The sequence below is a fragment of the Glycine soja genome, chromosome 18 (genome assembly GCF_004193775.1).
Source record: "Glycine soja cultivar W05 chromosome 18, ASM419377v2, whole genome shotgun sequence".
Classification (NCBI taxonomy): Eukaryota; Viridiplantae; Streptophyta; class Magnoliopsida; order Fabales; family Fabaceae; genus Glycine; species Glycine soja.
In genome coordinates, this window is record NC_041019.1 from 53765060 (window position 1) to 53909238 (window position 144179).

Sequence of the window (144179 nt, forward strand, 5' to 3'; positions counted from 1 at the left end):
AGTTTTCAATATTTTTATTTCCTTTATCTATGTTTATTATATATTGTTTTGTGAATAATTTTATTGCACATTATTTCTCTCTTCTTTCTGTCTTCCTATGTTGTCTTTCAATACAAAATTTGTATACCCTACTGGCCGTACAAATTTCTCTTTACATACGATCAACATTAACCTGGTGTTAAAAAAAACGAACAACATTAACCTTGTTCCACAATTAAACGTGACCTGTAAAAGCTCAACATCAGCTTACTCATTCTCAGTTGCATGTAACACCTAGAACATTCAATACTGATTGCTCATTGCTCGAAGCAAGTGAAAAGGAGAGAAAGTGAGAAATGACACCAAATAAATGGGGCACACAGACATAGCATTTCACATTTGCATTACTTTTAACGTCTGATTTCAGCTCACTTTCTACACACCTACACTACCTCACACCAAAGTGAGGAAACATGCACCAAACATTATTTAGTTGTTACATAGTCAGTTGTTTCATTCATGTCACAATTGCATAATGTGATTTAGCTCTGCTGTCAATTCATGTCAATTTAATCAAAATCATGTTTGTGTTTTACACTCTCAATATTTACATTTCTTAGTAAAAAGGCACATGAATTCACTGATCGTGTTAACTAAATCTAGAGATGAAAACTAAAGCAAGTGGCAGTAGCTTCTTGTCATACACATTGTTTAGGTCGAAAATTTTCATCAGACAACAATGATTTGATCAAAGTTTCTAGCCTCTTTGAACCTGGGCCAGGCCTGAGGACAGTAGTATTACCAACTACAGAACAAGGATCACTCCCATTCAGCCTGCTTCCTATGCACCAGCCACCAGGAACAACCATCCCAGGACCTCTAGATAATAGCTCTGCGTCGATTTTGTCCAATACCGGATCATCTCCATGGAACTTTCTCGCGAAGGGGGCGTTGCTGTCAACCATCCTTTTCATGTCATCGAGAGAAAGGTAGTGGGGGTGTTGCCTGGGAGGATTGTCCCAAGCAATGAAGTGAAGATCACTGTTAACAGTTGTGTTCTTGAACTCTTGAGCATTACAAACAACAGTGTGAAAGTACCCTTCAGGGGAAGATATGAAATTTGTGTAGTACATGAGAACAGTCCGAGGTAAATTGTCCCATCCCCATATGCAATAATCAATGAAAGATCTTGAAAGAACCATCCAAGCCGAACCTAACAAGAGAGAAAAGATTTAGGAAACCATGTATGAGTTGTAGACGAGTTTTTTGACAGATTCTACAAGAGTTGTATTGGTTTTTCTGTCTTTATGTGTTTGGTATTATTAGTTTTTCTGTCCTTTATGAACAAACTCTCTCTACTTCTTCCTGGAGGTCTCAGCCCTCTAAGTTGACTTTCTTATCACACACTCCCAACATTTTGGTGCTTTGATTATGTTCTCATAAAAAAATTGAATATATACCGAAAAAAGAATCTTAAAGTACCAAAGTTGGATCAGTTGCAAAAGCTTACAGTCAATATTGGATCATTAGCTAAACCTTACAGTCAAAATTGATTAGTAGGGTGCACCTGGCACTCTGGGAGCTGATCCCAACAAGGACCTTGAGTGGGTTGTCCTCATTGAAGTGAAACAGAAAAATGTTGATCTTGGTTTAATAAGTTAAGGTATGCAAAAGATAGGTAACACTGCAAGGATAACAGTGCTGATCCCCCACTAAGTTACCCTATTTCCGTCATATAACTGACATGATCTCTACATAAATAATTGCTAAGGCCAGATTAGGTGGTATAATTGCAAATAAGCAAGAAAATACCCCCATTCCATTGCCTGTAAAGCATTATATTGCAAAATTAACCAAAATCTTATGTATCCTCTAAGTGTTCTAAAAGCAAAAGTTGTTAGGTGAAGGCACTTGAATGATATGATATTTCTATCATACCCCCTCATGCAACATCTCTTCGGGATTGAAGAGTGCACAATACACTGGTCCACCAACCAACATTGAAAACTAGACCACTTGGTCACAGAGATTCTAATATCATATCAAAATATCAACTGTCCCAAAGGCTTTAAACTGTTAGGTGGCACATAAATGGTTTTCTATTTGTATTACTTAAAAAATAAAATCATTTCCCTTCATTAAGATGAACATTTTGATGCCAGCAAAATTCAGCTTGCACGAGCTGTGCAATAATACATCATACCAGACAATCATATGTGGATTCAATATTTTCCCAGATCCAAAACAAAACCAGAACAAAAACATATTCTATACACAGCATAGCTGTCTTCATTGTCCTCCTTCCTTTGTAGAAAAACTAAACCATATTCTATACACAGCAATCTCAGTTTTCAAATTATTATCTTTGAAAGGTTTTGCCCCAAGAGACCAGATTAAGTAAATTTTGCGACCAAATCATACATTATCCTATGATCTCTTGTCCGACAAAGTAAGTGCATCCAATTGCACAGTAATCAACTAAACAGCAATTAAAACCTTCTTCCCTAGTCCCTACACTTTCTTTTTTTTGGCAAAAGAAAGGGCAGAGGATAAGGAGCAGAAGAGGTTGGCATCCCCAACCATGTTGCCACCCCAACCCCTAAAGCTCCAAAAAAACCACCATGAAATATATTGATATAAGCAAACTGAGAGAAAACAATACTATAGGGGGGGGGGGGGGGGGGGGGTGCCAAACCGTACCCAAAAGAGGAGACTAAGGAAATCTATAAAAAGGAAGCCTCTGCCTATACCCAATACCTAAGGAGCTCCTGATCAACAAAAGATGGTGGAGAATCCCACTAAGTATACCGAAAAGATTGTGCACCATATGAAGCAAGCTTGTCAGCACAAGCGTTGTCTTCATGGTATATGTGAGTGATCCTAAAACTAAAGTTGTTAGTTAGCTTTTTACAATTCATCCAACAAGTATAAAGAGACTTCCCCAGTCCCTCTACACATACTGAAATAAACACAAATAATTTCTTAAGCTTCAATAGCTCAATTAATCGCAATAATTCAAAACCAAATCCTTTCTTCAAATCCCTGACTCCTGAGCAGGCTAGAACCTATAACTCATCAAATTTGAATAGCGCAATCCATACACAATCCAAAGAGAACTAAAATAAATAAGAAATCCAAGAGTACCTGTGAAAAGTTTGAAGGCCGTTGGCCTACTTCTCCTCTGCGTAATCCAGAACACGTCTTGCTTCTTGGTCATATACAACCCCGGATCAATAATTATAGGCCTCGCCCGTTGATGACTACACACACAGCATCAAAATATTAAAACCCACTCAAATCATCTCACCAATAAATAACAAATTAAGATTAAAACTAGGCTTAATTACGGTATCCCTCAAGTTTTCTCTCATTCACAATCAGATCTCTTAGTCTACATTTCATCCAATTGAGATAAAATCATAACTGATGAACCTCATAGTGATTGGAGATTTGGAGTTTAATGCCTATGAAACTTAAACCATCAGTAGACTATTTACTCTTGTAAATGTAAGAAAACTCAAAAGACCTGAAAGATCAAAATGGCACACATTCACAATACTTGGGACTAAAAATGCAATTAAGTATTTTTTTTATAAGAAAAAAAAAACAGTTAGTCAATTCAGTTTACTTACTCTTTCCAACCAATGTCACTAGTATGATCAATGAAGTTGAGATCGCGTGGCAAATGTGAGAACGCGTGCAGCAGATCTACCCAATCAAAATTTAACCATTCCGTTAGTTAAAAAAAACTACCTTACCAAAAATAGAAAGACTTTAAAGTGGATAATACAAATTACAAAGATACTATACAAAGTCTAACTTAATTTATTGTAAACTTTAACAGTGTCTTTGATTCGTACTGATAGAAAAAAAATTACAAAAATAGTAGTGAGAAGTGACGAACCGTCTTGGGTAACGAGGGGGTAATCGGAGGCACTGAGATTAATGAACCAATCCCAGTCATCGCTCTCCGTGAGCGCAATAGCGGCGGCGTGGAGAGTGTTGGCGACCATGGTGGGGCCGCGGTAGGTGACGAGGTTGGCCTTGGTGACGACCCTGACGTTGCGGAACTTCTGGAAGGTGAGATGGCGGTCGACGTGGCGGGTTAAAAGGCGGCGGTCTTCCGGGGAGGAGTCGCGGTCGAGGTGGAGGACGTAGCGGTTGCGGGGGTGGTAGAGGGCGGAGAGCGTGCGGAGGATGGCGGAGGCGTCGGCGGAGGAGCCGGAGATGAGGTAGGCGAGGCGCGGCGGGAGAGGGGAGGGGGGTGGGATTGGGAGAGGAAAAAGCTTGGACTCGACGAAGGGGTAGGGAGGAGGAGGAGTGGTGGCGGTGGAGATAGGGAATGGGAAGAAGCGTGTGGCGGAGAGAGGTGTTAGTGTGAGAGCGAAGAGGAGGAGGAAGAAGAGAGAGAAAAGAGAGATCATGGTTATTACTGGGAAAATACATTTTCTTTGTTGTTCTGAGGAGTTGTGGTGGTGGGAATAGTAGTGTTTTAGTTTCTTCATTGCTTTGGTTAATTTGCTCTGAGAAACTCACTGAGTCTCTCTTGTTTTTTTTCTTTGTTTGCTGTTTTTTTGGGAGGAGGAGAAGGAAAGAGGGTGAGGCAGCACTGGAGGTGATGATTGATGATGACTGGGTAGAGATATTTACTTGCACAGAAAAAAAACAACAACAACAACGTGTATTTATCAACTGCATAATTACTACTACATGCTATCCTTTTCACGTAAAAGTGGAAACTTTTCAAGTTCGTATAGAATAGTATATTTTCTCAATTATTATTTTTTATATAATTAAGTTTTTTTAATAATTTTTAATTAATTTATAATTAACTTTGGTCAAAAACTTATAATTTTACCTTATTAATTTTACTTATCACAATCGTTAATTTAAGAGAAGATGAACCAAAATCATCAAATTATAAAATTAGAAGACAAATGTTATAATTAAAAATCAATTTGTGGATTTGAAAAATTATAGAAATTAAAATTATAATTTTTAGCCTATAAAGAAAGAAAGGTTTTACAAGTTTTCCTAAAAAACTTATGATGAGGAAAGAGTTTGCAAGTTTTTCGTAAAAATATTATGTGTATGGATTTATAAGGTTTTTATAAAAAATTTATAATAAAAATGATATAGAAGGATTGATAAGTTTGTCCATAAAAAACTTATAATAAAAATAAATAAAATATCCATAAATTTCTTCCCCAAAATATATCTCCTTGTTTTACAAATTTCCACATACAACAACAACAAAAAAAAATAACCCATCACTGTTATCCAAACAATAAAGATGATATAAATTCATTCACGCATTTTTATGGTGGTTTTCCCTTCTCTTTTTTTCGCATTTATCGAGAAACAATATCACAATACAAAACCACATTAAAGTACACACTCCACCAATCTTTTGCAGTTTTGTTATTTGGGTGTGGTTTCAACTTTCAACTCCCATTTGGTTGGTGATCAATTAATTGGTTGGTTGATCAAACTTGTAAGGAGGGTTATAAGGCTAGAAGCAACTAATGATTTATAATTGCAAATCCAAATTGTTTGATGTAAAGTGGATAGTTATATTTTTGTTATCATTATTTTCCTATATGATAAGGTAGTTTTGTTATCACTGTTTATTATTTAGTGAGTATACTTCAAAAGTTAACTTCTTTTGAAAATCGTGTCACATAAATCACTTGCTTTGGAAAAGGGCTTGGGTGTTTATGTGTTTCGTCGTAGTATAATAAAACAGAAGACAACAAAGAACGACTTTTGTTTTAAAGAAAAATGTATATCTTTTTATATTTTCAATTATACCAAATTTGCAATATTTTCTATTTTATAACGTTGAGAAATCAATATGTAAAAAAGACGAAAACTCATTCACAAAACTAGTTTGGAAAATTATAATTTCTCAATGCTATTAAACAAAAAATGATAGTTAGGAAATTAGTTTTGTGAAGCTGATTTTGTAATTGTTAGATTTCCCTCTTTAATTAATTACACAAAAGGAATAGATTGTTATATTAAATGTTTAATAAAATATAATAATAGTAAGTGCTATTATGAGAAGATAAATCTTATCATATAATAATAGTCTTATACTTACACAACCTTAGATCTCTCTCATTCAGGTGTGATTCGTCTAGGGTGTTACATGATAACTAGTTTCCGCCTGTTTCGTCCTCGAATCACATCGTACTAAGAGAAAGGTTTGTTTCGATACCATTTGAAACATTATTGATTATTGACTTCTCAGCGACTCAAACACTATGACAATTAATGTGGTGTCACTTCACTCAATTCCTCGTTGAGGAGAACCCTCCACCAGTCAAAATTTTTCATATGCAGTCCTTTTCGAAACCTCGACAATCTGTTTCGATTATTTTTAGGATCAATTGTTAGATTTCATCTTAAAATCAATTGGCATTAAGTGAAGTTGTCCAACAGGTATATAAGTTGCACTCCAAGGATTGAGGCAGCCGATGTGGGACTTGGGTATTTTCCCAATACACCCCCTTCACGCCCAGCACTTATTGGACTTGGTGCGTGAACCACAAATGGTGGGTGCTTGTCGCAGCCATCTCAAGCAGTTAAAGGAACGTCTCCGTACGGCTTCCAAAGGTACCCAATCCATCACTACCTATATGCATCACCTAAAGCAAACTGCAGATCTCCTTGCATCACTTGGCTCTCCTGTTTCTGTTGAAGACATGACTGATTATGTCTTACACGGTCTCGACGACGGCTATAGAGCAATCATTGATGCCGTGAATGCAAGGGACACCCCAATCAATTTTGATGACCTCCATGAACGGCTTCTGATTCAGGAACTTTCAATTGGTGCTGCCCAAAGACAAACTCCTGCCCCTTCCTCCCCATCCATCACCAACTCCCCATATATGGCCCAGTCCTCCACCACCCTAAAAACAACATTATCAAACCCCTCCAAAAGCTTAATCTCCATGTCCAAGCCTCCTCTCCCATTGAACCCAACACCATCACCCAGGCCCTTCGCGACCCTGATTGGCGCTCAGCCATGCAAGCCGAATTTGATGCCTTACACCACAACAACACTTGGGATCTTGTCAGTCGGTCCTCTGATCAAAATTTGGTTGGCTGTAAATGGGTATTTCGAATCAAACGAAATCCAGACGGATCAATTGATCGTTACAAGGCTCGGTTAGTCGCCAAAGGGTTTCACCAACGCTCTGGTTGGGACTATACAGAAACTTTTAGCCCCGTTGTTAAACCGGTGACCATTCGCATTGTCCTAACTCTTGCAGTTCGTCAAGGGTGGCCCATACGTCAGCTTGATGTCAACAATGCATTTCTTCAAGGGACACTTAAAGAGGAAGTCTTCATGATACAACCACCTGGTTTTGTCAACAAAAACTTTCATGATCATGTTTGTCGCCTCAAAAAGGCACTCTATGGGCTGAAGCAAGCATCCCGCGCCTGGTATACGGAGCTTCGCGTATTTCTGCTCTCCCTTGGTTTTGTCAATTCCACTACAGATGCATCTATTTTCATCTACCAAAAACCAGAGGTTACACTTTACTTATTAGTATATGTTGATGATATAATTATGACTGGAAATTCATCTGCAGAACTGTCCAAACTCATTGCCACACTTGCTGCTCGGTTTTCGTTAAAAGATCTTGGATGTCTCAGTTATTTCTTGGGTGTCGAAGTAATTCCTTCCGCTGCAGGAATGTTTCTTTCACAAAGGAAATATATCATTGATCTGCTACATAAATCAGGCATGACAAATACAAAACCAGCATCCACTCCTTTGTCAGCGAGTGTTCAATTACTTAAGGATTCTGGTGATCTCCTACCCTCTCCAAATGAGTACCGCACACTGGTTGGAAGCCTTCAATACTTGAGTCTTACACGTCCAGACATCGCCTTCAGCACTAACAAACTCGCACAGTTCATGCAAAATCCAAGAACGGCGCATTGGTCTGCACTCAAACGAGTGCTCCGATATTTGGCGGACTCTTGTGACAAAGGACTCTTCATCTCAGCGACTGCTCCTTTGACCTTTCATGCCTACTCGGATGCTGATTGGGCTGGTGACAAGGATGATTATGTTTCAACCACTGGTTACTTGTTTTATCTCGGTAACACTCTCATCTCCTGGAGCTCCCGCAAACAACGTTCTGTTGCTCGATCATCAACTGAAGCAGAATACAAAGCCTTGGCTGACACGGCTAGTGAACTATTATGGGTTCTTTCATTGTTCACAGAACTTGGTCACATGCCCACTGCCAATCCAGTCATATACTGTGACAATCTTGGTGCCACAAATCTCAGTGCTAATCCTGTCTTCCACTCTCGGATGAAACATATAGCCTTAGCCTACCACTTTGTCCGAGAACATGTTCAACATGGCAAGTTTCGAGTGTCTTTTGTGTCTACCGATGATCAACTTGCTGATATTCTAACAAAGTCTCTGCTTCGCCCTCGGTTCGAATCGCTACTGTCCAAGTTGCATCTCTCATCCAGATTATACAACTTGCGGGAGGATATCAATAATAATAATTAGTTTTCAATTCCTTTAATTATTTAGCCGTGTAAATCTGTTATTTCCAATTCTGATTTGTTGACAATTATTAGGAGATTGGTAGCTTAATTCACTACATATTAGGGCTGTTCACTTGTATATATATCACTGTAAACTAATATCATATTTATCAATAAAAGTTACAAACCTATTCCTCTATATCAACGACTATTCCCATAAACTAAGACAAAAAATTTCAACATATTTTGTCCTCACTCACATACTTCCTAAGAAATTTTTCCAAATATTACTTATCTTATAGTTACTCCAAACCAACCACACTTAACTATAGAGTTCTTTAAGTGATGAACTACTAAAAAATAAATACATCTTATCTGTACATAGTATCAATTAATTCATTTTAGTTATCGTCAAGTGTGCAATCTCATTCAAGTGTAATTCTTGTGAGCTGTTTACAAACACTACTTGTAGTTGTAGATATGAAAGTATATTGGGTCAAGTTTTATAAGACCTAAACTAGGAATTAGCAAACTTATAGGCTTGGTATAATGTTATAAAATCTGGTTAAGTTCACATGTGAAACAATGATTTATTTAATAAGAAAACTCGTATCTAATTTTTTCCAAATACATTATTTTGGGTTAATGACAATCACAAGGACGCACACATACATATCTTATAATATATATTTTCAAACAAATAATATCAATATACATATATAGTATTATATTATTAAAGTATGCTTTATGATATATTTTTTTTCAAAAAAATAATATAAATATAATATCATATTATATGAGTTGTTATTCATTAAGAAAACGAATAATGAATACTTAATTGTTAAGTGGAAATTTTAGAAATTATAAGACATTAGTAAAAATATAACACAAAATTGTATTCTAAATTTAATTTTCAAATCTTAAACCTTTCAAAATTAATTGATAACTTTTAAAGCTTCACAATAAATGAATTAATGAAATGTTCATGTACCGATATTAATAATAATTGAACTCACAATTTATAGTTACTTTATTCATATGATTGGAGATCAAGTATGATATAGATTTCTAAAGAATATCCAGTAAAAAAAGATTTACAAAGAATATATCAAAATATCATTAACGTATAAATTGGTCAAACTCCACCATAGTCATTCAACAAAAAACAAAAAACATAGTGTTACGACTTATGTTATCGCTTAGGAAGAGGGAAGAAAAAGAAATATTTTTTTTATTACGTATAATAATCATATTATAGATATTTGTTTGAATATGCAAAATTCATTTAAATATATAAATTTTAAAAGATAGTTATAATTTATTATTTAAAATAAAATATTACAGTAGTTTCTCAAATATTTAGAAATCTTATAGTTTTATTTTCTTAATAATTTTTTAAAACTAAATCAAACACAAATAGCCAAGTGAAGATTTTGTGAATCACGAAAACTATTTCAAAAAATAAGAATAGCTATTCAAGAATAGCTTTTCAGATTGACTGTATACTTTCAAAATAGTTATTCCAGACGAGTGTTGGGTGGTGGTTTGGTGCATCGATCTATGACGACGTGTTGGTGCGTCAATGGTGCGGTGAGTAGTGGCGGTGCAATGTCAGGATTGTAGTGAGTGCAGTGTTGTTTGATTGCACACAATAGTTTTTTTTGTAGATATGTGCTTTGGTGAGGGTTTGCAGAATTGCAGGTGTGGAGGATATGGTTTGTTGCGCGAGTTGATTTTGGTGCTTTTGTCGTGGTCGTCGAAGTTATGGTTGTGGCTGAAGAAGTAACAAGATGAAATGGAGAGAAGGGTAAGTTGGGGGTTTCAAAATTTAGGAGGCGAAGGAAGCAAAAACAAGGTGCATGAAGTAATAACCCACGTTGAGACCCAATAATTTGGCCCATTACACATCAGTCCAGCATCTAGATAGACTCCAATGTCTCACCAGAAAAGCTCCAATAAGGACTATAAACTATCAAGAACAACATTTACATTCTTGGAGCTCCCACTTTCTTTTGTTTTTTTGTTATATTTCTAATATATCGTTTTTCTCTTTCACCTTTGCATTCATTTCCTTTTCTTTTTTGGATTTTAGAGAAAATAATTTATATAATCCATTTCGGAAACTAGTTTTTACTATTATACAAAATTATTTTAAAAAATATTTTTTATAATATGTGACGACATAAATATATGAAGAAAAAAAAAACTAGTTTTCATAAAGAGTAATTTTGTAAAAGAAAAATACAAAAAAAAAAAAGACAAGAGGCGCCAAGAACAAAAGAGATTAGTATAAATAACATCTTCCTAGCATCATTTTAAATTTTTTGTACCATAATAACAACAAAAATAAAAAAATAACAACAACAAATTAAGTTAAAATCTGAAGAGATAAAGGACTATGTAAGCATAACTCTAATCCTTATCACATACTACCGTTTGCCTACAAGTGAAGTTTTAACGTGGAATCTACCATTGATGTATATGATATGATAGTCTTGAGTTAGCCGTCAAAGTCCTTTTTGGATTATAAGTTGACAACTTTGAATTGTATCGACTAAAATTTGAACGAGAACAAAAGTCTTTCCTCATTTTTTAAGGTCAAACTAATCATGTGGCAAAAAATAAAACAGTATTTGGGAACATATTGTAATATACAACCATAAAAAATAATCAATATAAAATTGTTGGAAAAAATAACTAGTGTGATATATACAAATTAATTAAAAAAAGGTGTTAGGTTTCTATTAAAATTATAGTTAACATAAATGGAGCACTAGCAACTCCCACTAACGATTATGACACTAGCTCATATAAAAAATAAGTATTTTTATTATAAAGTTAGACCCATAGTGATTACTCATAGTAACATTTTTGTTGTGTAGCTGTATAATATATACATCTTTATCATTTCAAATAGCAACATACATATATTGCATAATTTTTTTTTTATGCTGATACTGTATAATTATGTGCCGTACGTTTAATTACATGTTTAATCGCTTTACAATAACTAATGTGTTGTTTTAGTCCCCTGATCATTTTTGAAAAATATTCTTTGATTCTTTTAGTTGTTAATTGTTATAATTAAGATTTAGCATCGTTTTTCTTCTACTTATTTTTTTATTTTCATTTTCATTTTTATTCAAACTTTACATACAAATTTATTTTAAATATTCTTTTACTCTACCTTTCAACCAAAATGTTAAACTTTATCCAATATATATGTATATACTTTTTGTTTTTGAATTTTAATATCACATTATACTAAATTATTTAAATATTATTGATTTTTCATTAAATTTACGACTTCTAAACTTTTAAATTATTTTACATCACAACTTCGTTATAGATTTCCATTTATTTGAACAGAAAATAAAGTGAGGGTTTTATAGATAAAAACTTTAAAAATATAAAAATTATTTTCTGATATTTCACTAACTTAAATAATATTAAATAGATCTTAATTAATCAAAACTAATTTAATTTAAATTGTCTAAAAAATTTAAATACTCAAATCAAATTAGTCTAATTAAATATAATTAATTCAAATTTAATTTTACTATAAATCGAAACAAAATTAACCCATAAATATCTCTAGTCACTTAGTCAGATGTATTCAAGAGCTTTATCCATTTTTCTTCGTCCTTAGCGAAATGATTCGTGAGGGCAGGAATTGTTGCTGGAACCAGTTTACTACTATTATTAGTGGATTACCACTTGCTGGTTGAAAAGTGGATACTGATTCATTGGATGCATGTTTGATATTTCTTGCTGATCTCTATTTTGTTTTTTCAATGTTTACGTGTGGGAAATAGGTTTATTTACATATCATCTTTTGAGTAAACAATATTTATTACAATGAAGAAAGTTTTTTAGCCAATGGATCCTCAATTAATTTAATTAATTGACTTCATCGACTATGTATATAATTTATTTGGATTTGATTACAACAACATTGGGTGGCAATCGGTAATTAGTGTATTTGCTTCCACATTTCAAATGTGATTTTTCATATTCTAGAGGTGATTTTCAAAAGTTAAAAGTTATAATTTTCAAATTTTCATTTTTAACGAATTTTCAAACATACTAATAAATTATCTTTAAAAATAAAAAGTATCAACTTTGAAATAGAATCTACTACTTCAGAATTTGACCAAGGAGTAAAGAAAATAATTGTTTCTGTGTTAAGGATAAAACTCTAATATGGACAATAACTTAATTATTAATGATTTATAAAAATAAACTTGTTAGTGACATTTTTTTTAAATCAGCAAATGGTATATTTATAGATATTATAGTGACAAAATATTAATTAACACATATGATATCGTAAAAAAAATTCTTTAACCTAGCTTGATTTAGATTTTTTATATAAAAAAAAATCCTTCTTTTTTTTCATATTTTAATCAATTATATTACTATTTTTATAAGTAAAATTGGTAAGAAGAAGGATATGCACCTCATTAGATGGTTCAACCATTACCAAGAGTTCATGGGTTGGTTCTACTGTGACGATTTTATTTTCTTTTATTTTCATGGATTTTCATTGGGTGTTTTTATTTTTATTTTGAGATGATAAATGGGTGGTTTAGATGAGGCAGAGGTTTTGGTGGTTTGCATAAATGGAAAGGATGAAATCAGCAAATATGAAACCAAGTGAATGCACATGACATATATAATTGAGCAATGATATATAAAAATTAATTAATTTGTTTTAAAGATTTCACCAATACCTCTAATTTATGTGTATTTTTGTCTTTCATTAGATCATAAATTTTATAATACCGATATATATATATATATATATGGATATCTTATAGTGTACATGAAACATTTTTCTATATAATTATCAAGTGGATCCAAAATCCTTACACCTTGTATTTCATCACTTCTCTTAAAAGAAAGCAATGAAAGTTAATTCTACTTAAATGACCGAGAAGAAGATATTTTTTTTGGATAACGCCGAGAAGATTTTAAATTGCATTTTTTTTCCAAAGATTAATATGAAATTGTTGATTTAACAACAGCGTATTCTTTTCGTTTCTTTCTTCACTGCAACAACAACGTATTTCTATTGCTAGCTTATCAACAATTTTATTTTCTTTGCGTAATAACAACGTAAGTTTTTCCGAGGAAGAAACTAACAACTGCGACCTGGTTTATATTTTACTTCCTCTCCCTTATAAAAAAAACAAGCTAATAAATTAAATAGTTGCTTGACTTTTGATCAATTCACAACATTTTTCATGAGGTTGATGAATGACATTGTGGTAGGTGGATCCAAGGATTTGAACAATTAAAATGCATGTTTCTGCTTTCAGTTCAGGAGTGCAAGAAACCCATTAAAAATTAACACGCGAATAGAATAGCACTTTGGTTCAAGCATGCTAAGAATATTCAATTGCAACGAGAAGATAGGATCATCAGATCAATATACTTTCAGAACAACCCCACACTGAGACCCCACTTTTGCTCCTTTTTGACCATCCTTTCTGTCTGTTTTTAATTACTTTAATTATTAGTCGTCATTACTGGTAAAACAGTGTTTCTTCCTATAAAATATTTGCTTTATCTTTCTGCCCTAATCGTTTGAGAAAATTATGTAAAGAAAAAATATTCATGAACACCTAATATGGTTGTAGATATTATAAGTATTATAATATATTAATATGAAAAGCAAGGGATAAAAAAAATTATATATGGATATTGATTAGATGTTTAAAAAATATAGATGTAAATGTATTTTTTTATAAGTGTAGATGTATGTGTATTTTTTTAGCATATCAATGTATATGTATTATTCCTCTTGCGTAAATATTAGAAAAGCTATTTCCTTATAAAAAGTACGACTTCTAAAAAAATTACTTTAATTATTAGTGGTCATTAGTTATTACAGTTAAAAAGTTCTCCTTCTTAGAAAAAAAAATACTTCACGTTTTCACCCTCGTCGTTCAAGATAATTATGCAAATATTTAAAAAATTGTTTACTTATAATTATAATTAGCCCGCTGTACCAAAAAGAAAAATAATTAAGCTATTAGACACCGTGCGTCTCATTCCGGCCTAAACTAAAATATGAATCCGTTCTATACACGAAACTAGAGTTTTGTTGTGTTTAATCTTGTTAAGAGGAGTGAATAAAATTAAATAACATTATTACACTTGATAAATCTTCACAATAATTTATCAAAATAAGAATTAACTTGTAAATATTTAAAAGTGACATCATTCAAATGATACATCTTCACAATTATTTATCAAAATGAGAATTAGCTTATAAATATAAAAAACACGTGTAATTAACCCTATACCCCTGTGTTAGTAGTGTGCTACAATACCGAGTTGGTAGCTTGCTAAAACCAAACAAAACCCAAATGCAATCCAAAATAACATTAGGAAAGCATATGCTTAAATTCCAAACAAAAATAATTTAATATTCACTCGTCCTATAGCATGTTCCATGACAATATATAAACACTTGCTATCCTCCATTTTCAAAACGTAAACAAAAATTCCAACCCAATCACATTTAATCACGATATCAAATACTGTCATATTCTTCAGTCCAACTCATCGTGAGTTAAGCCAATAACATTATGCATATTCTCAACAAAATTCTCCATTAGAACTTTCCAAAAAAAAGTCATGCCAGTTGTCTGCTATTTACTTCTATAAGAAAGTCAAATGTCATTTGTTAGAACTTTAGATACACTCTATAGAACAGTATTTCTAACATACTATAATTTTGCATGTAATTCTAAGTTTACTCGTTTTTTTTATTACGATCAGCCTTAAGATCACTCTAGTCTTCGCATTTTCTATCATAATTCATAATCATGTAGAAGACCCCAAATAAAAGAAGAAGAAAAAAAGAAAAAATGATACCTATAATTTATATTTTTCTCGATCTCTCTTTCACTATGTGTCAATTGACATATTGCATATTTATGTATAATTTTTCAAAGTATATTTACGTTAAGCAAAATAATATGGAGCCAAGCAAAATTATTATTAGTGATAAGTCATTTTTTATGAATTTTTAACACAATTACATACTTTTGTAAAAAAAACACATTACATTCTCAAGACTTACAATATGTTTGAAAACACATTTATTTTATATAATATACATATTTTTTGCTTGATAAAAAAATATTTGAAAACACATCAAGAGGTTTGAACATCACATTCATTTAAAAAATATCTGAAAACTAATAAATAGAACTTAAACTTAGATATGGCAATTAATTCAATCCCAAAAATTAACTCATAAGATAATGGTTACCTCTTACTTATATATTTTATATTTGTCTTATTTTTAGTCAATGTGAAACTTAGATTCCAATATATCCCCTCACGTCCAATACTTTTGGGTTTGACACGTAAATAATATGATGAGTGACCCATTAATGGATCTAAGATATACTTTGATATCATTTTAGAATGTGATTTTAAACCTAATTTAATCCCAAAAACTAACTCATAAGATGAGTATTACTTCCTATTTATATACTATATCTTGACCTTATCTTTAGCTTATGAATGTGGGATTTGAATTTGTTGAAAAAAGTAACCTAAATGTGATTAACTCTAAATAGAGGGATGTGTTGAAAAGTTTATCATGACTGGTTATCATGAACAAAAAAGAGATGTTGAAATCCCACATTGATTAAATATAATATCCAGATAGATTATATATGTGAGAATAAATCATTCTCACCTTATAAATTAATTCAATTTTATAGGATTAAGTTAAATTCATAACTTCTTTTTTGACATTTAGGTTAAGGATCCATAATCAAACACATACTTAAACTTGAAACTATTAATTAAATTAAATTAAAATTATTCCAAGCTAGTTAATTTACATGTTTGATATTTGTCAACGCTAGAGGATGAAGTCAAATAATAAAAGCTCACAACCAAAGTGGGAAAACAATCTTTATTTGTCTTTGTTCAATGCAAATATATGTTGAGCAAAAGGATAAACTTTCTATTCTACGCATAAACGCAGTCAAAAAGGGGAAAAAGGTGCTTTTAAAAATCAACAACTGACTAAAATCTCAACGATTGCGAAGGCAACCACAAGTTAAATTAAAGCCCCAGCTGGAGGCTTCAAAGTTGGACTACGACAAATATAGAACATGTTTTAGAAGCCATTTTGTTGTACTCTAATGTCTAATGCTATGTTTGGATTGAATAAAAAAATATAAGTAGTAATAATTTTTTATTTGGTTAAGAATAAAGTAAAAAGAAAAAAATAATGATTTCTAAGATTTTTTTTTTCTAACGTGTCTCCCAACGAAAACGTGAATCGAATTAATTATGATAAAAAATATATCAAGAAAATAGGAGACATGAAAAAGCTTCACAATAAGATGTTGGCACTTTTGCTCCTATCCATCATCTGTAACACTCCAAAATCATATTATAAGAGATAAAAGAGAGAACAAACATGGAGGAACATAGACCAAAAGCCATGAGAGATAAAATCGAAACTATGAGAATATGTAATTAAGAAGGTGTAACCTATTTTTAAGAAAAAATCTCCCCTAATGAAAGAAGGAAGTCCCACCAAATACACTAAGGTCATGAAAGGCTAGCCAATAAGCACAAGCCTTTGTATTGTATAAGATAAATATTTAATTTATATAATTTAAATTTATAACAAATAAATATTTTAAATCCATGCATCCAACTTTTCTTTTTCTAGTAAGATAAGACTTTGTTATTGCTATTGTTGTTGTATTAATTGATAATTTATTTAAATTAAAAACTATTAAAGTTGGATGCATGAATTTAAAATATTTTTTATTATAAATTTTATTTATATAAATTAAATATTTATCTTATACAATACATTGAGGCACACGTTGTGGTATATTTGGAATCTTTAATAAATTGAATTTTCGCTTATAAAAAAAATGACACGAGGAAAGTAATTTGAGAAGGTTGAAAGGGTTTTTTTTTCTACTGGTAGAATTATAGTATTTGAATTGCACATCTAAAAGAGAAAACAAAAGTTAATTTAAAATATCTATTAAAATTAGAAGAGTGAAAATATTATATCTCAATTTCCATGTGTATTATAATTTAAATACAAAAATAATTTGGTATTAAAAGTTATAAAATCACAATACAATTCTTAATTCCGCAAATAAAAACCATAGGATAACGAATGTCATAATTTTAAATTTACAGTTATCGAATCCCAACAATCATACCCCATTAAACTAATCACAGAAAGGAAAAAACATGGTCAAGAATAAATTACTCACGTGGCAACATTTTAACACAAATATTGGCAATATATTATTATAACATAGATCGACAAGATTAATTAAATATCATAACTATTCAACGTGTTAAAAAAAAAACTTTTTGACACCTTCAACGTGTTAAAACTAAGTATTCAATCTTTAATGAATTTTTTTTAATTATATTTTTTTTTATCTATGAGACTAAAATATGATACCCTTAAAGAAAATTAAATTCAATATCACTCAAATTAAGAATAATTAAGTTAATAAACAAACACACTTACACAATTTTTAATTTATATAATTCCACTTAAAACACTAGATGATTTGTCTACCAAAACCTTAATAAAATAATACAAGTAGAATTCTAATACCTTTTCTTTTTATTACAAAAAAAATTAAGTGAGTTAAATGTTAAAAACATATCAGAATCATGATATATTTTAAGGCTTAAAAAAACACTTAAATACAAACGTACTTACAAATAGATCATCCATCAACAGCATCATCTTTACATGGATATATAATAAAGTTCAAACTCATGTTGTTATAAAATAAGAGACTGATTCTTCCTAATTGAATCGATATTTAATTTGTTTGGTAGAATTTTTAATACTCATAAGTGAATCTAAGGTGAACAAATGAAAACAGACAAACGTGCCGAAACACCCAGACATGGGTCAATGATCATTGCTACATGTGGGGGACCTCAAGTCATGTTGCACTAGGTGCCCAACATTTCAGATTCCACTTGTCCAATAATTATTCCCAATAACCAATCTTTTAGGCCTCCAAGGTTACCCAAAAGCCGATCAAGCCTCATAAAAATATTATCGCGGTGTCACGTTGAGACAGTGACACAGAAAGCAGCAACACAACACAGCAACCAAAAGTTAGGTTCCACTTGGATTCTTCGCACAGATAGAAAATGAGAATAGAGGAATTCAGAAATATCATGCATATCCTACTCCAACTTGCCATTGGAAAAGTTTACCATCTCACTTTTCATTGTATATTCCGGAATCACTTAAACAATTTCCACATCAAGTCACGCATGCATACACCAAATTTCATTCTATTTATATATAAAAAATACTATATTTTTACCATATTTTAATGACCAACACTTAATTATGTACCGTTAAATTATAGAAAAAATATACTATGAACGTGTGAATCAATAGTAAAAAATTATAAAAATTAAACTACATAATTATTATTTAAAATTTAAATATTTCACTTTTTTTATAACAAGTAACTTTTTTCTCCAATTTACCAATTTTAAAATTTTTACTAAATGAGTCTCACAAATATAACTGACATGCTCAATTGCAGTATATTTCGTCAACATTAATTATTAACAAATTTTTTTAATTATTTGATAAAAATATATATTTCAGAAGCCCACAATAAAATTTAGCATCAATACTTATACAAGCACTTAGTGCTTGACCCATGTTTAAGACTCTGGGAATTTTTTTCCCTATAAATATTTATAAGAGAATAAATAAGAAGACAAAATTTTCTTATGAGTTAATTTTTGGAAAAATTAGATAGAAAAGCTTCTATAAAAGTCAAGTATATAAGTTCATTTTACCTTTTTAATTTATAAAAATATGTTTGTTTTTGAATTCATTTATTTTATTGAGTTTGTAATGAAAAATAATAAGAAAGAGGAATTCAGCAAAAAAAAAAAAAAAAGTAGGAAAAGAATGATTTTTGTTGAGAAAACGAAACCAAACATTGAAAGTGGCCTATACAGTGCAATTCAGCTAATTACTCTCGTCTATCCTTTCCCTGGTTTACTCCGTGAACTCGTGAGTTGTGTGCTACTACTACTGTGCTTGCCTTGTGACTGGCCTTTCCACTATAAATACGAATCCAAGTCGGCGGCATCAACTTCCGTCATTTTTCTTCTTTGCTTCGTTTCTGCATTCTGTAGATTTTTTCTGCTCCGCATTTATCTCTCGCAGCGCGCTTTGGAGCTTTGCCTTAGGAATTCCGTGCTCGTGAGTGAGTTCTAGCGCTGTGGATCGCTGAGAGTTTCGTCTTCGAAGAGTTTCCGTGTTCGCGATGGCGGATGACAAGGACGAGGAAGGAGTTTTCGCGGCGCAGAAGATAACGATTGGAGTATGCGTCATGGAAAAGAAGGTGAAATGTGGCTACGAGGTTCTTCTCTTTTTTTTTTTTACGCCGGATCCTGTGTTTTTCTTCGCGTGCTGGTTCTGCTTTCTTCGCGAAAGCAGAGAGACTTGCAACGAGCTTCGTGAACGCGTTGATTCAGTGGCTCTGTTTTGTATTGCAGCTTTTTTCGGCGCCTATGGAGCAGATTCTTCAGAGGTTGCAAGCGTTTGGTGAATTTGAGGTAGGCGAGTGTTCAATATTTTTATTTCGACGTTCTGGTTATGTCGTAATTGATTTTGACTTAGCTTGTTCATGAATCCACTGGTGATAACACTGTTCGTATTCTTTCTTTTGTAATACTAATACGTTATAATATTATGAACTCGATGCTATGGTTATTTTTTTCCTTTTATTTTTTATTTTTGAGAAATGCTATTTGTACAGAAAATTGAATAAAAAAAATCGAGAATAGGAGAACTATATGATCTAAGTAATGATGTGACAGAGATGAAAAGAAAAAAAAAGTAGTATAAATTGTTGAATGTTGATTTTTTATATTTTTGTTGTGCAGTAACAGAGATGGTCGTTATAGTTGTGCTTTTTGCAATTTTTCTCACATGTACGTTGTATTGTACGCAGGTCGTACATTTTGGTGACAAGGTCATCCTTGAAGAACCAATTGAGAGGTATACTTAATTGATATCAGTTTTTGTTTTTAGTTCTTTTCATTGACCAGTGGATCGAAGTGATGTACTGTTCTCAAGCTCTATCAATAGACAGGAATTGGTTATTGTCATGTTTTAGGACATTTTGCATGCACCCTGGCATGATGTCTTGGTTGCTTTAAGTAAAAAAATTATTTAAATGTCATGTGAGCAGAAGTTAAATTCCAAACTGAAGGATTTTTTCCTGGGTTTTTAATTTGCCACTGGTAGTAGTCATTTTTAGTTGATCGGAAGAGTCTTCAACAGTTTGTTCGGATGGACAAAAAATAAGAGAATGGTAATGATGTTGAGAATCATTCCTTTGTTCTGCATGTTTACTTTATGGAAGTAGATAGATTGACATATGTATATTTGATAGTACAGTGGAAAGGAAAGAAAAGGAAATGAAAAGGGATTATAGAAATTAGCATTTAATGTAATTTTTCATTAAATTCATTTTTATCTTCTGTGGATAAAGTTTGATGTTCATATAAATTCTTTGGATACTTCACTTTATTGTCTGCCCATTTTTGGAGGGAATATAGATCACAACAAAAATCCATTCCTGGGGAACACTTTATTCCCTCACGATGCTTTTGTTCTTCTATCATAATGCATCCAAACAAGGGACCAAACAATTTTTTCCCCGTTATTTTCCAAATGTTTGTTGGATGAATAATATTTGCATTTGAGACTCGTAAGCTATGGCTGAAATATTTCTTGCTTCAACATTTTAGGTGTTTAGAGTTGCACTGTTGGCATACTAAATTTATATATTATGTTATTTCAGCTGGCCAGTGTGCGATTGTTTGATTGCTTTTCATTCCTCCGGATATCCCATGGAAAAGGCTGAAGCATATGCTGCTTTAAGAAAGTAAGCTTGTTTATATACCTACTATATTTGATCTGTATGTCATATAAATTATATAAATAATCAAAACCCTAGTAGTCTATTCTTATCAAAATTTTGGGTGACGCTACTATAATATGTTCTGGAAATATTGTTGGAGCCATGGTCAGTTACACCTAGGATGGGAAAATGCTGATGTAATACGAGAATAATTGTATGCTAGCTTCTTGACATTCATCTTCTAAAAGAAACCAATGTAACAAATTTGGTATGAATATTACATGGTATAAGAGTGGTACAACAAATCTTGCATATGATGAAAAGGTTTATTCTCTGTAGTCTGTTCATCTTGGAGCAGTTTCTCTTGATACACTTTTGTGTTTTTGGCAAGAATAAGGAGGCTATTATTTTATAAATTATAACAGTGTACAGTTTATGCTATTCTCTGCTGTAATTGGTTGCAGAGAATATCCCTTTTCTCAGTGGTGCCTCTTTTGCTGCACAATTTTTATGAGATAGGATTCATTTTTTGGCTTCTTGTTCATGCTTCAGTCTTGCATAAAGCAAAGTCCTAATACTTATGTTCAGTGTGCTGAACTTCTTTGCTGCAATTTTCTATTTTGGCCCACTGTTCCTTTCCATTTTCCCTTATCCCTCTCTCTAGTGTGGTTTGCTATGAGAAGTGTGAATGTTAGACCTCCTGCAATTCGTGAAGTGCATGAAAGGAGGAATAGGGTAGAGAGGATAGTAAGTGACTAAATCTTAAGATGGTGAGCATAATTTAAGGTACAGAATGGAGATTTAGGCTGTAACAACCTTGTCTATGTGGCAAGGGTGGTGGGAAGTAAAGGAGTAACTGCTAGGAGAAAGCCATCAGGGAGAGTGAAGTGGAGAAGGGCATCAGATGATTGATATATATCTTGTAACTTCAGTTGTTAGTTTAATGCATAATTTTCTGGAGTGTGCGATGTGTGTTTTGAGATTAGAGATTTTGTGTGGAGTGGTTAGTCCTTGTAATTTCATTTATCATAGCAGATTTTCTCTCTATTTTGTATGTGGAGATAGGCCTACAGTGTTTGATTGAAATTTCTCTATATATTTCTCTTTTCCTTGTCCTCTGTTCATGTCTGGTTATAACATTTCTTCACATTGTGCTTTTTTTCAATTGTGTTATGTTGTTATTTTATTTAATATAGTTTTCTTTCAGTTATTGGGTGAGAATGTTTATTGATCTAAATTCTGTGCACTGTGGTCCAGGCCCTTTCTAGTAAATGAACTGGAGCCACAACACCTTCTTCATGATCGAAGAAAAGTGTATGAGGTAGGGGGGTGTCTATTGCTTTTTTCTTTCTTTCTTTTGGCTATGTTCTAACTGCTTTGTTTTCAGATTTCATGACATTTCACCTTGTTTGCATTAAGGTATCTTAGATTTCCATTTAAGAAATAAGTATATTGAAGCTTTGATTTTGTTGAAGCCTTGAATGCTTTTGTAATACTCTCCCTCTGGACTCATATATAAGAAAAAAAGTGGTCTTCTATGTTGGACTTAAATATAAACAAATCTAACTAATTTTGTCCTATTTAATGCTATCATTCCTAAAATACCCTTCATTTAATTCTAATTCTATTTTCAGTGACTCCTTTTTATTCATGATAGCAAGTTACAATGAAGGACATTTTAGAAATAACCTTATTTTTTACTTGAGATTAGGAAAATTAAATGATGTCAACTAACTTTCTTAATTAGTATGAAATTAGTTATTTTTGCTTATATGTGAGTCCAGACTTAGAGCTGAATAAAAAAAAAAAACTATCGTAGAGCCTTTATGACTTGCTATGTTTGGATTGACGAAAAGAGATGGGATGAAAATGAAGTGGGATGTGGATTAAAATGGAATGGAATAGAATGGAACATAATGGAACAAAACATTCATTCCATTGTTTAGATATGTTATGATTGAATAAAATTCCCATTCGATCTCATTCCTCCCAAATTTGGGGAAAATAAAAAGAAGGTAAACAATGGAATGGGTTCCTCTAATTTCCATCATATTTTATCATCATTTTAGCAATCCAAACAATTGAACCTAACACCATTATATTTCATTCCCTTCCATTCCACCCTCTTCCACCAATCCAAACATAGGAGTCTAATCCTTGCAAGATTTGAATTTCAGAAGGTAAAATAGGCTTGTGTGTTGTGCCTTTATGAAATTGGTCATAGACAATAGATTAAACCTATTTTTGACATTTTTTACGGCCTGACTAGCTCCTGTTCATCAGAAATCTTTGTTATTTTTAGTTTAAAGCCAAACCCAGCCAGGAAATTCTTTCTAGTTGGCCTTAGAGTTAGCTTCAAGTGTTGTTTTTGTTTTGCGGTGCAGGGTGGCACATTTCCTCTCATCATTTAGAGTTTTACATATTATGTGTGTATATGGTTGGTGTGTTACTGTTTGGCATGTTACAGCCAAATGCTTTTTGCTATTTCTTTTCTGACATATAGTGGTTTTAATAATGTTCAATTTTTGGGTTTAAGTGTCTTGAAAAGTTTGGAATCCATGTTCCAAGATATGCCCTTGTAAATAGAGAAGTACCATACCAACATTTGGATTACTTCATTGAGGAAGAAGATTTTGTTGAGGTTCATGGAATGCGTTTCTGGAAGCCATTTGTGGAGAAGCCTATTGATGGTGAGCCTATCTCTTTTATTTAAGACTAAAACTGTTTTGCAATTCCATGTTTCTTTTATGTCATGGTTGAATCCAATGTGTTGTGTGATCTGATAGTCTGCCTAGTAATACAACTGATTTATGCAATGGACATTGCATTGGGTTGCCTTAGCATGAGAATGGTATATGTATCTTTAAAAAGCTGATAGCATTGCATGTCTGAGGTATAGCTCCAAATACTGTACTGATAATTACCAATTAAGAAACTTCAGAAATTTGTGTGTTTTGCAGAGTTAAGTTATCTAACATACTTTTCCTTTTGTGCCATAAATTAAATGATAGAATTTATACCCTCAAATATGCCCATAACAAGAAATTCTTATTTGATTATATGAAGAATGCTGTTTTGATTGCATAATTACTATTGGTCTGTTTGTGAAAAGTAATAAAGCTTTTGATTTCTCCTCACAACCTCTTTTTTTTTTGTTTACTTGATATATAACTAATTGGAAATATATTTTCTTGGATGTGGTATAACCTTTATTTTATTTTGTGAAGGTGATAATCACAGTATAATGATATACTATCCCAGTTCAGCTGGTGGAGGTATGAAGGAATTATTTAGGAAGGTAAGCTTTAAGCTGACATGTCACTCTACCTAATTAGGCAGGTGTATTGTAGTACTGTTAACATTAAATAGTCTTAGAGCACATGATAAGTTAAAAAAGACAGCAGTTACATGATCGTTTTCGGTCTTAGTTTCTTTCACAAAAAAAAAAGCAAAGAATTTCCAAAACCCATATGTATTCCATGGTCCATCCACGGAATGTGATTCAATTTTCCTTTTCCCATCGTAGCCTGAGTAATTTTTAAAAAACGTAGTCATTATCCTTGCTACATTTAATTTGCTTTAGCCTCATGAGCAATTGAAGATGCTGCTGCTAAAATATTTACGAAAGCAACTCAAGTAGAGTTTTAACTTATATATCGTACACCCAGAGAAAATGACAATTTACCTTTCATTTATCACAAATAAAGCATTCATTTTGTTTTTAGTTACTATTTTTTGCAATTAAGTTACAAAAAAGAAATAAACTGGAATAATGCTCTCAATAGTCAATAATATATATTCATGTGGCATATGAAGTTGTTCTTGTTATTATTATTATAAAGAAGCATTTACATCATTATATCAACTTCAATCCTATTCCACATTGATCCATTATATCAAACAATGCTAGAAGGCTATTGAATTGGAATGACCATTACATTCCAACTCATTCCAGTTCATTTGTATTCCTTCTCTGAAATCAGTTTTCCATGTCTGAAAAGAAACATTGAACTTCTGGGATAGTTGATGTTATTATTTTTTTTTCCCGAGTCTTATGACTAAATATAATTAAGCATCTTGGTCTGCTTTGGGTATTTTATGATCTTAGGTTGGCAACAGGTCTAGTGAGTTCCATCCAGAGGTGAGAAGAGTGAGGCGTGAAGGGTCATATATTTACGAGGAGTTCATGCCAACTGGAGGGACAGATGTTAAGGTTTGACTATGAAGTTTATGTTGCTTTGTGTTTATTTTATTGTTTCTTTATTTTTTTAATTATATATTTGGGCTTTTTTTTCAGACACATGTGATGTTTCTACATAGTTTTTCACAATAGAAATTCTTTTCAAACATTTCGACATATGATTGTAGGTATATACAGTTGGCCCTGAATATGCTCATGCTGAGGCAAGGAAGTCTCCTGTGGTTGATGGTGTTGTGATGAGAAATCCTGATGGGAAGGAAGTGAGTACTAAGTAGCCTGACAGACATTATAGTCCCTTCTCCCATATATCAGTTTCAGTTTTTATCATCTACATTTTATCCTTGTTTCATTTTATTCTTGTATTTAACATTACTTGTGCATAGTTTTCCTAATAATTAGTGTCTATTTTTGTTGCTTAAAAAAGGATTCCTTTCAGGTTTCCTCATTGTAAAAGAGTAATTCTTTATTTTTAATCAACAAAAAATATTGTTTTATTTTCTAAGATATTGATAACATCAATTATTTTCCTTTTTTTATAATTGCTAATGTGAATGTGTATGCATACACTGTAAAATAAACTGCTATAACGAACCACTGTTCAACCAAAAATGCTACGCTCATGTCAAAAACTAATATTGTCAAACACACTAGTTAAAAGTAACTAAAGTAATATTCATCAATTCTACCAGGACTCAAGTCATTCCTCATAAAGTTTGAATGAAATGAAATTGTTATATTTCCAATTATTTATTTATTTTTTGAACTATGAATGGAAGAAACTATGGGGGTGGTTCATGGAATGTTTTAGTATTCCTAGAAAATATTATATCATTGTCATATTTGAATCAACCTTTGGAAACTTACAATAATTTATCATATTCCTAGGAATGAAATAATCCTATGTTTTGGCTAAAATATTCATGTAACTGACGTGTGCCTTCATTCATCTCAGAATGTAAAAAGACATCATTTACTATCCCCACCACTTATGTCCCTACTCTTGCACCACCACCACCACTGTTACACCTCTGCTGCCACCGTCATTTCCTTGCCCCCATGACTGCCTAAATAACATTTTCAAGCCTAGACACTAATGTAGAATAGGAAGAAATCACTTAATAACTCTGACTGAAGTTATATGAATAAAAATAATGAGTTACTAAAGCTAATAACCTTATATTATAATAATAATAATTTGTTAAGGTTATGAAATAACGAAATTGGTCTCTAGATATAAACTAAACTGAAATAACTGAGATGATATGGTTTTTAATCTTTGCATAATGCTTGTGCATCCTGCATTAGATATAATTAAATCGAGAACACTAAAAAAACAGTTTGTTCCTCCTTAAATTTCTTAATCTGATAGAGATAATCTGAATGGAGAGTCTTGCATTTCAGAGAAATAGAGGATATGGTTTTGAGAATAGGAAAAGTAATTAGATTGATTAACTGATAGGATACATGTATTTATAGGAAGAGATTACAGTGGTTCAGTTGTAACTGAATCCTAACTGTGCTAAGTAACTGAGAATATAACTATAAAATGCATTTGGGGTGTGAATAATGCTCTGCACTCATTCTGATACTCTGAGAGTTATGGATTTAGATATTTGATGTATTTGCTTAACCTTTAGGCTTACTTTCAAAAGCAGAACTATCTTTCCTATTTTCTTTTACTTTTCTTTGATGTTTCTATTTAGAACTCCTTTTAAGTAACCGCTAGTATAAATCGTGTTCTTGAGTTGGTAGCTTGGAGTATTGTATACTTCTTGGAATTGTTTGTTGGCTATTCTGTCACAGCTCTCTTCAGCTAATGTGTCTCCTTGCATGTTTTTTCATTGCACCACAAGCTTACATTAGAGCTTTCATAAATAGTAGCAACCTCTTTTTGGTTGCCTAAACAGTTTGCTTTTGTCGGTTTTACTGTTTTAGTTAATCCTTCTTTATTTGTGTGAGCATTCAATGTTTGTCTGAATTATAGATTGTAGGTGGATTTGAGAAGAAACAAATATTTAATATTCAAAAGCAGGCTGGAGTTGCTGGCTGGTGTGCAACAATAATTTTTCTTGTTGAAAAATGTCTACAATTTCATTTGGCAGGTTAGGTATCCAGTCCTCCTGACTCCTGCTGAGAAAGAAATGGCAAGAGAAGTTTGCATTGCATTCAGGCAAGCGGTATGTTTGTGAATGTGGGAACACAATACTGCATGGCATTTGAAGATGTATTCTTTTGGTCATGACTTATGAGTGACTGTGTTTTGAAAATTTGTTGGAAATATCTGGCTCCTAGTTTGTAATTTCAACTTCACATGCATGTTACACTTTTTGAGGATGAGGTTTTAAAAATGGTTTGTCTCAGTGAAGAAAAGAAAATAATTTTAAGTCTTCTCTTCTTCTCTTACTATAGGTCATTCTTGTTGCTTGCAGGTTTGTGGGTTTGATCTCTTGAGATGCGAGGGACGATCCTATGTTTGTGACGTGAATGGATGGAGCTTTGTTAAAAATTCACACAAGTAATATTTTGTGATTTATTGTTTTGGCACTGTTATATGGTTCAAAATACATCAATAGTTATTCACTCTGCTTGTATCTATAATTGGAAAAGCTTATTTACAACTCTTTTCGCATAATATCTTTTTGGTGAAATTTTCATCATTTCTCGTTTGCTACTTCTGAAGGTATTATGATGATGCTGCCTGTGTGCTGCGAAAGATGTTCTTAGATGCAAAAGCACCTCATCTTTCTTCAGCAATTCCACCAACTTTACCATGGAAAGTAAATGAACCGGTCCAACCTTCTGAGGGACTCACTCGTCAGGGTAGTGGTATTATTGGCACTTTTGGACAATCTGAGGAACTACGTTGTGTAATTGCTGTTATTCGTCAGTATGTTCTTTTCCCTTTTTAACTTAAATTAGTTAAGCATCTTGTTCTTGCCATTTACTCTCTTGTTTCGGCAGTGGTGATAGAACTCCCAAACAGAAGGTGAAGCTAAAAGTTACTGAGGAAAAGCTGCTAAACCTAATGTTGAAATACAATGGAGGCCGACCTAGAGCTGAGGTGATCTTATTTTCTATGCTTATGTGTAATATTTGTCAACTTTTATTTGATCTTCTGGATTTTTTTTTACCTCTTTTGCTTGATTTACTGATCTTTTGTTTGCAGACAAAACTTAAAAGTGCTGTTCAACTTCAAGATTTGTTAGATGCCACACGAATGCTAGTTCCTCGTACCAGGTATTTCACCCTGCACAAGCTTCAATATGTAATACACATTAGCATCACATGCAACTCAATTTCAATTTCACACCAAGGATTAATCAAATTTTGGATGTGTGGCTGGTCTGGTACAGTCAGTTTTCTTCTCAATATTACTTTTGATTGAACCAGGAGATGGCTTTTGCAATTTCCTATATTCACATGATTATTATTTGCACATTTTGAATGTATGCTTTGCCATTTCTGTTGGCAAGTAATTTTATGGTTTCTGATCAGTATATTTTAATTATGGCTCAAATATGTTTTTCACACCTGGAAAATAGACGGTTTTCAAATTACTATCTCAAATTCATTTTTTGTCAACTAACTACTTGAATTTTTTTTTTTTGTTTCAACGGAGTACTTGCCATTAGTGCCATTCTGTTAAGTGATGACGCGGTAGACGGAGTGCCATGTCATCAAGCCTATTCATTGACACGTCATCACCACATCATTCCCATGTCATCTCCTTATTCCCCTTAGATCTTCTCGAGCTTCTTGCCCTTCACCACTGGATTCGCCTTCGCAATCTGCTCCCTCCCCATTTTCTTGAAGTCGAACTCGCACGCGTGCTTTTTTGGGTAACGGTGGGTCCGCAAAGCATCATCCCGCAGCGACACTCGAACCCCATAAGCCTTACACGCATCTGCACGTCATGCACTGGTTCTGCTGCAGCGCCTTAACCTTCTCCGCCACGTGTGGCGTGTCAAGAACCACCTTTGAAGCCAGATCTGCTGCCGAAGCAGAAAAAGGCAATGACTAAGAAATCACCGCCGAAGGAGGTAGCGGAACGAGAAACTGATTCAAAACCATCTTCGCGTTGGAAGATTGCTGCTCCTTGAGCTGGAAATCGCGGTAGCACTTTGAGCACATATTCTGCGTGGTAGGGCTGCCAAAGAAACTGCAATTGTTGGCGTAGAAGCACGGTGCTTGACATCTGTGTTCTTCTGCCATTTTTTTTCTCGATACCTGAAAAACGAGATCCGAACCGATCCACCGATGAGATCACAAATTTCAATTTTCGAAACCCTAAAATAAACACAGAAAAAAGAAAGAAAGATTATTATTATTACCGTTAGGGAGAAGGATGAAAGATGATTATTAGGGTTATGGAAATGGAAAATCAAGGGAGAAATGAAATAAAGGGGGAAAGGGAGAGGTCAGTGGTTATAAGGGAAAGAAAAGAAAGGGAAGGAATCTAGAATTTGAAGGAAAGTCCCAAAGAAAAGAACCTGCACACGCACAAAATACACCAATGAAACAAAAATTCCAGATATGCTTTCTTCTTCTCTCTATCTAACTTTTTTCTTCATGGGTTTCTATTCGTTTGTGTTTTGTAACCAAACAGAGCACAACGCAATAGTTTCTTTATGGCTTGCTGCGGCGGGAGGACATGGTTTTTGTTGTGGTGGCTGTGGTAGTCAACCGCATGGTTGGTAGTGGTGGCGCAATGGTGGTGGTTCCATTGGAGAAGGGGAAGAAGGAGATGACATGACAATAATGTGTTAGAGAGTAGGCTTGATGACGTAACACTCCATCTGTCACGCCATCATTTAACAGAATGAGATTTAACGGCAGTTACTATTTTGAAATATAAAAAATTTTCAAGTACTTAGTTGACAAAAAATGAATTTCAGGTAGTAATTTGAAAATGACCTATTTTCCAGATATGAAACATATTTAAACCTTTTATTATTCATGTTATGTAAGGGTTTTGAAATAACTATAGCTGTATATATTATGTAGACCAGATCGAGAAAGTGATAGTGAGGCTGAAGTCGAGCACACTGAAAAGCTCCGTCAAGTTAAAGCTGTCCTTGAAGAGGTTTTAATTTCAACTTTGTTCATTATATGATAATAGCAAGTTTGTAGAGTATTAACCTGATGGTAACTGAAACTTGAAATTTACATTTCTGTGGACTGTGAAGCTGTTGATTTGTATCCCTTTGGTTGGTTTTGCCTTATGGAAATATTGACTGTACTTTCAATTCTATGGTAACGGTCAGATGCAACTTTACTAGAAAAAACTTAACCTCAAGACATTTCGGTGTACCAATGTTTCTCAGGAATATACAAGAACACATTATTTTCTTTTCTTATATTCTTAAGGCATATTACATATGTAACCATTCATTAGTTTTTACCTGACAACTTAAGCTTTTGGGAGAGTTGGAGCTTCCTTAATGGAGCAGTCAGAACTTTAATTATTGTTGCTCTCATTCTTGTAAATCTTATCCATGCTTCAACTCCAAAGCACTCTTGCATGAGGGAGTGATAAGAGACGTTATTATTAAGCTGTAAGGTATCTTCCAGGAATATGGATGGTGTAATAATATGTCTTGGCCATCCATTCCCTCTTGAGGTAGCTTTTGGGATTGACCTCAGCTTTATCTATTTCTAGCATAGTATAGAATTTAGCTTATTCTCAACTCTGCTAGCTTAATGTTTTAGATGTCTAGTCCTAGGTGTGATGTGTGTCTTAAGACGTCCTATGTTGGCTAGGAATATGGCTAAAGTACTCCTTAGAAGACTTGGGTGATGCTGCCTGGAGATAGTATTTAGAGTTCAAATATGCTCAATTCACTTATAATTTATAATGGTAATAAAACCATTCATATGCTTACAGCCCTTTATAAGTTTTTTGGAGAGTTTGTTCTTGAATTGGTCATGTGAGAAGACCAACCAAAGTCCCATTAGGAAGAGTTGATCAGATGGATGATAAAACTCAATAGAAGTTGAGGAAGACCAAGAAACAAGTGAAACCATTAGAAAGGAATGATAGTTTTTTATAGTACGTAATGGCAGTTTTAAATCCTGTAGCTGACCCGTCTTATGGGAAAGGCTTTTGTTGTTTTTGTTATGTTTTTATCTAGATAAAAGAAAATAGGTACTGTGTTGCACTTAATACAGAAACTTTTCTATTAGCTGTGACGTGCCACCCATATTGCTTGCGAAAGAGGAAGACAATGCTCCTGCATGACTTTTAAAAACCTGAATAACAGCAGCTTTGAATTTTTATTTTTCATAATTTTAATCAAAAAGTCTTGAGTTGTTTCATGTACTTCTTTGTTTTCTTTTATTCAATATCAGGGCGGGCATTTCTCTGGCATATATAGAAAGGTTCAATTAAAGCCACTAAAGTGGATCAAAGTGGCCAAAAGCAACGGTGAAGGTGAAGAAGAACGACCTGTTCAAGCTCTGATGGTTCTTAAATATGGGGGCGTTCTTACACATGCTGGCAGAAAGCAGGTTCAGATTGATAAACACATCAAAGAATGTTTCTGCTCAGTTTGAGTTTTATTGTATTGCTGTTTTTGAGGAGAGTAAATATAAGATTTTTATTTATGATTGTCTTTCCAGTTGTATTAATTATTTTTATTTTTTGTAGGCTGAAGAACTAGGAAGATATTTCCGCAATAATATGTATCCAGGTAACTCAAGTAGATTTTCAGTCAGCAATGTATTCTGAAGTTTAAATTAAAGACACTGAGGCATGTTACAGCAGATTTTTTTCCGGCAGTGACTGCAGAAGTAGTACCACAGTTTTTCTACTTTGATATTATATATTTAGATTATTTGAGATTCTTCTTTCAAGTAGGAATGGTGGTTGCCTAATCCTGTGCTTAAGATATAGAAAACTACCTACGGGTCTGTGTATACTTGCTTAAGCTTTTCATAGATTTGATACTAATGATTTGTATATTTTTGGTTTCATTTTCAATGTGTTGAAAAGGATTTTTAGTTTCATTGAAATTTAAGCATAACAAATTTTCATTTACTAATAAGAATAGTTGTGTTAGAACAAACAGTTTGGATGGACAGTCTTGCTAGCTCAAGTTCAGGTATTGGGATGTAAAAGTGTAAAACTCATGTTAACTGATTGTGCTAGAGAGTTCTTACAGTTTTTCCATTAAAATATTTTCTTAAATAAATGTACTTACTTTCCAATGATATTATAAACCTGCTATGGATCTAATTGTCAAGAATTTTATATTTATGAACATATTATTGCAGAGTTATATTCATAAGACCACTGTATGTTGTTCACATGTTCCATCACTCTCTACTGGAGTAAATAATTCTATGACTTTACTCTAGTGTTACTTTTGGCATTAGGATATTGTAAATATCCTAGATATTTTAGGATATGAAAACATATTTTTGTATCCTGACATTTACTTTTTTATTTATTGTTTCTTTATTTCCCTATTCAGGCCTAGTTGTTCATCCTATAAAAGGGAGATTAGAGCTTGCTTCAAACTATTCTGAATATATCAAAGTTCCTTTTCTTTCAATTTATATGCTACCAGTTGTTTTTTTTTTTTATTTGAGATTCCTCTTTAACCATAAAGTTCAATTTGGTGTCCAGATGTGCTGTGTTATACTTAAGAAAAATGTAACAGAAAAGATACTATACACTGTAAATTTAAATGTTTTAAAAGGTTTTTAACATGCTTTAGTCCTTCTTACAGTTAAAAATCAGTTTTTAGCTGTTTGAAATTTGAAATGTTTTCCTTGAATTTGAAACCGATTGTTTTATGTATTTCAAATGATTTCTCTGATTTGAACCAATTTGGGGAAAAAAAGAAGAAGAAAAGGCAGTATCCATACAAGTTGTACAGTTTGTGAATATGTGTGTTTACATCATGCTGTTATGCTTAAAAACTGAAGTATTAGTCAGCATGGTATGTTTCAAATACGATTTTTCATTGTTCTTGTAATATAGACATGACAAACAGATTGTACCATGCATGACATGCAAATTAAATTCTTAAATGTTGAAGGAGAAGGTACAGGGCTGCTTCGCCTCCATAGCACATACCGCCATGATCTTAAGATATACAGCTCTGATGAGGGTCGTGTGCAGGTATGGGCTATGTTACACTAACCTTCCTGCAATCAAAAGGAATCCTTGACTTCCTGAGTGGTTTTGAAAGCAGTTGTTCTCCTTGTTATCTAATTATTTATGTCTAATATTGAGATTATGTTGCTAACCTGGATAATCTGTCAAAAATAATATCATTTATGAAGAATTTTATATTTGATCTGTGTTAACAGATGTCTGCAGCTGCTTTTGCCAAAGGTCTTCTTGACCTTGAAGGGCAGCTCACACCAATCCTGGTTGGTTTTTAAATTTTTTCTAAAGAAAGTATTTAATCAGTTTTTTGTGTTGGATATATTTGACTAAAAGAATTGTAATGTTAGGTTTCACTTGTTAGTAAAGACTCCTCCATGTTGGATGGTCTTGACAATGCCAGTATTGAAATGGAAGAAGCCAAGGTTTGTAGTGTGTGTAGTGATTTTTGTTGTCCTTGTTCTATATTATAAGCATTGCAGTAGTGATGAAAAATTGAAAATGGGTTCTGTTCAATGTCAAAGACCAATTTTCCTAAAGGTTTGCGCAGTTGGATGAAGGCTCGTGAATGGTTTATTTTTTTTGAACCCCCTCATGGAAGGGTGCTTTTAGCTTGTTGTGTTTATCAGTGATGAAACCATTTGTGTGTCTTTGTCTAATAGCTTAACTTTTGGGATTGAGGAATGCTTGCAACACACTCTATAACATGCTTTTTAATACATTCTAATACAACAAAACCTTATCCTACTAGGTGAGTCAATCTACTACATGGATTACATGACACCATCTGGCTTGGTTAAAGACCAAAGTTCATCAATATTATTTACCTTGAAATCCCTCTTGACCACTTCCTCCAATGTCTTTCTTGGTTTCCCTCTGCTTTTCACAGGATTAAAAACAATACAATCTACTCTTCTCAGTAGTGCCTCTTGGGACCTTCTTTGTATATGTCTAAACTCTAAACCATCTTAATCGATTTTCTGTTATCTTTTCCTAAATTGGTGCTACACCAATCTCTCCTCATATATAATCCTTTTGTATCTTGTCTTTTCTTGTGTGGTTACTCATCCATCTTAACATTCTCATTTCTGCCACTTTGATCTAAAGCTGAACAAGTTAGCTTGACAGGTTGATCCATTATTTTCCCTTACATTTTGGTTAAATAGATTGGGGTTTCTAGCACCTTTGTAATGGAGCTCTTATGTGTATACTTGTAGAAATGCTCATTTCCTTTCCAATCACCTAACCATACATGGGAGTTGAAATGATCCCTTCCTATTTGCATTTCATTTGCTATAAAATATTATCAAAGCTTGAGTTATTAGGAGGCCTATGAATAATTTTATATATTGCTAGGATGCCCCCCATGCTAGAGCCTTTGGGATGGAAACATGGATAATGCATAGGCTCACTTGATTTTGTGGATAAATTTAAATTTGTATTGTGGAGAATGAGGGAAACAAAAATTGAATTCCTGAACCCTTGGTGATTGATACCTTGTGATTGTGTATTTCAAAGTTCAAACTCATGCATTTCAAGTAAGGTTCAGGAAGTAATATAGGAATACTGCTATGCTTTTCAACTTATTTATAGTCTTGGTTGAATATTCTGCAGGCTCGGCTAAATGAAATCATAACTTCTAGTTCAAAGACAATCTATAACAATGGATCACCTGAATTTTCTTGGATGGTTGATGGTGCTGGACTGCCACCTAATGCGTCAGAATTGCTTCCCAAGTTGGTAATGTTTTTTGTAAATATAGCAATGCATGATTGTATCATAACCTCTTCTACCATGGCATAATTCTAGTATATAACTTTATTTTGGACTTGTACAGTAGATTCTACAATTTGTTGCCAGTAAATTAAAAATTGTCCACAAGAACTTATTGGCACATATTTTTGTAAAATAGAATAATCATTGTCAAAATATGCTGAGATGGTGTGGTAGATGAGTTAAGAATGTCATGAATAATTAAAACATAAATAGGAGGATGAAATTCATTAGAATGGTGTTGTTTCTTTTGGCTAAAGATGTGGGATTAGTGCTTATATTTTGTTCATTTAAAACATACTCACATGGAACTCCTTCAATATGAGAAGAAAAATTCAAATAGTGATATAGATTGATTTTTTATTGTTAAACTTAAAATGCACAATAGCGCTTATTAAGATATCTTCTAATCAAACAAGCTGGTAGGAAACTCAGACCCAAGGGAGCTCTAAAATGTGACAAAGCTGTCCAATCTAAAACAAAGCAAAGACTAAACTCAGACCCAAGGGGATGGTCAAATGGGAGAACCTTTCCCCTGTTTAATCTCTTTTAAAATAAAAAATAGAACCTCCCCTAAGAAATCATGAGTAGGTCACTAAATATCATTAAATGTGATTTTGTTTCCCAAGTGTTTAATCTGTTTTCGTTTTTTGGTCATTTATGTGAACTTTTTAAGGTTAAAAATATGTCAGAAAAAGTTGATTGAGTTGCAATTGTAAAATTTTGCTAAATTTCAAAATTGGTATGGTAGGCTTGTGTTCCTTTTCAGAGATCATGTTGAGCTTTCGTTTATGTTCATACTATCTCATCGTTATCTACTGGGAACCTGTTTGCCATTGTCTGAGCCCATTAATCTTGAAAGGATGGTGTTTTTGTCGGAAGTTATTTCTTCCTAAATCTTTCTAGATTTTCAATACTGATAGAACATGAAACTATTTGTGTGAAATGGTACTAAAACTATTTTTGTATCTCAACTTCCACTGCATATCTCGTGAATAGGTAAGTTTGATTAAGAAGGTTACTGAACAAGTAAGACTGCTAGCCACGGATGAAGATGAGAAACTTGCAGAAAAGAGCTTATATGATGTAATTCCTCCTTATGACCAAGCAAAAGCACTTGGGAAGACAAATATCGATGTTGATCGTATAGCTGCTGGATTACCTTGTGGTAGTGAAGGGTTTCTATTAATGTATGCTCGGTGGAAAAAGCTGGAAAGGGACCTGTATAACGAACGCAAGGAGTAAGCATTTACATTTATTTTTTTGTTTATTCTTGTTTTGTTTTATTGTATTTCCTTCTACATATTAGGAAACACAAATGTTACTTCAAATGCCATTGACACATGAGAAAAGGTTTTAGTTACACAAAACGTACATAACGAAAGGCTGCCACATAGGAATTTTTTAAAACTAGCTATTTGTGAAGTCAAAACTTATTGCACCCCTGTAGTTTGCTCACTATTTGTATCTTTCCTTGATTTGTGGATGAACTCAGTTTTTGAATTCATATATGTATTATTTAATCATCTCATCTGAATTATTTTTCTTTTCTGTCCATTGTAATACAGTATGCTTTACTTTTACATTGTAGTTTGTAGCTTCATGAACAAGTAAAAAAATGCTTTTGGTTGTAAAAATATTTAACTTTACTTAATTAAAATGATTTTTAATTTTCCCTGGTTTTTAAAGTTAGATTTTTAATCATACACAAAATCATGAATCCCAAAGTTGCTCATGTATAGCTGTTGTGCTGGTGTAATGTATTGGCTGATGCACTGATGGTGTGTTACTTTCACAGGCGCTTTGACATCACCCAAATTCCTGATGTCTATGATTCATGCAAGTAAGTTATTTATTTCCTTGGGTTTTTATGATGACTTAGTAAGACTTTTCCAGATCTACAATATTTGTGCAATACTGCAATCATGGAGATTGATTAGATAACTTGTGAGAATTTCTCATTCTGAGTGAAATTGCCATAAAAATTTACTGTCATAATTGTAAGTTTCCAGGAGCTTGTTTGTAGGTTTCAAGGGAATGTTATGTAATGTTGACTGTTGAGTTTCCTGGTAGATCTATTAGTGCTATACTTTTACTTTATCTTTCCTGTTCACTCTTGGAAATTGTTTATATATCAAAAAACTAATATTTCAGCTCATTTGGCCTAAATGTAGCAAAAGTTTTGAAAAGATGAAACCAATTAAGAATGAAGGAATATGATTTCATGCTATAAATTTTAAAGATGAAGCTTTTACATTATCAAAGTTAAATTGTTAGGAAGAAACAACCAAGCAAAGCATGAGTAACTGGAAGAAAAGGTTCTTATAGCTAGATATTAAGAGATCTCATAGCCTGACTTCCACTGAACTGTTCTGTTCGGCCAAGTTGTGTGAACTTCTTTTTTCTATAACCTTCTGGTTTTTTTGCCTATAAATTCTCAGCTTTGATTAATTATTAAATTCTTGACTGATTGTCTCTATTTTCTTAGTCTTCCTCGCCAATTTTACCCTACTGCCCATCTATTATCTTGTTTTTCAATTGTCCCTCCATCCTGTTGTATGTGTGATGTGTCTCCAGAATATATGTAGATATTTGAGTTGTGACTACTGACTAGTCATTAAGCTTTGGGAAACCCACTACAGCTATAACTGTTTGATGAAAATTTGCCTGTTGAGCTAGCTTCAGCCAAACCATTGAAACTCTTCTATGTTTCTGTGTCTATAATCTGCAACTTAATCAATATGAAGAAAAAATTGGCAGTTTCATTTAAATTATGTAGCTTTTTTTATTCCTTTTGTTTGAGATGTTAACATTTACTTTCACATTACAGATATGATCTCTTGCATAATGCCCATCTTAATCTAGAAGGATTGGATGAGCTTTTCAAGGTTGCTCAGGTATGAGAGTTCTGTTAGGGAAATTTGTGCTCAAATAGAACTACTTGAGCCTGTATAGGACAGGTTGACCAGGCAGGATTTGAATCCACTTGATATACTTTTGAAATATAACTTTTGATGGTTCACTACTGTTAATGTTTCCATGCCACTTGGGGTTGTGTATAAATTTCATCTTCAATTTGTCGCATGCAAGTTTTTGGCCTTTGAAGTTTGAAGTTGTATCCTTGTAGCTGATATCACCTAGTGGGATAAGACTATTGTTGTTTTCTCTTGTACTTGTATCCTTGTTGAAAGAAAAACTTATTGCCAAGTTTGAGCCCCTTTTACTTAGCAAACCTTTTTCATAAAATTTTGAGTTATGTTTTGGCTTTACGATTTTGAAAGAAGCTTTGGATGTTAAAAGACTAAAAGAATCAAGTATTCCCTGGCAAAGATAAAACACCCACATACAATATTCCCGGGTATCATCACCTTGATCAATGTAGTTCAGTCTTTTTGGTTTCCTTATTGATATGCCTTCTTATTTGCAGGCACTTGCTGATGGTGTAATTCCAAATGAATATGGAATTAATCCGAAGCAGAAGCTAAAGATTGGCTCAAAGGTAAAAGTGTGTAAGGAATCTTGCAAATTGATACTAACAATTTTAAAACAGATTCCTTATAATGCATCTGTAATGAATAAGAATCTCTTCTTTGATTACAGGTGATATAATTTAACTTATAACAAATATGAAATTTACTAGATGCCATGAAATGTGAATTGAATCTGAATAGAATAAAATAGATCGGTCTGCAGTAACTTTTGAAGGGAATGCATTGTTTGATACTTGGAATATGGATTGAATCAAAGTTGTTATAATTAAATGATATAATATTGATCATGGGGGAAAAAATAAGATCAACTTTTCTCATGTATACTGTTCAAGTTTAATTGTTTTTGTAACAATAACAAAATATTGTGTCAGAGTAACAGTTTCATTTGTCAGAAAAGATAATTGAAATGTATACAGATTTTTTTAATTGTGTTCTATGATATGAATATTATTACACTATAAAGTTTCACATGTTTCTATAATTATTAGGTTGTTAAATTAATCTATAAGTCCTGAACTAAGGGATTTTTAAATAAGTCCTTATACTGTTAGAAGTTTGTAATTAGGTCCGTGGACTTTTAACCATTTTCAATTACACTGGCCACATTTCCATTAGGTTTTTATTGAATACAGGAATCTAATTGAAAATTTTCAAATAGTTTAGGGACTAGGTTGCTATTATAATTATTCAGTAGGTCCTTGAACTATTTAAAAGTTTCAAATTAGGTTTGTTTACTTAACGGACCCCTAATGGAAATGTGGCCAAATAGCTAATTAAAAATAATTTAAAAGTTTAGGGACCTACAAATTATTTAACTTAATTATTATTTTTTAAATTTTCACATCAATACATAAAATGGATTGCAAGACATGAAGGGAAGGGAAGGTTAGGGATGGCTGAAAACAAAATTGATTGTTAGGCAGGATACATTTAGTAAATAGTAAAAATTTTCAATTGTTATTGTATAAAATGAATGAGGTTTTGTTAAGAAAAATAAATTAAATCTCATTTCATGAATGGAGTAACCATTCTTACCTCTGTAGGAGGGAATGATGATAATTTCTGACTCTATACGGTGAGGTGCTTGTTTATGCTAACAAATATGAGAATGCCCATACAATCTAATAATAAAGCATGGAATAAAATCACTATTCGGTGTACCAAACATCATATAAGGGGAAGTAAGAAATGGGCACTTGATTTGAATGATAACTCTGAAACTGGATGCTAGGCTTGGTTAAGTCCAATTATAACTTTCTTGCAGTTGCTATTGCTCGATGAACAAGTATTACTTGTAAGTTGTATCACCGATTACATTGTTTTAATTTTAATTGTTTGTGTTATTGTGATTAGATTGCACGTCGATTATTGGGTAAAATTTTAATTGATCTGAGGAACACTCGCGAGGAAGCCATTAGTGTTGCTGAGTTAAAGAGTAACCAAGACCATGATTCATTCTCTGTGAAAACTGAAAAGGAAGATACAGAGGCCAAGTCAAAACTTCTCAACAAGAATGATGAAATAAGGAAATCCAGCACATTGAATGATATATCAATGGATCAAGAGGACGATGATGATAAAGAGACCAAATATCGTTTGGATCCAAAGTAAGTATTATGTCTTTGTTTTATTTTGTACATTCTCACTTGTATTCTAATACTTTTTTATCGTCCACCTCTAGGTATGCAAATGTAAAGTCGCCTGAACGCCATGTGCGAACACGCCTATACTTCACATCAGTAAGTGCTGTGTTAGATTGTGTTAATAACCTTGAACATAAATTTACTTTTAAACCCCTCACTACCTGTTGTGTTTCTGTGATTTTAAAATATTTCCGATCTGATTATTTAATCTCTGATAGGTTACTCATGAACTTCTTTAACCTGTTAAGTGATTAATTATTCCCAAACTTAGTATTTTACAGTGAGTGTCATTCTAGTGATTTTCCCAAAATCTTATCATCATGTTGGCTGGGGACTCTTGTTGGAGATTGGGATCCTTTTCATCTTGTTCTTTGCACTTTACGTCAAACTGGTTCTACAACTGGCTTGATCCAAAAAAAAAAGAAAATGGAAAGGGAAAAAAGTAAAAAAATAAAATCGATGTGAAAAAAATTCATATTATAGTGAAGGGGTTCCAGGGGGTAACAAAAATTGACAGTCAGACATTTTGGACTGGCTATTCTGGTCAAGTTGCTAGCATTATTTACTCTCTTGTTAAGTAGAATGGTTTTAATTAAGTTTTCTCGGCAGGAATCTACTTGATTGATGATATTTGGTTCACGTCGTATTTGTAACATAACAAGAATAAAACAAAGTCTTGTGGCAAGTAGCTTGGTTTTTAGTTTTATTTCCATACTTTTGTTTTAACCTATTATGTATGTTGACAGGAATCACATATCCATTCTCTCATGAATGTTCTTCGTTATTGTAATTGGGATGAATCTCTTCTAGATGAAGAGAGCCTCGTTTGCTATAATGCTCTAGAGCGCCTCTATAAAACAAAGGAGCTTGATTATATGAGCTACATTGTGCTGAGGATGTTTGAAAACACAGAGGTAGGTTATTTTTGGCCCTTTCCCAAGCATTGTTTATGATTTGTTACTGCATGTTTGCAACAACCTAGTCTTTACCACCAGTTTACATTTTCAATGTGGTGTTGATGGAATAAAATGTATCACCTAAATACTCAATATTATTTTTGTCCTTTTAATCTTTTGTTTTTGGTAGGAAAAAAAGGTTTACTAGGAGGGAAGTCTATCCCATTCTCAGGCTAGGGCAAGCCACATGCCTTAGTGAGGGTTTATAGTGGTGTGATGTGTTGCTGATAGTTATTTTAAGCCTTTTAGGGACCTGGCTGGATGGCTGGATGGCTTGTACAGGTGGTCAAGTGCCCCTATTCTCTTTAGGTGAACTCGGCCGTTCAGTTCTGGTGTACTGTATTTTGTGTTGAGTGGTATAGGAGTGATGAGTAAGTAGGACTATAGGAGAGAATCCACCACAAATTGAATAGCCTGAAGAATTCATGCTGGTTTAGTGTATCAGACTTCCTTTTGTGAGGCTGTTCAGAAGCTAGAGATCCCAACTAACTATGCCATGCCAGCAAGCAGTAACAGTAGTGAAAACTAACCAGGCTGTTGCAACTGACTGGCCTAACTAAAAGGAAGCTTAAGGCTGTGAGAACAGAGAAAGAGAGCTATCTCACAGAAGAACAGTTATGATATTTTGATGGGGCATAATTATCTGGAGTATGTGATGTGTAGTTTCTTTAGTATTTCTTTTATTGATTTTACTTTTGGCTTTCAAATTCCAGGTGGCCTTAGAAGATCCGAAAAGGTTCCGCATTGAGCTGACCTTTAGCCGTGGTGCTGATTTATCCCCCTTGCAGGTAAATGATATTTATTGTTCACTAATAAGCAATATAGAATAGGGGTTTGAATTCTATTTAATGTATCTGGTGTATGGTTTGAAAGTGAAATTCAACTCATTATCCATTAGGCATCAGGATACAAATGGTGAACTGGTTTCAAGCTTCCAATATGGGGCTTCTGTTTTTACATTACTCCTTTCATGCAAATTCCATTTATTGATATGATAAATTGTCAGTAAATACACTCATTTTATGTATTGAATTTCTTCGTTAGCTTATTTCTGTTTGTTGTATGATTTACAGAAAAATGATAGCGAGGCTGCTTCGTTGCATCAGGAGCACACACTGCCTATAATGGGTCCTGAAAGGCTACAAGAAATAGGATCATATCTCACATTGGAAAAAATGGAGATGATGATTCGTCCATTTGCCATGCCTGCAGAAGACTTCCCTCCACCAGCAACCCCTGCGGGATTCTCTGGCTATTTCTCAAAAAGCGTACTTGAACGTCTAGTAAATCTTTGGCCTTTCCATAAGCATGGCAATTCAAATGGGAAATAGTTAACTTGTTCAATACTTTCTCCCTCTGCTTCAATGTTCCAACTTCGTGTTTCTTATTGTACATGGGAAAATTCTGATACAACCAAAGTGACCTTTGGCTCCTTTGGAATTTTTTTTCAAGCAAACTTCTTCCAGCCAAAAAAATGTTGGAACTTGTACAAAATAGCAGCTATTGTAGTTAAAGCAGACTATTGTCCATCTCTTTTCTATTATTATGCTTTATAAAAAAAACTAACAGGAATACTGGAAGTAAAAGGAGTTTGCATGAGGAAAATGATGTGTGAAACGGGTGATGGAGGCAAGACCTGAGAGCAACTGGGGTTGTTGGAAAATAGACAGACTTGGCTGGGAATTGGAAAACGTTTCTGCTGCTGGGAGGTAGTTGATAAATTTTCTCCAAATCAAAAGTAGTTGCCGCAATCAATGCTACAATAGTGACTGCGATTTCATGTTGCGTTGTCTGCTCTATCAAAACGTGACGCAATGCTATATGCATCAATGGTGCCATTTGTTTTTGGTCTACATCGATGGTACCATTTATTGTCATGATTAACTACTTTGGGTTGAATCATTAAATCGTGTATCAATATCGTTTATTGGTTGAATGATAGTTCTGGCTTTCACAACTTGGATAGATTTGTCTGCCCACACTCTGACCAAATATTATATCAAACGTAGTTCAGAGTCTCTTATTGCTATTCAATGGTAAACCAGCAAAAAAAAGTACCGCTCTCAAGTGACATCTATTTACAAATATTTCGTTCAGCCACACGTGTCTTCATCCCTGTAAGACTCTTCACACATTTCTCACTTCCCTCAACTTCAACCTAATGTAATTAGAAAGATAATCAATTGAGGAATAACTATAATCTTGATGAAGCCTTACGTGCCACCTTCGCCTAACCCCTCAGTGTTGCTGTGTTTGTGAATTGTGATCCCTAAATACGGGTTTGCCCGTATTTTAGCTTAAATTTGAACATGCGTGTTTGGGAAAATGCTTGTAAATTGTTTCGAACGTTAAATGGTCTTTAGACATGATTGTAGAAGTAGTTTTTGGAGTGATTCACGGATTAGAAATTCACGAGAATGTTTGGGTTTTAAAAATTTATTTATGGTATTGGTTGCCTGAGTATGTTGTAATAGTTTAATACTATATTTTATTTTTATTCCTATAACGAGCGATGGGAAAATTATATTCTCATGCAAATATGAGAAGTTTTTTTTAAATTTTTTTATCCGATAAATTAATTATAACTTGGATTGTTATATTTTTTATTTCAATTACTTTGAATTTTAAAATTATTTCTAGCAATACTAAAATATAACTAAACATGTTTTTGAATTTATTTATAAATAACATTTTTAGTTATAATATTCTTCAAAATGTTATTCCCAAACTTCAATATTATTGTTTTAGTAATAACCTGAATTATAACATATGATTTTTGGGTAAGACTTCAAGGTATTCTTACATGTAGACTTTGCTCCTTTAGGTAAAAAAAATCAATATTATACTAAAAAATAAATGTCTTAAGAAAATTCTATAGTAAGTTTTATTATAAACTTGTTTCTAATAGACTAGAAAATATATTGATACAATATTGAATTAATTTTAATTTGTCTTTACTAAAATCAAAATCAAAATCATTTCCTTCGGTGTCGATTTTGTAGCGCGGTTTAACATCGAGCAAGGTTTGGTGAAATCTAACCGATTATGAGCCAATTTGTTTAGATTTTTTTTAACAAAAAGTAATTCTTAAAATAGTAGAATTTTTTTAAGAAGAATAGGATTTACTTCTAACAAAACACAGAAACTCAATTTTTTTAAAAAATAATTTAGACATACATTAAAAAAAGAAGAAAAATGTTTATTTTATTAAAAAAAATACACTTTTAAAAATACCAGGTCTTATATGTTCTTTGAAGTCCTTAGTTCATGTCTGTGATCATTGTAACCTTCGATAACTGTATTACCCTTCTGGTTTTATACCCAAAAAGATAAACTTTTGGTTTGATCAAGATTTTTTTGGTCATAACTTATTGTTAAATACAAGGGATCACGACTTTTTATGCTGAAGAATGCTTAGTAGGTAGGGTGTCAATAATACAGGCATACAAAGTCATAGTTACTAGATGCACCCCAGTGGTATCTTAATTTTATTTTAAAATATGTTTAACATAAATGTAATTATCTTTTTCATTTGAAATTCGATAAAAGACAAACTCTATTTGACTGTTTAAATAGTATTTAGATGGAAAAATGAAATTATGTAATTTAAAAAAAGAGTTAATTAGTTTGAAAAAAAATAAGCGGACCAAATTACGTTTAGCCTAAATTAAAGTGATTAAAAGTATAATTCAATAAAAAAAAATGAAGCTAAAGGTGTTGACTATGAAAAAATCTTTAAACTATTAACACAATTTAGTTAAATTCAAGTTCTAATATAGTCTTCCAAGTCGTTTTTACTAGCAAACCAACTTTGGGCACATTTATTAGTTTAATTAAAAAGTTTCAAATAATCAAATCAGTTAACATAGAAGAAACAAAAAATAATACCTTAAAATAAAAGAAAAAAATCTTTATTTGTTTGGCTTAAAAGATTAACTACAAATTAGTGGCAAGTGGCAAGGAAGTATAGTCATATTCAGAGATGGTCTGTTCTGGTCACAGAGAAGATAACTTATTTTCTCACAATTGATTATACAACAGCCTGGACCCATGAGTGCTGCAATGGCCGAAGCCTTAACCACCCATTTGCTCATATCACCATATCATTACGGTCACATATAATAAGTAATTAAATAAGCTTATCCTCTATTTTATTCAATATGTAACTATAATCTCTATTTTAAATTAAGAAATTTAATCTTTATATTTAATTTTTTTATATAATTTTAATCTTCTATTTCTAAATATAAATATTTTATCATCATATTTTTTAAAATTCGTAATTATTTTGATTCTTATATTTTGAAAAATCTAAAATTTTGATTTAATCTTTTAATTATGTCTACATTTTATTTCTTATTTTTTAATTAATTAAGTTATTTTTTAATAATATGTTAAATGAATATATTAAATTTAGATTTAATTAGATAAAAAAATATAGACAACTGAGAATTTGATAAAAAAAAATATAGACTAAATTAATGTTTCTATTTTAAAATAAAATAAATAAAATTATATATTTTTTAAAATAATATAATTAAATATTTTAATTTTAAAATAAAACAACCAAAATTACATATCCAACAAAATTGGAGAACCAAGCCCATTAAATAGAAAAGCAAAACACACACAGAATAGAAGAGTGGGACAGAATTTTCAAATATAATATACTACATATAATTGAAACAGACATCATCTTGGAGAAGAAACATACATACAGCCAATGAGTTTAAATTTTACAACATCATCATCATCACAAGCCTTATAGGCATATACTCTGGTTTTTATTTTTATTTTCCCTTTGCAAACAAAGATTCATACACACATACATACATAGGTTGGTTTGAATAGCTAAAAGATTACTATCATACATGCTTTCACGATTGAGAAAGTTGCTTAATCTTTTTCTCGAGCTCCACCTTATTGGCTCCCACAAACCTCTCAACTTCCTTTCCTTCCTTCCAAGCCACGAACGTCGGCATCGCCCTCACCTCATACTCCTCCGCCACACCCTTTAACGATAAAACCATAACACAAAAATATTTTTTTTAAGAAAAAATTGAGAATCATTAAGGCCCCTTCGTTTGCAGAAAAAGAAGGCAAAAAAAAAAAAAAGAGAGAAATGAAGTAAAATAATCTGAGATCGATGCTTTTACCGTATATTTTAATTCAAAATTTCATCTCATTTAACTTTCATTAATCTTCTTTCCACTCTATCGAGCTGAGCCAAGGGAAACTAACAAAAGTAATTGGATTGAATAAAGAAAAGAGAGAATATGGAAGAGAAAATCACAGATAATTCTTCCACGTCGATTTTGACGTAGTCAGCGTTTGGATACTTTGCGGCCATCTCGTGAAACAGTGGAGTGATGAATTTGCAAGGGCCACACCAGGACGCCGTGAAAAAAATCACAACCTGATTTTTATTTATGTTGCAGTTCAAAAGAAAAGAAAAGAAAATGTTGAGATTGAGATGAAGAAGCATGCACGTATGTACATATATATAGAAACGCAATTAATTAAATAAAGTTGAGATGTACGTACTGGCTTAGGGGAGTCTTTGATCTCTTTCCAGTAGCTCTGCCAGCTCTCCGCGGAGTCGAACGCTTTCACGTGATCAGAACTCCTCGCTTTCACGTCAGGATGATTCTCCGCTTTCACGTCAGGATTCCCCGCTTTCACGTCAGGATTCTCCGCCTCGGTGGCGCTGGGGGAAGAAAACAAGGAGCCCATTCCTTTGCTGCCCTTGCTTAATCACTACGCCATTATTTCTTATATAGATTGGGAAGATTCTTCATTTCATTATTCAATCCAATTATCAACATTTTTTTTCCTCACCATACTATTGGTATAAATTGTCTTTTATCAAAAACAGTGTGACAAAGTTTTGTGAGAGACCATGTGCATATAGGATGGATATTTTATTTTTCAATATAATTTATTTTATATTTAAATCATTAATTAGAATTTAAACTTGAACCACAAACACACATGTCAATATTATTTATATCAATTTTTATTATTTAAGAAGGAGGTAACAGTTGTTGTTATCTCCCTTCCCTGATCCTTAAATGTTTTAGTCGATCTTCTTTTTTATTCTAAAATATATGTTACGTTTAACACTCTAATGACAACACCAAAACGTAAATATTCCAAAGCCAATTCTCTAATTAAAGAGATTAATTTCCAGGATTGTATATATTGATCGATAATATTATTAAGAAATAAGTGGCTAAGTTCTGTCCGAACTTCATCTTCATCAGGCATATTGTGGGGTACTAGCCCACTGGCTCCGGATTCCATCTTTGTCATACAAATTGCAGTATCTTTCAGGACAAGATTGTTTTCTGTATCAGAAACATACAGCAAATAGTTCAACTAATTATTGATTGTTTAGTTAGGTTATGTATGATAAAATTAACTAAAAAGTTAATTGAAATTTAAAAAGTTAATTAGAAGTTAAAAAACTAAGGCTGAAAATTAGTTAAAAACTAAAAAATTAATTATCTTATTGAATTATAAATATTTGATAAAACAATTTGTTGAAGTAGAAAAATATGTAAAATTCCATAAATAAATATATTTATGTAATATTTTATACAAATTTTAATTTTATTTTCTTGATAAAAATACATTTTCTAGTATTTATAATTTTAGTATTAAGTTAAATTTAAACACTTGTGGTTTTTATTTATAAAATATTAAAAAAACTACATAAATATATTATATATCACTGTCAATATCATATATAATAAAAAGGTAAAAAGGAGAACATCCTATATATCATATGTAAAAAGAGTAAAATAATAAAATTTTACCTCAAAAGAAAAAGATTAAAAAGAAAATCTAATAAATGTTTCAAAGCCAAAAAAAAAATTAACATAAAAAATTAAAAATTAATGTTTTAAAAAACACTAGGGCATAAAAATTGTCAAACACTATTAAAAAAGTTTGGTTACCAAACAAATAAACTCTTTTATCATACAAGTTAATCCATATTGAATTCAAGAAAATAATGAGAATTGTGATTGCAAGTTTATTTTCCTGATAGAAAATTAGTTTAAGAAACATGGTGATTTCAGGCTGAGAAATAGAATTTTCGGACGCACTGTTGTAACTTGTATACACTATGCAATACTTTAGAATGGTGTATATTTCATAGATCTGCCACTTCCTCTTGAGATAAATTACCAAACTACACTATTAGCTAATTAAAACCAATCTAAATATGATTTTAAATTAATTATCTCAAAAATCAATAATATTATCGTATAATAGTGTTAAAAATATTTAAACTATTAATACATTCTATTTAAATTGGTTAGCTAAAGAAGGGAGCTTTTTCTTAATTCTAATGATTCTTGCCAAGTTTGGGATCCTTGCTCACCTGAACTTAGTTCTATCTGTTTAGCGGATGCTCTAAGCATCCACTTTGTTAGGCTTTAGACTTTCATGTTATTCTTTATGTTCCTTCACTCATAAAAGTAAAAAAAAAAATCTATTTAAATTCATAGCTCGAAGAAGAAATCGTTATGAGCGCATTTATTACCAATTCGTAAGCTGCAAACGGATTGCCAAATTCAAAAGAGCAGAACGAGGAGATGAGGAGTAAAATAAAACAAAACAAAATAAAAGCTATGATGAGATGGAACAAAATTATTGATGCATCTGATTCTCCTCCCAAATTGGAGGAAAAGTAAATTAAAGATATATACAATAGAATGGGATAGAAAAGATTCCAATAAATTTCATCATATTTCATCCTTTTACTGACCAGTCCAAACATCGCATAGATATAACTTTTAAATGATTATTATAAAAGCCAATAATTATATTATTTATTCATGACAACTCATAATTAAACCAAAAGTATAACTTTTTTATGCTATTTATGTATTCCAGTTAAATTCAAGTCCCTATATAATCCTCCAGAAAGATATCGTTCTTAGGCCTGTTTGTTTGTTTAACTAAAAAAATTCAAATATTTTGGGATAATAGTGGTAAGAAAATTTAGTTATTTTCAAAGATGGCCTATTCAGGTCACAAGGAAGTTGCAATGCCAAAACATTAACCAGCCATTTGCATTCTTTGGAGCTACCACCATATCACACATTGAAGAAAGAAGTAATTAAACAAAAACACAATACACCCACAACACAAACACAGAGTGAGACAGTATTTTCAATTTCTATATAACAATTTTGCTAAAATATGAAACAGACACCATCTTCCTGAAGAAACAACCCAACCAGTTTAAAATTTTACAACCCCATCCATCATCATCATCATCATAACACTATAGCCAAATGTAACAAATTTAAACACTGTTTTAATATTCTTTTCACCTTGGAGAGAAAGATAAATAGCTGAATAAATAGGATTACAGAGCTAAAATTTAAAATAAAATAACTAAAATTATATATTTTTTAAAATAACATAACTAAATATTTAAATTTTAAAATAAAACAACTAAAATTACATATCCAACAAAATTGGAGAACCAAGCCCATTAAATAGAAAAGCAAAACACGCACAGAATAGAAGAGTGGGACAGAATTTTCAAATACAATATACTATATATAATTGAAACAGACATCATCTTGGGGAAGAAACATACATACAGCCAATGAGTTTAAATTTTATAACATCATCATCAACACAAGCCTTATAGGCATAAACTCTGGTTTTTATTTTTATTTTCCCTTGAAACGAAAGATACATACACACATACATACATAGGTTGGTTTGAATAGCTAAAAGATTACTAGCATATGTGTTGATTGATTCCATGTTTTCACAATTGATAATGTTTCTTAATCTTGTTCTGGAGCTCGTCCTTATTGGCTCCCACAACCCTCTCAACTTCCTTTCCTTCCTTCCACAACACGAACGTCGGCATCGCCTCCACCTTAAACTCCTTCGCCACACCCTTTAAAGATAAAACCATAACACAAAAATATTTTAAGAAAAATTGATCAATCATTAAGGCCTCTTCGTTTGCAGAAAAAGAAGGCAAAAAAAAGAAGAAGAGAGAAATGAAGTAAAATAATCTGAGATCGATGCTTTTACAGTATATTTTAATTCAAAATTTCATCTCATTTAACTTTCATTAATCTTCTTTCCACTCTATCGAACTGAGCCAAGGGAAACTAACAAAAGTAATTGGATTGAATAAAGAAAAGAGAGAATATGGAAGAGAAAATCACAGATAATTCGTCCACGTCGATCTTGACGAAGTCAGCGTTTGCAAACTCTGCGGCCATGTGGTTAAACACTGGAGTGATGAATTTGCAAGGGCCACACCAGGACGCCGTGAAATATATCACAACCTGATTTTTATTTATATGTTGCAGTTCAAAAGAAAATGTTGAGATTGAGATGAAGAAACATGCACGTACGTACATATATAGAAACGCAATTAATTAAATAAAGTTGAGATGTACGTACTAGCTTAGGGGACTCTTTGATCTTTTCCAAGTAGCTCTCCCAGCGCTCCGCGGAGTGGAACGCTTTCACGTCAGGACTCTCCTCCTCCAGGGTGCTAGAAAAAAGAACGCCCATTCCTTTGCTTACTATGCTCTTAATTTGCTTAATCACTACGCCATTATTTCTTATATAGATTGGGAAGATTCTTCATTTCATTATTCAATTCAATTATCAACTTCTTTTTTTTATCCAAAACAGTGACTAAGTTTTGTGAGAAATTCTCGTGCATATAAGATAAATATTTTACTTTTTAACATGATTTATTTCATATTTAAAATAACTCATTAGAATTTCAACTTGGACCACAAACACACATGTGAATATCATTTGTGTTGATTATCGTTGATTATCCGCATTTAACAAGGAGGTAAGAAATGAACTGCTACCTCATATTGTGGGGTACTAGCCCACTGGCTCCCTCATTCCATCTTTGTCATACAAATTGCTGTATCTGTCAGGACAAGATTGTTTTCTGTATTATATAAAAAAAAAAAAAAATTGTTTTCTGTATCAGAAACATACAGCAAATAATTCAACTAATTATTGATTGCTTAGTTAACTGAAAAGTTGGTTAAAATTTGAAAAATTAGTTAGAAGTTAAAAATTAAGGCCAAAAGTTAATTGAAAGTTGAAAAATTATTTCATTAAATTATAAATATTTGATAAAATAACTTGTTGAACTAAAAAATATGTATAATTCATAAATGAACATATTTAAGTAATATTTTTATATAAATTTTAGTTTGATTTTCTTGACAAAAATATATTTTTAGTATTTATAATTTTAGTATTAAGTTAGTTTTAAACACTTGTGGTTTTTTATTTGTAAAATTCAAAAAAAAAACTACATAAGCATATTATATATCACTATATATCAATATCAATATCATTTATAATAAAAAGGTAAGAAGGAGAACATCCTATATATCATATGTAAAAAAAAGTAAAAATAATAAAACTTTACCTCAAAGAAAAAAAATTAAAAAAATCTAATAAATGTTCAAAGTCAAAAAAAGAATAAACATAAAAAATTAAAAATTAATGTTTTAAAAAACACTAATGCATAGAAATTGTCAAACACTAATAAAAAAAATTTGTTTACCAAATAAATAAACACTTTTATCATACAAGTTATTCACTTTTTATTACTTCAATTAAAAAAAATATCAAAGTCATCCATTTTTTTACAACCTCGTTACTAAAAGTTATTAATTCAAAATTTAGCCTATTTGATAAATTAGATAAAAAAAAAAAAAATTGCTCCCTTTTGATACTTCCACCGGGATTTTTCTGATTTTCGTTCCCTCATCTTATCCTCATATTCTTTAGTAGTTGTTAACTAGTGGAAAGAAGATTAATGAAAGTGAAACGACATGAAATTTTGAATTGAAGTATACTGTAAAAGCATGGATCTCTTTTCTGATTTTCCGCTAAACTTGTGGTGACTATAAACGAATAAACGAATCAAGAGAGCAGAACGAGGAGACGAGAAAGAGCAAAATAAAACAAAACAAAATAAAAGCTACGATGAGATGGAACAAAATTGTTGATGCATCTGATTCCTCCCAAATTGGAGGAAAAGTAAGCTAAAGATATATACAATAGAATGGGATAGAAAAGATTCCACTAAATTTCATCATATTTCAGTCTCCATTTCATCCTTTTACTGAGTCCAAACATTGCATAAATATAACTTTTAAATGATTATTATAAAAGCCAATAATTATATTATTTATTCATGACAACCCATAATTAAACCAAAAGTATAACTTTTTTATGCTATTTATGTATTCCAATTAAATTCAAGTTCCTATATAATCCTCCAAAAAGATATCGGTCTAAGGCCTGTTTGTTTAACTAAAAAAAATCAAATATTTTGGGATAATAGTGGTAAGAAAGTTTAGTCATTTTCAAAGATGGCCTATTCAGGTCACAAGGAAGTTGCAATGCCAAAACATTAACCAGCCATTTGCATTCTTTGGAGCTACCACCATATCACACATTGAAGAAAGAAGTAATTAAACAAAAACACAAAACACCCACAACACAAACACAGAGTGAGACAGTATTTTCAATTTCTATATAACAATTTTGCTAAAATATGAAACAGACACCATCTTCCTGAAGAAACAACCCAACCAGTTTAAAATTTTACAACCCCATCCATCATCATCATCATCATAACACTACAGCCAAATATAACAAATTTAAACTCTGTTTTAATATTCTTTTCACCTTGGAAAGAAAGATAAATAGCTGAATGAATAGGATTACAGAGCTAAGATCACGATCGATGTTTCTCAATCTTCTTCTCGAGCTCGTCCTTCTTTGCGCCCACAACCTTGTCGACTTCCTTCCCTTTCTTCCACAACACGAAAGTCGGCATCGCCTGCACCTGAAACTCCTGCGCCACATCCTATTCCCAAAAAAAATAATCCAAAACAGAATAAAAAAAGTTCAGAATTATTCGCGGAAACAAAAATTGGAGTCAATTAAGAAGAATTAGGAAGCGAAAATCACAGGTAATTCGTCGACGTCGATCTTGACGAAGTCAACGTCGTTGAACTTGTCGGCCATGGCGTGAATCGCTGGCTCTATGAATTTGCAAGGACCGCACCACGACGCCGAGAAATCTATCACAACCTAATTTTCAAGGAAAATATTCAGATCCAGCGCATAGAGAAAAAATTGGGGGAAAATCGAGATCTAGGGATTTACGAGCTTATCGGTATCTTTGATCTCGTTGAAGTAGAGCTGCCAGCGCGGCGACGAGTGGAAGGAGGAGACTCTAGAATTAGAACTCTCCGGCGAAGACGCCGCCGCCGCCGCGTCGCTGCCAAGAAGCCCAGAAAGTATACCGCCCATTGCTTTGTGGTGGTAATCTTGGTATTCCTTTCTCAACAGTTATATAGATTGGGAAGATAGTACTAGATTCCATTTATATCCACCTTTTATTATGAAGATTTTTCCACTCATAATTAATTAGAGATTATTTATTTATTTTCCTTTTAAAAAAGAAATTATTTATTTTAAATTAAATTAAATTTTGTTTGGTGGATTTTTTCCCGACATTTTTGTTAGGTGAATTTGTATAAATAAGTTTTATGCTTTTATATAATTTAGATTTATAATAAATAAATATTTTTAAATATATAAATTATATTATAATTCAAATTTGTAATAAATAAATAACATAAACATGTAGATTGAATTTTAAAAATATAATGAATGATTTAAATTGTGATAAAAATGTTATTTTTGTTATTGACAATCTGTTAAAAAAATTATTGAAATTTAATTTAGAAAATAAAATAAAAAATGTAATTTGAGAGAATTAGAAAATTAAATTTAAAAAGATCAAAAAATAGAAACAATGATTAAATAAATATAATTCATCATCCAATTAGTTTGAATTAGATTAGTCTTTTTATTTTAGTCTTATTTTAGTCTTTTATTTTTAGTCTTATTTTTTCTTTAAGAAAGTATTGAATAAATGTTAAAATATATATTAAACAAAAAATAATAAATTTAAAATATTTCCTTTATAAGTCATTATAAATATTTAATTAAATATATTTTTCAGATAATTTTATAAATATATAAAAAACAATAAATGTAAAAAAAATGTAATAGTGTCTTCAAACTTAAAAAGGAAAGAATTCTAATATTCAATTTAAGGGTATTGCAATCACTTTTTCCCGTAAAATGGCTATTTCATTTCTTGTTTGACTTCAACGGGAAAAAAAAAGTAAGAAGTATGTAAAGTCACGAGAGTTTTCTTTTCCTTAAGAAAAGTTAAAGTAGAAAGGACAAATTTGATTAAGGGGTTATTTCCTTAAACTTAAAAAAATTAATTTTAAAAAAAGAATTTAAAATAAAAAGTATTTTTTGATAAGCATATAACATTTGTTTATAAAAAATAAGTAAAAATAAAAAATAAAATAAATATTTTTTCAAGAAATAAATTTAGACAAACTCACCATAAATTAATGATAATAAGATAGCATAGAGCAAATAGACCCAGTCAATGGTGACGGAGATCACCATTTGTCTGATATTGTGAGCATCTTTGCAGAAACAAGGAATGGAAGCTTTACCCACAGGAATTGTGTTGTAGATGACGGATGAGTAGCAAGTAGGAGTGGCATTACTTGATCCCAACATAAGGACGGAGGAGTAGGTAAATAGAAAGGGAGAGGGGGACGATAAGGTCATGAAAGGAACACTAGGTTGGAGTCTTTGGAAGACAACCATGTTAATCATCAATTCCTTTCATTATTACAAAAACCTTAAGTTGGAAGTGATAACCATTTTGGACTTACTTTTGTGAAAGCTTTTTTTCTTTCCTAAAAATATAATTAAAATAAACATAATAAAGTGGGTTATAAATGACAACCATTTTGGATTCACTTTGTATTTGATTATTATAAGATAGTGTATGATAAAGAAAAATAAAATGAGATGAAAGTGTGAGGAATGAAAAGAGATTTAAGAGAAGAGAAAGGGAAGTGAAGTTGTTTGATTGAGATGAAATAAAATATAAAAGAGATGTAAGATTTGAAGTAAAGTTGTAGGTAAATAATAAAAAGGTTAAAAAATAAAGATGGAACAAATATTTATTTTACTCCATTGTCCATATATGTCTCACAATGGTAGGCAACAATTTTTTCCTTCAATGTTGTTAGTAGATTATGATAATTACATAATCAATTATGTAACTTCATATTATCATATAATCAACTATGATGTAATTATCATTGATTGTGTTATAAACCTCATATCAAATATATCCAATTTGAATGCCTAAGTGAAATTATAACGAATTATGTTAATATGATAATCAATTATGTGGTCAGTTGAAGATAATTTTGAAACTAAGCTTCTATTTCTCTCTAACCAACACAATTCACTCATTTTTATCTCATTGTGGGTGAAAATTTTATTCCATGGGATCCACAATTTTTTGAAAACTTGCAACCCACATTCACTCTTAACAAACACCTATCTCACCACTTTCATTCCTAAAACACCTCAATTTAATTACATTTCAAAATTCATCCCCTTAAACCAAACATACCCTAAATCATGCAATGCTCTATATTATGTTCTTACCGAGTAAGAACCCAATTGCTTTTCCAACCATATCCACCTATCATCATCTGGTTTAGACTGTTCACCAATCTACTTTTCCATTGAAATAATTCTCTACACCATATGAAGTTTTATCTCCACACATTCCCCTCCCACTTTCCTTATAACTTCCTCTCTTTGTTGAGAATTAAGAAATAATCTATGATATATTTTTTTTTATCAAAGATTGCCCCTCAATCTAATTATCTACCCAAAATCTTGTTGTTGTTTTTTTTTTTTTTTTTGCCTCTACCACTTTCCATTCAATCAAGCCCTTAAACCATTTAGTTTCACTTAGACCCCCACAAGTTTTGCTCAAATCTCTCCATTAAATGGAAGAAACTTTTTTTCCTCCTCCCCTACAAGATCCCTCCAACCTCCATATTTAGATCTCAATTCCTAACTCCACAAGTAACCTTTGTCATGAAAAGATTCCACCTGCATTTAGTAAGAAGAGCATCATTAAAAATGAAAATATTAATTTTAACTCTAAACCCACCACAACTTTTCGGCTCGTAAATCTTATTCTATTTTACCCAAGACACTTTCCTTTTACCCTCCTCACACCTCCTAAAAAAGTTTCTTTGGATGTTGGTAATACTCTTCCCCACAAGTTTAGGCAATTTAAAAAAAAAAAGAAAAAGAGATAAAACAAAGGAAAGGATGTTAACACCAAATTTAGGAGACAAACTCTACCTGTAAGGGACAACACCTTGTGTTTCTAAACTGATTTTTTTTATATAAAATTTATCAAGCACCATTTTTTTTCCAATATAGCTTTGAACTAGGTAAGAGGATATATTTTATATGTTTGTAAGGTTCTCTTTAATTTAAGTCCCTGTAAGGGTTGGGTACCGGCCCTTGTATCCTTTATCCTCTTTCTTGATGATAATATAAATTTCACTAATAAAAAAATACTTCCTCAAGTCCTTATTATAAGGTCTAAATTAAAAGTGTGTCTTAATCCTTTAATTTTTATAAGATTCAATTTAAAATGTTTCCTATCTTTACTATTTTTTCACAAAAATATCATTCATTAAAATCAATTCTAAAATAATATGACAGTAGAAAAAACATAACACGTTAATGTTTGTTAATTTTATTCATAAGGATAATTTAAAAAAAATATTAATTTAAGATAAATTTAACTCTCAACTAAATTAATTAAATCTCTTAATATTGATGAATTAGTTAATTTGACTTTATAATAAGGATCCAACTGAGTATCAAACAAAGATAATATATAGTTGTCACCAAAGTTGTCATGTCAATTTCAATCTAAAAGTATATTTTACAACTTGTCTACACCCTTTGTTAGTTCCATATATTCCTTCTCATCTCCATTCCCACCGTTTTTTAAACTATGAAGAGTCTCTTTGATTTTCCCTTCACTCGTAATAGGAAAAAAGTGACCAAAAAACACAGACCAAAATAAGGTCAGGAAAAAGAAAGTCTTGGAATGGCTCAAAATTGATTGGGCTTTGTGCGCTTCAGTTGGATGAGCCTGTCATGCACCAGAAGCGATGGCCGAAAAGATGGTCATACATACCACCATGCACTAACAAAGCGCTAATAGGAGATGTTGTTTGCATGTAAAACACGTGCATGAGAGCGCATGTAGCTCCTATCATTGAGGATTCAATTTCTAGAATGACGAACAACACACTTGGTGATGTAGTTATTGGGTCGGAAATTAGGTCACCATAGTTGTGATGATAGTTAGAAAAGTTGTTGGACTTGCAAAAACATGTTGTCAAAAGGAGGACGATGAGTAGAAAGCTGAATCGGAGTTGTACATGGTTGCTAAACATTTATCTATGGGGACTGTGGGTCCACAGAGCAAGCACCATTCACCAAATCACTCCATGATACCATGTTAAAATAGGACAAATAGAAGAATAATTGACTAGTTAAAATTATGTGTCATAGTTACACAACATATGTCAGTTTATATAGACTAATCAACTTAACTATACAAAATAATGAATATTATGTTTCCTCTAAATCAAAAAATTATGTGCATATAAACCATTATTATTAATAAATTAGAATATTGTATGATGATTTTTAACACTTTTCTAATGCACGTATAACTTATAAAATGATATTAACTTGTTACTAACTTACTATTGCATACACTCAAAGAAGTTTATCAAATTTAAAATCATTAATTAGAATCTTATTTGAAATCCACTAGGTCACAAGTATATTAAATAATCTTACTTTGATTTATATTAAAAATGATTTTTTAAAATCTTAATTTTAAACTAATTATTAATGATTTTATAACAGAAAATACATGTACAATAACAAAATTCAAATAAATGATTATGTAGGTATAATTTTTTCGATTTACCTAGAGGACTAAGAATTTCAAAGCCATGCACCCTAATTTTACACATTGTCCACACCCTTTGTCAGGGCCATATATTCATTCTCATCTCCATTCTCACCATTGTACGAACTACCGAGAGTCTCTTTGCTTTTCCCTGCACTCGTAATAGAGCATGTTTTCCCACTCATATCACCCTCCCAAATGAAATACACATAGAAGAGGAAAGTGTTGCCACTAATCACTACCCCAAAAAAGGTTATAGACCCATAGAAGCCCATAAACGTTGAGAATTCGCAGGCAAATCCAAACATTATGGAACTGACCAACACCCATATCCGAATTTTCAGCTTTAGCTTCTCATAGGATTGATCATGTGGAGGCATCTTGTTGTACAAGCGGATCCAATAGTCCAAGAGGAAGGTGCCAAAGAACATAAAAGTGACGAATGCTATCATTTGAATGTCACCGTTGTTGTAAGCACGGTAGATTGTGGTGCCACTAGTGATTATCATGTTGATGACACCAAAGTAGGGTAGCACACTGAAGAATTTTTTGTGATTATCATTCAAATTGGTACTTTCAAGTGGTAGAGGAAATGACTTGGATCCAATATTGCTGGTCATTGACTGGGAATTAATGCAATTCTGGATTAATTTGGTTGAAGAAAAGTGTTGGTAGAAGGGTGGTGTTGTATTTGAATTAAAGATTGGGTACTTATGTCCTTATATATTGGTTGATCATGAGGAATAATTTCTGCAATAATTTTCCAATTGGTACCTGATTCGACCTAGAAATTGAGCATGGTACAGTTTTTTTTTGTCTTGTGGGAAGCATCTGAGAAACCGTTGTTTAGGAATTTTGGGGGCCTTTTATTCGAAATTCTTGTGCGAATTTAACCGTGTGAACAAACACGTAAAGAAGAGGGAATTCGACAAGAAGTATCCATTAATTGTTTTTGTTTTGATTTTTTCTTGGTCAACAACTTGAAGTATTTTCGTTGCCTTTTCGAATCCATTATCTCTTTGCATTGCCTATGCAATAAAAGTTCTCTTTCGTAAACACTATGATGTAATTGTAATGGTTTTTTCCAAGAAAAAGTTTCAATTAGTTACACGCTTTATATCAAATTGATTCTTCACATTTTTTATTATTAAAAGTTTTATTTATCGTGAATTCATCATTTAAATATCAAGAAGTCTAGTTTCTTTAGCTGAGTAAGATGCATTAATTTTTATAAACATATGATACTATATTTAATTTTTATAAATAAAATAATAATAATTATACGTATAAAATATCTTTACAAAAGTCATCTCATTACAACTCATTATGAAAAGCTGTAACTTATTACAATAGATATAAGTCACAATTTTCCTTAGGCATCTTTTTAACCACCCTATGCTATTTGTTTGGTGGCCCGGTTTGGAGTCTTTTGGGGGTCAAACTCCAATCCATGATGCTACTTAAATTGTGGCGTCTTGGGATAAGTTTATTTATTTTTAAAATAATTATTTTAAAATAATTTAAGTAATGGCTTTTAAAATAAGTATCCATTAACTTATCGACATTAAATTCTCTTTATAATTATTTTCACCATTTTAATCATTTAGTTATGGTTCTTGATTTTGTCGTTCGTTAATAGATTACACGGATTTGAAAATAGGTTCTTGATTACATTGTTTCAACTTTCAACCACCTTTCAGTTCCCATGTATATTTCAGCACAATAATTATTTGCCTTATTTATGATTCTTGTCATCTTGTCATTTATATTCTCACTTTATTTTTTATTTTATCTCTTCTTCATATCTTTTTCTTTCTTTAATTTCAAAAAAATCCATCCTTTGTTATTTTTATGTAGCCCTTAGCTTCTTATTTTCAATTTTTTTTTGTTTTTTATGTTACCACATACTTAGTTTATTCTCTTTTCTTATGATTCAGTTTTAATCATTTCAAATTTATTTTATTCTCATTTACTTTTTTTCTTTTTTTTTACGATTATTCTCTTGACAATATTCAAAATTTATACCTATTTAATCATATTTACGTAGTTGCTATATAATCTAGAAGAAATCATTCCCTTTTCTAAATCGAACTTTGAAATCAAAGTTGTTCAGGAAATTGCAAAATTTTAGTGCATGTCAACAACATCACGCATAAAGGTTGGATAATTGAAACTAAAAAAAATTAAAAGACTAAAGTAAGTTATAAAATGAAATAAGTATAATTATAGAAAGTTGTACATATATATAAGAAACTAAAATGAAAGTAATTTTTATTTTAGGGGTTTATTTGACAATTTTTTTCATTTCAAGGATTATTGTGACATTTCAGGGACTGAAATAGTAGTTTCTTCTTATAAAAAATATAATATTACACATTAAGTGATAATTTATATTTAAAACAAGAAAAAAGAGAAAATTGATTGTGGATAGTCTAAATTTTTTTACACAGATATCCACTAATAACCTATTATATATGCCAAATTTATTAATTTTTAAAGTAATTATGCATAGATATATATTAAACTCAAACAAAAATGCATATTTAAAAATAAGTAATTAATCTGTAAATTAGTTCAATAATAACCCTCAAATTCCAGCCCATATAACCTGGACTGTATTAAAGAGTGGTCAAGAGGCTCAAGTGAATAAAAGATGGATGAAGTTGCTACTAAAAGTTCAAAAAGCCTTATTGAACTCAACGAAACATGAAACATGAAACTTATTAATGATCATATTTACTTCCGTTAAAAAAACTCGTCATATCAAATATCAAAATAACAATAAATGACTAATATGTGGATCAGTCATATCTTTTTTTTTTCTTTCCATAAATCTAAATCTTTATCAATTTTCGCTCATATATTTGACGACGTAACTGTCATGATAGATATGCGAATAAACGTGTGAATAGATTTAAAATTTTGAAAGCTTGTGTTTTTTTTAATAAACAATAAGACATTTTTCTTTTCCTAAACAATAAGTTCTTATTATGTATTTGAAAATTTAAAATTTATGATTATTTGTTAACAACTTCTTCTTTTCTTTCCTCTAAAGAACATTATTATCAAATTACTCCCAAATTTTCTAACAATTTTTTTTTCTCTTCTACCTTTGCAATTCATTGTGTAAAAGCTACTTTTTTTATTGTATCGAAACGTAAGGCCCCCACTCTTCTCATTCCCTCAATGTGTTTTCAAAGCTCTCTTGCTTCTCTCCTTGGAAAATGTACTTTACACGCACTACTTCACAACTAGCAAAAGAAAAAATTATAGTTTTCTCAATTATTTCAAAGTATTCTTCATTTATGTATAGATTTATAATTAACCTTTTTCAATCGTTTATCCATTACATTTTAAAAATAATCTTATGCTATAATATAATATAATTTTTCAGTATAACTTTAAAATATAATTTATATAATTAAAAATATTTATCTATTATAAATTTCAATATATAAAGATAAATATTTGTCTTTTACAATACACAAAATAAAACACTAACTTATGGTATTGTAAGGAATAAATGTGTCCACGAAAATCTAAATACTACTCTTGGTGAAGTCTAAGTGACTGGAACTAGAAGTATATATAGATCAAAACATTACATACAAAATCTGTTTTGTTTTCTATTTTTAATTTATTATTTATTCCTCTGTGTGCTACTATTTTTGTCGGGTATCGTATTCCGTTGTTTATACTTGTTCCCACATGCCTTTTTTTATTTTAACATTTTTCTCTGTTTGCTTTCGTGTATGGGATACTTAAGTTTCCAACTTGTTTTGTCCTTATATTATTTTATTAACCCTAGTGGAATATTTCCATTTCTTTTCTCCGATCTATTTTGTCCCATCCTTTTCCCTTTTCCACTTTCAGTTTTTCATTGTGTTGTATGAAGAAAAAGAAAAAATAGTAAGTACAGTTATAAGAAAGAATAAATCACTATTTTGGTCCTAAAATAATATAATAATGTCAAATAAATCTTTAAAATTAAGAAAATTTAAAAAGAATCATTTAGTTTTATCCAATTTTTTTAACATAATAATTTATTATCATTTTAGTCATTAAAAATATATTAATATTATTACTTAAGTGATACAGTTTTTTTAAAATTTGAATTAATATGATTGGTAGATTTTACTTTCAGAAATTTATTTAATTTTTTTTCCTCTTTAGTATACACAGATAAGAAAAGAGAGAGAAAAAAGATAGTAAAATGGTGGTGCATATATGGAGTTAAGAAACTGATTTTTTTTTACTTAGAAACTAATATATAATACTATACTCTATCAAAAACTAAAATTGTGATTTTTATTCTATAAAATAGGGAATTGCTTGGAGCATTCATCAATTTTCCAAAATGTTGAAAATACCCTTATGATTAAAGAAGGGATCGAATTTGTGTCACAATAGAACACTCAAATCAACTGAGCTAATAGATACATTACGTTATAAACAAATAATATCACTATATATAACACTAAAATTTCTAATTTATATTTAATGAATATGTAAATTTACATAATAAATTTTGTGATGATTATTTTTTTATATAATAATTAATTTGTTTACATGTATAAATTATAAATAAAAATGATAGGTTTAATAAGTATTTACAGATGTAAAAAAATATCAAATTTATTTAATTATCAATTGCTATAAAAAACATCTAAATCCATCATTCAATTAAATATCATATTTATTTAATTTTTAATCATTATAATAAACATTTAAATACATCATTCAATCATCTAAATATATTTTTAAATTTAATTTCAATCATTACCTTAAACTAACAAATTTAATATATTTTTTAATTTAATTTCAATCATTATCTTAAACTAACAATCTTATCATATTTTAAATATTTTAAATGTTGGTTTCAATATTTTTTATAAGTACAAAATTAAATATATTTTAAATTTAATTTCAATCATGACCTTAACTAACAATCTTATCATATTTTAAATTTTGGTTTCAATATTTTTTATAAGTACAAAATCAAATATATTTTTAAATTTAATTTCAATCATTACCTTAAACTAACAATCTTAACATATTTTAAATTTTGGTTTCCATATTTCTTATCACTAAAATTTTTAATATATTTTTAAATTTGATTTCAATCGTTATCTTAAACTAACAATCTTATCATATTTTAAATTTTAAATTTTGGTTTCAATATTTTTTATAACTACTAAATCAAATATATTTTTAAATTTGATTTCAATCATTATCTTAGACTAAAAATCTTATCATATTTTAAATTTTAAATTTTGGTTCCTAATTTTTATAACTAACAAATTTATTGTACAATTAAAAATTATGTTTCAATGTTTTTATAACAAATTTTAATTATTAAAAAATTTTGTTTAAATATTTATTGTAACTAAAAAATTTAAATTATTTTTAATTATGATTTCAATATTTTCATAAGTAACAAATTCAATATCTTTTAAATATTTGTTTCAATTTTTTTTTAAGTTAGACAAATATAATATAATAATATTTAAAATTAATTGTTTCACCAATCTAATCTAATGTAATAACTAATATATATTTTGTAAATAAAATCAATACACTAATGTTACAAAACAACATTACACAAAACAATTTAAATAATAATTGAAATAAAAATTTTCCAAAAAAAAAACAAATTTAGAAGAAGAAAAATTGGATAAAAATTATTCGACAGAAAAAAAAAATCCATACGGATTGTTGATCCGTACGACACATACATATTGTCAATCCGTATGGGATTTTTCCAAAAAAATGTCATTTTTTTTTGTTGAAGACAAAGAAGAAGAATCACAACAACATGGGAAGTGGAGGAAGAAGAAGAACTTCAAGGAACAACCATGAACACAAAGAGTCACAGAAAGAAAAAGTGCCATAGGAAGAGGAAGACGAACAAGAAGTGAAAGAAGAAGGTCGTAGGAAGAGGAAGAAGAAGATGAATGGGTCAGTGGTTGTCGTAGGAGCAAGAACAGGAAGAAGAAGGATGCACGCGCGGTGGCCGTAGGTATAGGCACAGGAGGAAGAAGAAGACTGTAGGGACAACATTGTAACTTTATTTATATTATTAGGGTGAATGACATTTTTGCCATTTCACCCTACATGTTGGGTGTTGGGTGTACCAAGTAACTCCCTAAAAAATATGGTACATATCAACACTGGGCCACACACTCACCGAACCCAACCATTTAAAGGCCCAGCGAGGCATTCCGAAAATGATTGATTCCATTGTCTCTTCCTCCACCAATTGGCTCAAAAAACGTTTCAAAAGTTAGGCACTATTCTATATTGCTCACGAGTCATGAGTTGTCACATCCCAGTACACGAAAAAAGGGTAAATATATATTGCAGATTCAAAAAAAAAAAAAACTAATGCGAATAACGTGGCATATTGTGAATGATGAAACGAATGTTAGTGCAATTGCTCCTAAGTCCTTAATTGGCTAACGCGATTATATAAACAGTTTTGACAATTATTGTCTCTAGGATATAATTAAAGAATTAAAAAATAATTTTTTTACCTAACAAGAATATTTAATAATATATATTGAGATGGGGATCAACTGAAATCAAATATTAAATTTATATACTTACATCATTTAATAATTTTATAAAAGATATGAATTATTCAATCTTATATATGTTGAATTTGTGGAAAAAAAATTAAATTTGATCTGACAAAATACATTCTTAAAAGATGGACGAGAAACTTTAAATATGTGTAACCAAATTTGACAGATAATTAGTCTCATAATCAATTCAAAACTTATAAAAAATCATTTGAAATTAGATATCCATAATCAATATTAAATTTCATATAAATTAGACATTTGTCAGCATGTTATATAACAATAGATATTTACTTATATTTTATTGTAAATAATATTTTTTATTCATAAAAATTAAAAATAAATACATAAAACTTACAATAACTCATTCTCACACCTTATTGAATCAAATTAACTAAATCCTCGATTTGTAAATAGTATTTATCAAAATAAAACAATACAATCAGCAACTTATTAATTAGTTTTGTGTGTACATATATAAATACAATTTTTTGACTGCACCATTATAAATACAATTAAGTACTTATTAAGTAGTTGTGTGTACCATATATTTATATAAAGGTTGTGTATGAAGATAAACCTCCAACTATGCAAATTAATTTACTAACTAACGTAACACTTAATTATGGTTTTCATTTAATGATTGGGATATTTCATCTATATTTTTTAGGCAAAAGAACATTATCTTTTGTGAAATAATTCAGAGTGCAAAAAATGAAAGTCAAACAATTCATCTATATTTTTTTAGGCAAAAGAACATTGTAAGTTGTAACTAGCAACTAGCAACTAGCAAGTGCTCTTCTCAAAAAAGCAAAAACATAAAGAAATGGCTGTCACTTTCTCTCTCCTGCCCGCCCTGCCCGGCTGCCAACTTCCACACTTGCAGCCTGCCCGGCCGGCCCGTTGTTGAAAAACTCTCTCTTTCACATGCAGTCTTCCACTGCCTCTCTCTTCCACCACCTACAGCCCCTTTGGACTGATTTTCATAACTGGGTTTGTGTTTGTGTTTGTTTTTTTTTTAACTGAATTATCTATGTACTTGTGTTGATCCTTTTGTTGTGATTCAAAACAGCGATGTTGTTGTTCTTTTAGTTTTGTTGATCATGATCATGATGATGGGATTCTAGAGTCTTCAATTATTGGAAGTGAGGTTGCTTCAAGTGTTTTTTTTTATTGTATTTTTTTTCTTCTTTTTTTTTATCCTAAAGTCTGAAACTTGTGGGAATTTTGAACATGAAAAGTTCTTTGTAAGAGTTTTGTGGAAGATGGGGTTTAGGAATAATGCAATTCAGGCTGGGAGTTTGGATGTGGGAAAGTCAAAGGGAAGGATGCAAAAGGATGGTGCTGAGAAGGAAATTGGGTGCTGTGTTAAATTCTGTTTCATTGGGGGCTGTATACCTTCAAGATCAAAGGTGGATAACTCCATAAGTGGCACTAGTGCTAACAGTGGTAATTTTCATTCCTTATTGATATGCCTCTCTTCTTTAGTTCGAGGAAATTATTTCAATTTGAAATTGATTTTGGGTGAAAACTGAAAAGAGAAAATTTTATCTTTACCCTTTGGTTTAATCCATCCCTTTATCTCTCCAATTTTAAGAAACAGTATAGATTGTGAGTTAATTAAAGTAATATAAAGTTTTATTGTACTTTTACTCCTTGAGTAATTGGAGGACTACCTAGTTTATTTACATACAATTGAGTTTCAAAACTATAATCTGTTGTGCATTACCTTTGGAGAGCTACATAATTTTTCTGTAAACAGTAGCAGTAGTACTATCTTCATTGATCTTGCCCAAAAGGCCGAGGAAGTTATCTATGTAGTTGTTATGACAATTATTTCAACTTGAGGTTCTCAAATTGTAATGGTGGGGTGAGATTTCGGTGAAGGTAATAATTTCATAGGTTCAACCACTAAACCAGAAAGTTAAAGGGAAAATGATTTTAGTTGATTCATCTAACAGAAAAAGATATCATGGTTGAAACTTAGAATTGACATTGAGAGGTCATTATTGAATCTTATATGTAGTAATAATGAAAGTTTTTTTATTTATTTTTAATTTTTGAATTGCCTTGAACAAAATCATTAATTTTTTACACCAAAAAATATAATGATTTTGTCCACGGACAAAATCATTATTGTACGACCATTTTAGCACCACTCTGTGTGATAGTATTTAGTTACTATACAATGTTACTGAACCTGTAATAAGTTGCATAAAGTGTCGCACATCAGGATCATACCATGAAATAATGTTATTTTAATTCTTAAATCATGAAGAAGTGATAATTTAATTTCTGATTTTTTAAACAGTGGAAAAAACATCTGCATCTGAGAAAAGCAAGAAGGAAACAAATGCTCCTCCAGGGTCCTCTACAACAACCAGTAATGCAGAAAGTGTCCCTTCGACTCCAAAATTCAGTGAGGAGTTGAAGGTTTCTTCTCGTTTGAGAAAATTTACATTCAATGAGCTTAAGTTGGCCACTAGGAATTTCAGACCGGAGAGTCTTCTTGGCGAGGGAGGGTTTGGTTGTGTGTTCAAGGGTTGGATTGAGGAAAATGGAACTGCACCTGTGAAACCTGGCACTGGGCTTACTGTTGCAGTCAAGACCCTTAACCATGATGGACTGCAGGGTCACAAAGAGTGGCTTGTATGAAACTTATATATCCTTCATCTCAAGTTTTTTCCTTCTATGAATTTTTCTTTTATAATTTTTCTTTGTTAACATTTTCCCTTTTCTTCTCTCCCATCTCAGGCAGAGTTAGACATTCTCGGTGACCTTGTCCATCCAAATCTGGTCAAATTGGTTGGTTTCTGTATTGAAGATGACCAAAGATTATTGGTTTATGAATGTATGCCCCGTGGAAGTTTGGAGAACCACCTCTTCAGAAGTATGCTTTGAATCTGTCTTATTTCTAATCATGTCTTCGCTTCTGCTTGTTTATATCTGCAGTCCTTGTTTTTGCAGTAAATTTAGTGAATTCATTGGCTTTTATGCTTAAAGAAAACATAAACCATAAGAAATGATTATCTTCCTATAATGCATTGTTCTTTCTGCTTAGCACTATTCTCTTTGAATTTTTTATGCATAAGGAAGTTCATTGTTTTCTGGTAACAACCATGAATTGTGCAGAAGGGTCGTTGCCTCTTCCTTGGTCTATCAGAATGAAAATTGCACTTGGTGCTGCAAAAGGTCTTGCTTTTCTCCATGAAGAAGCTCAAAGACCTGTAATCTATCGTGATTTTAAGACGTCTAATATTCTATTAGATGCGGTATGTGAGTTAACCAGGAAAAAGGTTTTTAATTATTTTCTATCCATCCTCCAACATAAAAACATAAAAACATAATTGTTTTTAGGAATACAATGCCAAGCTCTCTGATTTTGGACTCGCCAAAGATGGTCCTGAAGGGGAAAAGACACACATATCTACCAGAGTCATGGGAACATATGGTTATGCTGCTCCTGAGTATGTCATGACTGGTGAGTTTCCTTTTTATTTTTGTGTTTCATTAACTTCAGACTTTTACTACATGATTCAGGCTCTAGATTGCTAATGGCGTCTTGGATTTGTGTATATTTGACCTCTAGGTGTTTTTATTTTGGAATGAAATATTTTACCAGCTGCTTTTGTTGCAGTAATATTATTTTTAAGCTAAATTTCAGTTTGTTATAAGTTCTCCAGTCTGTCATAAATAAGCTTCTTTTTTCACCAGCACAAACTCAAGATTTTGTTTGCTTGTAAAGAGTTGAAATAAGAAATGTTAAATATTTGTAAATTGCTTGAGGCATGGGCAATGCACTGGGCTTATGTTTGATGCTAAACAGCTTAAGCTTTTGGAACAGTTTTGGTTCATGACATTGACATTGAAAGATTGGTTATATATCAACTACTTTCAATCATCAGGTATCAAAACCAAATGCATGCCTCATCTTTAAAAACAGGGAAAGGTGGCCACAGGACTTCAAAACTTTAAGAGTTGCATAGTTAGATTAAGTCTTCTTTTTTTCTTCATCACATATTATAAATATTCCTTTTAACTGCTTGATTTTTATTTCCATAATAACTAGATATCGTTTCTAAATTGATGTCATCTTTGCATAATTTTGCAGTTTGAGTTTTAATTTTGACCTTAACTGTCAATTCTGAATAGGACATTTGACATCAAAAAGTGATGTCTATAGTTTTGGAGTAGTGCTACTTGAAATGCTCACTGGCCGGCGATCTATCGATAAGAATAGACCAAACGGGGAACACAATCTTGTGGAGTGGGCAAGGCCTGTACTTGGGGACCGGAGGATGTTATTACGGATAATTGATCCTCGCCTTGAAGGTCACTTCTCTGTTAAAGGGTCACAGAAGGCTGCGCAGCTTGCTGCTCAATGCCTTAACCGTGATCCAAAATCCAGACCTATGATGAGTGAAGTTGTTCAAGCTCTGAAGCCTTTGCAAAACCTTAAAGATATGGCTATCTCATCTTACCACTTCCAGGTTGCGCGAGTAGATCGTACTATGTCCATGCCTAAAAATGGTATGCAAGCACAGTTAGCATCTTTATCAAGGAAGGGTCAACCAGTGAGGATCTTGTCAAGTCCAAAAGGTCCTCATGGTTCTCCATATCATCACTATATCAAGTCACCGAAACCTAATGGATAAGAATCATGTTTCTCTCTTTGATTTGCTTCTCTATTCATTCAGTTCCCTCACAACTTAGGCTATCAACAGAACAGAAACTGTTTGTGTTTTGAAAATTGCTCTGAAACATGAGGAATTACTAGAGTTTTCTGACCTTATCTCATCTCAAATAAGGTTGGGGGGACCATGAGACAGTTCACTGGATTTTAAAGTTTAGCGGGGACCAAGTTGACCAAACTTGAATAGAAAACTAGAACACAGTTTTCACATGTGGAATTTGTTACTGTGGAGTTGCTATACTTTTTCTACCATTTCACAAGCTTTCTTCTTCCTTTCAGAATGTACTTTTGTAAAGAAAATAGTTGGTGGTGTTAACTCATGTTATTCATAGATATTTTTACATACTCATCTGTCAATGTACTTTTCAGTTAATACCTGTCAATGTAATTAAATGTTGTACGAGAAACATGCTAGAGTTTGGAATTTGAGAGACTTCAAAAGTTCTGGATATTTTTACTAACTTGTGGCCGTGTTTGTTCTTTCTTACTTTCTTGTATTATGGAAGATACTAATCTAATTAATGATCGAACATAATTGGTTAATATACTGAAGTTAAAGTTGAATTATTCGAATAATTCTTGAGTTTGATTCTTGACAGAAATAATTTTTAATTAAATTTTACTTACTTTTCGATTTATCTCTAAATTAGTCAAGATCTTTTTTTCTTGATGAATTGAAGGATTAAAAAAAATACTAATCTATATTCTTAATATCATATGTTAAAAAATTGGCTATTTTTTTCATAGAGATTTTTTTGTCATATGAATTTTGATTGTATTATTTAGTACAAGTTGATACACTTTTTAATTGTATCATTCAATACAAATATTATCTTATTTATTACTTTATTTCTTTATTTTTTTTCACCACATTACCAATTATATATATGTAATATATATATATATATATATAACCAATGACATATTATTTAGTATTTATCAGTATTATTATCTTTAATCTCATTCTTATAGAAAGCTGATAATATTTTGCATGTCTTTAGTTATTAGAGCTAGTGAATGTGCTAAAATTGGGTTGGAAGCTTCCTTTAAGGCTTGAGCAAGAGAAATGAGATGGCAAATGCTGCAGAAGAGGAGCTTGAAAAGTTGTTATTTAGGCCTATTATCTCTTTTCTTTGTGTTTATCTTTCTTCATGTAAATTTTTGCTCTTCTAAAATGTTTTACAAAAATTTAGAGATTAATAAATTTAGTCAACCTTTATTACCTTACAAAAATAAATTTAATTTATCTTGTCATGGTCCATGTGCTGAAAATTCATTGTTCAAGCAAACACATACAGACTAATTTCTTGAAGATGTATATCTCCTTTTCAATGTAACACTCAAAGACAACTAATTGACACAAATAAATATTGACTTAATTAAGTTTTTTATACCTAAAATATAGTCTCTTTTCAAAAAACTATCTAGCATTCCTTTTTTTCACCCAAATACTTGAAATTTTTTTGCATTTCATTTTATTATCTGTCGTTAGTATGCATCCGTTAAGTGATGGCGTGACAAACAGAGTGTCACGTCATCTCGCCTAGTCACTAAACACATAAACACATGCATCCACGTCATTCGTTGTCGTTGTCGTTGTCGTCACCCTCTTGTTTCTCAGCCGCACCATGTCATCAAGCTTCACCTCTCCGATGTCGCTCTGTGTCCTGTGTCAATCTAGTTCCCTCCTTCAAATCTGGCCTCCTGCATCAACCTTTTTAATCTCTACATTCATCGCAACTTGCTCAACAACCAAATCTCACCCTTTTTGTTTGATATGGCAGACTTTGTTCGCTTGAACATGGGCTTCAACAACTTCTTCGGGTCCTGTCCCATCGCCTTCAACAACCTCACCCACTTGAAAACTGTTTCTATAAAACAACCTATTCTCCAGCCCAATCCCCTCCCTAGACAAACTCACCCTTGACCAGTTCAACATCTCCGACAACCTCCTCAACGACTCTGTCCCTCTTCATTTTCCTGTGCAGGAACAAGAGTGCCAAGAATACCAACGCCTTTGACATTACTATTGTCAAACATCATGAGATGGAGTCCAAGGTTCTTGTTGATAAAGGGGTCTCCGATGTCAAGAATGCCACTAGTTATGCCAATGACAACTCTACGATTGTTGTTGTGATGGCGGGAATGACAATAGCAAGACGACAAAGGCAAAGGCTAAGCTCCTCTCTTTGTGTGGCTCCGCCGTCACCTCCCACACCACCACAGAAGGTGTTGTCTCTCTTTTTTGGTTTTATTTTTTTCTTTAAAATTTAGAAAAACAAAAATTCAAAACGTGTATGTCTATACCTGTGTCTAGTGACCAAGCAAGATGACGTGAAATTTTATCTGTCACATCATCACTTAACAGATACAAACTAATGACAAATAATAAAATGAAATGCAAAATTTGTTCAAGTATTGGAGTGAAAAAAAATGAATGCTAGATAATTTTTAAAAAACGGACTATATTCCATATTGAAAAAATCATAAATGTTTGATAACGAGTTGTTTATTTTTCCTAGCAAAAATAAGATTAAATTGAAAATAGGATGTGCAAAATCTCTGGCAGCTTGAGTTTCTTGAAGGAATTACATTGAGCTGTAGTTTTAACTTTAAGGGCTCCAAAGTAGAATTAAAATCTAAATTTTGAAATGACTTATTCAAAGTTCGCACTCAACTAGACAAGAAATTTCATAAAGAATTACTTGAGCAATAAAAAACAATTGCCATTTGTGGTTTCCTCACTACTAATGGCCAGGCAATTTTACACAGAATAAATCAATCTCATTACGTAAACGCATTTTAACATAAAATCTAGGGCTGAAATTAATTTAAACACATTCCGGTAGTTAGAATTTAATTATGTCAATCAATTTTATTGAAATTTAAAACAAACATTAAAACCGTTGATATCTCACGGCAACATTGCCTAATAGACACGGCATGAAAGGACTACAAAGTGGAAGATGATATAGGTTTGACAGGAATAATTAATAAAACATAGAGATCAAGATCAAACCAGAAAATATTAAGGGAATATTGCAGAAAATATCCATCAAATCAAATCAGAAGATATAAAATTTCTCATGTCAAAACCTCAATAAAGAGTGCCAATCCCCATTCAAGAAAAGAGGCTTGCTAAGCTTTGGGCATTTAAAAGTAACATTTGGTTTATGGAAAGCCTATTTATTTTTACAAGGTTGAATTGCTCAAATGCAACGAAAACTCCATGAAAACTTCTTACCCATGAAGAGAACCAACTTCAAGGAAATAATTTAGTCTGACAGACTATACGGTTCCTAACACCTACTCAATGCTCTTGCCAGGATGGATCAAAATTCTTAGGGTTTGAGAACCAAACTCAATCCAACCTTAGCACTCTTTTCAATGGCCTTGGTGTCTACCTCACCAGAAATGGTAAAGAACGATTTGGGACGCCACTCGTGCTGGATCAGAGCACTTGTCCTTCCAAAGTTGTTCACACGTGCCTTCAATGTGGTCAATGGATCCAACTGATGCTGGGTACCAAGGGTGAGAGTGTTCTCATTAGTTGAGAATCTATGGGTCACTTCAGCACCAACAGCAGTGTTGGTCAAGGGGTTAACTACATGGTAATATGCAGCATTCAAAGCATCACCTTTGTCATTCCTGAACAAAAAAACTCATTAAAATACAACATATACACTCAGTGTATCCATCATCAGTATGCTACAGCCCACAAGCACAAGCCTTGGATAGTTTGGACACAGTAAGTATATGCAAACAAACATATCTCTAAAAGGGAAAAGCAAAATGCGAAAAGTGAAAAGCAGAAAACGGAAAACGAAAAAACTCTTACAATGGAGCCTCACAGTGTTCACTGATTGGCTCTAGAGCTTGAACAAAAAAAGTAGACAATAGATTCTTAGATTTTAGAGATGAAGACTGTTAACTGGAAAGTAGAAACACTCTCAGTGAGGAGCAATAGTTACTCACAGAGTCAATGAGGCAATCAAGTCATCTTTAGTGAAGCTCAGTCCAGCATTGGATTTTGTTAACTCCCCAATTTTGGAGTCAAAAGAAAGATCAGCACCAAGAGCAAGAACATTAGTTCCTATAACACCAGAGAAGTTGACAATTGGGTTTGCTGTCAACCCAACACTGGTGCTTATTCCAGCATAGTCATGCAAGTACTGAACTTCCACCTGTTCCATAAAACAGAATACAAATTACTGCTTTAGAGATGTTTTAGAGAGTTTTAATGAGATTGCTTTCTCAAACTACATAGTTTACTCAACACCTAAATTTCCATTAGATTTTGAAAGATTGTTATGCAAAATGGTTGACTATCTCTTACCTTTCCAGACCTTTGGTCAGGAACTTTGAAGCTAAAAATAGCCTTCAGACCAGGAGCAGGTTCATTGACAGTGATAGTTGTGAAGAGCTGGAATGCACAAGCATTAACTAACATGAGTGAAATAGTCATAGGAATATAAAAGTTATGAATAGATCAAAGTATATTTAAGATAAAATCAAATTACTAAATATTAACAGCTAAGATTACAAACATACAGTTTAAAATTTCCAATGACATGGTATTGGTATTATGGGTTAAGATGCTAGAAGCAAACAAATCTAATTTGTCAACCGAGCATTGCCATATTCCAGTCTGTATTGCTTATGTATGAATGGATTATGTAGGAGAATGGTTGTATTGAATTATGGATATTTAAGCAAATTCAGAATCTCAATAGCCAAGCATGACATGCACTGGACCACCATAGTCCCTTACCCACCTATGCTCACAGAATCTATGATTAAATATGAAACTAAATAAATATTAAGGTCATTTGTAGACAAGAAGACATTAAAGAAGAAAACACGTAGAAACACCCTTCAACCTCAGCCTGCACATAACCATCACAGCCTTATTTTCAATCTTTAATCAGACACCTTTGGGCATATTTATCATAGTTTTCAACAATGTACACTTCATTAAATCTATGGGTTTTTTTAGAGATTTTCTACTTTAAATAGTTAAATTAGACAACCTACTTGATGTTGGCAAAATTAGGTAGTACATTCATTCAACATGGTGCATGCAGGATGATCTTTTTGCCTTACATTAATATTTATATATATATAGTAAGAACAGCTTGACTAAATTTATCAAAGAAAGTTAAGAATTAGTGATTTTAAAACAATTATTAGACAACGAAAGGGTGTTCTCTAAAGAACCAATTAGTGTTGAAGAGAAAAACTTTACACTGTATCCTAAAATCTGATAAACCAACAAATTGAACTTCTGAAAACCCACCTTCCAAGGGTAATAGAACAAATATGAAAAGTCAATCACAAAAATTGGATTGATAATTCTGTACATGGCACATAAATCAGAAACAAGGGGGTACAGATCTCAATTGAAAAGAGCAGATAACTAACAAATATACAAACTTACATTAGAATCTGTATCAACTTTGATATCAGTAGTGATGTTTTTGTTCTTCAACTGGGTGTTGACATCAGCCAGAAACAGTTCACTTTTCCTGGTTCCTGATGCTGTAATAGCCTGAAGCAGAAGATACAAATCCAAATCACATATTGCTAAACACATGTTAAAATGATATTGACATCATGGATATCACAATTTTATCAGATGTGTCCCAGAGGATCAGTTTAAAGCATGATATACTACTTTGCATCAACATCCATCCACTTTAACCAAGGCTGGACTTGCAAGGTATATGACACTGATTAAATTATTTCTTTTTACTATGGTTAAACATAATGCTACAATTTTGACAATGAATATTAAAGCATAGTAAATAGTATACAAAATAGATTATGGTGAAAATAGCGCAGACCAGCCAGTGCAGCCACACTAGAAAATGTTAAGGCAACAAAGTGGATCCCAAAGTAACTAGCCTTTATCAATTAACTAAAACAAAGTAAAACACAAATAATAAATATCTATCACACATAAGTAAACAAACATAAAAAAAATATTATTTATAAAAAGAAACAGTGATGTGATTTTAAAAGAAAGAGAACTAGTAAAGTATCATAAATCACCCCAAAAAAGGGAAATAGTGCAAGTTACTAAAAAAACAAGAAGAATGGAAATTTCTTGTTTTTTATTATCAAGAAGTTCATGTGGACTTGGATTGGAGAACAAAAAGACAACAACAGCTAGAAGCTGCAAAACAAGTGTAAAAACAGAGGGTACCTACTGCCTAAAGCCAAAATAGTAGATGGGTCATGGGGGAGGTAGGTGACTGCAAAACAGAGGAGTCACGTGAATAAAAGCAAAAGACTATAAAGAAGACTAGTTCACTAGTTGGCTGCACTACATTGAAAACCTGACAAATCCCCTGAAAAATCTAATTATGCACTGCAAAGTGGGCTTTAATTGGGGTTAATTTAGGAAATTTCAAGTATCGCCCTCATATATCATATTTGAAGCCATTACACTATCAAGAACAGCTGGGAGCAGTTGAGCATTGCTTGAAGCCATTTCAAGTATTACACTTTGATGCAAAAATGGTCACTCGGGCCACTGTTGACAACTATACACGAGTCTGACAGTACATACAAGATTCTTCCACACATTTACGTAAAATGAAGTAAATCAGGGAAATCTAATTCTAAACATAATTTAAACATAAATATACATTTAGTTGGTCGTATATTACATTAAATTATATAAATTCAATAGCTACATCCAGATTATTCCCATCTTGAAAATAAAGGAACATACAGGGAAAACAAAAGCTCATAGAGAACCACAATCCAATCAGTATACGTAGAAACTGAAAATGACAAAAAGTGAAACTCACAACAAAACAACAATCACGTCCCATTTTTTAAAAATAAAAGGATATGCTGTGTTTTTCTTCTGTTTTTTTTTTTGTTCAAAACAAGTTATAATCAAAATGCTGCTAAGAGTACTTCCAGCTTCCATTTTGTGTTATAATTAAGCAAAATCAAAACTTTGCAGCTGATGAAGAACCAGAAGGCCAAAAAATCAATTGTTGTCACAATACACACCCAAATTTTTTGTTTTTATTTAAAAAATCCATGAAACAGACTTCTCACAGTCAAAATATAGATAGAGCATACAAATCTTCCAGCAAAATCATCTTGCTTTCTTCAACCAAATTCTTGATTTCACCAACATTATTATTCACACAAGCTAAATAGAACATCCAATAACAAAACAAATACCCATTCCATGCATTGTGTTTGTGCCACAAAAATTGAAGGATTAAATAAAAAACACTCACAACTCCAGTCGGTGAGTAGGTGGTGATGGTGAACTTCTGGTCACTGTGGTAGTCCTTGAACAGCAGATCTACACCAAACAAAACAAAAACCCATTAAAGGATTCATCAAAAAGCATCAACTTTTAACCGTAGGGAAAAATTCTACACCCCCAAAAAAATCATAATTTAGAATTTCAACACAATTAGAGAGAGTACCCCTAGCTTTCTTGCCGATGTCAGAGTAGAGACCAGGACCCTTAGCCATGGCTTTGCTTCGGAGAAAATGGGGATCTCAAGAATATTTGAGAAGGAAGAACCGACTGTGTGTCTGTTTGTGAAACCCAAACACTGTCTTTTGCCAATTAAATAAATACCTCAAACCCTAATTTTCACCTTTCTTTTCGGGGAGGTTTTTCTTCCTCACGAAAGCTAGTGCCGTTTTATCCCCAAACGTTGTCGTTTCCCTTCGGGAATTCTTTTATTTCACTTATGATTTATGGAATTATTTTACCCAGAAAATCTTTAGTTCTAACTTTAATTTAATTACATTAAAAAATTGTCAATAATTAATACTAGCAATATATCATAATATAAATTATTTAACATAAATTTAAAATATAATTTATATATTATAAATTTTACTCGTATGAAATAAATGTTGTTTATGTAAAATGAACAAACTTACATACTACTTAATGTATTATTGGGATAAACATTAAATAGGATTATTTATCGTATTAATTAAATACTAATATTTATGAAATATACTATATTTATTAAATTTCATATTTATTAAGTTTCGTATATTTATTAAACATAAAAATATACATATATTAAATTATAATATTAATAAATATACTTTTTTCTGTTGCATAGTATTTGAAGTTTTAAATAAGATAAAAATTATTCCAAAATATATATTGTTTTTATAAAATCAATGTTGTATTAAATATTTGTTTCCAACACTACCCTTAATCTATATTGAGGGAGTATTGTATAGGAAAAGTAAATATATTAGAAAGTTTCTTTAATCAATATTTGTTTTCAATATTACCCTTAATTAATTAGAGAAATAAATACTATATTGAAAGTTACCTAATATTTCTATGAAATTATTCAAATCAATTGTATTTTTTAATAAGTGTGTCAAAACTTTAAATATCATATACTATGAACAGAAGGAATACTTATTATAAATATGAATTTTCATATGATTATAATTATATATAGGTTAAATTATTCATTTAATTTCAATAATTTGAAAGTGATTTTTTTAGTTTCTATAGTTAATTTTCTTTTAGTCCTTGTAATTTAAAAGTATTATTTTTAGTTTCTATAATTTAAATTTTAATTCTTTTTTAGTCCCTGAAATTTGAAAAAAAAGTAAGAATCATGAAACTATAGAGACTAAAAAAACCTCTTTTAAACTATAAAGACTAAAAAAAATAAGAATCATGAAATTATAGAGATCAAATGAGTAATTTAACCTTATATATATATATATATTTATATATGTATATAAAAAATATCACAATTAAATAAACATACAAACTTATTTTATTTAAACATTAGTGTTACAATTATGCCTAGTGTTATGGTTAGGCTTAATTGCACCTTCATCAATAATATAGTATACTTAGGCCTTTTTAGTGGGTCTTTATCATTTATCAACGTAACACTTCAATTTCAATCTAATTGAACCTTGATCAATAATTAATATTACACTTATATCTAATTAGGCCTTAACATTAAATATTATAGACCATAATTAACATATTATTACCATCCAACACATGAGAAAATGTGATAGGATTTTAACATTTATACAACCATATCCAATTTATTCTATAATCAATGTCTCTTTGTCTAAATGTGTTGATCCAACACGAGATATAAAAATATCATTTTTATTAGGTTTAATCGTTGATTTCTTGTTTGAGTAGACACATAAACACAAACAAACACAATATTTTATATTGGCTTATTTTTGTGTAGCCACACATAATATATATTATGTGCACAAAGGTAGTAATTAGGCCTACAGTGAATCACGTTGAATATGGTGGTGCATAATTTTATTTTATTTTGTCGTTGGAAATACTGTAGGCGCACAATTGGTACACAAAAATATTCCTCTGGGAATATGGTGGGAGCACAAAAATATTCTTTTATTATTGGAAATATGGTGGGTGCATAATTGGTGTACAAAAATATTCCTTATATGTTGAAACTTCCCGATGTAGAGTCAGGGTTTGATAATTGGGCTTGTGTAGTGATTTATATGTACATCATCAGTTACGAAGGTGGATGTTGGATTGCGTTATTATGAGGATTGTGATGATAGATGTTCAAATGTGATTTATTATGTTTGATGGCTCATGACGATGATTAATGATGAAATTGTGTTATTATTTTTTTTTATAAGGATTCGTATTATGATTATATTATATATTTATATATATTAGATGAGGTGTGTTTGAGTCATGTTTTTTAACCATGAGTGAAATAATAAATAGCACATCCTATAGAGAGAAAACTTAAATCTGATCGCAATTTAATTTAACACCAAAATTAATGTGTCATGTATCTTCCCTTCATATTTACTATAAGTAATTGTTGCAAACCCATACTCTTCCAAATGTAAAAAATAGTAAGTACAAGGTACGCAATCAAATTTAGTGTAAAAAAATAGAAGTATTAAATAAAAAATTTATATATATTTAAATCAATTTAATATAAACTAATTTAATATTAAAAATAACATAAGTCTAGAATTAAGAAATGTATACCATTATTTAAAGAAATGCAAAATTTAAATTATTTATATTTTTAATTTCCTAAAGTTGTGATAATAAATATAATTTAAAGCAATTAATTATTAACATATTTATTCAAATATTTCATTAGATAAATATTTTTTATACACTTAAAATTTATAATTTAAAAAATATTTTTAGTATATATTATCAATTTTTTTATAATTGTTTATTTTTTGCAAATAGTATTTTACTTTTGGATGCATTTTTAAATTGTCATTTAGTGACTGAATGCGTTTCCAATCGCTATTATCGTTAAAATGATAACTTTCGGTGACTGATCAGTTGCTGTATGAAGTTAATTTGTGCCATTTTTAGTGTCAGAAATAGTTTCCGTTAAACACTTATTGCAAGTCATTAGCAATCGAATAATTCAGGTGGTAAAATTTAATTAAATTCAGTCTCAATATCAGTCGCTAAATGTGTACAATTTCAATTATGAAAAGATTTCGTTAGAGACGGATTTAGAGACGAAATGGTTGCTTCGAATTACCCTCGGTCACGAGCAGTTGCTGAGTTTTGTTGACTAATATTCTTTCAGTTGCTGAGTTTTGTTGACTAATATTCTTTCAGTTGCTAAATCGGTCTCTGTTTTAAAAGAGCACGGATATATCGTCATTGCTGATTTCGTTGGCTATTTTACATTTTTCTTTGTGTGTTATTACATTTATTAAATATCATATTATATACTATTAGTTATTACATTTATTAAATGTAGTATTTATAACTAAATTTAATAACATATGTTTTATTTTGATTCAATGACATTGCATATATATGTACTTTTGTATATGTTTGTTTTAGTAATAAGCTTACCACTTTTGGTTGTGTGTGTAACAATTGCAAAGTTTCACTCTCATGAGAGCAAATGACCGAATGACGGGAGCTTCTCAATACATTGTATTCATTAGTTTTGCGGAAACGTGAGTGGGTGGGGAGACATAATATTTGACCGTCAACACAAGCTATTAATAAGTATGGGTATTCATAAATCGATTCAAATCAATATAAATCAAAAACTAAAATAAATTGAAAATTGAACAAATAAAAGAATTTGAAAAATTGAAATTTTTTATGGGATCGAATTTTAGATTTGATTTTAAAGATTGCTCCAATCCAATTCAAACTTCTGAACTTATACATATCTATATATTTTTATTTATAATATCACTCACACACATATTTTTATTTCTTATATATTTGTAACATTATCGTATAACTTATACTTATTTATGAAAAATATATTTAATTAAATATATAATTTTTACTAACTATTTGAGTTAAAATGTGTAAATATACTTGTATTAGTTATATAATGGCATATGCGAATGAAATATTTGATATTTAAATTATTTTCATTATATTAATTATACATCTTACTTTTTATTTAATATTTTCTAAAAAATAAATAAATCATAAGATTAAAACCAAAAATCTATCAAATCCAAACCACTTTAAATTAGATTGGGTCAAATCAAATTAAATTTTAAAGCAAATCAAGTGGATAATAAATTAACAAAATTAAAATGATTGAATTGGATAATTTTTCTCTCCAAAATCGATCCAATTCAATCTGCAAACATCCTATTTAGGCAATGTCAAATATTCACATAGATTCTTGCTGGTGTTTTCACCGTTTCATTTTCCATAAACTTGTATATAGAGCTATTGTTGCCAATTGAGAAGACGTGAGGGGCGCCTGACTATAGTCTTTGGGATCATTCAGTACTTTATCCACTTGTGGAGGACCTGTGACCCTTTGCCATTCACATTACTAGTTGTAACACCCTAATTCACGTCACTAGTTCTAAGCTTAAAATATATTTTGTCTCTATTTTTAATAATTTTCTGCCAAAAGAAATTGATTTATGAATTCCAAGGGTGTTTTGAGCTCCACTTCAAAAACTTATTCAAAAATCATTTTGGACAGTACTAAATAATTTGAAGCCAATAGAGTGTTTCAACATTATTAATTTGAAGCCATTTAGATTTCTAAATATGAATTTTTAGATAATTCAAAAATATAGAAATTAGAAAAAATTGGGATGTTATATACTAGGGCGAATGAAGAAGTCTCATCTAAAGCCTTCCAATTGTAGTGATAGGTTTAACTATATATGGCCAACTAGGGAATCTTTTGTTGTTGTATGTTATGCCTCCTCCCCTTTTGTTATATATTTTGACTTCAACCTAGCACATATGTTTCACCAAGGCATGCAACGTGTTATTTAAATATTTTGATATTAAGTATTGTTAATATGTCATGGGTTGTAGCATCTTATGATGTAGCACATTATCTACTTTTCTTTTTTTATGCATGAGGTATTTTAGCATTTATGCTTGGAAATATTTAATTTTTTACGATTTATTTTTTATGTTGTTCCATTTTTTTGCATCACAAAAAATTCACTCCTATTTTCATAATTAAATTTAAGCTACGGTTAAATATATTTTTTTTTCTTAAAAAACTAATGAATTTTGATCTTGGTCCTTATAATTATATTTTTTTTAGCTAAAAAAATTATGCTTCCAATTTAGGTTTGTACGATAATATTCTAAATAGACCCCTATTAATAATTTTAACATGTCATTAGTATCTTGTTTAGAAGTATCTGGGTACCTCATTTTTTGACATTTATCCACATAAAAAAGTCAATAATACTATAAATAAAAAATACAAGTACCCATTGCCAATTACACCTTTGAGTCGATCATAGATCACTTAGTTACACCATTAACCCTAATACCATTTTCATTTGATAGGAATACAAGGAGGGTAAAACACAAGAACACCTCCATCAATGGCCACAAGTGAATTTCACTAGTAAATTTGACACCGTATTCAATCTGAAGTGCATGTTTGGTTAGATGTTAGGGAATTGATTCTAAGTTCAGACTTAATTTTAAATATATTTTTATATGTTTGTTTCACGTAAGGGAATAATGTAGAATTAATTTTGAGTTAAAATAATTTTGACGTATTCAATTTGAAGTGCATGTTTGGTTTGATGTTAGGGAATTGATTCTGAGTTTAAAATTAATTTTAAATATATTTTTATATGTTTGTTTTATGTAAGAGAATAATTTAAAATTGATTCTGAGTTAAAATAACTTTGAATAACCTTTGCGTTGGATTCAAAATTTTTGTACTAAATATTTTTCCTAATTTGATTTTATAATACAACATCTAAACATAAGTTACATCACTTCAAAATTAATTTAATTCAAAATCAATTTTATAAACGTTTATTCAAACATACACTAAGTCATTAGATTTGTAGGTTTTTACTTATATGTTGCTGAACTTAGCAACTCTAATTACTCAATATTGTAAGACTTGATATTTCCACTAGCAATCTGATGTCTTTGAAGTGTACACCTTCACAACATAACCCCATTTATTATGGATAGATAAATTAGTATTTTTTTAACTAATAAAACAACTCTTTTTGTTTTTTTATTGAAGGAACTACTAAAACAACTCTTGCCTTAATATTAATTTGCACCTAATATTTATTTAACAATATATACAATAATATAGTTTTATAGGCAAACTAAGTAGTATTTATTAGTTGAGTGATCACATGTTTTCTAATTACAATGAATCAATAGTGCAGTAAATTTACAACTATTTATAAATTGGTATTTTACAGCAATGTAATGCTGCTATTCTCGATGTCCTCCGCATATATTTAACATTGCTCTTCAAATTGCTAATAGGAAGTAGAAGGCCAATTCCACCGGCAAGGCAATGAGCATTCCTAACAGGATCCTGTAATGAAAAACAAGAAAAACATGAAATCTCAAGCTTTTAGATATACGAAGGATTAATAGATAATTTTAACTATTAAATTTTATGAAAATAAATGGTGAAGATGAAAAATAATTCTTTTAAAGTTACTCTTAAAATAACATGATGAAGTTATTCTAACTTTTAAAATAAGTTTTCATTTTCATTATTTTTTTTAAATCTAATAATTAAAATTAAATCATCAATATAACCATTAGATTTAAATATATATATATATATATATATATATATATATATATATATTTTAAGATATCAGGTTATTTCAAGAATAATTCTTTATTTTCATAATTTATTTTTTAAAATTTAATGATAGTAGTAAATAGCTAATTGATGTAAAAAAAATTGAATGGTGAAAACAAAAAAGTAACTAACTAATCCTCCTCATATACATTAGATGCTTTGACCGTAGAACTTACGCAGTGCTTAAAACGGCTGGATGGACATTATACTCCTTGGCAAAAACAAAAGGAACAATTCCTTGGGGTAGAGCTGCCTGCCACATGCAAAATCATGCAAACTATTTACCTTTAAATGACCTGAAAAGTAGAAACACACACAGAAAAAAAGATCACCTGAACAATTGCCACTTTAAACAGTTTGTCTCTTAATCCAATCACAAGGGATGCCACAGCCATCAGAGCAGGTCCAAGCACAACTTTCAGTCCTATTGCCACCATTGTCATCCTTGGCCCACATGCTATGATGCTTGACTGTGATGCCATAAACAGACCTGATATAAATGTCCACCAAGAAATATAAAAAAATTAAACCTTTTAATGCAACTTTAGAATTGGAGTGTGTTAAGTTATTTTCAAAACTCATATTCTCCAATAAGAAACAAGTATCAGTAGTTCATAATAACAAGAAACCATGAATTATTGTTTTTACCTAGGCTGAACATTGCCATGCCAAGACCTCCATTGGACAATATTTCTATTGACTGATTAACAACTTCAGGCATATGTAATCCCCACCTGCAACAAGTTAACTAACCTTATTTGTCACCTTAATTATGATCATGAATTAAATACAATAATCTCTTGAAATGACTAGAATGGAATGGGAAGACATACTAATTAATTACCTGAATTGTATGCTTGACCAAATAAAACCCAATAAAGTTGCATATGTATTAGGATTTCTGATTAGCTTCTTTCCCACTGTGACAAGAATGAGCATGACCTTCATCTTCCTTTTTATTCTAGGTTCTGCGTCTTCTTCTCTTTTTGATTGTACTTCACGAGCTGTGTCTGTTTCTCCTTTTAACAGACAATTCAAGAAAATAGAAATCAGACCATTTTCATTTCTGTGACAGTCTTATGGAGATATTTGTACCTAAATTTTGTACCGTATACTATTTTGATGCACAATAGACATGCTATGGTGACACAGGTGTTAGTTTAATTAACTTATGTGTTGTTAAAGCACTAAAGCACTATAGCATATAACTTAATAACAAAATTGTGTTTCAAAGATATTCAAAGAGCATCCATCTGAAGAGGGAGAGAAAGGAAACTTCACATAGAAACATATAGCGACAGTTAAAGTTTCAAAAAATGATTTGCAGACACTTCAAATTTATTTAACGCCTAGAGATGAAAAGAGTAAATATGATAGATGATATAATGTTATACAAAAAAATAGAAAGCAATAATGATAAGTATTAAGATATTTGAAATGATACGGTCTATATTCAAATATCATTTCTCTTAAAAAAATTAAAGGGTTCTGGCGTCACTTAACATGATTTTCTTATATTACTTTATTTGGTTGAACATGATCGATTAATTAATTAACCAATAATATATGAAAATGCTAATCTTTACGTATTCGTACATGTACGAAAACTCTTATCACCCCATGCCCCAACTGCCTTTGATTTCCCTCAAAGGCTTTATTTTTTATTTTCTAATTTAATATTCAACCAAAAACATTTGGAAACATGTTTCCATACTGTATTTGTGCATTAGGTTTTTGTACTGCATAGCATTACTGATATATATACATGCATGGATATCAATTATGGCTTTAGAGTGTTGTTTGAGAGAAAACTAATGATATGAAGAAGAATGAAGAAACCGAAAGGAGGGATGTGATTAACCAGAATGAAGAAAATTTATGTTTTGCTAAGAGCCTTGAAAATTTTAACTTCACTACCATTTCCCTCTTTGTTTGACGTATATCAACCACTTCATAAATTTCACTCCTTACAATGAATTTTAGAATTTGAAATTAGAATCTAACTCAATCCTACAAAATCAACTAATAGGATGAGAGTTATTCCTTAATATATATTTTAATTTAACTATATCATTGATGTGTGATCTCTAACCATGAAAATCAGCCAATTAATTATAAGCACCTACCAGATCCTTGTGATGGTGGTGCGGCTGCAGTAGGCCTGGTCTTGTTGACGGCATCAAGTTCATAAAGGAACAACAGCAAATTGTACCAAATCATGCTCTGCAAGAAAATAATCTGTGCAAGGAGAACAACTGCTTCACCCTTATACATAGCCTTCATGAGAGGGATTCCAAGGATCAAAGTGTTAGGAAGTGTTGTTAATGACAAACCGGTTATGATCCACTTCAAACCTCCTCGGTCACTGATCTTAGTGATTGCTATTAAGAGAAGAAATGCAAGCAATTTCTGGAGAAAGTCGGCATACATGAGTTTGAGGCTCATTTTGTAGATGTTGTTGGAGGAAATGACTTGAAAAGACAAAAGTGGGATAGAGAACTTGGCCACAAATTTGTTTATGCCTGAACATTGATCTGGTGTGAAGATCTTCCACCATTTCACAGAAATGTAGGCCAGTATCAAGGTCACATATAATGGGACAGTGGCTGCCACTACATGATAGGCATCGGCTAAGGAAATCATGATGGCTAGTGTTGGAAGGATTTAGGGTCACCTACACCTTATTAAGCTCTATTACATGCTTTTTAGGCTATTTTGTCCTTGAATATTGAATGACTAGGATAGAATAATTGGTTTATGAAACTTCTTCGGAGGCTTTCTTCTATATATTCAAATAGTGACTCAATAAGCTTTGCTTAGACAAAAAAGAAAAGCTTGTACAGTTGTACCTGTAATTCGATTGGATTGCTAATTTTAGCTGCTTCTTTTTTCTTGCCTTTTTCCCGAGAATGAACCTTAGCGTAACAGTAAGGTTGCTTCTTTATGAACTCTATCTCACGAAGTTAAATATTGGAAACAACCCTTGTACTAAGTGGAGTAATTATAATTAAGGCAGCATATACCAGTAATTATTATCTTATAGGTGTAAGAAGTCTTAATCATTGGATCATTCTTTCTTGTTTTTTCTTCTTTAATTCGTCCTTTGTAATCCGAGTTATCATCTATTTGGAGTCGCTAACTTGGTTTTTGCAATGTGCATTAATCTAGCTAGTTTCATTATTCTCTTAAATATTTTACTGCATGTGAGCATGTCTGTGATACCTATGAATTATTACCCCGGTATAATGAATCTGATGATATTTGGTGTATTAACTATGACTTGACAATTATGGATAGAAAAGGAGCTTAATAATCAATAAATAAAGTGAGGGCATTTAAGTCCACATGAGAGATATAAAAATTAGATTCCAATTTTCTTCTTGGCCTAGGCTTTCGGTACATAGGCTCTTTAGCAAAGCAGACCTAGACAAGACCTGCATGCTGACAAATATGCAAAACACTATCAGGCGAAAAAATCATGATCATAGTTCAATTATTTTTTAATGTAAAAGAACATAAATTCAAGTGCCCTATTTTTCCATTCAGTTTTGTGTTCAGCCTTTGTCTGTTATCCCTAAGAACAATCTTCATTCAGGACACATGCAAAATAATCTTTGGGTTTAGACTTTTGTCTTTATGCGACACAAATTTCAGCTTAAAATTTCCTATAATATTGAACTTGATATTTTTTTCTATTTTTTTTATTAAAACTTCTCAATGCTAGGAAGGAAGAATAAAGAAGTTAATTGCAAGTTAAGTAACGAAGGACTGTTAAGAACTGTGTAAAGAAGAATACTTTCTAATTTTGGTCAAAAGTGTTCCAGCAGCGAATTTACTTTCCAAAACGTGATTTTTTTGCCATAAAAAACCCATCATCTCTTTCTTCGGGTTGTCTCTGTAAGAGAATAAAAATCTCAATCCACCAAGAGGTCATTAAATTGTAATGGATGGGTAGAAAAAGCTCAACCCACCAAGGTCATTAAATTGCCTTTTCAACGAGGGACGATGCCAAACAGATCTTATTAGATAAATTTTGAATTAAATTGTAATAGATGGATAAAAAATAAATCATTATTTTATTTATGGTCGATCTATATGTTAAAAATGTATATGAGTATCTAAAAAAAATAAAATCCAATTCATCTATTATCTACTAGCATTTTATTTTATTATAAATGAATATATCCAGTCCATTTATTTAAAATATATTATAATTTATTTTTAATTTTTTTTATCAAATAATGCTCAATATTTATACATATTTATGTACCTAAACATTGTAGATGCAAGCGCCCCTTAAAAGACTTATGAACTTTGGTCTACTTGATAGAATGAATTATAAATTATGTTGGATGATTCATTATCCTTCCTATAATAAACATCAATAATTTCATTTTTATTATTTTTATAATTGAAAGAATTGGTTAGATTTATGCATGGTTAGATATATGTTGGATGATTAATTATCCTTCCAATAACAAATATCAATATTCTTCCGCCAAGTATATTATATGATTAGCGGTTAAATAGAATATTGATTTTTCGCACCCCAAATTATATTATGCTGGTTTGATCAAAGTAATTGTGGTCAGTTAACCTTTTCAAATTGCACACGATAGCGTAGTAATTTCGATAAAACAAGTTTGCAGTAGTCTTCCTTGGGGGATATTTGGTTGAGTACTGTACAAGCATCTTTATCCACCTGCAATTAACGATGGGTCATATAGTTTTCTTTTACTTTAAATTCATATATGTATGTGTCTGTTTGAGGGAGAGCATATTTTCTGATATGCAAAAATTTCTTGTATTGACATCTCTCTCTTTCACATTAACCATTTAAATCCTGTATATAACTTATTGTTAAATGTAACATTTGCTTGTTTTTAATTGATTCCCACTAAAAATGCTCTAACAAAGACCAAAGAACAGGATAATTGTGTGAGACAAGAAAACTTATCGTTCAAACAAAGTTTCCGACAGAAAATGTTCCTAATCTTAATAGCTACACAATCCCCAAGTTGCAGGTCCGTCAATGTTGCCAAAGAAATTTGACTTAATCAATGTACCGGAGAAAAGAAGTCTCGGAACATCGAAGAATAAAGTAACTAAGAATTTTGTGCATGCATATTAAAATAATTTAATTAAAATAATATAACTTATACTAAGAATAATAGTATATTTTAAATTATTCGCCGCAAAAAGGTACTAACAACAATTTCTGCCTTTAAAACTTAACTTTTTATATAAAATTATCAACCATAATTATTTATATCCTGTTTTTCACTTCCAATTATTCTCTCCCCCACTTTCTTTTTACAACATAACATCCATTATATCTTTTTTTTTTTTTTTTTCATTTCTTTATGTCCCAGATCTCTTAAATTAAGGGTTTCATAAGATCAATTTTCTAACACCATCTGTGTCATATAAATTTACATATATACATGCATATAAGTATACGGAAAAAGATTGTTTAGCCCTCTTGTGATATGTATATAATCCAGGAAGAAGAGAGAAAATGAAAGGATAACGTGGTTATCCGGAAATAAAGTATGAGTTATCAAAGTTGTATGTGTATACATACACACACATCACATTACGATTACACATTTTTTATTTTATCACAAACGTACTAATATTGTATGATATATATATATATATATATATATATATATATATATATATATATATATATATATATATATATATATATATTCCGATTTTGTTATCAAAGCAGAAGTCAGAAATATAAGTAGAATTAACTTGTAATTTGTTGGGAAAATTAAATTTCCAAATATTAATGTGAGTGAAAATATAATAAATATATTCTAAGAGGTAGTAAAATGTATAATGAGATTCATGTTCACAGTATAGACGTCATTCACCACTCATATAACGAGAGAAGGTACCACTTAAGTGAGAAAGGGTATTGTAATAGAAAACATTTTTTAAGTTTGTCCAAAAAACTTGTATTTGTCGACAGTGTTTTTTTAAAGTTTATTCATTAAACTTCTAATGAAAAAGGTTTTCTCAAGTTTGTGTACAAAACTAATAATCTTATTTGAAATAGTAAATATTTGTTGAGATCTTACATGTGAACGTATGCATGCAAGAAGTACGAATTACACATTAAAATTATATTTTTTACTTTTTCTATTTATGGTTGTTTGCGTGTGCCTGTATCCTTTATCCTAATACAACCTAAAGGAGATTTCCCCCCAGCATAATTAACAATTTTCGTATATAAAATTATACATGAACATGTGTTGCTGTATATATATATATATAAGAGGAAGGAAGAAACCGTGGAGTGCGAATGGTTGCTACTATCCTGGTACATGTATATCTTGACTTTTAAGCCTCTTTCTGTTCTGCTAGCTGTTTGAAGGAAGGAATGTTTATTTATTTTATATAAATGTAAATTCGTTATAGGTGTTAAACAGCAGCTCTTCTTTCTGCTAAAGTTAAAGTTAGCTAGTTAAGTTTATAATAAATAGTCGTTGCTGCAGCATGAAAGCTTTTGACCAGCCCTACCACTCACATTGTTAATGCTAAAATTAGTCTTTTTCCGAGCTATCTGATTAACTACATATAGTCCTTGTCCATTCTTTAAATAAAGCCCTTTTTCTCGGTGATTCTGTACTATAAAGAACTGCATGCATCAATAGGTGTTTTTTTTAATAAAAAAAGTAATGATGTATGTTAATTTAATTAATGTATACCGGTTAGGTCGTAAGCAGCATGCATAAGGTTTATTTAGAAAAGAACAAACAGAAATTTACTCTGACCTAACTCGTAACTAGTATTTATTAAAAGTATACATGTAGTTCAAAAGTTAATTTAAATAATGAAAACTTGATTCAAAACTCTTGAACAATCGACTTAACATGACTTTTCAATTCGAAATATCTTTTTTTAATTATGTTATTGGTATAAAATATTTATTAATTTTTTTATAATTAATTTTATCAAAAAAATTGGTTGATCAGTTTTAGTGAAATATTTTTTTTAGTTATGTTTTTTATCCACAAGTTTGAATCAAATAACTTATTTAAGGAAATCAAACCTAAATTGATTTGAATTAACTATGAATTGGTTCCTTCTTTTTAATTTCAAATAACAAAATTAAGAATAACTACTCAAGAAATTTTAATTTAAAATTAACATTTAAAGTTAAAAGAATATTAAATGACTTTATCATCAAATTTAATATTTTTATTGCTAACCTTATTTTTAAAGTAACTCTTAAATAAAAAAATTAAGTGGACCCTAACTGCATTCATTACCATATAAATGTGGTCTAAATTTAATTATAAGTAAGAGCAATTTGACAGATATATACAACAAACAAGAGTGTAAGGTCAAGCACGTACGACATAAAAACAACGTTTGCTAGTGTTTAAAAATACATAATGATCCCCAATATATATACGGTGAAGCAAACTAAAAAAAAGTATCATAATATTCATAAAAATAGACAACATAGAAAAACACATTTAACCATGTATATAACGTTGAGAAAGAAACTAAGACTAAAATGTACAGTCAAACACATCAAATTTCACCAAAGGCTATTCAATCGGACAATATTAATTCAAATTAAGAAATTAGTGATGAGTTAATAATAATGAGAAGGTCTTGGCTAAGTTAACGGATTGACAGTCACCTGAAAGACACTTTTCTTAACCAAGTTTGAATGAAATTGAAAATACCCCACAAATAGAATGGCTGCCCACTCTCCACGCTCCTAAATTTAGAAGTGCACCTTTCAATCTTCAAGGAAAGCCATTATTATTTAAGCACGTACATTTTTCTTCTCTTAATAGCTCTCATCAAGCACTGTGCTGTGGACCTAAATTGCTTGGTTTTTTTTGGTATTGGCGTGCTAAGGTCTACCCTGTTGACTCTAAAAGGCTCAAATAAACCAAAGGCCTTGGCCATCTTGCCTTCTAAACCAAGAGGGAAAAAAAGTTTTAGAATCTCTAGCAAAACCAAAAAACAAAACTCCAAATAAAACAAAACAAAAAAAAAACATAATAGGCATTGGAATAATGGCAGGAAGTGCAAGTAAGGTTACCTTTATCTTCTTGGTTGCTTTTGCCATTTCTATTCCATGCCTTGAGGCGGGCATTGCTGAGTTTGACGATTTTCTGAAAGCACAAGCTGATGAGGCCCATGAGATCGCTCTTCGCTCCTACGAACCTGACCCTATAAACGTTACAGCCGAGTTCAATATCCATGTTCATAGGTAAGTACTTATCATTATCAACTCTTCTCTCTAGTGTCGATTGACCGTAGACTATTACAATATTCAAATACACTCTTCAGTTCTATAAGATTGGGTGCACATTTGTTCTATTTAATCTCAAAAGTAACAGCTTATAATAGTTTAAATATATCGTTAGTGTAGCATTATAAATCAACTAGTATAACACCTGTGATATTGCCCGAGACACATGAAATATATCTTGCTCGTAATACGTTACTGTAGTTAATTTAAAGAAATTTTGAATATGATGAGAATTAAATATGAACCCTTTTATTAAATAAATAGTTCCAACACATGTGAGCACAGTTAGATTTTATATTAATGCGCTAACTCTTTAGGTTGGGGACATGGTTTTTATGAATGTATTAATATTATTTGTGTATATAATGAAATGACATACTATCATATGGTTTTATTATATGCTCAACGTAAAATGCTGATATCAAAAGATAAACCTTGCTTTGTTTGCCCATAATCGTTATTAATTCGTAATTTGTAGAGCAAGGCTTACAACTTCCTGTTTGCCCACAATTTCAATTTACAAAAGAGCAAAATCCTTGTTTTCTTTGCTGGCAACTTTCTCATCACTTTGGTTTGTTATTTGCATATAAATTCAGATTGATAATAAACTGAAACAATTTCTTATTAAACTTTACTTATTTCTTAATAGAATTTCAAATTAATCAGATTTCCTTTCTCTTGGAGGGTTAAAGAAAAAAAAGAGTCAGTGCATTGAGTTTTGCAAATACTTTGATGCAGGGCATTAATGGAGGAATCAAACGACACAAGGAGGGAACTAAAGCAGAAATACCGTGGACCATGCTTGGCCACGAACCCAATCGATCGTTGTTGGAGGTGTAGGAAAGATTGGGCACAAGACCGTTATAGGTTAGCCAGTTGTGGCAAGGGTTTCGGAAGAAGGGCCGTGGGAGGACTCCACGGCAAAATCTACGTCGTCACCGATTCCTCCGATGACGAACCCATTAACCCTAGACCCGGGACTCTCAGGTACGGTGTTCTCCAAAGGGAACCACTGTGGATCATATTTGCACAGAGCATGGTGATCACATTGAAGTTCGAGCTGTTGATTTCTTCGGACAAGACCATCGACGGCCGCGGCGCCAACGTGGTGATCAAGGGTGGTGCTGGCCTTGCCATGCAGTTTGTGAACAACATTATTATTCACGGGATTCGCATCAACAAGATCAAGTCCATGGAAGGTACCATGCTTAGGGACCTGTGGAACCACGTTGGAATAAGAACAAGGTGTGATGGGGATGCTGTGTCCATTTTTGGTTCTTCCAACATTTGGCTCGATCATCTTTCGCTGTCTGAATGCGAGGATGGTCTCATTGATATTGTCCAGGGCTCCACTGGAATCACCATCTCAAATTGTCACATGACCAAACATAACGATGTAAGTACTTAATTATATTCTTCCTTTCCCTTTTACCATCATTTTTACTTAATATTTTGTTTTCCCTATTGATTATTGGTAGCTTAATTTTAAGGAGATATTTATTTGCACAAAACTTAGATGCGTTGATACTATCTATTGGCACTAGTGATCCCAGTCAATGATTATCAAGAGATGAAATTAAATGTCTATTTTGATTGATGCAGTATCTAATTTAATTTGACAAATTCTATGGTACCCTTTGAAATTTAAGAATTTTGGTATTGTTATGGAGAAACTCTTGCTCCCATAGTGTACCCAAAACTCATTCTTGGTTCAAAAAATAACTAAACCAAAATCCTTACAATATATAGCAACTTTATATAAGTTATGTGAGAAAATGTTAATAACATACTTTGAAGCAAACTCTTCCCTTTGCTTATAATTTGAGAATTGACATGGTTAATTTGGATTATACATGTGTGTGAACATTAATTAATACGGTACATGAGTGTATGTGCGTATATTCCAGGTAATGCTGTTTGGAGCTAGCGACACCTACGCCGGTGACAAGATAATGCAGGTTACAGTGGCATTCAACCACTTTGGTCAGGGGCTGATCCAGAGAATGCCAAGGTGCAGATGGGGTTTCGTCCATGTGATAAACAATGACTACACTCACTGGCTGATGTACGCAATCGGTGGCAGCTCAGAGCCAACGATTCTGAGCCAGGGAAACCGGTTCATTGCGCCCAACAACAACGCTGCCAAGGAAATCACACACAGGGACTATGCTCCACCTGAAGAATGGAGCAAATGGCAGTGGAAATCAGAGAACGACCTCTTCATGAATGGGGCTACTTTTCTTCAGTCAGGAGCACCTCTTGGGAAGCTTCCATTCAACAAAGGGCTCATGATGAAACCTAGACCTGGGGCCGAAGCCAACAGGCTCACACGCTTTGCTGGTGCCCTAAATTGCAAGGTGGGTAAGCCTTGCTAGATTAATTAAGTTCATGAGACTTTTTTATTTGTCATGCTTTAAAAAAAAAGAAGCAAACGACAACAAAACAATAATATGTATAAATAGGAAATCCTCTAGGGTCCATTGCTAAGCAGAACTAATCATGCTTTAGATTTAGAGTTTAGAGGATGTCTTTGACAATGTTATATGGTATTTAATTTTTTGTACTTTAGAGGGAAAAATGTAGGGGTGATATTATGGTCTAGGGGGAGAGAGCGAGAAAAGAGTGGTTCTTGCTTCTTAGGGTTAAGGTGACAAAAAGATCGCTCCTAATCATTTGGAGAGCATTTTTCTTTCTGTTTGTTTTTCATTTAATTCATATTCATTGATTATCGATCACTTGATATATATATATATATATATATATATATATATATATATATATAGTTAGTTAGTTGTCTTTCAATTCCTTAAATCTCTCTCTTTATTTCTCAACTTATGTTTGAAATAGTATTGAATGTGAACACTGAATTATTGGATAACTAGCCTTAAAGAACAGATAATATAAAGTCTAATTAAAAAGATTAATTTTAAAAAAAATTATTATTAATAATTCCATGTTTTTAAGTGTAATTTGTGGTATGCATATAAAATGTATTAATTAATTGTTGATATATATATATATATATATATATATATATATATATAAATAATAGAATATAATAAGTAATAAAGTAATGCAATATAATATTATATATGTATATAAATAACTAAAATAAGCCGATCTATAAGCTTTTTTTAAATCTCAAAGCTTGCTCTTTTTACTTAAACATGCTTCTTAAAAGTCAAACTATAAGTCTATACATTTTTAATAAATAGGCCAGGTCTTATGCGGGGCAAGCCGTTTGGTTTATTTTCACCAGTAGTTGCCAATATTAACGTAAATTGTTATTTTAGTCAGAAAGTTCGAAAGTGTATAATGTTGTCACATATTAGTCTATAAAACTAAAAAATATCAAAATGAGATTCTAAAAGTGCAATCTGTCAATAACGTACATTAGTTCAAAATTTTAAAGAATGTGGGACTTATGTGATAATATATATTAACATATATATTTAGGATCAAAATGATGGAAATTAAATTAAAAAACTAGGATAGAACTAAATTTTCTAGGGATTTATTTAAAATTTTCTTAGTTTTAGTGATTAATTAATGTAACAACATATTAGACTTTCAAACACTAAAATAATAGTTTACTCAAACTTTCCTCAATTAATTTTACGTGTTCAAGATTTCTTACAAACTTAATCCTTCGTATCCTTATACTTGATTGTTGCCTTCTATTGCAAGCAAACATAAAATTTCTGCTATCTTATAAACTTGGAAAACCATTATTTTCGGTCATTTTAATCGAAATATCTCAGCTAGTTGTATGTGAGGAAGATAATAATATCATTGCTACTGAATTTCATCAAACGACATGTTAAATCTTAAACTAATTTATCATGCAAAAGCTACTTAAACATTAAATCGACATGTCGGTATATTCTTCGAATAATGTACCCGGATAAAAACCACAAAAATAGAACTATTATTTAATTTTAGTAGGACAATGACATATTGTCACATCCAGGATATATTACTATAGTTAAAGTAATTATTCTTCATTTTATACACTAAAAACCACGTCTTGAAGCGTTGAAAGGCTAATTTGCTTTTGCTAACTTAATAAATTAAACTAGTCCGTATCAGTAAACCAATTGCAAATAAAAGACATAAAGATGCCAAGTTTTCATCTCTTTATAAGCAGAACTTAATTTAAATATTTTGTGAGTATAATAAATTGTACATTTAATAATTAATTATTACATTCTTTAATAAATTTAAAAATTAATAAATAAATTATCGAACTTATTAAATACTACAATCATACATTGTTAAATACTCCAAGAAGTTTTATACTAGCAATACATTAAATTATAATTATAATATTAATAATATATAAATAAATGAGAAGCTGAATGAATATTATATGAGCTTTCAGTCATTGGAAACACCGTAAATTTTAGATAACGTGGTGTAAGCAAATTCTTTCCTGCGCCAAGAAAGATTCCAACTGGACAGAGATGAATCCAAGGTAAATACTATAATGCACAAAAGCATAAACCTTTTCAATTCAATATATTTTTATTTCCAAATATAAAACTCCACCTTTCGTTTTCCTGTAAGCTGTTTTGCTCACAACGAATTAAAACTGAAGAAAAACATTCTGGATCTATTCTGTCAGCGACAAGTCAAACTTGCATTGTTAAATTACCAAATTGTTTGGCATTGGTATGCCTTCGATATCACTTTCAGGACTATTTTCACTTTTCCAAAAGTATACATTTATAGCGTGTTTAAAAATTTGTTTGTTGAAAAATATAAAATTATATTTGAGTGTGAAAGTTATACTTATTAGTATCTTAAAATGACATACAAAATATAAAAAATCACATCCAATTATTCACACACACGCACTGTTAGTAAAGTGCGAAGTTGTATCCAGAAATTACAACTGCTACGACATTTCTTTCTTTCTCTACTATAATAAAACCCCAATTAGATTCTAATCTAAACTTCCATTCTGAGAAAACATATTTCAAACTATACCCGATAAATATTCGATCCAACTTATTAATCAAGAATACTCTAATAAAACCTCTAGGATATTCAAATATAACTATTAGAGGTTTCGAGTACCCATTAGCTTAACCTTCAAGATAGCTTATATTTATCAATATCAGGTATTCAACCTTACCGAATATTTCGATATCATGGTTATCCTATTCTTCAAAAGATAATTTTTATTTATTTATTAGTATGAAGTATTTGACTCTACCGAATATCTGAGTACCTATTATCCTAGCATCTAAGAATCTTTTGTTTACTAGTGTTAGGTATTGAGTCATGTTGAATGTCGAATACCACGAGTATCCTATCCAAAAAGGTTATCCTCTGACTAGTATCAGGTATTCGATCTAACCGAATACCTAGTATTATTTTTATTATTACCTTAATCTCATATGATTGCTTTCTATTCATATCAATGTTAGGCATTTGGCCTAGGAAAAAATCCAACACCTTATCATACTCTATAGGATAATGTTTGGATATTTGGCATGGCCAAATATCGGACACTCCCACCTTACCTATAACTATTTATTTAAAGAAAATACTTCTTAGATTGATCAATAAATAACCATTAGGAGTGAATTCAGTTCCCTAATGATAATTAGAGATACATTACCTAAAAATGATAATCTTGTGAAATGGCTCATAAGTCTAAAGCCAACTAAGGTATATAAAATAACCACATGAATATTAAGGTAAGAGACTATTAATTTTCATTCATTATTCTCATTTATTACTATTGGGACCTTAGTGTTGAAATGTCTTATATAGGTATCCTAACTTTCGATCAGCCTGCCAAATATTATTTGGAAAAATAACATCACCTAAAGGACTTACACAAACAGAAAATTTATCTGTCTACTCTGTGTAGGTACACAAACTAAAGGCAATTATTTTAGTGAAGGTAATTAAAAGGGCAAGAGTAGTTGTGTTATTTTACCGTTCAAAAGCAACTTAGTGCTTATTTTCACCAATATTATTTTAAGACTGCTTGCTATTCATATAATCTCATAATCCCCATGACAGAATTAAAATGTTGGTTAAAAACGACTAGGATTGTCGGAGATAAACAATGCAAGAGAAAAACAAAGATAAACAATTTCAATTCACCTAGCCTGCTTGATGGGGTATTGGTTTCCTTCCAGAAACAAACAACCATAAGGCAGCAATTTATCAACGTAACGCTACTATTTGGTAATCCTGGTCAAAACGGAAAAACATTCAGTAATTTTAGTTTGTAAAAGCATAAATATATATATACTTTGCATTTACCGTGGTACAATAAAAACTGAATAATGCTAATAAACTATGTTCTCACACCTATTTTATTATAGTAGAAAATGTCTTCTTAGAGTTTTGGTTCATAGATGAGTCTTACCATGCATCAAATGAAAATGTGGGTGTGAATACGAAAATTTTGGCACATCACTATCATTTTGAAAGGGGAGTACTTATTTATTATATGGGTATGGGAGGTTAGAATTCTCACGAAGCAAATTCAAGACTCATGGACTTTGAGCTGGCAATAGGGACAACACAAACCTGTTCTCTAATTTCCCCCGTAATTATCGTCCTCCTTGTTTGTAACTTCAATATTGTAGCTAACGATAAATACCAAAGCATAATAAGGACAAATTAAGCATGCAAATTATAAGAACAACACACACCTCACAAACATTGCATCAAGTTAAGCTCAGTTGAGAAGGGATAAAAAGAGACTCTACCAAACAGTTAGAACATCACAATACAAAAGAAATGGTAATGATGAAAGAGAATATTATTGAAGTGAAGCTTGGAAGGAGCCAAATGTCTATGGTAGAAGGTGAGTTCCAAGGAACATGGGGTGTCAAGAGACGACGAAGAGAGGTTGCTGCAGCAGCAAGCAGCCGTGATGATAACCACCACCAGCAGTCACCACAGCAAGAAGTTGGTGAAAATTCTTCAATCAGCACAACAAAGAGAAGCTCAAGATTTCGCGGTGTTAGCAGGTCATATAAGAAGGAATTTCCAATTGTTCTATAGTTTCAAAGACCGCTAACTACTTTTGTCTTTTGTTGAATTTGCTAATCCAAATTAGACTGTAAACAGACATAGATGGACGGGTCGGTATGAAGCTCACTTGTGGGACAAACTCTCTTGGAACATAACACAGAAGAAGAAAGGGAAGCAAGGTATAGAGTTCCTCCTCTTTGGCTTTAGCATCAACTTCTCAATATATTGCCTAGTTTTTCTCGTTCACTTGCTTCTCCTTGCTAACATGCTAACATGTTTTCATGTTCATCCTTTCCTTTTGGAACTTGAACTGGAATTGGCATTGATTAACAGTTTACCTTGGTGAGTAGCTTGATTATGAGAGCCAAGATTTTGGTTAATCATTCTGTCAATCATGTATAACATGATGATAAAATGTTATTTTTTAAATATTGCAGGGGCTTATGATGAAGAAGAATCTGCTGCCAGAGCATATGATTTAGCTGCACTTAAGTATTGGGGAAATTCAACTTTCACCAATTTTCCAGTAAGATGATAGTAATTACCTATGATTAATATGAAATGACAGACTATATTTTTGTTTAGACGCAGATGATTTATCTAATGCTCCTTATACTTTCAACAGATATCAGATTATGAGAAAGAGATAGAAATAATGCAGACTATGACCAAAGAGGAGTATTTGGCCACTTTAAGGAGGTAAATACTTGTGATTTAGTTCTCTTGAAACCTTGAGAAGGGTCAGAGAAGTAACTGCAGTTTTATATTTTATAAGAGATAGCAATAGTACTATAGTAGTGTTTGCAGCAGATAAAGTTGTATAGAATTTGATATTATATATGATTTTTTGACTTTGGTTATTTTGAAATTGATTTTACAGAAAGAGCAGTGGCTTTTCAAGAGGTGTATCAAAGTATCGGGGTGTTGCAAGGTAGATTATTTTGATGAATAAAACACGAATTGGCTTCTGAATTGTTACTTGTGAAGATGAATCACTAACATGTGGAGAATGTTTTGCAGGCACCACCACAATGGTAGATGGGAAGCAAGAATAGGAAGGGTTTTTGGAAACAAATATCTCTACCTTGGCACCTACAGTAAGTTAAATCTCCACAAGCCATTATGGTGTTGTCACAAATACACAAAATAAAGATATGGTTATGCTTCTTTCATTCATTAGCCTCTGAATAGCATATTTTTGTTGAGCAACATAGGCACCCAAGAAGAAGCTGCGCATGCTTATGACATAGCAGCCATTGAGTACAGAGGAATTCATGCTGTAACAAACTTTGATTTGAGCACTTACATAAAATGGTTAAAGCCTTCAGGAGGAGGCACCCCAGAAGCAAATCTTGAATCACATGCAGTACTAGAGCATCAAAAGTTGGCATCCCCATCTAACTATGCTCTAACAGAAGAGTCTAAGTCTTTGGTCCTTCACAACAGTTTTATCAGTCCAGATTCTCTGGATTCACCTGTAAAGCATGAAAGTTTTGGAAACAAAACCTACCAATTCTCAAGCAATAAGTCATCTTCTCCCACTGCACTTGGTCTCCTTCTGCGCTCTTCGCTATTTAGAGAATTGGTTGAAAAGAATTCAAATGTTTCTGGAGAAGAAGCTGATGGGGAAGTCACTAAGGATCAACAGCCACAAATAGCTAGCGATGATGATCTGGATGGAATCTTCTTCAATAGCTTTGGTGATATTCCATTTGTGTGTGATTCCACCAGATACAACTTGGAATTTCAGGAAAGAGAGCTGCACTCAATATTTTGAACATAGATTGTGTAGATTTTGCCCTCAATTTGTCTTGATCTCAGTTCCTTCCACTTTTAGACAAGAGAATAATGATATTTGTTAAAAGAACAGGCTTGATAACAGGAACATGTACATGGAAGTTCTTCTTAACAAAAAGCAATCCCCTCATGTTATGTTTCAAAATAGGTTTAAAATTGTGTTTTTGGTTGTTGCTGCATAAGGGTGACCGTTGAAGGCTGATGCAGGTCAATTGCGATTGCTGCAGTCCATAATCAAGGTCTAGTGTAAATAGTTAAATTGCATCAATACATGCTTTTCATTGTATTGTGTAAATAAGTAAATCAAACATTAAAAAGAAAGTATATTATTACACTAAAGCTATAGGATGTCTTTCATTACACAACTGAATAATTTGTTGCAACCATTTCACTCACCATTCAAATGGAGGGAACAAAAACTCAACTTTCTCATACATTTGTTGTTGTTCCCATATTTGGATTGCATACATGTACGTGTTCTGGTTAAGTATGAATTAGCTGTTATGTTTGTAAACTTTGTCATATAATATTGGTACAATGTAGTCACAGGAGCAAGCATAAAGAGAAGACAACAGCTAAAGTGAATAAAACAGTTTTACAAAACAGACTCTTGCTAAATACAATAACTGAAGAAAAGGAGTACAATGAAAACCACAAATTAATACAAGGAAAAGAAAGCACTCAGAAAATCTCTTGTTTCCAACTCAACAAATCCTTTTAAGCCATGCAAATATCTCATGACTGAAAGTGCTTCCCAATGCCACTCCTGCAAAAAGTCCACCCCCATACCCAATCCGAACCACTTTCCATGAATTCACCAAAAAATCATGACTCATGATCACCATCAGAGGTAGGTACAGTAAATGGTAGCCCTGTATGTTCCTCACATTTCTTGAATAATTGATTCCCACAAAGTCCTTGGTTTCCCTCAAATGAACTGCCTTGGAATGTAGCAAACTGTTTAGTCTGTGGTGTTGGACCTGAGAGGTTGTTAAAGGACACACTAAAGTACGAAAGAAAGGATAGTTGTGCCAATTGTTGAGGAATCTTCCCTGATAAACTATTGAGTGAAAGGTCCAATGCTTCAAGGTTTAAAAGTTTCCCTAAGGAAGACGGAATGCTGCCACTAAGCATGTTGTTGGAGAGGTTTCGGCATAACAAGGCCCGTTAAGTCTCCCATAACTTCTGGAATCTCCCCACATGATTTATTACTTGAAAGATCAATTGCTATCAAGTTGTAAAAACTCTTGGAGTTCTTCATAAACCATGACCAAAAGACTTGTTTCCCCCCAAATCCAACTGGGTAATGAATTAACATTATTGTTTGACATGTAAAGATATGCAAGTTTTGCCAAGTACTGGAGAAAATTTGGAAACTCAATCAAATTGCATGACCGCAAGCCTAACAATTGAATTTGAGAAAGGCTTACATTCGATGGATTTTTTCTACTAATTATTGACAATTTATTGAAAGATAATCTAACAAACAACAGCCTTTTGAGCATTAGAAACTTTTCAAGCTCTAATTCTCCCTCCAACAAATTATAGGCCATAGAGAAAACTTCTAGGTTCTCAAGTTTGAAAAGGGAGTTTGGAATTGCACCCTGAAGATTGTATTCTGCAAGATTCATGTAAGCTAAACTAGTTAGGTTCATTATCCAAGATGTAATTTGTCCACTTAAATTGCTGTGATGTAGGGATAATGCAGGTAGCTGGGTGAGATTTGCAAAACATAATGGAATCTTGCTGCCAATATTTGCAAACTCTAGACACAAATTATCTATTTTTGACAGCTTAAAAATCCATGAGATAGTGTCAGTAGTAAATTCTTTCAAACCAACTCTCAGGGTGTGTAATTTGGTATGATATACCAAGAAAGAAGAAAGGTGGCACTTGAATTTGTTCTGTGTAATATCTAGAAACGTAAGCTGATAAAGGTTTCCAAATAAAGAAGCAATAGACCCCAAAAAATTGTAATATGGAATTGATAGCCAATTCAAAGAATTGAGATTTCCAATGGATGCAGGTAGTGTAACATAAAAACTTGTCTCCAGTAGATTTAATGACGTAATTTGCACACTTGTATAAAAATCAGGAAATTTACCAGTGAGGTATTCATTATTTCCCAAATCCTGACATCTCAATTTGGGAAGATGGAATGTTACAGCTGGAAATTCCCCATATAGTTCACAATGGTGAAGCGAGAGTAGTTGTAGAGAAGTAATATTTGTAAATATATCAGCTGTACAAACGACGAAAGGGTCACATAATTAAGATGAAGAATTTCTAGATTAGTTGAGTTTTGAATTAAGCTTCTTAGAGTGGATATTTCGAGACTCAAAAGATTGATTACAGATAGAGAATAATATGCACTACATAGATCAAGTGACAGTAACTTGGACAACTGTGCAAACTGATGTGGGATTTCACCAGAAAAATTAGCTACAGAAAGGTTTAGATATCTTAACTGTGAAAGCTCACCAATGCTCGATGGGATTTGAGATTGATTGAAGTGATTATCAGCAAGATCAAGACTTTGAAGGTGTTTGAGGTGAAAGAGGCTGCTATTAGCACCCATTGTACCAAAAATCTGACTGCTACTGGGATCAATGCCAACGACATGACCTGCTTTCTCATCACATTGAATGCCATCCCATGAGCAGCAATCAGTGTTGCATTCCAAGATACTATTTTAGGATAACTGAAAGGATTATAAGAAGACTTACTAATAACAAACCTTTCCTTAATTTGCATCAAGGCATGACTTTCATCTTTGTGGCACAAAAAGATAATTAGTAACTGTGATTGAAGACAGTGATTAAAGCAAGAAAAACTGTACTGAGAGAGCAAAGGAACACCAAAACCCCATTGTATCTTTCAACAATTTATAAGCTAAAATGTTCACATAAACAGCAAGATGCACTCAATGGTATTTATGTTCAATTAATTGACTGCTTATGAAAAAATATCTAATTGATAACGTGCATTGACCGTTATTAGCTAGAAATGAAAATGTTTAGTCAGGAACAGTGTCATGCATTAAATTGGCTAACACTATGGGTGCCGGTCCATTTCTAGTCTTTGCCTTAATTGTGAAGCTAACTTCAACTCCTATACAAAAAGTTTTCCCGTTAAATCCATATTAGTGTTTACACTCATAACTTGGCTGTTTATATATATATATATATATATATATTTGAGTTGTCCTTCATTTTATCCGTCTTCCTATAAAATTTCAAGTATGAATTTTTTAGAGCAATACATAAATTTAGTTCGCCAAATAAGTATACGTAATCAATTTAACTAGTCCTTAAATTAAGGAAAATTGAAAAATTGTTATGAATAATAAGAGAGAGAAACATAATAAAGAATTTCTTAAAATTGTAAAATAATGATAACTAAACAAAAATATTGATATGATCGATAAAATTATGTTATTGAATGTTGAATAAGTCACTTACTTGTACTGATAGATGTAGGGCTTGATTAAGTCACTTACTTTTACTGATGTATTGTAAGTGACTTAATAGACCCTGTAAAATTGCATTGTGAAATTGATAACCAATTCAAAGACTTGATGTTTCCAATGGAAGCAGGTAGCGTACCACGAAACTTGTGGAATATATCGAGTTCTACCATGGTAATTTGTGCACTTGAATGAAAATCAGGAAATTTACCAGTGAAGTTCTGGTTATTTCCCAAATTCAAGTCAAAAACATATTTACTTCTTATTCGAAGTAACTAAAAAATATTGACCCATGTATTACGCACAAACTTTTCTATTAGTAATATACTGTCTACAAAAACTTAGTTGTTTGTAGAAATACTTCGGAATCTCACAAGAGAACTAAAATACTTTAAATACATTGATTAAAAAGAAAAAAGAAAATATTTATGCCTTAGATTCTCTCACTGTACAAGAAAGAATCCAGATCCATTTACTTAAATATATGACACCATCTGAAAATCATAAAACACTCCCGCTAACAAAAAAAGGAAAAGAAAAGAAAAGAAAGAAAGAGGAAATGACCACAAACGTTTGAAAAACATAGTCCACACATTAATATTCTGCTTCCTTATCTATGACTCAACTCATATGACCCTTGTAAGCCATTCAAGTACTTCTTGGCCGAAAGTCCTTCCCAATGCTACTCCCACAAGAAGTCCACCCCCATACCCAATCAGAATAACTTTCCAGTCAAACTCAACCGAAAATCCAGAGTCTTGATCATCATCAGAGGCTGAACCAGGAGCAAATGGTGACCCTTCATCTTCCTCACATTTCTTCAATAATTGAATCCCACACAGTCCTTCGTTACCCTCAAAGTAACTACCTTCAAATGTACCAATCTGCTTATTTTGTGGTATAGGACCTGAGAGGTTGTTAAATGACACATTAAAGAACGACAGAAAGGTTAGTTCTGCCAATTGTTGGGGAATCTTCCCTGATAAACTGTTGAGAGAAAGATCCAATGTTTCAAGGTTTGAAAGCTTCCCTAAGGAAGATGGAATGCTACCACTAAGCATGTTGTTGGACAGGTTGAGCAAAACTAGGCCTGTTAAGTTTCCTATAACATCTGGAATCTCCCCACTGAATTTGTTACTTGAAAGATCAACGGCTATAAGGTTGTAAAACTCTTGGAGATCTCCATAAACCATGACCATGCCTTTGTTAAACATTGTAAATGAATAAGTATCAATATATTGCCGCCATCTGTACCTTCCCAACACCCAATAGGTCAAATAATTCTCATACTGTAATTGATTCTTGTTTGAAGCTTTCATGGTTTTCCATTGGTCGATTATTTTGGAAGGCAAACTTCCAGAGAACTGATTGCGAGAAAGATCGATGATGTGCAGTTTGGGAAATGTGCATGCTGTAGGGCACCTTATAGATCCATACAAATGATTATCACGTAAAGCAACAACTTTCAGCTCCGGATGAGTTCCCAGCCAACAGGGAAATGAATCATTCATTTGGTTATGGCTGATATCAATATACTCGAGCATTCTACACTTTAGCAGTGCTCTTGGAATTTGACCATGCAGATTGTTATTGCTTAAATCAATCATTCTCAGTGCACTTGTTATCATATATGTCTGAGGAACTGGGCCAGACAATTTGTTTCCTTTTAGCACCAAAGACTGTAGAGATTGGATAGAACTTCCCAAACATGAGGGAACCATGCCGGTTAAGTTGTTAAATGATAAATCAAGATGCACAAGAGATTTCAAATTGCATATCAGTGGGGATATATTTCCTACCAATGAGCTGTGGGAAACAATTAAGCCCTGAAGACTTGTTCGAAGAGTTGTTTTCCCCCCCATCCAAATCGGGAAGGAATTGACACTATTGTTTGACATAAAAAGAACTGACAGTTTAGGCAAGTCCCGGAGAAAATTTGGAAACTCACTCAAATTACAAGAACGCAAACCTAAAAATCCAATTTGAGAAACGCTTACATTGGATGGATTTTTTCCATATATTAATGACAATTTATTGTAAGATAATCCAAGAACACGTAGCTTTTTTAGCATTAGAAACTTGTCAAGTTCTAATTCTCCCTCCAACTGATTATAGGCCACATTAAAAAATTCTAGGTTCTCATGTTTGAAGAGAGAGTTTGGAATTGCACCCTGAAGATTATTTTCTGCAAGAAAAATGTAAGCTAAATTAGTTAGGTTCGTTATCCAGGATGGAATTTGTCCACATAAATTGCTGTGATATATGGATAAGGCAGATAGCTGAGTGAGATTTGCAAAACATAATGGAATCTTGCTGCCAATATGAACCACGTTAAGATCCAAATCATCTATTCCTGACAGCTTACAAATCCATGAGATGGTGTCAGTAGTAAATTCATTAAAACCAACTCTCAGGGTGTGCAATTTGGTAAGATTTGCCAAGAATGAAGAAAGATGGCCCTTGAATGTGTTGTTTGCAATATCTAGAAATGTAAGCTGAGAGAGGTTTCCAAACGAAGAAGGAATGATCCCTGAAAAGTTGCATTGAGAAATTGATAACCAAGTCAAAGACTTGAGATTTCCAATAGATGCAGGTAGTGTACCATAGAAACTTGTGGAAGCGAGTTTTAAGGTGATAATTTGTGCACTTGAATGAAAATCTGGAAATTTACCTCTGAGGTTTAGGTTATTTTCCAAATCCAGATGTCTCAAGTTTGCAAGATGGAATATTCTAGCTGGAAATTCCCCATATAGTTCACAATTGTAAAGAGAGAGTTGACGCAAAGATGTAATGTTTGTGAATATATCAGGTACGGAAGATGAAATGGTCACCAAATCAAGAAGAAGTATTTCAAGATTAGTTGAGTTTTGAATTAAGCTTCTTAGAGTGGATATTTTCAAACTCAAAAGATAGTCTGCATTGTCAGAATCAGAATAAAACGTCCCACATATATCAACAGACAGTAACTTGGACAATCGTGAAACTTGTTGTGGGATTTCACCAAAAAAATAGGCTTGAGAAAGGTTCAGATACCTTAACTGTGAAAGCTCACCAATCCTAGAAGGAATTTGAGAGTAATTGAAGTGATTATCAGCAAGATCAAGACTTTGAAGATGTTTGAGGTGAAAGAGGCTGCTATTAGCATCCATTGTACCATAGATGTGACTGCTACTGAGATCAACACCAATGACATGAGCTGTGTGGTGATCACATTGAATGCCTTCCCATGAGCAGCAATCAGTGGTTTCATTCCAAGATGCTATTTTAGGATAACTAAAAGGATTAGAAGAAGCAGACTTATTAATAACAAACCTTTCCTTAAATTGTAACAAGGCACGGCTTTCAATTTCATGGCAACTTTTTGGAGGAACGAAAATGAGACAATTAGCTGTGAATGAAAACAGTGAATAAAGCAACAAAAACTCTATTGACAGGCCAAAAGACCACCTAAACCACATTGTATCTCTTAATAATTTATTAGCTGAAGTGCTCACATAAACAGTTAGATGCACTGAGTGTTGGTTAAATTTGAAAATCGAGATAATACTTGGATAAATCTGAAGTCGTGTATAACACTTTCAGATTGAATCAAATTTCGGGGTTCAACCAAAATTGTTCAATCGGATAAAATCAGAAGATTATAATTCAAGATTTTTGTTTTGGTCTTGTATGTTTTGTCACACCGTTATGCTTTCTGAACCAAAATGATTATTTATAATCAAAGAACAGATGGTTTTTGGCGGTTGATGGAAGTTTTTTCTATTTTAAAAACTGTCGTTGATGAAAGTTTTAGTAACTTCCATGTAACTTCCAACCGTTGATGGAAGTTTTTGTAACTTCCATGTAACTTCCAACCGTTGATGGAAGTTTTAGTAACTTCCATGTAACTTCCAACCTTTGCCTAAACCGAACATCTCGTTATTACATTAAAACAAGTGTGCACTCTTATTTTAACATAATAAAGAGATCAATTACACTAAAATGTCCAACAAACCTCCCCCATTTTAGTGTAATTACCGATCAAATCACCAAAGTCATAACATACCACAAACTACTGCATAGACGAAATATCGTGACGATTGAATTTCATCTTAGCAAATTATACGTTTCAAATATTCGAATATCAGGGTGTCACTAAGGATTGAACCCTTTCTATTCATAATGAATACATGAAGATAATCTGCACAATAGTTTATAACATTACTCTTGCTCGACACTAGTTTTACTAGCCTGTGTCCCTATCCTTCATAAGCATATCAAAGCCAAGTCCCAACTTCTTGAAACGGCTAAACTTCATGCTTATATAGGTAGTCCTTTTCTTTTTTTTTTTGCACCTGCAAATGCAATTTTTCAAAAGAACCATTAAGAAGTTATACTTCAACCTCCTTAACTTGCAGAACCGAACACATTCCTTTTGGGATACTTTCGATGATGTGTTCCAATCTCTACATGTTAAGCTTTCCACATTGAATTCAGCACCTAATGTCATATTAGATGGGAATTGGGTATCTTAACATAAGAGATTTCAGATGGACTTTAATCCTAATCCCACAGTCGACCTTTTCACGAGATCTCTACTTAACCCTTTGGTTAAATGATCGGCCAAATTATGCTGAGTTCTCACAGTCCTACATCCCCAAATTTTGAGATAACTCAAATTTGGTGTCTTTTTGTGCCAAAGTTCATATGGGGTAACCTTATTCCTTTTGTTAGGAATTCGGTTCAACAAGTAACAGGCTGCCAACATAGCCTCACCCCAAAATCCTTCACTTAAACCCGAATAGGATAACATGGAATTCACCATTTCTTTCAAGGTTCTATTCTTCCTTTCGGCTACACCATTCTGTTGTGGTGTATAGGGAACTGTAGTTTGATGTATTATTCCAGTAGATTGAAAATAAACTAGATCATAATACTCACCTCCCCTATCCGTACGAAGAGTTTTGATTAGCCCATTTTGATGAAGTTCTACCTCTTTCTTATAAATTTTAAATTTATCAAGAGCTTCATCTTTTGTATTTAATAAATATACATAACAATACCTTGATGCATCATCAATAAAAGTAACAAGATATTTTTTATGACCTAATGATGGAGTAGCATGCAAATCACACAAATCACTATGAATAAGGTCTGAGACTTTAGTCTCACTTTTAACATCCTTAAAAGGTTTCCTAGTGGTCTTGGTCAACATGCAAGTTTTGCATTTTTCAATGTTCATATCAAAAGGAGGAATCATACTTGTTTTTGACATATCTTTTAATCTTTTGTAATGAACATGTCCTAATCTAGCATGCCAAATTTCTGATTTTGTCATATTAATTATAGAACTACACGAGGCCATACAAACAGATTCATGAACAAAAGGAACATCAATGTTTAATTTAAACATTCCATTACAACGATAACCAAATCCAACAAACGAACCATGTCTTGACAAGATGTACTTGTCACTTTCAAGTACTTGCTTGAAACCACAATTATTTAAAACCATACCAGACAATAAGTTCTTACGAATACCAGGTACAAATAAGACATTATCCAAATACAAACTTTTTCTGAAAGTAAAAACTAAATTCACACAACCTAATCCTAGGATTGGTTCAGTTGCAACATTGCCCATTTTCGCAATAGAGTCATCATCGATTGGTCTAAATTCCTTGAACCAACAACGATCTTTGCACACATGGCTTGTTGCTCCCGAATCAAACCACCAAGCAACGTATCATCTTGCACATAGAATGCATCAGATATTAGTGATACATAATTTGAATTCGTATTCGAATTAAAATTATTCACTACAATCTGACCTTGTTGCTTTTCAGGATCATTAGACCCACTTGGACCAGCCTTGTTCTTTCCTTTGAACACCCGGCAATCCCTCTTTAAATGACCAGGTTTCCCACACTTCCAACATGACAATTTTGTCTGTTTGTTTGGACCTTTGTTCTTATTTCCTTGAAATTTTCGTTTGTTACCTTTAGCATTGTAATTTTGCTTAACTGTTTCACTTTCCTCTACCATATTAACGGAAGAGGAACCTGCTACATTTTTATCATTGACTTTGTCAATTTCCTGATCCCTCAGCGACTCCTCAATCATGAAATGACTACCGAGTTGAACCAGAGTCAACTCTTCCTTCTTATGTTTCAAGGTATGCTTGAAGTCTTTCCAAGAAGAAGGCAGTTTATCAATTATAGATGAAACTGCAATGGATTCATCCATTTTCAAATCATGTTGAGTAAACTGACCCAAAATCTGCAGCAGTTTATTATATTGTTCCATAACAGGCCTCGAATCAATCATTTTGTAATTAAAGAAATTACTAACTAAGAATTTGTTACTTGAAGCATCTTCTGCCATATACTTGGATTCAAGAGAGTCCCATAATTCCTTAGTAGACTCAACATTTTGATAAATATCAAAGAGAGAGTCAGACATACCGTTCAGAATGTGTCCACGACAAATGTAATCGTCGTTCTCCCATTTCGAACGCTTCCTTGTTTGATCCAGAGTTTCGTCTTCCATAAACACCGACATCAGTGTACTCAGCACATACACCACATTCAATGTTGTCAAGAGAAAGTGCATCTTCTTCTGCCATCTTCTGAAATCCTGCCCTTCAAACTTGTCCAACTTCGCAAACTTGCTTGTCATCTTCGAACTATCGTTCGTCATCTCGAAAAATTTGATTCAATCTTTTGTTGGTTAAATTTGAAAATCGAGATAATACTTGGATAAATCTGAAGTCGTGTATAACACTTTCAGATTGAATCAAATTTCGGGGTTCAACCAAAATTGTTCAATCGGATAAAATCAGAATATTATAATTCAAGAATTTTGTTTTCGTCTTGTATGTTTTGTCACACCGTTATGCTTTCTGAACCAAAATGATTATTTATAATCAAAGAACAGGTGGTTTTTGGCGGTTGATGGAAGTTTTTTCTATTTTAAAAACTGCCGTTGATGAAAGTTTTAGTAACTTCCATGTAACTTCCAACCGTTGATGGAAGTTTTTGTAACTTCCATGTAACTTCCAACCGTTGATGGAAGTTTTAGTAACTTCCATGTAACTTCCAACATTTGCCTAAACCGAACATCTCGTTATTACATTAAAATAAGCGTGCACTCTTATTTTAACATAATAAAGAGATCAATTACACTAAAATGTTCAACACTGAGTGGTATTTATACTCAATTAATCGAATTCATGCAAAAATATCTTGTCACATGCATTATTGTTTAAATGTAAATGTTTAGTTATGAAAATAATAATCATGTCGTGCATTTTGGTTAAGAAAATTATGCGAGCCGTCTATTTCTAGTCTTTGCCTTAATCGTGAAGCTAACTTCATCAACTCCAATCCATGAAGTTTTCCTATTAAATTCACCTTTCTGATGTGTCTATGGTCAATATCCACTTGGCTTTTACATTACGCTCTGCGATAATGATCAGTTTCTGAATTAATGAAAACTAAAAGTTATTATGAATAATAACATAGAAAAGCATAACATAGATTATTTTAAAATGGTAGAATGATGCTCAAATAAAATGTTGGACACAAATAAGAAATTGCTTTTAAATGCTAAGTAACTTACATATGTAACGTATACGTAGGGAAGGGGCAACAAATTTATATATTATAAGCAAATAAACAGATAGATATAATATTTTTTTATTTAACTCAATAGCTATAGTGGTACAAGCTCTATTTGAAACCTTATGTGATAGTGAGATTTTCTTCACTATCATCCTATAACCCTTTAGTCCATTTCAAGTTTTTGGTTTGTTTATAATTGTATGCCTGTTTACCGTATGTTTACTTGTCTCTAAGACTTTAATTATGAAATAAATAGTTAAAGCGTCACGGCTAAATTAATCCTTTTAACATGAAATAAACTAATTGTAAACATTTTTAAAAAAAAGTAATATTATCAAATTAGAATAATTCAAATATCTTATATTACATGATAAATAAAATGTCACAACTAAATTAAACATTGTATTGTAAAAAAAATGCTTAAATAATATCAAACTGCTATTTTTAGTTTTCTATTGCTGGGTCTGGGGTAATGGAAACCAGACAGAGTGACTCCTTGGTGGAAAAACAGAGCACATAGCCTTTGGGAGGATTGGTACAAGGGAAGAAACTGGAGAAGAGTGAGAAATATTAAGTAAAAAGGAGGCACAAAGTCCACAAAGTATTTTTATAATACCAGATATTAAGTTCACAAGTTTGGAGGTGACATGACATAATATTATCACCCCTCTTATAAACCAAATAATTAGGTTTACTGAAACGCTGATAAATATAAAATTTAAAAATGCAAAAGAAATGAAAAAATCTGAAATAATGGAAATATGATCTTAATCCTAGTTTGAGTAGAAACAACAGAAAGAGATTAAGCCACACCGATACGTAAATCCAGCTAGCATGTTTATTCCAAAAAACATTTACTGTAACAGTCACAACATACAAATTGAGTCTTAACATCTTTAAAACTGAACATATTTCAATCAAATTTTACTAAAAGAAATCCTCCTTCCATATTACAGAAGATCTTTCAGCATAAGAGTAATTATTTTATCTCAATATTCTGAACAGTGGCTGTTTAGTGTCTACCAGCCGACAACTCAGATGGAGAATGCAGAAATTATACAAATTAATATTGTCCCAACGAACATACAAACTATAATGAGCAATCAAACTAAAATATGAAGACAACACTGTCATGAACTCGGGACTTCTTATTCTGAGCAACACATTCTGAATCCACATTGAGTTCCAGATCTCCTGTTCCCTTAACCTCATATACGCGAAGAACACAGCATAATGAAACTGCAATATCAACAAAATAGAGCGGCTTACTAATGAATATAAGAAGTAACTTGTACAAAGAATAAAACAAATACATTTAAGCCAATCAATTTCCTTCCAACACAATGACTTCCAATTTTGTTTCCATCAGTTAGTAAAGAAAGATCCAATAAATTTTAAAATATTTAACTAATTCACTACATGGGGCAAAAATTACAATACTCAGAACTGTTAAAGATAAATCTGTTGCTCAAATGCCAAGCAAAGCCTTTTCTCCTCCTCCTCATTGAATGCCTTGTCAAGCAACTGACTCTCTTCATATGATAGCTAAGCAAAAATAGATTGATAGGTGGGATATTTTTCCATAACAGCACGAACCTACATGAGCAACCAGATAAGAATTTTAAGGCCCCAGAGGCATTATGCAGACACTACCAATGGCTTTAATGATTGATCATTTCAGGACATATTCCAACAAAAAAGGATAAAGGACTACTCAACTACACAATTGGTAGCCAAAACCAAGTAGGCAGTGGCAAATTGAGAATGAAATAAAAAGCAATCAAAACATATATGCCTTTGTTAATGTTAGGAGCTCAAAAATTGAAATGACTCCTCAGGAATCTGCAAGTATCCATCACTGATTCATGGGACAATTTCCAAACGTGTGTATGTAGTTTTGAAGATTTGATTTGTATCTTAAACTTGAGATTGCAAAGATTCTGTGAATCTGTGCTCAAGATAATCTATCTCCCACCGCTTTTAGTAAATTTTGTTTTGCTGTTGAACTTGAACATTCAAAGGCCAATGTATATCCTGAGTCTTCTGATTATAATTTTGATGTTCCTTAGCTTTTCTCATTATTCTATGATAGTTAATATAATCTGCTTTGAAAAAAAAACCCTGCCTTTAGTTTCTCTGTTTTGCAATAGTTTAGCTTTTTTTGTTTTATTTTATTTTTGTCACATGACACTTGCTTGATAAAATGTTAAAACCATAATATTGGCAGATGTTTGGCAGAATATTTTTTCTCTCTGCATGAGTGATTGACTTGTCTGAACTTTTGAGCCTTTATACACGTGTCTATAGAAATATACAGTGAAAGTAAATTTATTGGGGCTATTACTGTTAATCACATGATATGCTTTCATTCTCAAATTTGAAAGATATATTTGTTAATACAGCAGTGAGCATTGGATACCATGTTCTAATTTCATGATTTTGGAAATTGGAAATGTGTCGTTTTAGTCTCATAGCTATGAATGTTGACCATATACCGCTCCTTGTGTCTAGTTCTTATTATGATGTGCACACGTGTTCCTTTTGAAGTGTTTGCAGGCTTCATTTAATTCATTTTTTATATTTGTGAATAACAAGTTGTAGCATGTGTTATGTTAATAGGTGGGTTTCCTAGGTTTCTTGCGGGTTGGGATACATTAGTTAACTAGTTCACATGATCATTCCTCTGTCTTGAGCTTGTTGGGTCACTGATATTGCATAATGAATGAAGGTTTTGCAAAATGGAGTTTGTTTATTATTGATTTCTTTTATCCTTAGCATTTCCCTGGGTATCTTATCTGGTGTAATTGAAATGAGTGATATTCACCCCTTATCTCCATGTTTGATCTGCTACTTCATGTCTATTGTTTCTGCTAGCATACTTAATGGCTATTTTACATACATGACAAGTAGGATTTAATTTAGAGAACCACTAGAATCGGCCTAGTGGTAGATTCTCTCTGCTCGAAAATGAATTCAAATCCTTTTATGGATTGGATTAAATCCATGTGGTGTTTTCTGAACAAAAATTAAGCGTCCAGTATGTTTCCCAGATGGCAAGACTCACCCTTGAGGGATTTCTTGACTCTTCAAAACAGAGTCATCATGTCATAACCAAGCCACTTGGTCTTCTTCCATTAGTCTGTGCGTGAAGCTTAATACTATTGGATGGTATGGGGATTGGAGGGGTACTTGTCAATCAATTGGCAAGTGCACCAATTTGTTCAAGTAGTAATTAAAACGGTAAGACCGAGTATCGAGTTCACAGGAACTTTGACTGTACTCAGAGTTTGTATATATCCAATTTCAAGCAATCAATGAACTAAATTTGGTATTAGTCAAATAATGATATGGAATATAAAATTTGACATAAATGAAGATAATTAAGCAGAGCACATTAAAGAGATAGAATACAAACACTCAGGGTGAGTTGTTGGTTGAAGTAGAATTATGAAGCATGTTGAGACTCAACCTACCAAAATTACTCTTGATGCAACATTAAGGGTTTTTCACTATTTAACCATGACCCCTCATGTGCAACTATCTAAATTTCCACTAACATACCCTAATCATTATCCCTCATGCGAAAGAGCCTAAATTATCTAATTTCACTCCTAATCCAAAGTTATATCAAATAATTTGCTTTAAGAATAAAAATGCATAAATAAGGTTAAATAATACCATTTTATCCCAGACATAGATTACTTAGATGCTCGATCTTTTCAAGTTCTTAGAAGATAAACATTTTCCAATACATAAATTCTATAACACTACACGAGCATGGCTGATCAAGCCATAAACATGATATTAAGAAAAAAAAACAATAATATCAAAATGACATTAAATAAATAGTTAGAATCATTACATCAATTGTTGAACTCCCAACAATGAGTGGTTTAGCCTCTCATTGTTATGAGAGACTTACTAATACCAAAAGAAAACAAGAGGTGTGGAAGAAAATGGAGGAAAAGATCCCCAATTGAATGAGTTCTCTCTATTCTCTCGTGCCCTAGTTTCTTATTTTGGTCCCCCAAAAGAACTCTCTGATTTCTCCCTTCTTTTCCCTTTAAAACGCAACACAATCATGTTTTCTGACATTGACCATGCGTAAGTCTGCATGTGTTTGCTAAGCACACATGCAAAGTTCAGATGACATAAGTGACCGCGTGCTAAGTTGCAAGATGGAGGCTGAGCCGCAGATGCGCGCTAAGCCTCCAAATGCAGGCTAAGACACAGATGCGTGCTAAGCCGCCAGATGTGGGCTAAGCCTGACCTCCAAGTTGGCTCATTGCGCCGAGCGATTATTGACCCTGCTGAGAGTGCTGCTTCAGTTCTTCAACTCTCTTTTAGGTCTCCTACTATGTAATTCTATGAAAAAAATACACTTCAAAACACTGTAAATTAGCTAACTTTAGTATCTATTGGACAAAAACTCAGAAGAAACTAAATTCCTAATGTTTTAACACAAAAAAAGCAATAAAAGAGAGAAAAATTAGATAATTGTTATGTGATTTAAATATTCAAATTACGTAAAGCATATCAATTATCAGTACTCCACGATGCTGTAGGCAAGTGGTTATTTGGATCTCACAGTCATTGTGTGAAGGTGATCCAGTGCTAGCTTAATTATTTGCTATTAGAAGTGGTCTCCGAAACTGCTGGAAGGAAGAATTGATACACTTACATGCTCATTGGGAGATGTTTTCTCATCAGTGGGACGAAACCTTGTAGCAGTTTCAGTAGCTTTTATATCCGCATTCTATACCAAAAAAAAATGTTGTTTTTAATTTTCAAATTTCATGTTAAACTATACCGTACACTATACTTACCAGATTTTTTACTTACATGACATGACAAGTAGGATTTAGATTCTTCTACTACACGAGAAAGAATCCAGATCCCTTTAATTTATTTCTATGTATGACAACATTTGGAAAGAGAGATTAAAACACTAGTGCTTGAAAGAAAGAAAAGAAACAGGAAATGATAACAAACCAAGGAAAACATAGTCCACACGTGTAAATTCTACTTCCGGATCTATTACTCAACTCAAACGAGCCTTTTAAGCCATTCAATTATTTCTTGACTGAAAGTCCTTCCCAAAGCCACTCCTGCAAGAAGTCCACCTCCATACCCAATCAGAACCACTTTCCAGTCAAATTGACCAAATAATCCAGAGTCTTGATCATCATCAGAGGCTGAAGGTGGAGCAAATGGTGACCCTCCATCAGTGTCACATTTCTTCAATAATTGGTTCCCACACAGTCCTTGGTTACCCTCAAATGAACTACCTTCGAATGTATCAAACTGATCATTTTGTGGTATTGGACCTGAGAGGTTGTTGAAAGACACATTCATGTATGACAGAAAGGTTAGTTCTTCCAATTGCTGGGGAATCTTTCCTGACAATCTATTGAGAGAAAGGTCCAATGCTTCAAGGTTTGAAAGCTTTCCCAAGGAAGAAGGAATGTTGCCACTAAGCATGTTGTTGGACAGGTTGAGCAAAATAAGGCCTATTAAGTCTCCCATAACATCTGGAATCTCCCCACTGAATTTATTATTTGAAAGATCCATGGCTATCAAATAGTAAAACTCTCTGAGATTTGCATAAACCATGACCCTCCCTTTGTTGCACATTGTAAATAAATAACTGAAAACAACATTCATGGAAGTGGAACTACCCACAAACTTCAACGGTGGATAACTCTCATACTGCAGTTGGCTGTAGTTTGAAGATTTCATGGATTTCCAGTTCTGGATTGTTTTTAAAGGCAAATTTCCAGAGAACTGATTGTGAGAAAGATCAATGATGTGCAGTTTGGGAAATGTGCATGTTGCAGGGCACCTTATAGATCCATACAAATGATTATCCCTTAAACCAACAACTTTTAGCTCCAGAAGAGTTCCCAACCAACAGGGAAATGAATCATTAATTTTGTTATAACCGACATCAATAACCTCTAACATTCTACAGTTGACCAATGCTTTTGGCAACGGACCCTGCAGATTGTTATTGCTTAAATCTATCATTCTCAGCGCACTTGTTAGCATATATGTCTGTGGAATATGGCCAAACAGTTTGTTTGCTTTTAGCACCAAAGTTTGTAGAAATTGGCTAGAGCTTACCAAACACGAGGGAACTATGCCGGTTAAGTTGTTAAATGATAAATCAAGATGCACAAGAGATTTCAAATTGCATATCAGTGGGGATATTTTTCCTTTCAATGAGTTGTGGGAAACACTTAAGCTCCGAAGACTTGTTTTTCCCCACATCCAACTGGGGAATGAATTAACATTATTGTTTGACATGGAAAGAACTGACAGCTCAGCCAAGTCCTGAAGAAAATTTGGAAACTCGGTCAAATTGCATGAACCCAAACCTAAAATTCGAATTTGAGGAAGGCTTACATTGGATGGGTTTTTTCCACTAGTTAATGTCAATTTATTGTCAGATATTTGAAGACAAACTAGCCTTTCGACCTTTAGAAACTTGTCAAGCTCTAATTCTCCCTCCAACAAATTACCGTTCACACAAAAAAATTCTAGCTTCTCAAGTTTGAAAAGAGAGTTTGGAATTTCACCCTGAAGATTGTTTTTTGCAAGCGTCATGAAACCTAAATTAGTCAGGTTCATTATCCAAGATGGAATTTGTCCACTTATATTGCTGTGATGTAGGGATAATATAGATAGCTGGGTTAGATTCGCAAAACATAATGGAATTTCGCTGCCAATATTTACAAAGCTTAAGTCTAAATTATTCATTCTTGACAGCTTACAAATCCATGAGATGGTGTCGGTGGTAAATTCATTATAACCAACTCTCAGGGCGTTTAATTTGGTAAGGTTTAACAAGAATGAAGAAAGAAGGCCCTTGAAGTTGTTGTGGTTAATTTTTAGAACAGTAAGCTGAGTGAGGTTTCCAAACGAAGAAGGAATGATCCCTGAAAAGTTGCATTGAGAAATTGATAACCAAGTCAAAGACTTGAGATTTCCAATGGATGCAGGTAGTGTACCATAGAAATTTGTGTTGAAGAGTTGTAACACTTCAATTTTTGTACTTGAATGAAAATCAGGAAATTTACCATTGAGGTTTAGGTTATTTCCCAAATTCAGATGTCTCAAGTTTGGAAGATGGAATATTCCAGCGGGAAATTCCCCATATAGTTCACAATTGTAAAGAGAGAGTTGACGCAAAGATGTAATATTTGATAATATATAAGGTACGGAAGATGAAATGGTCACCAAATCAAGAAGAAGTATTTCAAGATTAGTTGAGTTTTGAATTAAGCTTCTTAGAGTGGATATTTTCAAACTCAAAAGATTGGCTGAATCTGGAGAACTAGAAAATCCCCATGTTAGATCGAGAGACAGCAACTTGGTCAAATGTGAGACTAGTTGTGGGATTTCACCAAAAAAATAGGCTTGAGAAAGGTTGAGATACCTTAACTGTGAAAGCTCACCAATCCTAGATGGAATTCGAGAGTAATTGAAGTGATTATCAGCAAGATCAAGGCTTTGAAGGTGTTTGAGGTGAAAGAGGCTGCTATTAGCGTCCATTGTACCATAGAGTTGGCTGCTACTGAGATCAATGCCAATGACATGATTTGTTTGGTGATCACATTGAATGCCATCCCATGAACAGCAATCAGTGGTTGCATTCCAAGATGCTATTTTTGGATAACTGAAAGGATTATAAGAAGCAGACTTACTAATAACAAAACTTTCCTTAAATTGCACCAACGCATAGCTTTCATCTTCATGGCATCTTGTAGGTGGAACAAAAAGAAGACACTTAGCAACAGTAAATGAAAACAGTGAATAAATTAAGAGAAACTGTGTTGACAGACCAAAAGAATCCCTAAACCCCATTGTATCTTTTGATAATTTATAAGCTGAATTGTTCACATAAAAAGTGAGATGCACGCTAAGTGGTATTTATACTCGATTAATCAACTTCTCATGCAAAAGTATCAAACCACGTGCATTGACTGTAATTTAAAAATTAAAAATGTTAACTTTATGAAAGTGATAAACAGAAACAGTGGCGTACATTTTGGGTAAAGAAAACCATGGGTGCTGGTCTATTTCGTTAATAGTCCAGATATAGTTTTGCCATTAAATTCAAGTTTCTGTTGCGTTTACAACCAATTGGCTATTATATTAGGCTCTGCGATTTTTTTTGTTGTCCTTAAATTAGTTCTTTTTTTTTTCCAATCCCGTATACTTCAAGCGTGCATTTTATTGAATAATTGCATCATTTTGGTCATCGAAATAAGTGTCAATGGTCAATTCAATTTGCAACTGAATTAATGAAAATTCAAATAGAATTGTATGAATTACTATAAGTTTAAATTAAATTAAATTATTTTTAATATATCAAATTAGTTCAAAATTTTAAAACGATTTCTTAACTTATATATTAATTTTATAATATTTATAATTTCTAAGAAACTAATGATTTCTTAACTTATATATCAATTGACAATTTATTTTATAATTTTGTGTTTAAAATAAAATAAATAATAATTGAACGAACAAATTGTTAACAAATATTTTGCACATGATCTAACGTTAAAATTTAGTGTTTATTTTTACAATTGATTTAGTTAAGTTACAAGATGAACTAAATTTAATTAAATTGTTTATAATTAATTAATTATTATAAGATGATGTCGTGTGATGCTTGTGTGTATGTTTATATTTACATCTGCGAAAAATCTCATTTTAGGTGTGAATAGTAAGTTTTAAACTGTTTGAGTTAAAATTAATGAACCTTGAGTGATAGGAAGGAGGTGGGTTGAATATAATGATGAGGTAATAATGTTTAATCATAACATATATGCATTTATGAATAACATTGCATGTGAGTAGGCACATAAGTTGAGAGAGCTTGGTGGGCTCTCAATCAAGTGGTGGAGGTTGTTGGTGTTGGTTAACGAGAATGAACATATAGAATGGATGGGTGTATGAATCCTTAGATAGGTAAAGGTCTTTGCAAGTCTTATCAAGATAAGTCACTACTTATACTCATCCATTTTTTATATAAACATATTTCTTCCGTAGGATTAATTCAAGTCTTCCTGAATGACCAAAGTGTAATTATGTTAGGGAATGTGTTTAGGTTGATCATTCGAAAGGTGAAATTTGCTTGGAGTAAAGAGTTAACATAATAGTTAGACATGTGTATTGATATTTGTAATTGAAGAATGATATGTTACTTGATGAGTTGTATAATTACATTGTTATTGAAAATGTGAAGAATTTTCTACGTATGTTTCGAAATGGTGATCTTACGGAATTTTTAATTATATGATGTTTCTTTTAAAATGAATTTACCCTTACATTGTATGTTGAATTATGATGATTGTATTATTTCACACGAAAGCATATTATAATGTAACTTTTGAAGAGATGTCACTAATGGTTGATCTGGACTTGGTGGTGGGCTTAGGGGAGAAATCCAAAAGTAAGTCATTTATTTATGCTTTGTTAGCTTAGGGTTTATATATGATTATGGATCTATTGTATTTATTTCCTTAATGAAAACTTTAAGATTTATTTGGAGATTTGTTTATGATGCTTGGATGATGTAGTGTCTTGGGATACACATATATTTATGTTTGATGTCTTGAGGATCTTTTATGAGTGATATTTATGAGACATGCTTGTATTCACACAAATATTATAAGTATTTTTGTTAATTAAACTAATTTAAGAGTTTTATAAGATATAAAAGTAAATTTTTTTAGGTTAACGTCTTAGTGTTACATGTAATAGTATCTAGATCGTTGCACATGGCACAAGGTGATAATATTATTATTATTATTATTATTATTATTATTATTATTATATACTTTAAATCAATGTTAATTTTGTCTTATTAATTAACTATATTAATTGAAATATATTTTTATTTATTATTAAAAAAACTTAATTTTTGTTTTTGCAAATAATATTAAGTATGAAAAATTTATAAATCATTATTGAAATAATATTATTAATTAAAATTATCGATTTTGTTAGCCGTTCCAAATGTGATTGGCTTCTCGATCGTTGGTAGTATTGGAGGTAACTCCTAGTTCTACCTCTAATTATTCAACAAAAACATAAAAATTTGTGTGGTCTTGGGCTCAAGTTTGAGACTTAATATTCTGTTCCTATATCTCGAATGTTTGGAGAATATTGCGTTGGGACCCAAAACTATGAATAATACGAGGACTAAAATCCAACTAGTAAAATTTGAATAAGAAATAGTGTCGTGCATTTTGGGTAAGAATATTTGTGTTCATATGTACGTAATTTCAAACATTTATTTTATGTTTAAATCTATCTTTGATTTCATCCCTAATAAATATGTTTTTTATGTTTGGTTTGTGATAAATTTTTATTTTACACTGGGTCTCTAATATTTCAAAAAAATTACCTGAGGTTTCTGCTCTTAATATGTAATCGTTAATTGTCTTTGTGGCTGTGTTAACTGAACACGTAAGGATGTGATCTGTCTGTCAAGTGTAGCCTTTGGTATTACTGTTTTTGACGCTGGAGACTTTGTTTTTGCATCCATTTTTTTTTGTTACTGTTTCTGTTACTGTATTGTGGTGCAATCTGAAATGCCGAAATGAGGCTCTTTGGATTTATTGTTTTGACTTGACCTGTGTTGTTATTCACCCTTGTATGTTATGTGTTTCAAAAATGTCACGGGAGGACGCGTTTGTGAAGTATGTGGGTGGGATTTTGAACGTGATGGTTCAGGATTTGAGCTTAGGGGTAGTGCGGCTATGCGATTTGTACGCCAAGGAAGAGAGGGAGCTTTAGGTTGAGCTTTTTTTAACCTAAATCGAAATGACATGGTAATTATGCAAATATAAAATAAGAAAATTCCTGTGTAATTCCTAGGACAAATACTATACATGATACTACACGTAACATGCTTGCGTGTTAACCATCTGATAGGTAGAAGACAAATATTGTCTAATGACAATAATGATAAAGATCTGAGATAAAATTTTTGAAATTTTATTAAAATTTTGGGGACCCGATCAAAAAGAAAAAATAATCAGAGACCAAACGCAAAAAACATGTATTTATCAAGGATCAAAAACATATTTAAACCTTCATTTTATAATACAACAATTTAGAAAAAAGATTGCCATCACTAATCAATTTTATTAGTTCTCAAATTAGTAAAAATTTAAACAATTCTTTTATGAATAATAAAAAAGAAAATCATGTTAAAGATTGTTTAAAAAGTATAATGATGAGGATTCAAGTAAATTATCCAGATGATAAAATTATAGGTTTAAATATGTTTTTGATTCCTAATAAATATTTAATAATAATTTTATTTTTGATCATTCATATTATTTTTAGTATTTTTAGTACATGATAAGTTTGTTTCTTGATAAACTTTTTTCATTTATTATTAATTATGACTAAAACAAAATTCGTTAATTTATAATAAAGTAAATACAAAATTATTAATTTATCAAGGATTAAAAATATCAAGAATCACAAACAAAAATGTTAATTTCTTAAGAACTTGACGCAAAATAAAAATTTATTATGAAATAAACAGAAAATTTGGATATTTATTGAAAATAAAAACATAATTAAACCAAAATTGTATTATCAACGGTTAATTACATCACTCATGCATGTAAAATTCATGTATTATAAAATAGATAGATAGCTCTTTATTCAATTTAGTGGCTAACATGGTACGCGTTATCTATTCGAAGCCTTATCTATATTAAGACTTTCTTCATTATCTTCCAATAATTTTTCTGACTATTCTAGGTCTTTGGGTCGTTTCTATATATATTTATTTGTCTGTAATATTTAGTTAGACCTCACAAGTTGCTTTCTCTTGTTATGTCTCACTATACATAATTTGAATCGTGCATTTTGGATAAAATCTTCTTCTGTGTTTATATCTCCGGTTCTCCATGGCTAGAAATGACCATACGTGACCCATCCAATTTGGAAAGCTCAAATTTTGACTATTTCAATCAAAGAAAAGTCAGTAAGAAAATCTATTATATTCTTTTAAGATATATTTAAATTTACGTAAAAACTAGATAAAGGAAAAAAAAAACTCACTTATAAAGGTCATCTATGAGGAGATTAAAATCTTAGAGATAGACCAGGTATACTCCTCTCCAAATATATGCACCATAAAAAAAATATTTTAGTCCTTTTAAAATTATTTTTTAAACAGTCCCTGTAATATTCAATTTTTTGGTGTTATTCTCTACCTTGGCTTAGTTGTTGATAACTACTGGGTAACTAAAGAGTCTGAGACTAAAATAAAGAATAAGATATATTTATGGATGATATATAATTCTACCGAGAATCTATTGTCTATTGGTACCTGCATTGGATAGAGTAAAAATATATGAGCTCAATGAGAATGAGTTTGAGGTCAAAGATTTACTCATAGAATTTAATGGGAATGGATAATATGTTTAATACACAAACCATAAAAGAAAACTAATATAATCCTGAAAAGACTGGTCCAAAAAATCATCTGGTGATGCATCATCTTTCTCTGGATTGTTATTGTTGTAGTGATGTCAAACTCTAAAAGGTTTGTTGTTGTTGTTCCATGGAAGACGGTTATTAATAACCGTCATAAATGGTGCGTCATAAAATGATATTTTTGCTTGTGGACCCTCACCTAGACTCAAAAAATGTCGGACACTCTTCATTGATAGTTGTTGGTTCGGTCTCGAACACCTTAATAGTAGCCCATGTTCTTGCCACTAACAATATTATTGGAATTTTAGCTCGAAATTAAAATATCATTTTCGCAGAAACTTGTGTGATAATTAAGTAATTAATAATAAATTTATAGACAATGAGAATTGAGAAAGTAACTAACCAAAGTTAAAAGACAATTGATAAAAATTAAATAAGAAAAGTAAGAAATTCATATTTTGGTGTTTTCTGAACACTTGACGTGCATAGTAAGAGCTTAAATCAATGAAAGAATATGTTTGTCAAAGTTTAACTTTATTAAATCGTTTTATGTAATTAATATTATTATCATTCAAATCAAGTTCATGTTATTATTGACCTACAAATTTGTTCAAACCTTAATAATAATGTAACCAATCTCTTCAATTATGTAACCAAGGTACTTGAATTAAGAATAAGGATTCTGTCCAATACTTTTACCTTATCCCTAGAAATAAAAATTATTAGATATTCTCTTTAGTTCAGAATTCAATCATCCTAATTATAATTGAATAAAGAGAATCATGCAATTAATTGATTAGGTTAAATACAAGCATTAAGCACATAAGAGAAACAATAACAATCTTTTATTAATTAATAATAAAATATAATTACATAAATACAGATCTAATTACATTAAAATCCAACAAACATGAATTTAACTATTCATAACCATGGAGGAAAGCAAACTTGAGAAACAAAAAGATGAAGAAGAATCCCTTAAGCATAGACACCACCTCAAGCATTTTTCTCTAATCCTTTTTTCTCTTTCAAAATGCACCAAAAACTCATAATTTTGATTAAGAAACGTCTTTTATATCCATTAAACTTTTTTAGGCGAACTTTTAAATTTTAGCAAGTGCGCTTAAGCCGCACCAAAGTTGCAAGCTTAAGCACAAGCAAATAAACATGCCTGCAAGGGTCGTGCTTGAGCCGTCTCAAAGTAATAGCCTTAAGCCTAGATAGTAGTTCAAATTTTTTAGCTCCAGAGTTGGGCTTAATCTGTACCAAAGTGATAGGCTGAAGCCTAGACAGTAACCTTGTTATTTTTCTTTCATAATTGGGCTTAAGCCATTCTAAAGTGGTAGACTTAATCCTAGGTAGTAAAAATCTTCAATTTCTCCTTTTTTTCTCTCTCTCTTCCAAAATGGTGATTAAGCTTTTCAATTCTTTTCCAAATGGTTCTTCAGCAAATTTCCTACAAAACATAAATAAACAAACAAAGATATCAAGCATAAAATGTAGAAAATTAGAAAATTCTAAACAAAGTAAGCTTTTGTTCAAAACATAACTTAAAAGAACACAAAGCTCAAAAGCATAAGAGGCAACACATAACTGCCCCAAAGTTACTACAAAATGTAGGAATATATGACAATTATCAAGAGCCTCTACCTACAAACTCAATCAGCTTTGGGATCAGTTAGAGTGGAAAAAGAAGAACAAGAATAGGTGCTTTTAAACTCTTGAATGCAATGAAGAGAAATGTTAACAACACACTTTTCTAATACCCACTTATTCAAATTTATTAAAAGATACAAAACTAGGACAAAAACTCATGAAAAAAAAAAGCATACCAAAATTTATTATTTTTAATAAATTTTAATCAATAATAAAAAAACGTATTTCTAACATGTCTAAAGAAAAAAGAACTTTCCCCATCCCTAAATATAAGAATATTTTTTTTTTCAATTTTGTTTATATCTTTTTATAAGATTCTTTTCAAGTTGTCATTAAATGAAAAGAAAAACATACCAAAATTTATTATTTTTAATAAATTTTAATCAGTAATAGAAAACGTGTTTCTAACATTTCTCAAGAAAAAAAAAACTCTCCCCATCTCTAAATATAAGACTATTTTTTTTAATTTTGTTTATATCTTTTTATAAGATTCTTTTCAAATTATCTTTTGTATTAATTATTTTTTATCCAAATACCCTCATTACTTTACACAAGCTGCTATATGCTAAAAAAACAAGTAAATGTAGATTATATCTCGTATAATGGTTGATTAACAAGACTAACACATTAATTAATTAAGCAGAGAAGTAATTAAGTGAAACGATAGATTATGAGTCCAAATAACTTTAAGGATAATTTTGATAAAATAATACAAATTATTAAAAAAATTTAATGTTACTAATTATATTAACCAAATTTCTTAAAAGGTGTTAATTAGTTAAAAGACCAAATTTAATATAACTTAATCAGGGTTTTAAATCGCCACAAAGTGTATCTTTTAATACTATTGATCCAATCTAGAAGATAGGACTAAATTGAATAAATTTTAAAATAAAAAAACCAAATTGAATCTAAAAAATAAATTAAAGAAAAAAAACTAATTTAACCTTAAACAATAACCTTTTATCTATTTTAAAATCTAGACTAACGTTATCAATATTAGGTTGGTATAAGAAGAATTAGACTCCTATACCTTAGGTCAAGTTTTCAAATCCCTTGAATGAAAAAAACGTGATTAAAAGAAAAAATATTTGTCAACCATATTTCTAAGCAAAGATTAATCATATATCTACATTTCACACTTAAAACATAGTAAAAAGAAATACTTATATTATAAAGAAATCATGTTTATTGTCATATTATGAATTACTTTTATCAACATGTTATTGATTACTCGATTTCGTTAAAAAAATAATTTATGTTTTGTATAATATTTGCTTATTTTTAATAAAGTCACCGCTCTCGAGCTTATTGAAAAAATTCTGAGAGTTGATGGTATTAAATTGAAAAAAATAATTTTTCTCACACCGTATTTTTATACTCCGTATTCTTACTCTCAGTTGTATTGTATAATGAAAAGTAGAAAGCAAAACTATATAGTAATAGTATCACATAATTAAATATCATTTTAAAAATTCAAAACAATGTATGTACGTTTTATAATTGTTTATTTTGTCACGGGGATATTAATTTTGATAAGGAATTTATTAATAAAACGTTAATAAACTTTAATAACAATAGAAGAAAAAATTTGTGACGGTAAAAAATGACATGAGAATGACAAAAAACAAAATCAGTTCTTTAATGCATCTTCATTATAATCATTTTATTATGAAACCCTTCTTTCAAGTCTCTTGCATAATATCAATAACTCAATGTACAAAATAATGCCAATAAGAAAAATGCATAAGATAACTTTACAAAAAAGAAAGGACAAAAAAATTAATCTGGTGAAAAATTCAAATTTTTGAAATAAAAATGGAGATCAACAGAAATGAAGATATACAATAACTTCTAACAAATTTAAAAGATAAAAAGAAACTAATATTTAAAGAAAATTTAATTAAAAAATACCCATAAAGATAAAAAAAAAACTATTACAACGTATAATAAAAAAAAATCTGAGGGAGAAAATAAAATGGGTAAAAAACTAGAAATTTCAAAACAAAAAAGTTGAATTGAAAAACATTGAATGATAATATGATATACACTAGAAAAAGTAAGATAAAGAGGATAAAATATTGATAATTTAGCAAAAAAACAGAGCACACAAAGAGATGGAAGAAAAATATATAAACTCAAAAGTTGAAAAGATAAATCATTATTAGCTAAAAATTGCAATACAGTCACCGAGAACAAGCAGGGCTGGCCCTGGGCATATTTCAGGTGCGATGGCCCGGATCCATAGTTAAAAAGAGACCCAATTTTTTTTTATTAAAATAATAATTGTGTAATAATTTTTTTTATATTGTTTTCATTAATAATTGATTTTTTTTGTTTTGTTTCGGGTCTTTTTAAATTTAAATTAAAATATAACATGTAAGTAGAATCTATCAAAAATTAGTTTTTTTTAAAATATTTTATATTCATAAATTCATATTAAATTAATTTTCAAGCAAATGTGGAAAATTAACATGAACCGATTACTTATAATAACTTAAAGTGTTTATTTTTTTAAAAGATAAGAAACACATGCAACAACTCAAATTATAAAAAAAAATAAAATTAAAAGTTAATATATTAATAAATAACAAAAATATATCATGTGAAGAGAATAGAAAATATAAGTAGAGAGTAAAACAAAATGAAGAGGATTTTAAAAAAATAAAATTGCATAAAAATATTATATATATATATATATATATATATTATGTATATCTTTTTTCTTTAAATTTGACCTTTTATATAAAAAAAATCATATATTATGTTCAGTTCTCTTAAACAAGATTTCAAATTAAAGTCTTAAATGAAAAAATATGATTAAGAGGAAAAATTATATTAAAATGATTAATTGAATTTTTTTATGGAAATCCTGGATAAAATTAATAAGTATTTTATACAAATAACATTTAAATATATATATATATATATATATATATATATATATATATATATATATATATTATTGTTCTCATGTAAATAACTGATATTTAAGCTAAGTTTTTGTACCTATTTTTACCAAAGTGAATTGAAAACTTGCTGACGCCACATGATATGAAATATATTTGACCAATGGACTCACATCTATTGATGCACCCATTTTCGCTAAAGTGAATTGATGATTCACTGCATTAGTTCATTGAATCAGAATTGTGACCTTAATATTTGACTGTTGGATATATATATGTTTTTAGGAAAAATTCTACCAGATTTTCGAAAATTCTTTTGAATTGGTCATTTATTTGTGTTTAGCGTGAGATACTATTAGACTAGTCAGGTTAGAGAAATCATAGTTTATGCGCTGGTCAATGTCTAAGTGTGGATCCGTGACAAACTTTGTCTTGGGAGTAGTACTATGATTGCATGACATGTAAATAGGAAAATTCCAATGAAAACACATGGAATTGTGTTTTAACTAAATTCAGATACAATGGTTAGGCCGTTAGGGTGGTTGGCCTTGCTGCATTGCAACAAGGGAATTTGATTCATGGCTATATCCTTAAAGGGGTTTTGATTCTATACTGCCAATTCTTGGCACCCTTATGATAATGTATGGAAGATGTGGTGAGATTTCAATGGAACAAAGAGTGCTTGATATTTATATTTCACTTATATCAAGACGACCATTTAAGACCAAGTATGCTAATTGTGAGAAAATATGGACTATGGTTATTAAATGAGCAAAAGAGAAACTTGCCAACTCCTACTCAGATAAAGGCACAAAATAGCATGTATAACACCAACCTGCCAACTCCTATTCAGAAACATAGTTCAATTATAAAGTTTGTTGATGCTCCAAATTCACTGAAACCACCATTAAAACATACAATAGTTCTGCACTAACACTAGATGATTGAATATCAGATATATGTCATTTTCTTCCAAGTTCTATGCTTTCTGCTAGCAGTGTCACCATTAGTAGGAAACTGACATCAAGGTAACTACATACATTCTTGCATATTTGGTGGTCTGCAGGAAACATGAGCAAATGTTAGAATATTAATAGCAAATTCCCCAAGATTTGGTTTTTGCATATCAGTATACCACATGTTCTGCATATAACGTTTTATTTCTCATAATGCAAGATGAATAAGAATATAATGGTGAAAGGAATTGGAGAACAATGCATACAATGATTTGGTCATCTTCCTTTGTTTGCCCTAATGACAACGGGGAGCTACAGTAGACTCCCTATACATAGCAGACTGTATGACAAATTTTTTATCAACACTGGATCAGGATGTGAACAGGCTAAACCAACCAACTGCAAGTAATATCGGTATGTATCACAACTTGATTATAGTTCAAAGTTACAACAGTTTCACGATTCCACCTTAATCCCTTGTATTATCTCCCATGACATTAAGATCAATGACATCTCCATAAATTCAAGTCACAAAGAGCAACAACACATTAACTTGTAAAAACTAACAACTATTATTACCATAAAAACAGTCACCTAAAGTCAACGGAATAATCAAATAAGGATTAAGGAGCATAAGAGAAATGACAAACTGCAAAATATAATAATAACATTAAGAGGGATAAAGAAAAAAGGCACTAAAAAGTATGTATAACACCAATCAGGATTTGCCAAGTCCTACTCTGAAACAGTTAAACTATAAAGTTTGTTCACACCCCAACTTTACTTAAAGAAGCATTAAAACTGACACTAGCTCTACACTAGCAATATAGTTTAATATCAAAAATATGATATTCTCTTCCAAGTGTTATGCTTTCTACTAGCAGTTTCACCTTTTATAGGAAAGTGACATCAAGAAATAATCTACACTCTTGCATAATTCTTGGCCTTCAAGAAACATGAGCTTATTGTAAATGTTAGAATATTAATGTGACATTCTCTAAGATTTTAGCAGTAAAATGGTGATATGATAAAATCAGCTTGTAAAAATTCTTAATTATATTATTCCAAACTTTTAAAAAAAATCCTAATTATTTTGCTCTAAACAATAGTCATTTCTCTTGTATAATTTTCCACTCAAATGACCTTTGATGACCGGCTTTTGAGTACGCCAGACACCAAATATTTTGTCAAAGCAAAGTAAATTCAATCCACCACCACCAGACCCCATCTATCCATGCAATCTCATGCATCTTTTAATTTAAATGATATAAAAAGAAGTATTATTAGCAACGTAAATTGAATCCACCACCACCAAACCTCCTCTTTCCATGCAATCTCATGAACCATTTAATTTTAAAAAATATAAAAAAAAGTATTATTAGCAAGGTGAATTGAATCCACCACCATCAAACCTCATCTTTCCATGTAATCTAATGTACTATATAATTTAAAATAAAATAAAAAGAAGTATTATTAGCTAGGTAAATTGAATCAAGTACCACCAAACCTCTTCTTTTCATGCAATGTCATGTTTTATTTAATTTAAAAAATATAAAGAAGTATTATGTGCAAGGACTGGGAGTTAAAAAAATAGGTGAAGGCATGATTTTTCACATACCACTCATTCTGCATATAATGTTTCATTTCTTATAATGCAGTATGAACAGGAATATAATGGAGAAAAGGATTGGAGATTAATGCATACTCTGATTTTTCTTGGTCATCTCCCACCACCAATGACACTGGGGGTGGTAGTAAACTCTCTGTATACAAAGCAGTCTGTAGATACGTAATCGGGACGTGGTGAGGGTGATGGAGGGGAGACTCAAACGCACTGTATCCAAATCCGTATCAACGGAATGAACGGAGAATTCACTTGATTTGAGAAGGAGTCGAGGAAAGGGTGGTGAGGCCGCAGCTAGGTCAAAATGGGAAATGCAAAATTTGGAATCTGAAATCAGAGAAAGTCATGACTTACAGACACACTTGAAACGAATAACATATCTCACCGGCAATCTCAGCAGAATCAGCCCTATCAATTCGATAGGGAGAAAGAGATTCTTCGTCGTCATGACAATGTTTCAATGGTCGTTCTTCACTCTGAGCTCTCACGTCCCAAGAACAACGTGCTCAGTGCGGTGGAAGTGAAATTTTGTGAAATCTGGGTTGGAGTTCTGATATATACTGGTCCCAATTGTATGACCATAAATATAGTTTCATCATGGTTAATTCAGATTGATCAAGTTAGTTTAATTAGTTACAAGTTAGTTTAGTTAGTTATAAGTTTCTCATTTAAGCTTTCAATTGATCAAGGTAGTTTAGTTAGTTTAATTAGTTACAAGTTAGAGGACGAGTCCTGGTGCAGCGGTAAAGTTGTGCCTTGGTGACTTGTTGGTCATGGATTCGAATCCGGAAACAGCCTCTTTGCATATGCAAGGGTAAGGTTGCGTACAATATCCCTCCCCATACCTTCGCATAGCGAAGAGTCTCTGGGCAATGGGGTACGAAAAAAAAAAATAGTTACAAGTTAGTTTAATTAGTTATAAGTTTCTCATTTAAGCTTTCTTGCATGCATGGTAGACATGGATTCTGATTTTCTTTTTCCTATCAAAGTAAGAAGTATTCATTGTTAAGAATAGTGTTTGATCTTGTTTGGATTTTTTTTTGTGTGAATAAAGTATTTCCAACCAAAAATCAAGGATTAATCCCCTAAGGTATTTACAAACATTGCATGATAGGTAGGATATAGATTCTCCCACAGTACGGGAAAGAATCAAGATCAATTTATTTCAATATATGACACCATCTGAAAATTAAACATAAAACATTCATGCTACAAAATATAAAAGAGGAAATAACAATGAACAAAGGGAAACATAGTCCACACAATTAAATACTTCTTCCCTATCTCTGACTCAACTCAAATGAGCCTTATAAGCCATTCAAGTACTTCTTGACCGAAATTCCTTCCCAATGCTACTCCCACAATAAGTCCACCCCCATACCCGATCAGAACAATTTTCCAGTCAAATTTACCAAAAATTCCAAACTCTTGATCATCATCAGAGATTGAAGGTGGAGCAAATGGTGACCCTGCATGATCCTCGCATTTCTTCAATAATTTTCCAGTTAAATTCACGTTTCTGATTTATCTACAGTTAATATCAACTTGTCTTTTACATTAGGCTCTGCGATAGTGATCTGTCCTTCATTTTTATTCCTGCTCCTGTATTAGTATATCTCAAGCATGCATATTACGGAGTAATATATCAATTTAGTCCTCAAAATAGGCATCAGTACTCAGTTTAATTAGTGCCCGAGTTAATGAGAATTATAAGAGTTACTATGATTAATTAGAGATAAAAGCATAACAATGATTATAAAAGAGTAGAATGACTACAACTCAACTTAAATGTTAGACACAAATAAATTTTGAAGCCCTGTAAAAAAAACTCAAATATCTTATATTACATGATAAGTAAAATATCACAACTAAATTAACCATGTAAAAGAATAATTAAATAATATCAAACTACCGTTTTTAGTTTTCTATTGCTGAGCCTGGTGTGATGGAAACCAGACAGAGTGATGAGTGACTCGTTGGCGGGAAAAAAAGGGCACAAAGTCAATGGCAGGTGATAACTTGGAAACAGGGGAAGAGAGAGAAATATTAAGTAAAAGGGAGCACAAAGTCCACAAAGTATTTTTATATTGGCAAAATTCAGTTCACAAGTTTGGAGGTCACTATGGCATCATGGTATCTCCCCTCTTTTAAACTAAATAAATAGGTTTAAAAAAAATAAAAAGCGAAAACATATAAAAAAATAAATATAAATATAATCTTGAGCCAAGTTGGAGAAGAAACAAAAGAGATTAAGCCGGGTCGATATGTAAATCCAGCTAGCAACTTTATTACATATAAATATTTACTGTAAAAGTCACAACATACAAATTGAATCTAACATCTTTAAAACTGAACATATTTCAATCAAATTTGACTAAAAAAATCTTCCTTCCATATTACAAAAGATCTTATCAGCATAAGATTAATTATTTTTATCTCAATCTTCTGAACGGTGGCTGTCTAGTGTCTACCAATCGACAACTCAGATGGAGAGTGCAGAAAGTATACAAATTGTCCCAACGAACACACAAACTATAACGAGCAATCCGACTAAAATATGAAGACAACACTGTCATGAACTCTGGACTTCTGATTCTGAGCAACACATTCTGAAATCCACATTAAGTTCCTGATCTCCTGTTCCCTTAACCTCATATATGCGAAGAACACAGCATAATGAAACTGCAATAACGATAAAATAGAGTGTCTTACTAATGAATATAAGAAGTGACTTGTACAAGAATAAAACAAATACATTTAAGCCAATCAACTTCCTTCCAGCACAATGACTTCCAATTTTGTTTCCATCAGTCAGTAAAGAAAGATCCAGCAAACATTCAAATATTTAACTAATTCACTACATGAGGCAAAAATTATGATACTCGGAACTGAAAGATAAACCTGTTGCTCAAATGCCAAGCAAAGCCTTTTCACCTCCTCCTCATAGAATGCCTTGTCAAGCATCTGGCTCTCTCCATATGATAGCTTAGCAAAAATAGATTGATAGGGGGGATATTTTTCCATGACAGCACGAACCTACATGAGCAACCAGATAAGAAAGTTAGGACCCAAAAACCATTATTAAAAGAAATCAACCAAAAATATGTAGACACTACTAACATATCAATTTCGGGACAGATTCCAACAAAAAAAGATAAAGAACCACTCAACTACACAAGACCCTCCAGAAATTGGTAGCCAAAACCAAGTAGGCAATTGCAAGTTACAAATGCAATAAAAATCAATTAAATCATATACACCACAATAATAGAAGGTGCTAAAAAATGGAAAGCTTGAAAGTGATGCCTCAGAAAACATCTGCAAGTATCCATCACAGACTCATGGGACAATTTCCCAACGTGCTAATGTAGCTTAAGTCATACAACAATGTTTAAACCAAAGACAAAAAAAATCATAAAATTGGTAAAAACAACCAATTTCAAAACTAGCAGTACATTTCACTAACTTGGCTATTAATAAACATAAATCAACTACCCTACGAAACATAATCTAGCATGGCCTAAGAAACATACTAATTGAATGAAGCAAAACACCTTATATCTACCAATTTAACAACCTAAAACGTCGCATGACTTAAATGTCAACCATACATACCTGATCAATGTCCTCACAGACAGCAAGTTCCTCATGACCATATGGGTATCTGTTTAAAATAAGACAGTCATTAGTCATTACCAAAAGAATCATGCCAAAGCAGTATACAAACATTTCTCTAAAAAAAAATAAAGAAAATATAAATATCTAGCTGAAGGTTAAGAGCTTACAGCAAACCAAAATTAGAGTATAATTTTCTACGGTCATCTCTGGTAAGCTCAGTACCAATGCTGCACAAAGTGAAAACCATGGATGCCAGTTATGCAAGTACCCAGATAAACAAAAAGGCAACACAAAATATTTTTTCTTTAAATATACCTATTTATGGTAATATTCACAGCCCTTCTATCAGCCTCAAAAGCTAGAAGGTCAGACATTATCTCAGCTGTGGCACCACCAAGTTTCTGTTTAGGAATAACATAAAATTGAAGAAAATCAGGGGAGAAGAAAACAAAAGTGCAACAAGAGAGTACATATATCTAGCAGACAACAAAGAGCCTCGGACCCTTCACCTGACAAAATCTGTAGAAGTCTTCAAGGTATGCCTTGTAAAGAGTGTTCCTCATTATTTCAATGTTCATATCATCCAAGTCCTAGAGACATAAAGAATATACCAGCAACAAAATCAGATAATCAGAAGTCCAAATTTCAGACAAGTATCATGAGCATATATATATCTAACAAATAAACAAGTCCCACAGAAACATATAAAGTTACATAAAATATAAAGCAACAAAGCATAGATGCCAATATTCCATCCTACATATAACCCAGAAAAAGCGGGAAAGTTGTCTTCATTAGGGAACCAAGACCTAGTTGCCATTAATTTCTCGATGATTTTGTATCACAAATTCTTTGAAATTCTTATTATCACAATCTATCTCTTGGACATACATTAGAGGATTCAGATATAAATTATTTGCAGTTTCTGCTATAGTACTAAAATCCTTTAACAAGATATCAAACAGACTAATTAAATTAAATAAAATAAATTGGAAAAATGATTTACCTCTGATGTAATGCACTCAGAGAAATATGGAGCCAGAGGAGTGTCAACAAGAACCAGCCTGTAAAGCTCCCGCATATTCTGAGCAACAGCCAGAGTAGCAATACTGCAGAGAACCCACAGAAAGAGGAAGAAAATTAAAAGTCCATCTGCTTACAGTCAATGTATTGAAAACTGAATAGAATTTACTATACCTGTCAAACATGCCGAGTGGATGGCACTTTTCTAATAATTCTTGAACATCTCTCTCATGCAAGGTGCCAGTAACAATCAAAACAACATTGTCTATCATGTGACCATATCTGCAGGAAGAAAACATAAAGTATATCGGTTTGAGCATCACTTTTTTGTAGAATGCCCACAATAACAGTAAATTCAGATCAAAGTAAAAGGCTGCACAAGACTCATCAGCCAGAGCAAATTCTGATTTGAATTCAACTTTTACATGAGGAGTCAGAGCCAATGCCCGTTTATAGACTGAGTTGCATACAGTTACAGCACCTATGACTACTTTATTGTTTAAAATTTTAGTCTCCTCTAGCTCAACCTAAATAATATCCTCAATATAAAGATGACATTGACAGTAAATACAAAAAGAGACCAAACAGAAAAGTCAAGATTGCATACGTGATATACTCTAAAAAGGTTGACAACGGTTCTGTGGCTTGGCATAGCATGTTCTTGTAATCATCAACCAGCTTAAGAGTACACTTCTCCACAATCGTGGTGGTATGCAACGGAGAAGGCTCTGCAATAGGTAACTTACTCATCAGCCATCAGCATAGACCAATAATCTTAATTAGATCTTGTCAACGAGTAAACACCATTGTACTAATTGTACTAATACAAAAGCAACAGAAATTCTTGTAAACCTTCAATCAAATTCAATTCAACAGACAGAGTTAAACAAAACCCAGACTAACAAACAACAGTTCACTTTCAATAATAGTTAACATTCAGACAGATATAACATGGAAATAAACAAGATAACACAACACTTTTTCTTTGTTTCCCACAAGTATCATCCTTTGGAAGAGACAATCCTATTTGAAGCATTATTGGCCACTAAAAGTGACACCTCTCTGAACAGGAATTCAAACCTCAGTTTCCCATGTTGTGGGGATTAGCCCCTTCTTCTAAACCCAACCCCATTGGAAGATCACACCAAAGTTATACCAATTCAATAGAATCGTGAAATCACACTCATTAAAAAATTAAACGAGAAACCTAGATCGCATGCTATTATGAATGCCCCGAGTACTTGATTTGGTTACACTACATAAGATCCCCTTCTGAAAAATTTGAGCAGTGTTTCTTACCGCATTTCCACTTAAAATCCACATATATGTCGAACAATTATTGCGATTTCATATAAGCATTCACTTTAAGGAAAAACAGAGATGTTATCTCAAGTCTCAAACTTAATGGAAACACAATAATCACTAGCAGCTAACAACACCACCAAAGGATCCTGCTTTTCATCTTTAAAAATAAAAAGTCTGATAATAAAATAATTAATAAATGTTAAACAAACAAGATGATGCTGCTGAAGTTCCAAATATGAATAGGATCATGAAGTAACACTCCTTAAAAAAAAAAGAAAAAAAAAAACTAAACTAAAAACCTAGATCACATGCTTTTATGAATCTCCCAAGTACTCGATTCGATTATACTACATTACATCTCCTTTCGAAAAATTTGCGGAAAATGTTTACACTTCAAATCCACACATGACAAAAAAAAAGGATCTTCAAAAATAAAAACAATACAGTCCAATGGTAAACTAAAATTATCAATTAATAATTAATTGCAATGAATCATGATAATGATAAATTGTGAATGGTAATGATGGATGGAAGAAACGCACCGTTTTGGAGGTAAGGACCGTACTCGGTGGCGGAGAGGTGCATCTTGATGTCGTCGAGGGTTTCGCATTGGCAGAGGTTGTTGTAATCGGCGGTGGTGAGGAGGCCGGCGCGGTGGCCGCGGACGATGGCCTCGAGGAAGCCGCCATGGATGTTGAAGGTGAGAGCTTCGAATCCGTACATTTCGAATCGGATCTGATGCCGGTTTCGGATCTCAAAATTGGTTGAAGGAAGAAAGGGAACCAGACAAAACAAAACAAAGAAGATCAGAACCTCTTCCTCCTTCGGGAAATTTCTGCACGAAGATGAATGAAATAATAATGATAAATGAGCAATGGAAATTCTATTATCTGTTATTTTTTTCTCTCTTTTTCTATTTGTTTAATTAATTAATTAATTAATGGTTTCAGCAGTGTGTTTCAGAGCTTTACTATCGTGGAAAAAATAGATTGTGAAAAATTACGAGTGTATCTATGATTGTATGTTTCTTTTTCTGTCTTTTTTATATAAAATCTCAGCTATTTTAAACTATCATAATTTTATATTTATTTATATACGATCTTTTTAACCCCTTAGCTCTATTAATTTGCTTTTTCATTTCAATTTTTAAATTAAATGTTAATATTTTTAAAAAATAACCTTTAATCAAAATACAATGGGCACTGCAACTGCAACCTTATCCCTGTGCCAATGGCTTTCTTCTTCTTCTTCTATGCGCATGCATGTGAGGTTTTCATGCAGAACCCCTCACCTTACAGCATCTGCAGTGCCAAATCAACAATTCTGGTGCCACAGCATGCCTAAGAGCTAACAGGTCCCTCTTTCTTCTCTGTTTCTCTTTTTCTTCTTATTTTTTTTGAAGCGCTTGAAAATAATAACAGTGGCCTAGTAGAACGATGAAATGCCACAATTGAAAGAGGATTACTCAGTCCAAAGATTTTGTGTTTGTTGTGAAGTTTATGTTATTGAATATAGAGGATGTGAAGTCTATTTCTATTCTTACCTTTTTGTTGCCTTTTTTTTTTCTGAGCTGGGATAAGTTTTCTTTTCTCATTTTCTGATGTTCTTAAAGACTGAATTCAATTTTTAATATGCTAGTACGAGGCTAATTCTCACAAGACACAACCTTAGTCAACACTATTTTTTGCAGTCTGTTTATGCTGGCTTACTTTTTTATTTTTCATCTACATATAGTGCAGAAGTGGCCATGGAAGCTGCAAAAGCTGCAATAGCAGGTGGCATTTCAGTTGTGAGTATACTCAGAGAACATTTTAAGTTATCAATTCATGCTAGCTTTCTTTTTTATTTTGAGTTATCAATTTACTTTATATATATACTTAGAGTCAGAGGACATTTTATATGACCTGTTTTGTCTAATTTTTAAATTGGTCCTACTAGTTAATTAGTTTAAATGCTTTTGGGCCATATAGAGGAAGAGTTACTAAGCCTTATGACATTTGAAAAGATATGATGTACACCGGTATATATGTTGATGGTGTGTTTTCTCATCATCTATTTTCTTTTTACATGTAGTTGGAGATTGTGGTGTTGACCCCAGGTGTGTTTGAGGTTGTTTACCTAAATTTTTCTACTCCCTCGCTTGTCTTGTTCTTAGATTTTGAATTCATATGCTTCTGGTCGATCTGTGCTGGTTCTACAGCAGCTGGTGAAGGAGCATCCTACAATGGCCCTAGGGATATGCTTTCATCTTTTAAGTTTCTATCTAGTTTCTCACATGGTATCAATGTTCTTTTTAAGGTGTATACAATGTGAACCCGCCAAATATTTATGAATCTGGAGAACATGTCATTTTATTGTCTTAACTCTTCGGTTAATCAGGGGAAATGACCCCTAACTAATCTAGAGATAGACCAAGAGGTAAGTAAAATCTTACCAAGAATTGTTTCCGCCAAGGATCGAACTCAAGTAGTATCCTAACAATTCAAGCTAACTTCAGCATATTAACCACTTGTATCCAGTCACATGGTTTGGAGAACATGTCATTCTCATTGCATTCTCTTAGTTCATTGAATTTTAAGATTGTGTGTGTATAGCATCTTTACCTAATGGACATATTTATATTGACATGTAAATGACGATCATCATCAAGAACTGCTAATCCTCACCTTTGGATTTTTTTCTTCTCTCTTAATTTTACCTAGCTATTACACAGAGAATAATGATTTGTTCTGAGGATTATTTCTAACAAAACCACAATGTCTTGTAGAAATTTTGGGACAGATATAAAGTTGACGCATTTGACATTGTTCTAGTGTTGAATGTGTTGTGCATGTGGATAAGTGACATCATCAATTAAGTGGAATGTTCAACCTAGCTTCCAACACTTCTTCTAAATTCTAAGTAATATCCCCAAAATTTACTCAAAGTATCTAACTTCTTCTGATTTAATTAGACTTGTCTAGAACATTGTAATAAATTAATTTCTCTTGAAATCGCACACAAAGAATTTTTATAAGATGGTAGATTTCTTTTTTAGTTTCTGCTTCGCTGGATATTACTAACTTGTAAAGGTATCCTATTGCATTTTTATGATTGCTTTAACTTGTTGATGATCAAGACTTTATCATATACGATATTATATTCATGAAATCACATTTCTCTTCCACGGTTGTCTGAACTGAACAGATATTGCCCTTAGGTTGGAACTGTTCTAAGGATTGAGGATGCAAAAAGTGCAATTAATGCTGGAGCCAAATTTCTAATGAGTCCTGCAACAGTTAAGGTTTGTAATTAACTTTTTTGTATATATACATACATAAATAACTGCTCAGCTTGTGCTAAATTTCAAATTTCAATGTTTATGTTTATTATTATTATTTTGTTTTTCTTCTTTACCCTATTATTATTCTTGTTTGAATTATCTTGGGAGATTATCAACTGTCAAATTTCATTGGGAGGCTCACTATTTGTGGGCATACTAGGATGTCTAACCAGTGTGCTTTTTTCTTTAAAATTGTTTGTTGCTTATCAGGACATAATGGTAATGGATTATGTTCAGAGTGGTGAAATTTTATATATTCCTGGCACAATGACTCCAACTGAAGTAAGAGTCGACTTTTAGGTTCAAGTCTCTTACAGATCTCATGATTCGTTGTTGTACCATTGATATATATTTTAGGTTCTTAATGATCATTGTATGCAATGCAGATATTGTCAACATGGGATGAAGGTGCTAAAATTGTCAAGGTGGGGCTTTGCATTTTCTTTAATGTTTACTGTGTTGAAGAGTGTTGAAATATGGGCAGAAAACATTCACTTGATAGATATGCATCCCTTTATGCAGGGATGAGTGTAGAGTTGGATTTTTTGGCCAGCCATTTCCCCATTTCTTCAATTTTCCATTGTTAATATCTGGTTCATTTGGAACAATACCTCCTAGATTGCATGCATATAAATACCAGTCAGTAGGCAACTTATTTCTTCTTTAAACAAAACTATTTTTCATTTTTTAAGCTTGTCTCATGAGTTGCTTCTCAAATTATAGATAGATAATTCTAAATATTATATTAATGCAATGGCTAGCAAAGGGTAGAAATAAAATGAACAAAGAGAGAGAACAAAAATAGAATCAAACTTGTGAAATTAATATTTAGCCTGTGAAAAGATAATCAACAGGTGTTGGAAAAAAGGATCAGAAGGATTCTTTAATCTTTACATTAGAGCTGTCCCATGTTCAATTTATTTTTCATTTTTATAATTATAAAGATTCCAACTGAGGTTAAATTACTGTTCACTTATACATGTATTTATTTTGTGCTTCTACTAAGTTTGGGTTCTTAGAGAGTTTTAGTGCTTGGCATGGTTTTCTATCTTATCATAATTCTAATAACGAATGCCTTGAGTTATTCATATTCTACCAACCTTTAGCTGCCTTTCTCCTTTGGTCAAGATTCACTTAAAGACCACATTCATAGACTAGTGTCAAGTGCATTTTATATTTTTAAAGAATTTCTTATACTTAGCTTTTACCTTGTGATAGATTTATCAGATTTATCCAGACTTGGAGGATTTCAGTACATATCAGCACTGAAGAAGGCCTTTCCTCATGTTTCTATGGTTGCTTCTCAAGGAATAAAAATAGGTAGTTTTGCAGTTTTCCTATTGGGTTATGTAGTGAGTGATATTAAGCCCAAAGGGCACCATCTATAACACAATAGGAGAATACTATAGAGATATGGGTAAATATTCAAAATCCCCTCATGTAGTCATCTTACAATAATCAAATGTTGTTATAAACCATGTCGGAACATTTTTTTATGCTTAAACCATGTCAGAACATAAATATAGGAACAAGATATAAAAGGTTCAGGATTACTATGTTAGATATATCATTACCAGCATGAAAATCCTGACCTTTTTCATGTCTCATCCTCAAATATTTTTCTAATAGGGATGCCAGTATTATTTCTCATTCTCAGTATTGATTTGATTTATTTGCTAGAAGCAGCTGTTTTTTTTTTGTTGTTGTCAAGGATTGCTGTTTGGAAACCTTCATTCTTCATCTTTTTCTTTTGCCAACCTTATAGTTTAAAACTTACTAATGGTGGTGGAGTTTCTTGTTAAGTTAATGCATGTAAAAAAAAACATCAATATCCTATTTAGTTATGCACTATATAATATTTTTTTGCAAAAACACCTTTTGACAAACTGTTAGAGCAGCTTATGGAACAAACTTTTAGAAGAATTTTTCTATTTCAGCTTTTGATAAATATGTATAATACTAACCTCATTGCCTTCATCCATATATGTCCAATACACATAAGTATGCATTTTAATTAGTAGATTAAGTTAATGTCATTGGCATAACTATCCAATGTGAATGACTTTATGTCTAATTGCTTGTAGATTCAATTGGGGAATACATTTTGCGAGGAGCATCGGCAGTTGTTTTGTCAGATGCGATATTTGATAAAGATGCAATTGCACAACATGATTTCGATAAGATACAAAATCTTGCACATTCTGCTGCCTTGCTGGGTAACAAATCTGTGAATAGGTAACACTTTGTACTTTTTAAAATATATTTAATGGTTGGTTTTTTCTTCTTGGTTTATCCAGAATGGTTGTTTGACATGGCTGTTACATTTTTTTTTCCAAATTATTTTGTTAGAATTTGTTACAGCAGTGAGTGGATGATGATTTGAAACGACGGGTTGACTCACAAGGATCTCTCAACTCTAATAGCTCTACCTATATATATGAGTTGTATACTTATATCAATAAGACAGGGTTGATGCAGTTATAAGAGTTGTATCTTTGCCTCAAATGCTTTTATACCATATTCGCACTCAATCTTTCAATTTTGATTTTCCTCCTTGTGATGTTAAGGTGAAATATTGTGAATAATTTTGAAGTATTTGTTCTCTATTAGTAGTAAAAGAATGGTTCATTTGCTATCAAACTTATATCAATAAGACAGGGTTGATGTAGTTATAAGAGTGTATCTTTGCCTTAAATCCCTATTATACCATATTAACTTAAGCATTCAATTTTGATTTTCCTCCTTCTGGTCTTAAGGTGAAATAATGTGAATAATTGTGAAGTATTTGCTCTCTCTTACTAGTAAAAGCATGTTCATTGCGATCAAATTTGTAGCTCAATTGCCATCAGCCCAAGTCTTTATGATTTTTTGGTGTTCTGTTGATGTTGAAGGTTCCATTTCAACTTGGTATTGAACTGCAATCTTCTTCCTAAAATGTGACTTCTTTGCCACTATAACAAACCTTATTGGCTTACTTCGAATCAAGCTAAAAACAAATTAAGTAAACTTTTGTTTAACAATTAATTGCCTGTTAATGTGTGTATGAAGCAAACGATTAACTGTTTGTGTATGTGTGTGTCAGAACAAAAACTGGAGCTAGAAAAAGAGAGCCTTCGTTTTATTTTTTAATATTATCTCTCCTTTTTTTTTTCTATTCATTATTTGCATATCATATTATATATA

At 31.7% G+C, this 144179-nt stretch overlaps 14 protein-coding genes and 2 pseudogenes across 20 annotated transcripts; 5 read left to right on the forward strand and 11 right to left on the reverse strand.

Moving 5' to 3' along the window:
• Window positions 1–507: 507 nt before the first annotated feature.
• Window positions 508–4629, reverse strand: LOC114394848 (beta-glucuronosyltransferase GlcAT14A-like). Its single transcript, XM_028356519.1, has 4 exons — window positions 3884–4629; window positions 3612–3687; window positions 3124–3239; window positions 508–1192 (listed from the first exon to the last, which is right to left on the reverse strand). The coding sequence occupies exons 1-4, from the start codon at window positions 4482–4484 to the stop codon at window positions 678–680; spliced, it is 1308 nt and encodes a 435-aa protein (XP_028212320.1). The 5' UTR covers window positions 4485–4629; the 3' UTR covers window positions 508–677.
• A 14882-nt stretch (window positions 4630–19511) lies between these two features.
• On the forward strand, window positions 19512–43596 carry LOC114395737 (inositol hexakisphosphate and diphosphoinositol-pentakisphosphate kinase VIP2-like). 3 transcript variants are annotated; one of them, XM_028357581.1, is made up of 30 exons: window positions 19512–19931; window positions 20068–20127; window positions 20526–20572; window positions 21381–21464; window positions 22698–22761; window positions 23977–24130; window positions 24668–24738; window positions 25549–25653; window positions 25809–25901; window positions 27744–27818; window positions 28071–28156; window positions 28322–28528; window positions 28603–28702; window positions 28808–28878; window positions 30646–30724; window positions 31990–32148; window positions 32288–32330; window positions 33684–33766; window positions 33958–34020; window positions 34105–34179; window positions 35369–35494; window positions 36527–36768; window positions 37326–37370; window positions 38358–38424; window positions 38955–39026; window positions 40372–40625; window positions 40700–40757; window positions 41408–41575; window positions 42331–42405; window positions 42691–43596. In XM_028357581.1, the coding sequence occupies exons 1-30, from the start codon at window positions 19836–19838 to the stop codon at window positions 42946–42948; spliced, it is 3180 nt and encodes a 1059-aa protein (XP_028213382.1). In that variant the 5' UTR covers window positions 19512–19835; the 3' UTR covers window positions 42949–43596. The 3 variants fall into 3 exon arrangements, with proteins under 3 accessions (XP_028213382.1, XP_028213383.1, XP_028213384.1); XM_028357582.1 differs by having other exon boundaries at window positions 19512–19913; XM_028357583.1 differs by lacking the exons at window positions 19512–19931; window positions 20068–20127; window positions 20526–20572; ... (1 more) ...; window positions 22698–22761; window positions 23977–24130 and having other exon boundaries at window positions 24690–24738; window positions 25560–25653.
• A 2671-nt stretch (window positions 43597–46267) lies between these two features.
• Window positions 46268–47440, reverse strand: LOC114395583 (thioredoxin H-type-like). Its single transcript, XM_028357406.1, has 3 exons — window positions 47162–47440; window positions 46911–47033; window positions 46268–46629 (listed from the first exon to the last, which is right to left on the reverse strand). The coding sequence occupies exons 1-3, from the start codon at window positions 47348–47350 to the stop codon at window positions 46495–46497; spliced, it is 447 nt and encodes a 148-aa protein (XP_028213207.1). The 5' UTR covers window positions 47351–47440; the 3' UTR covers window positions 46268–46494.
• Window positions 47441–50173: 2733 nt separating this feature from the next.
• LOC114395691 (thioredoxin H-type-like) lies at window positions 50174–51550 on the reverse strand. 2 transcript variants are annotated; one of them, XM_028357522.1, is made up of 3 exons: window positions 51065–51550; window positions 50824–50961; window positions 50174–50546 (listed from the first exon to the last, which is right to left on the reverse strand). In XM_028357522.1, the coding sequence occupies exons 1-3, from the start codon at window positions 51176–51178 to the stop codon at window positions 50412–50414; spliced, it is 387 nt and encodes a 128-aa protein (XP_028213323.1). In that variant the 5' UTR covers window positions 51179–51550; the 3' UTR covers window positions 50174–50411. The 2 variants fall into 2 exon arrangements, with proteins under 2 accessions (XP_028213323.1, XP_028213325.1); XM_028357524.1 differs by having other exon boundaries at window positions 50824–50946; window positions 51065–51538.
• A 1597-nt stretch (window positions 51551–53147) lies between these two features.
• Window positions 53148–54019, reverse strand: LOC114394997 (thioredoxin H2-like). The gene is made up of 3 exons (XM_028356680.1): window positions 53822–54019; window positions 53624–53746; window positions 53148–53519 (listed from the first exon to the last, which is right to left on the reverse strand). Exons 1-3 carry the CDS (start codon window positions 53966–53968, stop codon window positions 53388–53390), a joined length of 402 nt encoding a protein of 133 aa, XP_028212481.1. The 5' UTR covers window positions 53969–54019; the 3' UTR covers window positions 53148–53387.
• Window positions 54020–58540: 4521 nt separating this feature from the next.
• Window positions 58541–59280, reverse strand: LOC114396074. Its single transcript, XM_028357964.1, has one exon. The coding sequence runs from the start codon at window positions 59189–59191 to the stop codon at window positions 58628–58630; it is 564 nt and encodes a 187-aa protein (XP_028213765.1). The 5' UTR covers window positions 59192–59280; the 3' UTR covers window positions 58541–58627.
• Window positions 59281–65920: 6640 nt separating this feature from the next.
• LOC114397482 (probable serine/threonine-protein kinase PIX7) lies at window positions 65921–70306 on the forward strand. 3 transcript variants are annotated; one of them, XM_028359526.1, is made up of 7 exons: window positions 65922–66145; window positions 66225–66601; window positions 67464–67801; window positions 67907–68042; window positions 68285–68424; window positions 68510–68633; window positions 69305–70306. In XM_028359526.1, the coding sequence occupies exons 2-7, from the start codon at window positions 66418–66420 to the stop codon at window positions 69805–69807; spliced, it is 1425 nt and encodes a 474-aa protein (XP_028215327.1). In that variant the 5' UTR covers window positions 65922–66145; window positions 66225–66417; the 3' UTR covers window positions 69808–70306. The 3 variants fall into 3 exon arrangements, with proteins under 3 accessions (XP_028215328.1, XP_028215327.1, XP_028215326.1); XM_028359527.1 differs by having other exon boundaries at window positions 65921–66601; window positions 68288–68424; XM_028359525.1 differs by having other exon boundaries at window positions 65922–66601.
• Window positions 70307–72852: 2546 nt separating this feature from the next.
• LOC114397483 (outer plastidial membrane protein porin-like) lies at window positions 72853–77497 on the reverse strand. Its single transcript, XM_028359528.1, has 6 exons — window positions 77303–77497; window positions 77108–77175; window positions 75283–75393; window positions 74182–74268; window positions 73821–74029; window positions 72853–73493 (listed from the first exon to the last, which is right to left on the reverse strand). The coding sequence occupies exons 1-6, from the start codon at window positions 77349–77351 to the stop codon at window positions 73187–73189; spliced, it is 831 nt and encodes a 276-aa protein (XP_028215329.1). The 5' UTR covers window positions 77352–77497; the 3' UTR covers window positions 72853–73186.
• A 5939-nt stretch (window positions 77498–83436) lies between these two features.
• LOC114394500 (auxin efflux carrier component 8-like) lies at window positions 83437–86682 on the reverse strand. Its single transcript, XM_028356094.1, has 6 exons — window positions 86080–86682; window positions 84798–84972; window positions 84602–84687; window positions 84286–84443; window positions 84130–84206; window positions 83437–83674 (listed from the first exon to the last, which is right to left on the reverse strand). The coding sequence occupies exons 1-6, from the start codon at window positions 86594–86596 to the stop codon at window positions 83608–83610; spliced, it is 1080 nt and encodes a 359-aa protein (XP_028211895.1). The 5' UTR covers window positions 86597–86682; the 3' UTR covers window positions 83437–83607.
• Window positions 86683–91793: 5111 nt separating this feature from the next.
• Window positions 91794–94954, forward strand: LOC114396112 (pectate lyase-like). Of its 2 annotated transcripts, none has more exons than XM_028358006.1 (3): window positions 91794–92201; window positions 92982–93639; window positions 94151–94954. In XM_028358006.1, the coding sequence occupies exons 1-3, from the start codon at window positions 92005–92007 to the stop codon at window positions 94616–94618; spliced, it is 1323 nt and encodes a 440-aa protein (XP_028213807.1). In that variant the 5' UTR covers window positions 91794–92004; the 3' UTR covers window positions 94619–94954. The 2 variants fall into 2 exon arrangements, with proteins under 2 accessions (XP_028213807.1, XP_028213809.1); XM_028358008.1 differs by lacking the exon at window positions 91794–92201 and adding an exon at window positions 92656–92814.
• A 3624-nt stretch (window positions 94955–98578) lies between these two features.
• On the forward strand, window positions 98579–101381 carry LOC114395616 (ethylene-responsive transcription factor WRI1-like). The gene is made up of 8 exons (XM_028357445.1): window positions 98579–99241; window positions 99342–99424; window positions 99579–99587; window positions 99683–99771; window positions 99871–99944; window positions 100126–100176; window positions 100266–100342; window positions 100460–101381. Exons 1-8 carry the CDS (start codon window positions 99009–99011, stop codon window positions 101020–101022), a joined length of 1179 nt encoding a protein of 392 aa, XP_028213246.1. The 5' UTR covers window positions 98579–99008; the 3' UTR covers window positions 101023–101381.
• An 83-nt stretch (window positions 101382–101464) lies between these two features.
• On the reverse strand, window positions 101465–103294 carry LOC114395617 (annotated as a pseudogene).
• LOC114395614 (receptor-like protein 7) lies at window positions 103179–107966 on the reverse strand. Its single transcript, XM_028357443.1, is given in 4 exon segments — window positions 103179–103284; window positions 103511–103718; window positions 103721–103841; window positions 105165–107966. Coding segments are annotated over 4 exon segments (3135 nt in total). The 3' UTR covers window positions 103179–103280.
• Window positions 107967–115963: 7997 nt separating this feature from the next.
• On the reverse strand, window positions 115964–119986 carry LOC114395615 (receptor-like protein 6). The gene has a single exon (XM_028357444.1). It carries the CDS (start codon window positions 119973–119975, stop codon window positions 117156–117158), a length of 2820 nt encoding a protein of 939 aa, XP_028213245.1. The 5' UTR covers window positions 119976–119986; the 3' UTR covers window positions 115964–117155.
• Window positions 119987–133974: 13988 nt separating this feature from the next.
• Window positions 133975–138563, reverse strand: LOC114396726 (V-type proton ATPase subunit d2). The gene is made up of 10 exons (XM_028358856.1): window positions 138217–138563; window positions 136977–137097; window positions 136544–136651; window positions 136353–136455; window positions 135856–135936; window positions 135662–135747; window positions 135514–135573; window positions 135344–135392; window positions 134630–134764; window positions 133975–134410 (listed from the first exon to the last, which is right to left on the reverse strand). The coding sequence occupies exons 1-10, from the start codon at window positions 138395–138397 to the stop codon at window positions 134279–134281; spliced, it is 1056 nt and encodes a 351-aa protein (XP_028214657.1). The 5' UTR covers window positions 138398–138563; the 3' UTR covers window positions 133975–134278.
• A 220-nt stretch (window positions 138564–138783) lies between these two features.
• LOC114396727 lies at window positions 138784–143675 on the forward strand (annotated as a pseudogene).
• The last annotated feature ends 504 nt before the right edge of the window (window positions 143676–144179 follow it).

Bases quoted from the DNA above. Each gene is read 5' to 3' on its own strand.
- LOC114395583 (XM_028357406.1), bottom strand. From the start codon at position 47,350: ATGGGCTCCTTGTTTTCTTCCCCCAGCGCCACCGAGGCGGAGAATCCT. The intron at 47,034-47,161 runs GTACGTACATCT...AATAAAAATCAG, and splicing joins TCAAAGACTCCCCTAAGCCA to GTTGTGATTTTTTTCACGGC. The intron at 46,630-46,910 runs GTGATTTTCTCT...TTATCGTTAAAG, and splicing joins TCGACGTGGAAGAATTATCT to GGTGTGGCGGAGGAGTATGA.
- LOC114397483 (XM_028359528.1), bottom strand. From the start codon at position 77,351: ATGGCTAAGGGTCCTGGTCTCTACTCTGACATCGGCAAGAAAGCTAGG. The intron at 74,269-75,282 runs GTAAGTTTGTAT...TGTGCATTCCAG, and splicing joins AAGTTGATACAGATTCTAAT to CTCTTCACAACTATCACTGT. The intron at 73,494-73,820 runs GTGAGTAACTAT...TTTTTTGTTCAG, and splicing joins TTGATTGCCTCATTGACTCT to GAATGACAAAGGTGATGCTT.
- LOC114395615 (XM_028357444.1), bottom strand. From the start codon at position 119,975: ATGGGGTTTAGGGATTCTTTTGGTCTGTCAACACAGTTTCTCTTAATT.
- LOC114395737 (XM_028357581.1), top strand. From the start codon at position 19,836: ATGGCGGATGACAAGGACGAGGAAGGAGTTTTCGCGGCGCAGAAGATA. The intron at 28,879-30,645 runs GTATTTCACCCT...TATATTATGTAG, and splicing joins ATGCTAGTTCCTCGTACCAG to ACCAGATCGAGAAAGTGATA. The intron at 32,331-33,683 runs GTAACTCAAGTA...TAAATGTTGAAG, and splicing joins CCGCAATAATATGTATCCAG to GAGAAGGTACAGGGCTGCTT.
- LOC114396112 (XM_028358006.1), top strand. From the start codon at position 92,005: ATGGCAGGAAGTGCAAGTAAGGTTACCTTTATCTTCTTGGTTGCTTTT. The intron at 92,202-92,981 runs GTAAGTACTTAT...ACTTTGATGCAG, and splicing joins TTCAATATCCATGTTCATAG to GGCATTAATGGAGGAATCAA. The intron at 93,640-94,150 runs GTAAGTACTTAA...CGTATATTCCAG, and splicing joins ACATGACCAAACATAACGAT to GTAATGCTGTTTGGAGCTAG.
- LOC114394500 (XM_028356094.1), bottom strand. From the start codon at position 86,596: ATGATTTCCTTAGCCGATGCCTATCATGTAGTGGCAGCCACTGTCCCA. The intron at 84,688-84,797 runs GTAATTAATTAG...AACTTGTTGCAG, and splicing joins TGGTCAAGCATACAATTCAG to GTGGGGATTACATATGCCTG. The intron at 84,444-84,601 runs GTAAAAACAATA...CATTTATATCAG, and splicing joins CATGGCAATGTTCAGCCTAG to GTCTGTTTATGGCATCACAG.
- LOC114395691 (XM_028357522.1), bottom strand. From the start codon at position 51,178: ATGGGCGTTCTTTTTTCTAGCACCCTGGAGGAGGAGAGTCCTGACGTG. The intron at 50,962-51,064 runs GTACGTACATCT...GAACTGCAACAT, and splicing joins TCAAAGAGTCCCCTAAGCTA to ATAAATAAAAATCAGGTTGT. The intron at 50,547-50,823 runs GTGATTTTCTCT...TTATCTTTAAAG, and splicing joins TCGACGTGGACGAATTATCT to GGTGTGGCGAAGGAGTTTAA.
- LOC114396074 (XM_028357964.1), bottom strand. From the start codon at position 59,191: ATGACCAGCAATATTGGATCCAAGTCATTTCCTCTACCACTTGAAAGT.
- LOC114395616 (XM_028357445.1), top strand. From the start codon at position 99,009: ATGGTAATGATGAAAGAGAATATTATTGAAGTGAAGCTTGGAAGGAGC. The intron at 99,242-99,341 runs GTCATATAAGAA...GACTGTAAACAG, and splicing joins AGATTTCGCGGTGTTAGCAG to ACATAGATGGACGGGTCGGT. The intron at 100,343-100,459 runs GTAAGTTAAATC...TGAGCAACATAG, and splicing joins TCTCTACCTTGGCACCTACA to GCACCCAAGAAGAAGCTGCG.
- LOC114394997 (XM_028356680.1), bottom strand. From the start codon at position 53,968: ATGGGCGGTATACTTTCTGGGCTTCTTGGCAGCGACGCGGCGGCGGCG. The intron at 53,747-53,821 runs GTAAATCCCTAG...CTTGAAAATTAG, and splicing joins TCAAAGATACCGATAAGCTC to GTTGTGATAGATTTCTCGGC. The intron at 53,520-53,623 runs GTGATTTTCGCT...TTTTGGGAATAG, and splicing joins TCGACGTCGACGAATTACCT to GATGTGGCGCAGGAGTTTCA.
- LOC114397482 (XM_028359525.1), top strand. From the start codon at position 66,418: ATGGGGTTTAGGAATAATGCAATTCAGGCTGGGAGTTTGGATGTGGGA. The intron at 68,425-68,509 runs GTATGTGAGTTA...AATTGTTTTTAG, and splicing joins CTAATATTCTATTAGATGCG to GAATACAATGCCAAGCTCTC. The intron at 68,634-69,304 runs GTGAGTTTCCTT...AATTCTGAATAG, and splicing joins TCCTGAGTATGTCATGACTG to GACATTTGACATCAAAAAGT.
- LOC114396726 (XM_028358856.1), bottom strand. From the start codon at position 138,397: ATGTACGGATTCGAAGCTCTCACCTTCAACATCCATGGCGGCTTCCTC. The intron at 135,937-136,352 runs GTAAATCATTTT...TTATGTCTCTAG, and splicing joins CTGAGTGCATTACATCAGAG to GACTTGGATGATATGAACAT. The intron at 135,748-135,855 runs GTGAAGGGTCCG...ATTCCTAAACAG, and splicing joins ACTTCTACAGATTTTGTCAG to AAACTTGGTGGTGCCACAGC.
- LOC114394848 (XM_028356519.1), bottom strand. From the start codon at position 4,484: ATGAAGAAACTAAAACACTACTATTCCCACCACCACAACTCCTCAGAA. The intron at 3,240-3,611 runs GTAAGTAAACTG...CTGTGTGTGTAG, and splicing joins AGTGACATTGGTTGGAAAGA to TCATCAACGGGCGAGGCCTA. The intron at 1,193-3,123 runs GTACTCTTGGAT...CTCTCTTGTTAG, and splicing joins GGCCTTCAAACTTTTCACAG to GTTCGGCTTGGATGGTTCTT.